Source organism: Chlorocebus sabaeus, chromosome 22, assembly GCF_047675955.1.
Source record: "Chlorocebus sabaeus isolate Y175 chromosome 22, mChlSab1.0.hap1, whole genome shotgun sequence".
Taxonomy (NCBI): Eukaryota; Metazoa; Chordata; class Mammalia; order Primates; family Cercopithecidae; genus Chlorocebus; species Chlorocebus sabaeus.
Window position 1 is genome coordinate 58,143,922 of NC_132925.1, and position 144,179 is coordinate 58,288,100.

The following is a 144,179-nucleotide window of genomic DNA, read 5'->3' on the forward strand; positions in this document are numbered from 1 at the left end:
AATGACACATACATTCAATGATATCTTTGGCGAGATAAAAGTCACTGAATATCTTGCCCGAGTTCCCACTAAGAGCACAGCTAAGTGACAGAGCCTGGGGTTTGTGACATGGGATTTCTGACCTCCATCCAGTGCTTCTTCCATCTTAACACTGTGGCAAACAATGCCATTCCATTGGATATATACTTATTGACAGAAGCTAGGTTCTTCCTAAAAGCAAATGCTGAGTATTGCCCTGTAAGGCCTGCAATCCCATGCCTTAGACCTGACAGCTATAGGTATGTTTTTTGTTTTTAGAGGTTGTAAGTGACGTGAGTTTTTAAAAAACAAAAAAAAACAAAAAAAAAAACCCCGCTATTCACTGACTACTATTGTGCCTACTTAAATTCTCAAGAATATATCCTAATGCGTTCCACTGGCAACTTCCTTGTACTCTTTTAGCCAATTTATTTTGGAAACTACTGCATTTTCTTCTCCAGAAATGATTAACTGCTTAAATATAATGCTGTTGTGTTCTGTACTGTTGACTGTCAGTATAATCTTTTGTACCTTTTGACAAGTTTTCAAGGGAGTCTCAATTTGGGTATTACAAATCCAAATGGATCCAATCAATATCTAAATTGCTGAAGTGACAAATGAACATAGAAACTTGTTTGTGAATCAACATGATAATTAATGACAATCAATGGGACACTTCAGTCAAGTAAATCTCAAGAGTATAGCTTTTACTAATAAGTATTTGTCAAATTGTATTGCTCAGTAAACTAACTTGCTTTAGGGAGTTATTAGCAACCCAGTTTTAACAAAAACCATTGTCAAAAGAAAGCAAACATAAAATATAGCTTCCCAGGAATTCAAGGAAATGGTGCCTATGCTTCGAAGGCATAACTACAGAATTACTGACAGAACCATTAATTCATGTCCATTCTTCATACATAACATTTATCAGCTCGAGGGAAAAAATAATCCCTTTGCCTTGCTCTTTTCTGTTACCAAAAACACTCTAAATACCAGCATTACAGGTTTTGCAATACGCATCTTTATAGCCTACAGAGTTTAGAATTAGGAACATAAAAATACTTTGAAACTAAGATGTTACAGAAACAAACTGCATGTGATAAAATGAATTGACTCTAATTGGATTTAATTAAAAATCAGTAACACACTGAAGTATAATTATCCATGAATTATTTACGATTTTTTTAATCATGAAAGACACTCATGTGGTTTTTAAGTCATCTATTTTGTTTCTAATGGATATTCATCATAAGAATGAATTCCAGCTATTTGATCAAAGTCTCTTTTTGAATTTTTTTTCACATTTATGATAGATTTTCCAGTTAGTACTTTTAGGAATAACTTGTTTTTCATACCCCAATCCTGTTAGCACAGGATTTTAAATCTGAATAATTTGATTTAATAAAATGTATCTTGACTAATATTAGACATCAGGAAAAAACTCTCTGAGTCCAAACGTACTTTCAAACTTTTTACAAAGCAAAGCAGTGACTGGCAGTTACTATCCTAAGTATTCAAAAGCAATAAAAGTTTCCTTTTGGTTCCACTGGTATCTATCCAAGAGTTTGTATTTTTCATGCAAACTAGCAATTTAGTTATTATGCTTAAGTTGCCCTATATATAAAATAAACATACTCTCAAGAGCAAAATATTTGACAGGAATTCTGGTCACAAGATAGAATGTTGGCTACAGGTCAGAGAGTTCACATACAGAATAGTTTTCCAAGCTTACAATAACACATACAGCTTAATAATTTTATCCTATTTAGAAATAAAGCTCAATAAAGTAACCAATTTAAAAACAAACACAAACTAAAAAGCAGCAAAGTAACCACTTAAAAACATATACAGCTAAAAAGAGCTTTCATCGAATTTTCTATAAGCCATCATGAGGTTCAAGGGAGTAACACTGTTCCTTGCCCAGGTTCTAAACCCTTTGAGAAATAAGAAAAAAGAGTCAAAATAATCTATATGGATTAAACTATCGCAAGAGAAGCCGGTCTGTATGTGCAGGCAAATGACGTCCTGCTCAATGATAAAAATACGTGATATTTACAAGCAGCATACCCACAAGAAAAAAGAAAGAAGGGACCTACTTTCTCCATTCAAGGTCACCATTCAGATAGATATCGTTGCTCCATCTCTAGGGCACAATATGTAAGAGTGCAAAGCAAGGCCAGGAGTTTTATGTTAATGGAACACTTAACGGGAAGAAACTAGGAAAACTGGGGAGAAAGCATGTTAGGTACTGTGTTAAGCTTTTACAGGCATTCTCTAACGCAATCCTCACCAAAGCTCTATGAGGTGCTATTAATATTATCTCCATGTATACATCAGAAAAAGGAGGTTTAGAGAGGTTAAATAATTTGCCCCAGATCATTCTGCTAGAAAACAATTAAATTAGAATTTCAGTTGAGTATCCAAAGTAGTATCCAAAGCCTGAGCCTTTAAGTAGTATACAACAAGTGGTATCCATCCTTCCACATATCATTATGTATGTAATCAATACTCTAGACTACAGACGAATGGGAAAATAAATTCTCTCATATTTGAATATTCATAGCATGATTACTAACGGCAGGGTGCTGAACACAACATCCCAAAGTCTCCTACCTTGGCACACTGAGTATTTTTGAGCTGAAGACGACGAGACGGCCACAGAAGCAAGGTCCCTATGACCTTCTCCCACCTCCTGTCACCCACCCTTATCAGTCTCCTAAATCAAGTCCATAGAAACTAGAATCCCTGTCCCCCCAAAGCAAGCAATAAAACCTAGAATTGTCACTGTCTGACTTTTCTTTGTGAAGTATAGGAGTGGAAAAGTATGGTACATATCCTTAAGCATCATAGGGGGCACAGCAGACACTTGTAGCAAGACAGGTTAATGGAAAAAAAAATTAATAAGTGTATGCAATCGAAATTTTACATGACTCAGGAGATCAGAACTAAAGACTCAAAACTGCAGGAAAACTGTCTATTTATATGCTTGGGTTAAATGAAGAATGGACAACTCTGTAGAACTGTGATTGGACAAAGGTATGATTTACTGGTAATAAAAAGACTGAGGGAAAACCTAGCAGGGCCTGTCTGCTTGGATTCTTCTTGGCCTCTCTGTGCAGCCTTCTTTCCTCCTGTGTACAAGGCAGGAGCCCTTTGGAATGAGGATCTTAAAAAAAAAAAAAGGGAGAATATTAGAGAATGACTTTTCTGGGTTTTAGGCTTGCTTTGGGGAAGAAGAGTTCTAGTTTCTATGAACTACCTTGGGGGAGAATTCTGTTTTCTACTAATCACTTTAGGAAGAGAAAGATGAGCAGGTGACAGGAGGACAGAAGAAATTCACAAAGGCTTTGCTTTTGATGTCCTTCCCGTCTCCTTCAGTTCAAAGCACTCAGCATGCAAGGTGCCAAACTTCGGGATATCACGTTTTGGGCCAGAAAGAAGCATGGTCATAATGGAATTTGGTGATCTATCTAGCCCTGAAAGTAGACTTGCCTAAGAGTTCTTTTGGCTTCACATTTATTATTAATCTTGGCTCATACTCTGAAAAGTAGATTTAAACTTGTAGAAAATGAACACATTGAAAATAATTTTTATCTAAGAGAAATAAAATTATTTTTGTCTAGCAGAAAGGCAAATAAAATATTTGAATGGTTAAACTGGAGAAGTGGCCTTAAAATACCAAGTTAGAGATTGGTTAGTAGCTTCTGACTGGTGAAATTTAAGTTTTGTTTCTCTAGGATCTGACTGCTCACACCGAGTTGGGTTTGGTTGGTTTACATAAGAACTCACAGTGTTAGAGCCACCTGAGTCTAATTGGGAGGCCATTAGCCTCCCAATTCTCTTAAAAGCACCTATTTTTACAGTCATAGTTTAGTATTCTGTTTTTCATTAATTCTAAATGCTTTGGTTCTCTTTGTCAGAGGTGTTTGAAATAGAGTGACTCCATCTTGAATAGGGCTGGGTAAAGTAAGGCAGAGACCTACTGGGCTGCATTCCAAGGAGGTTAGGCATTCTTAGTCACAGGATGAGATAGGAGGTCAGCAAAACGTACAGATCACAAAGACATTGCTGATAAAAGTATGTGGTAAACAAACCGGATAAAACCCACCAAAACCAAGATGGTGATGAAAGTGACCTCTGGTTATCCTCACTACTCATTATATGCTAATTATAATATATTAGCATGCTAAAAGACACTCCCACAAAAATGCCAGGACAGTTTACAAATGCCATGGCAATGTCAGCAAATTATCCTATATGGTCTAAAATGAGGAGGAACTTTCAGTTCCAGGAATTGCCCACTCCTTTCCTGGAAAACTCATGAATAATCCACCCATTTTTTTAGCATATAATCAAGAAATAACCATAAAAATAGCCAACCAGCAGCCCATGGGGCTGCTCTGCCTATGGAGTAGCTATTCTTTATTCCTTTACTTTCTTAATAAACTTGCTGACACTCTATGGACTTGCCCCAAATTCCTTCTTGTGTGAGGTCCAAGAATTCTCTCTTGGATCTGGAACGGGACCCCTTTCCAGTAACATCTTGAATCCCCATTGGAACTAGCTTTATCATTCTACTGGTTCCTCTTTTAATGAGTTTTAAAATCTTTAACAAGTACATTATATCTGTATAAGAACTATGTGTTTCAATTTCTTGAAAATTATACATTGCCATTATTTAACTTTCTCAGTACCGGTTTCCTCATTTATAAAGTAGGAATGGTAATAACTTCCTTAGATTCTCTGAGATTATCAAATGAGAAAAGTCACTGATCCAGTTGTAGGTGTTACACAACAAAATGTTCTCAGAACAAACTGAGGGTCAGGCTGCTTATTCTTGCGGCCCAATAACAAGATGCAGATGAATGGGGAGGAAGAGAGTTTTTTTTTTTTTTTTTTTTGAGACGGAGTCTCGCTCTGTCACCCGGGCTGGAGTGCAGTGGCCGGATCTCAGCTCACTGCAAGCTCCACCTCCCAGGTTTACACCATTCTCCTGCCTCAGCCTCCGGAATAGCTGGGACTACAGGCGTCCGCCACCTCGCCCGGCTAGTTTTTTGTATTTTTTTAAGTAGAGATGGGGTTTCACCGTGTTAGCCAGGATGGTCTCAATCTCCTGACCTTGTGATCCGCCCATCTCGGCATCCCAGAGTGCTGGGATTACAGGCTTGAGCCACCGCGCCCAGCCAGGAAGAGAGTTTTTATTTCTCTAACAAGTTACAGGGAGAAGGCCTGGAAAATATTGCCAGACCAACTAAAAAGTATAAAGTCTTCCAGAGCTTATATACCTTCTGATATGGTTTGGCTCTGTCCCCACTCAAATCTCATCTTGAGTTGTAACTCCCACAATTCCCAGTGTTGTGGGAGAAACCTGGTGGGAGGTGATTGAATTATGGGGGTGGGTCATTCCTGGGCTGTTCTCTCATAGTGAATGACTCTCACAAGATGTCATGGTTTTAAGAATGGGAGTTTCCCTGCACAAGCTCTCTCTTTGCCTGCTGCCACCCATGTAAGACATGACTTGCTCTTCCTTGCCTTCCACCTTGTGAGCTCCCTCACCAGGCACATGTAACTGTAAGTCCATTAAACCTCTTTCTTATGTAAACTGCCCAGTCTTAGGTATGTCTGTATCAGCAGCATGAAAATGGACTAATACAGTAAATTGGTACCAGGAGTGAGGTGCTGCTGAAAAGATACCCAATAATGCAGAAGTGACTTTATAACTGGGTAAGAGGCAGGGATTAAAAGAGTTTGGAGGGCTCAGAAGAGGACAGGAAAATGTGGGAAAGTTTGGAACTTTCTAGAGACTTGTTGAATGGCTTTGCCCAAAATGCTGATAGCAACATGGAAAATAAAGTCCAGGCTGAAGTGGTCTCAGATGGAAATGAGGAACTTGTTGGGAACTAGAGCAAAGGTGACTCTTGTAATGTTTTAGCAAAGAGACTGGTGGCATTTTGCCCCTGCCTTAGAGATTTATGGAACTTTGAACTTGAGAAGGGAAGATTTAGGGTCTGGCGGAAGAAATTTCTAAGCAGCAAAGCATTCAAGAGGTGACTTGGGTGCTGTTAAAGGCATTCAGTTTTCTAAGGAAAGCAGTACATAAAAGGATGGAAAATTTGCAGCCTGACAATGCAATAGAAAAGAAAATCCCATTTTCTAAGGAAAAATTCAAACCAACTGTAGAAATTTGCATAAATAGCAAGGAACTGAATGTTAATCCCCAAGACAATAGGAAAAACGTCTCCCAGGCATGTCAGAGGTCTTCCCAGCAGGCCCTCCCATCACAGGGCCACATACATAGAAAGAAAAAATGGATTCATGGGCTGGGCCCAGGGTTCTCATGCTGTGTGCAGTCTAGGGACTTGGTGCCTTGCATCTAAGCCACTTCAGCTATGACTAAAAGGGGCCAAGGTACAGCTCAGGCCATGGCTTCAGAGGGGGCAAGCCCCAACCCTTGGCAGCTTCCACATAGTGTTGTGCCTGTGGGTACACAGTACTCAAGAACTGAGGTTTGGGAACTTCCATCTAGGTTTCAAATGATGAATGGAAATGCCTGGATGTCCAGGAAGAAGTTTGCTGCAGGGGCAGGGCTCTCATGGAGAATTTCTGCCAGGGCAGCACAGAAGGGAAATACGTGGTCTGAGCCCTCACACAGTCCCTACTGGGACACTGCCTAGTGGAGTTGTGAGAAGAGGGCCACCGTTCTCCAGACAGCAGAATGGGAGATCCACCAACAACTTGAACTGTGTGCCTGGAAAACACACTCAACACCAGCCCTTGAAAGCAGCCAGGAGGGAGGCTGTACTCTGCAAAGTCACAGGGGTGGAGCTGCCCAAGACGATGGGAACCCACCTCTTGCATCAGTGTGACCAGGATGTGAGACACAGAGGGAAAGGAGATCATTTTGTAGCTTTAGGATTTGACCGCCCTGCTAGATTTCAGACTAGCATGGGGCCTGTAGCCACTGCTTTGGTGAATTTATCCCATTTGGAATGGCTGTATTTACCCATTTTGTACACCCCCATTGTATCTAGGAAGTAACTAATTTGCTTGTGATTTTACAGGCTCATAGGCAGAAGGTCTTTGCCTAGTCTCAGATGAGACTTTGACTGCGTACTTTTGAGTTAATGCTGAAATGAGTTAAGAGTTTCAGGAACTGTTGGGAAGGCATGATTGGTTTTGAAATGTGATAAGAGATTTGGGAGGGGTCAAGGGTGGAATGATATAGTTTGGCTATGTCCCCGCCTAAATCTCATCTGGAATTGTAACTCCCACAATTCTGACACGTTGTGGGAAGAACCCAGTGGTAGGTGATTGAATTATGGGGTTGGGTCTTTCCCATGCTGTTCTCCTGATAGTGAATGAGTCTCATGAGATCCGATCGTTTTAAAAATGGGAGTTTTGGCTAGGTGTGGTGGCTCATGTCTGTACCCCAGCACTTTGGGAGGCCGAGGCAGGTGGATCACTTGAAGTCAGGAGTTTGAGACCACCCTGGCTAACATGGTGAAACCCTGTCTCCACAAAAAATACAAAAATTAGCCACACATGGTGGTGGGTGCCTGTAATCCCAGCTACTCAGGAGACTAAGGCAGGAGAATTGCTTGAACCTGGGAGGCGGAGGTTGCAGTGAGCTGAGATCACACCATTGCACTCCAGCCTGGGTAACAGAGAGAGACTCAGTCTCAAAAAAAATAAGAGGCAGGGAGGGAGTTTCCCTGCACAAACTGGCTGCTGCCATCCATGTAAGACAAGACTTGCTCCTCTTTGCCTTCCACCATGTTTGTGAGGCCCACCCCCCACCACCCCCAGCAGCCATGTGGAACTATTAAACCTCTTTCTTTTGTAAATTGCCCAGTCTTGGGTATGTTTTTATCAGCAGTGTTGAAAACAGACTAATACACCTTCTAAATTATTTGTGTAAGTATGCATTGATCAAAAGACATACGTGATTAACTTCTTTTAATCTATAGCTAAGATTTAAGTCCTGAAGACCTTCCTCTGGAATCTCTGTAAATTTATTTAATCTGAATGGGTCCAGGTCCTGGGGTCATTACTTTTGTCTCCTCCTAAGTTGTAGAGGTTTGCGGAGTTCCTTCAGACCTCCAATAAACTTGTTTGTAGAGGCCTGGGGAGTTTCTTCAGACCCCCAATAATCCTAAATGGGTCTTCTTAATAATTCCTTCATAATCTAGTCATACTTCAAAGCCCAGGAAAGGCCAAAGCAAGACTCTTGGTGGGCTTTTGTTATATTCCAGTCTTTGTATAAGGTCACTGGCTCTTTCACCTCTGAATATTTAACTCAACCGCTCAGTTAGTGCTGAAATAGTTGTTATGAAGGCCTGTGTTAGTGAGAACTGGCCTGCCACAACATAAATTATAATATTACAAGCAAAAATGATGATTATTGTTGTATTTGTTGCTGTTGATTTTATTTTTCCAGTGGGAATTTGCAATATACCAAAAATGTGTTCAGACAGATTATTTCAAATGCTCTGTAGTAAAAGATCATTTAAAAATAAAATCTACCACATCTTTGAAAGGCAATTTTGTACAACATAATACAAAGGAATTAAGAAAATGCAATAAGAACAAAGACAAACAGGTTTTTATTAAAATTATTAGTTGTAAAATTACTGTTAATTTGCTTAATGTCTCTAAACCTTTAGTGTCAAATTTGTAACTTCTCTTGCCATAGACCAGTAACAAATAACATGGGACTGACACTGGTTCACAGACTTCACCAAATAACGACGCAATGTTCCTAAAGAAAAAATAATTAGCTTTATAGCATTAACCTCTGTCTGCTGCAAACACTGACGCAGTGTGATGGCATCATATTATATTTTCTCTGAATTTCAGTACTGGCAGGGACAGGGACTTTGGAAGCCTATGATGAGTGGAAGTTAGCTCACATATCAGCAGCAACATACTCTTTAGTTTGAAACTACAAAGAAAGAGTAAAAAGGAAGATGGCTTACATATGTGAAAGCAAAGATAAACAGTTTTGCTCTTTTAAAGTTATACAGGTCTGAATGACAAGCACACCTCTTTCCCCTGGAGGATAAAGCCCTTGAAGGCCACAAAAGCTTGCAAAAGCAAATGTAAAATTTTTCCTGTTTTATATTCTCCTTTCAACTTTGAATCTTAAGGGGACATTAATCTTGAGCCACTTTCTGTTTGCACTGCTTTCTTTGTCATGCAAATGCTACACTGGCCGGCTTTGCCTTTTCTTAATTAGTGGTAGGAGAGCAAAGTTTTCATCCATTCTAATGCCACTAGCTTGTCATTCATTTTTTGTTCATTTCTTTCTTTCTAAGGAGAAAATGTTCCTCCTTTAGGCAACATTTTTAGTTAATATGTTAATAGTCACCAGTCTTTAAACTTGCTGTGATGGTACACTGGGTTTGTGAAAAAAGAAGTTTTGCTCCTCAGCAAAGACCTGAACTTTGGTTAGAATAATTCATAGGCTTCTTCCTAGTTTTTCTTAGTCCTTCTAGCATGCAAGTTAGCAAATGTCTGCAGCACCAATCTCCATGTTCTGATTCTGTGTCCCAGTGAGTGTCTACGCTGGGAACTGCCTGCTGGCCTGTGGGGAATCGTTCTCTTTCCTCTGTTTTCATCCTATCATTGACCTGACTGAGATACCAGAGATCGTCAAACTCTCAGGCTGCCGTTATGGAAGCACTTCTCTCATTTGGGGTTAGTGTCTGATTTAGCAGTAACATTATATCTCTCCATGTCAGATCAAAGGATTGTCCTAATCCTTGTAAAACATCAATATAGCCATCAGGGTTATCTGAGAATTTACCTACGTCTATTTTAATTTACTTTAAGTCTGAGAGAGAAAAAGGTACAGGAACTCTGGCACAGGCACTCTGGCTGGGCCGAATTCTCCCCCTCCTACTGCTTGGAGAGGGCATAATTGGGGAATATCGGCACTCTTTAGTTCATTGTTTACCCCTTTGTCTATCTCCTTTTGGACCGTGGTTGAAGGGGGGTCCTTATTAGTTGGGCAAGGAGTCAGGGGGATGCTGGGGTAGGGAGATAGACTCTGAGGGCTTCCTGTAGGGCATAAATCACACTTTTTACATAATTGAGAGTTGTCTCTTAATGAAAAGAAAGTTTGTATACATGGCACTTCACTCCATTTGCCTTTTCTACAAAAGAGGTCTAGCTGTAAGATGGTGTTATAATTTATACTTCCCTCAGAAGGCCAGATTTCTCTCCCTTGAAGAGGATATCATGGCCAGGTGGTACTGCAGAAGAATATAAGTCTTTTCTTTCTTAAGTGTCTGAGGGCCAAATTGGTCCCAATTCTCCAGAATACATCTTAGGGGTGTTTTTGCCTTGTGGGGAACATTTCCCATCTGAAAAAAGAACATAGGGATGCCAGCACCCCTAGTCATTTTCCGATGAGCATTAGTCCTAGAGCGTCCTCTATGGTCCTAATGCTTGTTCCTTTCCAGAGTGTGTAACTACCCATGGACCTCTGCTTATCGGATTAGTTACGCTCACCGATGTAGCAGTCCTACACCTGTTTTCCCGCCTCTCTTGACCACAAAGAAAGGGGTCCGGGCTGCTGGATTTTAGTGGTCCTTTATCAGCATGCCTGACATCGCCTTTGTGCTCAGGGGTGAGTTCCTTTCCAGAGTGCGAAACCACCCATGGACCTCTGCTTATCAGCTTAGTTACACTCACCGATGTAGCAGTCCTGCACCTATTTTCCCGCCTTTCTTGACCACAAAGAAAGGGGTCTGGGCTGCTGGATTCTACTGGTCCTTTACCAGAGTGCCAACGTTGCCTTTGTGCTCAGGGGTGAGTCCTAGAGCTGGGCTGGATTCCTGAGTATTTCATAACAACCCAGCTGCCCCATCAAGATGCATTCCCATAAACAACAGTTCTTATGCAAATTCATGTCAGAGAAAGTGTAGCAAACCTTTTGAGTCCGGATTGAGATAGTCTTTTGATTCTGTAAGTACTCTAAGGCTTGGCTCAGTGCAAACAGCTCACACATTTGAGGAGACCAATTATTAGGCAATTTTTCTAACTCTGCTTCCACAAGAGTCTCCCTATAAATTACTGAATACCGATTGTGGTTTTTTCCTCAATCACCTGGGAAGAACCATCTATCGTCCTGTCTGTCCTGAAGGGAATTCCTCCTAGGTCTGGTTGGACCTTTGTATGGTAATTAAAATTTAAATCCCCTGTTAGGAAATTTGCTGGGTTAAGGGAATTATCAGTGGTTGGAGTTACATTACCCTTTTCTAACAGAATAGCCCCATATTTTAAGATTTTTGAGTCAGTAAGCTATCTTTTTGCTTTTTTTGAATTAGAATAATTCTGAACTGGTGAGGTGTGCTCACAACGAGGTTTCCTCTAAAAGTTACTTTTCTACTTTTAGCAAAGCAGTTGCCACTACCGACTGAATACATTTGGACCATCTGTGGGTTACTGGGTTAAGGATTTTTGATAGGAAAGCTATGGGTTGTCAGTGGCCTCAGTGCTTTCAGGCTACACCCTTATATACACTGACAACAATGTAGCAATGGAGTGTTACAGGGTCATGGACAAGACCTTCAATTATCAATTACAGGTTTTAAATTTACCCTGGCTTTTAAAAGAATAGGGCACTTTTTTTTTTTTTACTATTTCTCTTTTTCTTTCTTTTTCTCTTTGACTCCCTCTTTCTCTCTCTCTCTCTCTCTTTCTCTCCATCTCTCTCGCTCTCTCTCTCCGTGTCTCTCTCTAAGCCATTACAAACTTGGGGCCCTGGCAAGGGTAGTGGGGAACGGGTCTCACATGTCAAGAGCTGTATACCTAAATCGGGAGTGACACCAGGGATAAGACTCCCTGGGTTACAGCCTAGGTGCCTAAGGACACAGTGTAGAGCTTCCTCAGATCCCTTTGGAGATACAACTTGCCAGAGGAAATGAAAGTCTGAACCATTAGTACCTAGGAGGCAGGGATCAGAGGAAGTAGATTCAAAGGTAAGGAGAATTTGCAGGCTACACTTTCAAGAAAGTCGTGGTCCGGACGCAGGAGGTATGGGTCAGAAGAAAAGGTAGGGGCGTACGCATGGGCGACTGTTGAGTAGAGACTTCTGGCTGTGCCATGATCTCAACCACTACTGCCGGGAGTTGGGAATGACAGGTTTCTCTGCCTCTAGTCAGCCCTCAGTCTCCCCAAGAAAACTGAAAGTGGAATTTGGCTCCAGGCAGACCAGTGTCCCTACTCCAGAAGGGTTGGGGGTTGTTAGAAAGCACTTCCTCAGATAGACTCACACCTGAGTCTTAAGTCCCGCAGCCATGCTAATGGTTTTTAACTGGCCGACAGGTGCCCGGTATTTTTCTCCAATTCTAAGCAACAATAGGACAGAATAGCAAGCAAAAGTGGTCCAGTATTACTCACCGCTTTGGAGATCCCTTCACGGTTGCCAAAATATTACCAGGGGGTCCTTGCTCACAGAGCTCCCAAGATGGCAGCGGGACACTTCCAAGATGGTGGTGGGCTGCTTCCAAGATAGTGGCAAGCCTCGTGTTCTCTGACCTGGGGTTCTTGGCCTCACGGATTCCAAGGATTGGAATCTTGGTCCATGCGGTGAGTGTTATAGCTCTATTAGAAGTCATGGGCCATGGAAGAGAACTGTGGAACCCAGTGACTAGTGTTCAACTAGATTAGGACGAATCCAGGCACTCAGCTTTGCAGGAACAATGGCAAGGCTTTAGCCCGATTGGGAGCCGCAACGGGCGCCTCGCTGGATCAGAAGCACAGCAGACACCCCACCGGATCTGGAGGATGGAAGTCAGCAGCGGGTCTGCCACGGTGGAAAACAGTAGTTGTGGACAGGGAGCAAAAGCTCAGCTCCAGCGGTAACAAACACGGACCGGAACAGTGAAGTTGCAAGAGTTAATAGAGTGAAAACAGAGCTCCCATACAGAGACAGGACCCAAAGCGGGCTGTTTTGACAGCTCGAATGCCTGGGTTTATATCCCGATCCTTGTCCCTCCCACTGTGCTCTCAGGCAATAGATGATTGGCTATTTCTTTACTTCCTGTTTTTGCCTAATTACCATTTTAGTGAGCTCTCTTTACTATCTGATTAGTCAGATGTGAGCTAAGTTGCAAGCCCCGTGTTTAAAGGTGGAAGTGGTCACTTTCCCAGCTAAGCTTACGGATTCTTAGTCGGCCTAGGAAATCCAGCTAGTCCTGTCTCTTATAACCATGCAGTAAAGACTTCCATGATAAAACATCTGACCAATCTGAGCCAAATAGCAGAGTTTGGGGTCACCCTGCCGAACAGTCCTTATCTAAGCTTGCTGTATTCAGTTGAATTATTGTACTTTGTGTTGCATGGACAAAAGTCCTCTACTTTCCAATCACAGATGAGCTCATTTGCAATACATACATAACAACAAAATATATATATATAAAATAAACTGAACAGTACCGTGTCAAAGAAGTTTAGATGGCTTTTAGAGCACGGAACACAGGTGTCTGAACTTTTTAGCAGCTTAGGCTAGTTTCCCCAGTGAAAAAGAAATGTCAGCTGAAATTGATACAATGAACAGTTCATTAGGTGAAGCTGGTTCTGCCATACAAATGACTTCCAAACCTAAGTAAGAAATGTTGTCTTTGCTCCTGGATTTCAGCTCTACTTGGTGAATTCCCTGCAAGACTTTCCTTTCAGTATGTTAAACTCGTAAGTCCAAAATGAGCCTTCAGAAACGAAATGTAACTCCCACCTTGCTCTCCCCTTATCATCATACCTCTTTAGATCACTTACAGAGCCAGGTCCCAAATTTTGCTTCACACTGCAGTCACCTGGGAAGCTTTTAATATTTTTAATGTCCTGGTTACTCTCCATACTGATTAAATCAGAATATCTGAGGGTGAACAAACATCTGTAGTGTTCAAAGACCATCAAGTCATTATAACATGCAGCAACGTTTAGGAACCATTGACTATGTCTACGATGTAAGTAAAAATTACTCATATGGGCATTAAAGTACTACACCTTGCAACTCTTAGTTATCGTTGAAGACCTATCCCCTAAACAACCTATATACCAGATAAATTGTGCTTTTCACTTTTTTTGAAGATGCCTGATGACATTGTGATGGTTAAGCTGATTTATCCATGTAAGGTAGGCTCTTCTATCATTTGCAACTATTGGCATTCTGTCTCTAAGGAGTACTTTCTCCAGAAAGCTCCCCCAAGGTCTAGATGAGACTATTGCCTCTAGAAACCTCACAGAGTGGTTTGCATTTCCTTTAGAGATGTATATCGTCTTTAATTCAGTGTAACAGTTTTCCATTCAACACACACCTATTGAGTACTTCTTGCCTGTCACTTAGCTAACCATTACAGGAAATCACAATTACTATGACTTCAAGAAGCATATGGTCATCCTAGGTTACAAACTCAGGTCTTGGGTCCTTCTTGTCTTTATTTACTCTGCAATACTGAGCCCAATGCCTCTTTGAAGTAGACATTAAATAAATATTTCTTGACATTAAGAAAAATGCTAAACTCTAAATTTAAAGAAGGTAATGTTGCACAGTGAGAGCATGGATATTGTTCTTCAAGAGGAAAATAATAATTTTCATCAGCAAAGTAAAATGTGATATGTAAGCCTGAAGACTGGTAACCTCAGTTTTGGGATTCTACGAAAATATTTCAGGATCTCTTAGTAAATAGATACTTTGCCTTCGGAGCCAATGTACCCATTACCCTCCTAATATCCGATATGAAACATAAGATATGTTCAGTTATTCATTAACTTATTCAGCTAACAATTATTAAGGATGTGCTCTCTTTCAGATAGTAACTAAGCTAGAAACAGTGGTGAGATATGGTAGTCATTAGGAAGTTACTCATGCATTTATTTGTTTCAACCAGTATTTATTGAGTACTTACTATGTGCCAGGTGCTATTCTAGGCACTGAGGATACTGCAACAAATGAATACTGCACTGATATTGCAATGAATGAAACAGACCAAAATACCAATTTTGAGATATGATTACAAGTTACTTTTGAACCGTACCAGAAGTATTTTTTTTCTAATTTAATCGCAACCAATTGGAAAGTGTAATGATATTAAATTTACATTTACTCATTCCTCCTGATTCTATTAATAATTCTAGATTTGAATTTTACATAAGGGAGAGTAAGCAAAGGAAAACTCAAAAATAGTTTCATGAGCCATTCATTGTTCTTCCATTTTCAAATGAGCAATGCACACGCATGCCTGGTACATAAGAATATGTTTCCCCAGGCAGTGCATTCTGTGCCCCTTCAGGCAGAAACAATCTATTTCTTTGGATGTTCCTCATCTGTCAAGTCAAAGGCAGAAAATGAGAAGATGACTTGCAAAAATACCAAGTCAGCAAGTTTGCTAAATTTTCTGTTATTCTTCTGCTGGAAGCAAAACATATTTCAGCACTGTGCAGAGACTATCTGAACAGTTGGATTGCATGATGTTTGGGGTCCTTTCTGTATTAAAAGTCCAGGACTTATGTTTGTTATTACAGAGTATTTTATATCATGCATTATTATTGTTATTATTCATCTATGGGATAAATATTAGCTACTAGGAGGCTTTTGGCAAAAAGCAAAAGAAAATCCAGCTAAAAATATCTTAATAAATAAGAAAAATTAGTATTTCAGAAAGGAGATCACAGACAGTTATGAAGGCTGGACAATTCAGCAGGTCAACCATAACACAACTTCTGACCCACCTTCTGACCTCTCTGCCCAAATGTGCACTCAGTAACTCTGGTCATCAGTCATCTGCAGTGGCTCCAGGTATCACACAATGACATTCAACTGCAGGAAGAACAAAGAATGTACCACCTCTTAAAGTTCCTCTTTAAGAGTGAAGACCACTTTCCTAGACATCCTGAACCCATATTCCCTCTTTTGTTTTGGCCAGAAGGGCACCATGAGTCCATGTTTAAGTCAGTCACTGGCAGAGGAATGAAATTACCAGGATTGGTTTAGAGTGTGAATTAAGATACAGCCCTAAGACTTGCAATTCCTGGAAAGCTGACTTCAGCATACCTTTTAGGTATTAGCAAAATTATGGGAAAATCTCTTCCTAGCTAGGCAACATTACCTTCAATTGAATAACATGTTAGAAGATAGGTATAGATACAATGTTGGCCATTCCTCTCAAGAGAACTGGCTTTCAGGGTTGGCAGCAACCCCTTGGATGGGGGAGGGCAGTAACAAAATTCTGAAACCTGGCCCCTCAGGGATTCTGATTTAAGAAAGCTGGACCACAGACCAGACATCAGAATTTCTTTTTTTTTTTTTCTTTTTTGAGATGGAGTCTTGCTCTGTTGCCCAGGTTGGAGTGCAGTGGTGCCATCTTGGCTCACTGCAACCTCTGCCTCCCAGGTTAAAGCAATTTTCCTGTCTCAGCCTCCTGAGTAGCTGGGATTACAGGCGCTTGCCATCATGCCCAGCTAATTTTTGTATTTTTAGTAGAGACGGGATTTCACCACATTGGTCAGGCTGGTCTCAAACTCCTGACCTCAAGGGATCCATATACCTTGACCTCCCAAAATGCTGGGATTACAGGCATGAGCCACCTTGCCCAGCTGGACATCAGGATTTCTAAAAGCTTCCAGGTGATTCCAACATAAGCAGCATAGGAGAAGCACTGCCCCATAGCATTTCTAACATTTTATTGATAATGCAATACTGTAGGTCTGGGGACCACTCTTGTAACTGCAAGGCCCTAATACTGTGGGCTTCCAACTCCATGGTTCCATCATAGCAATTACTATAGTATATATAATTAGGCTGGTACATGGCTGACTTCTCATCTGAGTATGAGCATTTTACAAAGAACTGGAAAACTGCCCGCCCCACAGTAGGTATTTCATATTCATTGAATTCACATTGTTGAATATTACAGAGAGCTTGTTTCTGAGTGGTCATGTGTGCCAGATGGACTACATTAGAAAATGTAACTTTGAGGCTCACAGATGAGAAACTCTAGAATAGCTAATTTAATTTGACTGCCTGAAGCTATTTGGTGGGGGATAATTGGCTAAGTTTAGAGACTGTGGTATTATTTGCAAGGCCAATGTTAGTGTTCACATGCAGGTCTTACCTTGGCTTTGAAGACAGGCTGCCAAAAGTGATTAGGTGAGAGCTAACAGAGTCAAATCTGCACACTGACAGCTGCCTCTTCTCCCTCTGGCACTTTTGCAGAAGATAACTTTTTTATCTTAATTTTTATGTTTGAAGGCATAGTGCTAGTCTGCATGAGACCCAAGAGGGCCAATGAAAAGCTATCTTATATTAGGATGGCCATAATAGTCCTTGTCTAGCTAAAAAGAGCAAGTCTCGGCTTTTAAGCATAAGGAATCAGCTCCTTTTTGCACAAAAGCATAAAATTGTAGTCCACAGCACAGAGAAGCCAAGGAGAATGCAGCCATTAGAGACACCTGTGAGTGCCAGTGAATTATTCTCTTACACTACAAATGCTAATCATCCAAAAAAGCTGGATCCTCGCTGCTTGCCTTTTTCTTGCTCATAGCAATGTCATAAAGAATGGAATATCCATATAATTCATTCTCACGGGAGTGTCAAGGGATGAGATACTGTCCTAATACATAATATTGCCACCTGTACAATAGGCTGGTCCTGAACAGCACTCAGCTAACATAAACAAATCTTGAAGCAGGCTGTGTGCAGAAATGCATAAACACTTGAATGTACAAATGTCTCCAGTTCTATGGTTCTCATTTCAAGCTGTGTTTGTCTTGGTCACTGGAGACTTTTTTAAAGCTTCACTTTCAAATCCCTCTGGGCTAAAACTGAGCAAAAGTGAAATGACAATTAAACCACAAAATAATATTCATTACAAACATTTTTTTTTCAGATGCCGAGATCTCACTATGTTGCCCAGGCTGGACTTGAACTTTTAGGCTCAAGTGATAATCCAGCCTCAGCCTCCCAAGGAGCTGGGACTGCAGGTGTGCACTGCTGAACCATCCTCAAAAATGTTTCTTTTTAATGGTGAGATATTTTCCAAGGGTAACTGATATAATTTATCAGCCCTGACTCCTGTGAAACCGGCAAACCTGCTCTTCTTTGAAGACCTGGAGTGATTCTCCATCCATGGCCCTACTTTAGTCCATTGCTCACTCTATTGTCTTTCCTGGACTGTAGCTGCCCCTTAATCCACCTGCATTTTATATGGTGCATTGATGAGTAGAGGTCAAAGTGCAGCAGTACAGACTAGAGAGAAATATGGCCAGAGAGGCTGTAGAACAGAGCATTTAAAGACATTATTGTTGGAGTCATTCTTTCTGGATTCAATATGAAGTTTTAATCCCCGTTAGCTGTGTTACTTAAACTTTCTATGGCCCAGTTTTCCCATGTTTAAAATGTGCCTAATGCTGATGCCTATTGCAGAGGGCTTTGCATATTAAAATACCTATGAAGCTTTTTTTAAAGACCAGATGTTTTTAGTCAAAAAATGTCAAGTATTTTTAAAAATCTCTTTTATTCCCCTGTGCAATATTTCACTCAGATCAAATCAGCAGGAGACATACATGCTGCTCAAAACACAGCTCCAAAGAGGATCCGGAAGGCATACTGTACAGAACCACTTTCATGTCTGTTCTATACACACAGTCAGCAATATCTCTCAACCATGGAGCCCAGTACATGCAAAGTTTTTAAAAGACGCCTGGTACGTAGGAAATGGTACAAAGCATTAAAACTTTTTATACCATGTTTACTTCTGGGTGGTAGGATTTGGTGATTCACATTTTTCTCTTCTTTTTACTCTTTTTTTGCTCTTTCCAATGAAAAAATGAATTGATATTATTTTTACAATATGAAAAAAATTACATACAAAAAAATTATCCGTATCAGTTAGCTATTGCTACCTACAAACTGCCCCACAAGTCAGTGACTTTTAAAAATCAGGTATTATTATAGCTTATGGATGTGTGGATCAACTAATCAGCAAAATACACTCATGCATCTGTTTTGAGCAGCATGTGGATTGACTGAGGGTTCTGCTTGAGCCTTGGCTGAGTTGTGGGACAGCTCTGCTCCACATGTTTCTATTCTTCCCTGGACCAGTGGAACAGCCCAGGCATGTTCTCCTTATAGCAATGGCAGAACCGCAAGAGAACAAATACATGCAAAAACCCTGGAAGGCTAGGCTCAGATGTGGTACAAAGTTCCCCTCATACTATTGTTCCAATCAAGTCACACAGTTGAAATCAGAGTCAGAAGCTGGGGATACATATCTTGCCTTTTATGTGGCAGAAACTACAAAGAAATATAGCAAAGGTCATAGAGGCTGTGTATATGGGAGAGAGGAAAATTGGAACGGGGACTATTAATAATATCTATACCACTTTCTTTCTGTGCTCTAAGAACTAGTTCCAGTTTAATACTCACATATCACGGTGACAAGAATCATGATTCCTGAAGACAAACACACCTGGCTTCCAATCCTAACTCAAATATTTACTAACTATGTGACCTCAGCAAGTTGCTTCTCCTTTCAGAATCTGTTTCCTATTTGTAAAGGGGAGTTAAGAGTAGTCCTAGAATAATTAAATGTTTAATAATGAAATTAGACTATCAGTATAAATCTCTTAGCATACCCCACGCATCGTAGCACTGAAATATTGGTTGATGATCTTAGTGTTGTTTAACATCGTCATCTTCCATAAATGCTGTCATAAGCTTGTCAAACAGAAGTGATCTCTCTCTGCTGAAGTCCTTTACTCCCATAATCACCTCTACTGGTCATTTGATGTGCATCACATACAACTTGGTACTGTGGGTACTGTGGTCATGTATGGGCCTTTTTTACTGTGCTGTAAACTAGATGGGGATGGACATATTTTCTGTATCTTTGCATTCTAAAGTACTCTGCTAGTCTTCACCGCAGTTGGAATACCAAGAATAGCTTATATTTTTACAGTTCTTTGTAGTTGATACAGTGTTTTCTAATTTGATTTTCTTGTTGTAAGGTAGCAGGGACAGAGTTTATAGATAAGAAAACTGAGGCTTAGAGACTTTGAAATTTGCCTGAGATCACGTGATATGTGGCATAAACTTCACTCAATTTTTTATCTTTGACTTTTATCTAGTTAACTTTTATTGTAGTTACCTAATATATGTTTAGTGCAGAGAACAAATGAGGTAAAGTCAACAACTATGCCAAAAGAAATTTTCAATAGCCAATACAAAAGAGTGCCATAAAATCCAACCTGGGGTGAGTTATCCTGATAATTTTTTTCTGAGAGTATGTTAAAAAAAAAATAAGAAAAACAACTATCTTAAGTCTTATTTGTTTTTTTCCTGCTTTTCCTTTTTTTAACCTCATGCATAAATCACATAATGTACACACATTTTTTATGAAAAGTGAAATGATGGTTTTGTACCTAAAAGCTACAGTTGTCAACTCAGAATAGAAATGCAGGACGTATTTTATAAATGCTGTTTAAATTAAAGGTGTTGTATATTTAAAGCACACAATCATACAACCTAAGGTAGGCAGAGGAGAGAGGAAAGCAAAAGCTTAAGCTCCAAATCTGAAAGGTTAGCACCTGATTTAGAGTCATTTTTTTTAATCATCAAGGAGTTGAAATGTTCTCTCTCCAGAGAGTGAATAATGTTCCTGGTGGAGGAGTTTCCTTATTTCCTTCCAGTGACTTCATGTTTACAACAGCATTCACTGTTAGCTACACATTTGTAGCTAAACACATATGTGTCCAACTGCTTGTTCCTGGCTACAGAACTATTCTGAACTATGCACATTCCCTCAAAAATATTTGTATTTATGCTTGGGGTATGTGATTGACATCTGCAGAAACTTAAACATTAAGATTTTAAACTCAGTAAAACTGTTTCTATGTTTATAAATATTAGCATAAACAAGAATCACTCTGATAATTAATTTAAAAAATAATGAAAATATTTGACTAGATGTATTTCTGTGTTTAAGGACCTGTTCAGTGGGGCAATGTCTACATGAATAAAATGAATTAACAAGTTAAATATGTATCCTCTTTTATACACACATGCCAAAAAGCTGATAAAACTTCCATTTAGTTCCAGAATTCCAGAAAGAAAGAGCAATAGAAAGAGAAAGGAGTAAAATTCTGTTACCGAAACGTCAGGGGTTTGGCGTAGGTTCTGCTGCTCACTGCACAGAATGCCAATGACTGAGACACTAAGTATTGCCAAGGGAGAAGGATTTAATCGGGTGCTGCGGCTGAGGAATTGGAAGTTCAGTCTCAAATCTGTCTCCCCCACTGACTAAAGCTAGGGCCTTATATAGCAGGGGAGAAATGTAACAATGTATAAGAAAGGAGGAACTAGGGAGGGACAAGGAAGCAATCATGAGAATGAGGGGTCCTGTCTGGTGCAGTGATCTGGTGAGTTTCTCTTCTTTGATACATTTTTGAGAGACCTGAAAGTTCTTTCCTGAGGAAGGAGTTCAGATAAAACAAATATAAGTTTCAACCTTTAAGACCAGAAAGGTTCATTTCTATGTTTATCAGAATGACACTCTATGGGACTTTTGGGTAGGTTTCAATTCTTTATAGCTGATAATCTAATTTATGAAATAGCATCCCCTTTTAGATTATGAATCACTCTTACACCAAAGGAAGAGCCATCTTCCTTTTTTTCCAAGGGAGCTTTACTATGCTTGATTAGGGGAGCACCCCAGAAAATTACTGAAGAAACCTAAGCATGGTACAAACTAAACTCTACAATCTTAATCTAGGTCCTTGCTCAGTATTATGGATGATCCTGGCTGACAATTACCCAATTTTCTTTCTGTGAAGTTACCTGGTCTTTCCCCTGTAGGAGTGACTGCCAACCTATAGGCCACAAATTCCTGGTGGCTTATGGAGTTATGGCATGTAGCTGGTGAATCCATTTGCATACCATGTAAGATCTGTCAGAAAAATGAGGTGTATATTCTGTTTATATAAATCTATTTTAATGATAATTAAGATTTTCTTTTATGATAAATAATTATTTTCAAAGGTTATCTATGAGACTATTTGATATTATAAAGTGATCTGGATATTGTAGTCCAAAAGTTTGAAAGAAAATTGCCCCAGGACTCACTACCTCTTGCTTTAACCAACTTATAATCTATGCAAAACTGAGTTAGAGTAATGGTCCTGCATTGCCAAGTGAGTTGGGTTCTATGTTTCTTAATCGAATGGTTGTATTCTTCAATCATATTTTTCCTCGGCTTTTTTCAGCAAAGATTTCCTTTTTTCCCCAGCAAGGGAGTAGTAGGAACTTGCTGCTTACCACATTATCCCAGTGGTATCTTGAAATTTTAATAATGTGGCCTCAGGGGTGAAGAAATTTCATAATACACTTCATTCATCTTCAAAAGCACTTTTCACTTATATAATTTTCAATACTCAAAACTTGACAATTTTCATATGATATTACATTAGTTGAAGAACAGAGATATCTATTTCACCCTTTAAAATTTTATTGGGCATTTATTGTTATATAGCATTGCTCATAAGTTTTTTCAGACTTCCCAAATTTATTATGCTCTAGACTCATATAAAGCAGTATTTTCTTGGCATGTTTGTCAAGAGATTTTGTAAAGCTATGTAACAGATAGTACTTTTATCAAAGCAAAAAATTAACATTTATCCAAAACACCACCATGAATTAATAATTTTCCTTGAAACTTGTAGGTGATGATGGCTATAAACTTGAGGATTATATAGAAATACCTAATAACGGTAACGACAACAATAATAGTAACTACCATTTATTGAAAAACTATTATGTTCCCAACAGTATATTCATAACATAACCATCATTATCTAATCTAATCCTCATGAGTATAATGACATTTATGTTGTTAATATTATCATTCCTCTGATGATTAATCTTATGTGCCAACTTGGCTAGGCGGTGATGCTCAAATGTTTGGTCAACTAATCTAGATGTTGCTGTGAGAGGATTGTTTTGATATGATTAACATTTAAATAAGTACACTTTGAGTAAGCAAATTACCCTTCATTATGTGAACACATATCATCCAATCAGTTGAGAAGCCCCCTCCCCCAAGAAAGATAATTCTGCTTCTGACTGTCTTTGGACTGAAGCTGAGGCATTAACTCTTCCTGAGTCTCTAGTCTGCTGGCCAGCTCTGCAAATTTTGAACTGGCCAGCCTCGACAACTGCCAATCACATAAGACAATTTCTTAAAATAAGTATCTCTCTCTCTACAAATGTACATCTTATTAGTTCTGCTTCTCTGGAGAACTCGAAAACAATCTTCATTTTGTACATGTTTTACTAAGACGCTAAAGCTGAAAATGTCAGCAAGGACATCCAACCAGTGAGTGGCAGACCCAAGATTTGTGCAGATCTCTTAGACTCCACAGGCTGGTGTCTCTATGCTGCCTCCCAGCACAAATCTAATTGCAAGTGACTACAAAGTCTTTGGAACTCTTCTTCGTCCACTTAAAGCTGAGGAGACTGAGGAGAGTTGGGGTTATCCAGAACAAGAATGACTTTAGGAACCGTAATGATTTTAGGTTTTTATGATTGCTAAGTTTTGAGATCATCTTTGGATGCTCACTTTACTAACATCTCCAGGATTTTATTTGGACCAGTCAGCTATTCAAAGGGGAAGTCACACAGATCACTATCCCACAAGAATAACTCTTGACCTTTCAAAAAAAGTTTTACTCCTCCAAAAGTTCTAAGAGGATTAAGTCTATTTGCCAAAATTATGCGTAGACAATATTTTTAACGCTTTAAGCTTGGACATAATTGAGTTGTCTAAGATTGCACTGCATTTCCTTCTACTGCCTGGATACCTCTGGTGATTTTTGCTAATCAGTCTATGACTTTTGGATTAACTAAATGATTTAGACAAAAAGTTGTATAAAATAAGAGGAAGAAACTATAATTACAAATTAAATAAACAATTTCCAAAACTTACATGCCACATATGCCACTTCCTCCCTATGGACACAGCTGGATAATTTCAGCGTATGAAATAGAAACCATCTTTGTAACAATTTGTATATACTACAGGTGTTATTCAAAGAGAACTTCCTAGATATGTTAAAAAATGATATATTTCTGACTGTTCACTGTAAAAAAGACAGTAGGCTATTCTTTCTCAATGTATTAAAAAAGTTTTAAAATAATAATTTTATCTGTCAAAGAAGAACTGCTTATGTGGCATGAACAAGAATGAAAGGTTCAATGACCCAGCGAAGCATTTGGTCTACTTGCCATCAAGTAATTAATCAGATTGATGTATTCTCCTTGAAATAATTAGTTTATAAGTTGCTCAAATTAAACTCTTGTACTGATGTTGCAAATGAACCTTTTTGGCATAGAAGTGAAGGCTGTCCAAATGATGGATTCTTCACTTTCAAGCAAGTACTTTCTGAAATTTTAAAGCAGAAAAAGGAAACTGACAACTTCAGGAACGTTTAAAAGTAGCTACATCTGATTATTTTGAAAGTTCTGTTGTCACGTAACAAATTATACATCTTTCACGTCTCCCAAAGCACTACTGGAGATGAAGATATTCTATATCTATTTTGGATTCAGAAAAATAAATCAAAAAGATGATTTGTAAATAACAGATAGTTGTTTCCTCACTGTTTTAAATTAAAAGTGAAGAAAACATAATCTTTCATCTTCTAGATTTTTAAAGAATACAAATACATACAGATAAAAATGTTTTAGTATAAAATACCTTTTACAAAGTAATTTCTTCTAAGACATGGCAATGTTTTGTTGTGCTGACTGTTTTTAGTACATGAGGGAATGTAAAAATGTAATATATAAAACAGTGTAATTTTTGAATAAATATTTCTTTGTAGCTGTAGGTCAAAGTAATTGCTACAATGAAACTTTTTATTAATTGTCAGTTTATACAATAAACATTAAAGATATTTTCTCATTTTATTTAATTGTGTAGGAAAACATCTTTTCTTAGGGCAAACAATGACATTTTCTATAGTTTTCAAGTTCTAAATTTACAAGTGTATTAAAGGAGAATAAAAACAACCACCATGATTTTCAGAGGACACAGCTCTGTTAATATATCTATTATATTATAATAATTATTATTATAATATCATGAAATTAACTTTTATTGAGTGGTAAGTAGGCAGTGTTCTAAATGCTACATATACATTAATACAAGAGTTCTATGAAGTAGCTTCTTTTTAAAAAATTAATAGCATTTAATAAAATTCTATTAAAAACTTTTTTCATAGAACAGTTTGTAAACAGAAAAATTGAGGAAATCGTAGAGAGAATTCCCATATACCAACTCCCACATTCACTTTACTATTAACATCTTGCATTAATGCGGTGTGTTTGTTAAAACTAATGGGTTAATAATGATCCATCATTATAAACTAAAACTTGTAGTTTACACTAAGGCTCACTTTTTGTGTTATATAGTTTTATGGGTTTTGACAAATGCATAATGCTATGTTTGCACATTGCGGAGCCACATAGAATCATGTAACTGTTCTAAAAATTCCCTATGCTTCACCCACTAATTCTCCCTCCCACAAACTCCTAGCAACCAATGATCTTGTAAATATCTCTGTAGTACTGCCTTTTCTACAGTCATATTGTTGGAATAATATGGCATGTAGTCTTCTCAGACTGGCTTCTTTTACTTAACAATATACATTTACGGTTTCTCCATATCTTTTTGTCATTTAATATCTCATTTCCTTTTTATCTGAATATTCATTTTATGACTATAATACAATTTCTTTATATATTAACTATTAAAGCACATCTTTGGTTGCAAAGAGGTCTGGGTGATTGTGAATGGAACTTCTATAAATACTCACGTTCAAGTTCATGTATAGACACAAAATTTCACCTCAACTGAGTAAATACTGGGATTGTAATTACTGAATTGTGTGGTAATACTCCATCTTTGTAAGAAACTAACAAACTGTCTTTAAAAGTGCTTGCACTAGTTTGCCTTCAGCCCAGCAATGAATGAAGGTTCTGGTTTCTCTATATTTTTACCAGAATTTGGTAACGTCATTAAAAAATTAGTCATTCTATTGGGTGTGCGGTGATGATGGTAGCTCATCATTTTAATTTTAAATTCCCTAATAATATCTGATTTTAATATATTTCCACATGCTTATTTGGTTTCTGTATATCTTCGGTGAGATCTGATCTTCTAAAATAGGGTCTCTTTCTTGTCAAGTTTTAAGCGTTCTTTATATATTTTGGATATAAGTCTTTTACTGGATACGTGGTTTGCAAATTTTTTTCCAGTCCGTGTCCAGTCCTTTTGTGTTTTTAGTGTGTCATTTGCAAATCAGTTTTTAATATTAATGAAATTCAATTTATCAATTTTTCATTCACGGATAATGCTTTGCTGTTGTATCAAAAAACTCATCACCAAACCGAAAGTCACCTAGATTTTATATGTTATCCTCTAACAGTTTAATAATTTTACATTTAGGTCTCAGATCCATTTTCAGTTAAGTCTCAGATCTCTTACATGCGTCTGTGTGAAGAGACCACCAAACAGGCTTTGTGTGAGCAATAAAGCTTTTTAATCACCTGGGTGCAGGCGGGCTGAGTCCAAAAAAGAGAGTCAGCGAAGGGAGATAGGGGTGGGACAATTTTATAGGATTTGGGTGGGTAGTGGAAAATTACAGTCAAAGGGAGTTTTTCTCTTACAGGCAGGGGTGGGGGCCACAAGGTGCTCAGTGGGGGAGGTTTTGAGCCAAGAGAAGGAATTTCACAAGGTTAATCGCTCAGTTAAGGTGGGGCAGGAACAAATCACAATGGTGGAATATCATTCTTCAGTTACTTCAGGCCATCTGGATGTATACATGTAGACTTGGGCCCAGAGGCCTGACAAGATTCATTTACATTAGAGCTTGGATCCATTTTTGCGAAAGATATAAGGACCATGTCTGGATTCATGTTGTTTTGGCATATGGTTGCCCAATTATTCTAGCACTGTTTATCAAAAAACTGTTTTTTCTGGGCTGGTGTGGTGGCTCACACTTGTAATCCCAGCACTTTGGGAGGCCAAGGCAGGTGGATCACCTGAGGTCGGCAGTTCGAGACCAGCCTGACCAACAATAGTAGCGAAACCTTGTCTCTACTAAAAATACAATAATTGGCTGTGCGTGGCAGTGAGTGCTTATAATCCCAGCTACATGGGAGACTGAGGCAGGAGAATCGCTTGAACCCAGGAAGCAGAGGATGCGGTGAACAAAGATCACGCCATTGCACTCCAGCCTGGGCAACAAGAGCAAAACTCTGTCTAAAAAATAAAACAGAAAAAAACCCTGTCTTTTCTTTATTGATTTATCGCTCCTTTGTGAAAGATAAGATGAATCTCTCTACATATATATATGTGTGTGTGTGTGTTTATATATATATGTGTGTGTGTGTATATCTATATGTTCTCTATCCTGTTCCATTGGTTTGTCCCTCACCAGTGTGGTGCAGTTTTGATTACTGTAGTTTTACAGTAAAACGAGTCAAGTAGTGTCAGTCTTCTGATTTTTCTTTCTTCTTCAGTATTGTGTATTTTTTTTCTTCTTCCGTATTGTGTTGGCTATTCTGAATCCTTTGCCTTTCATTTATACTTTGGAATCAGTGTTTCTACAAAATAATCTGCTGGAATTTTGGTGGCAATTGATATTGAGTGGAAACTATGGATCAAATTGAGAAGGAGTGCCGTCTCAAAAATATTGAGTCTTCCTATCCATGAACAGGCCATATTTATTTAGATCTTTGACCTTTTTTAAAAATGAGGGTTTTATAGTGTTCCTCATATAGATCTTGCACATATTTTATTAGATTACACCTAAGTATTTAATTTTTTAGTGCTAATGCAAATGATACTGTTTTAATTTTGAGTTTCAATTATTCATTGCTGTTGTGTAGGAATGTAATTGATTTTTAAATACGAACACAAATCTTGAAACCTTTTTATAATCACTTATTAGTTACAGGAGGTTTTTGTTCGTTTGTGTGTTTGTTTGTTTTTTCAATGTTTGAAGCTTTCTGAAGAGACAAACATGTCATCTGTGAACAAAGACAGTTTCATTTCTTCTTTCGTAATCTGTGTGCCATTAATTCCTTTTGTCTTGTTGTACTAACTAGGACTTATGGTATGATGCAGAATTGGGAGTGGTGAGAGAGGACATACTTCCCTTCTTCCTTATACTAAAGAAAAGCATCCAATTCTCACTATTAAGTATGTTAGCTGTAAGTTTTTTCTAGATTTTCTTTATCAAGTCGTGAGAATTCCCTACTGTTGTTAATTTTCTAAAAATTTTTTTATCATGAATAGGTGTTAGATTTGTCAAATTTTTTGACAATTAATATAATTTTTCTTCTTTACTATTGTGTCCAGAATTTATTCCTTTCAGTGGGTTCTTGGACTCACTGACTTCAAGAATGAAGCCGCAGACCCTCGCGGTGAGCATTACAGCTCTTAAAGATGGTGTGTCTGGAGTTTGTTACTTCAGATGTTCAGATGTGTCCAGAGTTTCTTCCTTCCAGTGGGTTTGTGGTCTCGCTGAATTTCAGGAGTGAAGCCACAGACCTTTGCAGTGAGTGTTACAGCTCTTAAAGGTGGCGCATCTGTAGTTGTTTGTTCCTCCCAGTGGGTTCGTGGTCTCACTGACTTCAGGAATGAAACTGCAGACCTTTGCGGTGAGTGTTATAGCTCATTAAGGTAGTGCAGACCCAAAGAGTGAGCAGCAGCAAGATTTATTGTGAAGAGCGAAAGAACAAAGCTTCCACAGCATGGAAGAGGACCCTAGCGGGTTGCTGTTGCTGGCTGGGGTGGCCAACTTTTATTCCCTTATTTTAGTCCCCAACCATACCCTGCTGATTGGTCCATTTTACAGAGTGCTGATTGGTGCATTTACAAAACTTTAGCTAGACACAGAGTGCTGATTGGTGCGTTTACAATCCTTTAGCTAGACACAGAGTGCTGATTGGTGCATTTTTACAAAGTGCTGTTTGGTGAGTTTACAATACTTTAGCTAGACACAGTGCTGATTGCTGCATTTTTACAGAGTGCTGAGTGGTGCATTTACAATTCTTTAGTTGGACACAGAGTGCTGATTGGTCATTTACAATCCTTTAGCTAGACACAGAGTGCTGATTGGTGCACTTTTACACAGTGCTGATTGGTGCATTTACCATCCTTTAGCTAGACACAGAGTGCTGATTGGTGCATTTTTACAGAGTGCTGATTGGTGCATTTATAATCCTTTAGTTAGACACAGAGTGCTGATTGCTGCAGTTTTACAGAGTTGTGAGTGGTGCATTTACAGTCCTTTAGCTAGACACAGAGTGCTGATTGGTGTGTTTTTACAAAGTGCCGATCAGTGCATTCACAATACTTCAGCTAGACACAGAGTGCTGATTGGTGCATTTACAATCTTCTAGCTAGACAGGAAAGTTCTCCAAGTCCCCACTCGACCCAGGAAGTCCAGCTGGCTTCACCTCTCAGTATGTTGATACGATGAATTACATTAATTGACTTGCAAATGTTGAACCATTTTTGCATGCCTGAAATAAATTTCTCTTGGCCATGGTGTAGAATTATTTTTATACACTGTTGAATATAATTGCTAACAAATTTCAAAGATTTTTTGCATCTCTGTTCATGAAGGATATTGGTATGCAATTTTCTTTTCTTGTAAGGTCTTTATGTAGTTTAGGCATTAGAGCAATGTACCTTCATAGAATGATTTAGGAAATATTCCCTCTGATCCTATCTTCTAGAAAAAGTGGAGAGAGTTGGTATCATTATTTTTTCTGACATGTTTGATAGAATTTACCAGTGAAACCATCTAGACCAAATGCTCTTTTGGGGGAAAGGTTGTTTTCTACTGATACAATTTCTTTAATAAATATAGGCCTCTTCAGAAAATCTATTTTTTGTGTGTATCATAGTTTTTGTCTTTCAGGAAACTGGCCTATTTAATGTAAGTTATTATATTTGCAGGCATAGAGTAGCTTATAATATTTCTTTTTTAATCAATTTAATCATTTAATGTTTATTAGATCAGTAGTGATGACCTCCCATTCATTTTTAGGACAATTAATGTTCTGTCTCTCTCTCTCTCTTTCCCTTTCTTCCTCTTCCTTCCTCCCCACCCCCACTCTGGATTAGGGTTTTTAAATTTTATTGATCTTTTCAAAAAACAAAATTTTCAAAAAATTTTATTAATTTTTCTATTAATTCCTTGTTTTCAATTTAATTGATTTCTACTCTAATTTTAGTAGGTCTTTTCTTCTGCCTGCTTTGATCCTAGTTTCCTAATGTGAAAGTTTAGGTTATTGATTTTAGTATTTCTTCTTTTCTAATATATGCATTCAATGCTATAAATTTGCCTCTAAGTGTTGCTTTTTCTGTACCTCACAGATTTTGATAAATTGTATTTTTATTTTTATTTAATTAACAATATCTCTTTTTAATTTGCCTTGCAAATTCTTTGTTCCATGTGTTATTTTAAAGTGTATTGTTGAACCAAAAATTATATTAGATTTTTCAACTAGTTTAATTTTACTGTGGTCTTTCTAAAAACATACTTTGTATAATTCTATCCTTTTAAATTTGTTAAGATGTATTTTATGATGCAGAATGTTGTCTATTTTGGTGAATATGTGAACTTGAGAGGAATATGTATTCTGCTCTTATTGGGTGAAATACTCTATAAACATTAATTAGATACACTTTATTTGTATTTATTGTTCAGTTCAACTATGTTCTTACTGATTTTCCACCTTTTGGAATTCTCAGTTACTGACAGATATATGTTGAACTCTTCAGCAATAATAGTGAATTTGTTTATTTCTTTTTGTAGTCCTAGCACCTTTTTGCTTTACATACTTTGACACTCTGTTATTAGGTGCATATACATTAGGAAGTATTTTGTCTTATTAGAGAATAAACTTCTTTATTATTATGTAATGCCTCTCATTATCCTTGATGGTTTTCCTTGCTCTGAAGCCTGTAATGCCTGAAATTAATATAGCTACTCCAGTTTTCCTTTGATTAGTGTTAACATGACTTATCTTGTCATCCCTTTACTTTTAATGTATCTCTGTTTTATGCCAAACTAGATTTCTTCTAGATAATATATCATTGGTCTTATGTTTTTACTTTTTTTAAATCTACTTTGACTTTCTATGTCTTTCATTTGGTGTTTTTAGCCCATTCACATTTAAAGTGATTATTGATATAGTTACATAAATATCTACCATGCTTGTATCTGTTTTTTATCCATTACACTTTTTCATGTTGTTGCTATTTTATAACTATTCCTCTTTTTTCTGCCTTCTTGCTTCATAAACTTTTGTGAAATTATCTTAGCAATATCTGCAGACCTTATCGTTGTTTTTAGTGGATGCCCTAGATTTTTACCGATACATTTAAAATGAATCTAAGTCCACTTTAAAATAATACTATACCACTTCATAGGTAGTACATGTACTTTATAACATAGTATTCTCAAATTTCCTCTCCCATTTCTTATACTATTACTGTAATGCATTCTACTTATCTGTATGGTATAATCCCCCAAAACATTCTTGCTATTTTCACCTAGAATAAGCAGCCATGTATTAGATCAATTAAGAAAAACAACATAAAAGATATCATTCTACCTTCACTTATTCCTTCTCCACTGTTCTTCCTTTTTAAAATGCAGATCCTATTTTATGACAACACTATATTTTTCTCTGAACTACTTTTTTTGAAAAACATTTTTTTGCAATGCAGGTCTACTGGCAACACATTTTCTTAATTTTTGTGAGTCTGAAGCAGTCTCTATTTCTCATTTACTTTTGAAGCATAATTTCACTATATGTAGAATTCTAGTTTGTTGATTTTCTTTCTTTCAACTCTGTAGATATTTCACTTCATTTTCTCCTTGCCTGCATTATTACTGGTGAGAAGGCCAGTGTAATTTTTATCCACTTCTTCTATAGGTAAAGTTTTTTGTTTTGCTTCTCAATTATTATTTCTCAGTTCTTTTAAGACTTTTGTCTCACATTCTGCAATTTGAATATAATATGCCTACATACAGATGTTTTGGTATTTATTCTGATTGGTGTTCTCTGAGCTTCCTGGATGTAATTGTGGGTTGTTATCTGTAATTATTTTTGAATAATACTCAACCACTATTACTGCACATACTCCTGTTCCTTTCTGTTTCTTCTTTCTGGTATTATCATTATATGTGTATTACAACTTTTTATTTTTTTCACAGGTCTCAGATACTATCTTTTATTCTTTTCAATTTTTCTTATTTCATTTTGATTTGTAGAGTTTATATTGACATATCTTCAAGTTCACTGATTCTGTCTTGGCCATGCCCACTCTACTGATCAGGCATCAAAGGCATTCTTTATTCCTGTTACAAGGTTTTGGGTTTCTAGCATTTCTTTTTGATACTTTCTTAGAGTTTTCATCTTTCTGCCTACATTAGTTACCTGTCCTATTGTGCTGTCTACTATTAGAACCCTTAACATGTTAACCATAGTTATTTTAAAATCTCTGTCTGATAATTTCAAAATCATTACCATGTTTGAGTCTGGTTCTGATGTTTGCTTTGTCTATTCAGACTGTGCTTTTTGTTGTTGTTGTTTGTTTATGTATTTATTTTTTGAGACAGAGTCTTGCACTGTTGCCCAGGCAGGAGTGCAGTGGCATGATCCCGGCTCACTGCAAGCTCTGCCTCCCGGGTTCGCACCATTCTCCTGCCTCAGCCTCCCGACTAGCTGGGACTAAAGGCACCTACCACCACACCCAGCTAATTTTTTGTATTTTATTAGAGATGGGGTTTCACTGTGTTAACCAGGATGGTCTCGATCTCCTGACCTCATAATCCACCTTCCTTGGCCTCCCAAAGTGCTGGTATTACAGGTGTGAGCCACCGTGCCCTGCCCAGAGTGTTTTTTTTTTTTATTATTATTTTTTGCCTTCTATCATTACTTGTAATTCTTTATTTAAGACTATATATGATGTATCAAGTAATAGGAACTGAAGCAACTGGGCATTTTGTTTGAAGTTTTATTTTAATCTGGTTAACAGGAGTTAGGGCATATTTAATATTTCCTACAGCTCTAGGTGCCAGCGGCTTCAGGTTCCTTATTGTTTTCACCCCTGTTCTTTGTCCTTAATAATTTCTTCTTTTTTGTGTTTTTGGGGCTAAATTTTTAATGTATACATAATGTTTGTACATATTTGGGGGGCATGTGTGACACTTTGATATGTGCATACAATGTGAAATTATTAAATCAGAGTATTTAGGAAATTCATCCCCTCAAACCTTTATCATTTATCTGTGTTAAGAACATTTCAAAACCTTTCTAGCTCTTTTGAAAAAACAATATATAGCTGTTAGCGCTAGTCACCCCATTCCACTATCCAACACTAGAACCTATTCCTTCTAACTGTATATGTGTTTACCCATTAACCAATCTCTCTTAACTCCTCACCACACTCCCTGCATCCTTTCCAACCTTTAATAACTATGATACTACTCTTTACCTCCATGAGATAAATATTTTTAGCTCCCACATTTAAATGAGAACTTAGATTTTTGTCTTTTTGTGCCTGGCTTATTTTGCTTAATAACCTCCAATTTCATCCACATTGCTGCAAATGACAAGATTTCATTATTTATGTCTGAATAGAATTTCATTGTGTGTGTGTGTGTGTGTGTGTGTGTATATATATATATATATATGCCCCACATTTTCTTTATTCTTTAATCCATTGATGGACACTTAGATTAATTCCTTGTTTTGGCTACTTTGAATAGTGCTTCAATAGATGGGGTGCAGGCATTTCTCTGATATATTTGTTTGTTTGTTTGTTTTCCTTTGGATAAATACCAAGTAGTGAGATTGCTGGATCATATGGTAATTCTATGTTTAGTTTTTTGAGAAACCTCTTTTTTAAATATATATAATAGCTGTTTAGTTTATGTTTCCGTGGGCAGTGTGTAAGAGTTGCCCTTTCTCCACATCTTTGCCAGTATTTGTTATTTTTCTTCATTTTATTTGATATATTTTGTGATTCTATCTAGGGTAAGATGATAGCTCATTGTGGTTTTGATTTGCATTCCTTAAAGATTACTAATGTTGAGGATTTTTTCATATATCTGTTTGTCATTTTTATGCCTTCTTTTGAGAAATGTCTGTTAAAATCCTTTGCCCACTTTTTAACAGGATTATTTGTTTTATTGCTGTTGAGTTGTTTTGAGTTCCTTGTATAGTCTGGTTGTTTGTCCCTGGTCAGATGAAGAGTTGGCAAACATTTTCTCACATTCAGTAGGTTGTCTTCTCACTCTGTTGATTGTTTCCATTGCTGTGCAAAAGCTTTTTAGTTTAATATGGTTCCCTTTTTTTGGACTGTTCTTTCAAGGTTTGGATTGTAAAATGTTTGCCTAGATCAATGTCCTGGAACATTTCTTCGGTGTTTTCTCCTAGTAGTTTTACAGCTTCAGGTCTTACATTTAAATCTTTCATTTTGGGTTTATTTTTTATATGGTGAGCAATAGGTATCCAGTTTCATTCTTCTACATGTGGATATCCAATTTTCCCAACACCGTTTATTGAAGAGAATGTCCTCAAAAACCAATTGGCTGTAAGTACATGAAATTTTTCTGGTTCTCTATTTTATTTCATGGATCTATGTGTTTGTTTTTATACCATTACCATGCGGTTTTAGTTATGATAGCTTTGTAGTATATTTTTAAAGTCAGGTAACGTGATGCCTTCAGTTTTATTTGTTGTTGTTCAGTAACGCTTTGGTTATTCAGGCACTTTTGGTGGTTCTATATAACCTGTATTATTATTTTTTTCTATTTTTTGGAGAATGTCATTGGTATTTTGATAGTAATGGTATTGAATCTGTACATTGTTTTGGCAGATTTTTTTTTGTCAAGGTCTCACCTCTTTGGTTAAATATGTTCATAGGTTTTTTGTTTTCTAAGGTTTTTTTTTTGTGGTTTTTGTATTTATTGTAAATGAGATTGCTCTTTTGTTTGTTTTTTTTCAAATAGTTTGTATATTGGTGTTTAGAAATGTTACTGGTTTTAGTATGCTGATTTTGTACTCTGCAATTTTATTGATTTTGTTCATCAGTTCTAAGAGGTTTTTGTTGGAGTCTAGGTTTTTCTATATATAACATTACCTCTTCTGCAAAGAGGGACAATGTGACTTCCTCTTTTCTAATTTGCATTCCTTTTATGTTTTCTCTCACCTGATTCCTCTGACTAGGTCTTCTTATATTATGTTGAATAGGAATGGTGAAAGTGAGAATCCTTGTCTTGTCTCAGTTAGAGAAAAGGCTTTTAGATTTTCTCCATTCAGTATGCTGTTAGCTGTGGGCCTGTCATATAAAAGTCCTTACTAAAGAGAGTCTTAGAGAGTCTTATCACTCTTTCAGTTGTGACCCGGTTTTTTTGTTGTTGTTGTTGTTGTTGTTTCATGAGATGGAGTCTTGCTATGTTACCCAGACTGGAGTACAGTGGTATGACCTTTGCTCAGTGCAAACTCCACCTCCCAGGCTCAAGCAATACTCCTGCCACAGCCTCAGTGCAAACTCCACCTCCCAGGCTCAAGCAATACTCCTGCCACAGCCGCCCCAGTAGCTGCAATTATAGGCATGAACCACCTTGCCTGGCTAATTTTTGTATTTATAATAGAGAAAAGATTTCACCATGTTGGCCACGCTGGTTTCAAACTCATGACCTGAGGTGATCTGCCTGCCTCAGCCTCCTGAAGTGCTAGGATTACAGGTGTGAACCAACATCCCTGGCCACTGCTATAATCCTAGTAATAACATAAAATATCACAGTTGTTACTGGTATATTATTACTAGAAGTAGATTGTTATTAACTGCTAATAACAAATGACTTATTGATGTGTTGATAGCAAGGTGCTTGGAAGGGGGATCATTGTTTAATCTATAATGTTTCTTCAGATATCAGAGTGGTAGTTTGCCCTAATACCTCAATTCTCTGATGGAGCTAAGAAAAGTAGTTGATTTTCAGTTTGTTCAGTTTTTCACTTGTGTGGATGGTACTAATTACTTTGAAGCAGTTTATATGAGAGAACTGAAAAATATAAACCTTAGCCGATTTTATCTTCGTCCCTGCTTTTCAGATAAGGAAACTGAGCAACAGAGGTCTTCAGGCATGTCCACAATTACATGCTGACTAAGTAAAAGAGTGATATTCAACCCTATGTAGTCTTATACAGGAGATCACTTTTTAAACCATTGTATAGATTTCCTTTCTTATAAAAGGGATGCATTGTGTTGTATGCTGGATTGTGGTATTTTTATCATGATTATATTGGAAACTACATTTCCTGGAATCAACTTTGCTAGGTATGATCCAAGTTAGAAATAGCCAAAAGTGAAGTTACATAAGATTATGTTACACTCTGAAGGTTGTCATTGGTTAGAGGCTATAGGAGACAAATGCAGAATTACAGGCAGTTTCCAGCATGTCTTCCCTCTTTCTCACTCTGCATGTAGCTCCTCTTCCTGCTGCTGGTCCTACTCATCAACAGCAACTGGCTTGCTCCCCACTGGAGAGACTATAGTCACAGACTTAGCAGCCTTTCATAGACTTAACCATCCTTTTTCATGGAACTCTTCCAAAAGCTAGACATACACAGCTTCCAGATTTTCCTGCAAGCTCTGATTTGTTCAGATGCTCTAAGGCTGGATGGTGACTTATCTCCGATCCTTCAACTACTGCATTTGGACTTTTGATTGTCTAATTTCTCCCACAATAATGCAAAATTGAATTCTATAATTAATTCCTTATTCCATTGCACTCATGGTAGTTTTGTTTTTCTAATTGAAATGTGACCACTTCAGGTATTGGTACAAAAAAGCAGTTAAGTTTTGCAGCCAAATCTTAAAGCTGGGAACCTGGAATTATCTATTTAATTTGACTAAACATTTAAAGGCATGAAGCACCTCATTGTCAGTGGAAAAGGAGACACTGGTAGCCCATAGTATAAACTGACAAAATAATTTCTTATATCATCATCTATAATCAAGTTATTTAAAAAGGCAAAGTACTTATTGTCATAGACTATTTTAGTCAAGATTAGAATTATAATGGGGTTGGCTTTATATGCCTAAGTGTTTCACAGAACCTAGGAAAATGAAATGATGTGCTTAGAAATCTAAATACCCAGTTTAGGAATCAGATAAGGGAACAAAAAACATCTGTGCTTTCTGTCTTTCAAGAGCCAAACTAAAATCTGATTCTGTAGATGGCTAAATTATAGTGCACCTTGAATCCGTAACTTCACAGGCTCTCTAATGTCAGGAAAATCAGCAGAAAGGAGTGGGGTCCTGGAAATTGGGATGAAGATTTTGAGCAGATTCTGATGAAACTGAGAAACTTGGACTCCTAAATCCAACCAACCTTCTTTGCCAGGAGAAGTAGACCTTTTACCCCTGTCTGAGGAGGTAGATCCCACTTTACCTGAAGAATGTTTTTCCATGAGTTTGTTGCACTGTGACAGATAGCTGAACTTGTTTAAATTTTACTCCCACTTTCCACATAGTACCTCTCATGGAATGTACACCTATAATCATATCCAACTCATAGAAATTCCTAGGGGATCAGTTATACTTTGTGACCCTTAAGAAAATGCTATATGTTATGTGTCCAAAGGAATTGCAAGATGTTACCAATTTGTAGCAACATAAACCTGGAGAGTATTAATTGGAATGATATCTGAGGATGTGGGATCAAGGTGAAAAGAATAAAATGTTTCATTGGACTAAGTGTTTTAACATCCTTACACTAAAATGAGATTTTGTATTCCTATGATGTGTCACCTTAAGTGGCTGGGAGTGGGCTCTGTCTGTAGTGGGGTCCCAGGTGCTTCACTGAAATAAACTGAAGCGCCAGAACTTCTTTACTATGCAAAGATTTACACTACGTGAAATGTTCAAGTGGATTTATTGGGCCAGACTTTCTCACCCATCCTCTACTCATGTCTCTCGAGAGGGTCTGCAGCTACTTCCTTCACCCAGGAGCTGAGATTTACATAGATGAGGGGAGTACAGCATCCTGTAGTGGTTATTCCTTATGGTCCAGAAATGGCAGTGGGAACTGCTGCCATGATTTCTACAGAAATAGAAGGTTTCTGGGTCCAAGTGGTAACACAACTGCCAAGACTAAGTGATCATGGTTACCGTAATGGACAATGGAGTCCATACCTTCATCAGAGTGGTTTGACCCACAGAGACCTCTGGTATTGGCTAAGTGAACAATCATGGCCCTAGGACTGAGATAGGTGGGTCAGTGCTCAGCCTATGCTGACTCAGCAAAATTCCCAGGTAAACCACTTACTTGGCAGTGAGGATTATCTTTGCATTTGGGCTCCTTCATGTCCAAATCAACATACCAGCCCACAGGTTCATCAAATGCTTTACTGGTTTTTTCTGTATCCAGCAAAGATGTTCCTTCTCTGACAGGTTTCCTCTTCTCTCACTTGTGTAACCGTCATCTATAGGTACCAAACCTTTCTCCCCTTACTCACTTAGCAATACCTTGTTCCTAAATTAACACATAATTTTAAAATTTATATAAAAATAAAAAGTATCAAAAGTAGCCAAAAGAATCTTAAGAAGGACAAAGCTAACACAATCTGTGATGATATTCAGGATTTCCGACTATGCTGCTATTTCTGAAGGCCAGCAGATACTTTTCTGCCATGATCTGAAACTTGTCTTGCCATGATGTGAAACTTGTCTTGCCATGGTGTGAAATTTGTCTTGCCATCAGGGACACTGGGGTTTATAATCTCCAGGAAGGCTAATATCAGTGTAAAGTCAAGCCTTAAAGTTTTTCAGAGTCCACCTGCCCCACTCCCCTCACTTCAGTAAGGCCATTTTTTATTTTACTTAATCACGTTTTCTCAGGCCATCCTAGTTTAAGGCATAGCTAAGTACATCCCCATTTGGTTTTAGATTTCAGTGTCGTAAAATTTCTCTAGTTTTAGTGGTGAATGTATTGGATCAGAGATTTACACAAACCTATCAGAATTGCATTAAACCATTTCCATTATTGGTCACGACAATCATTTCCCATAAACATGTAGACTGTGTTCTACATTTCTGTCATCCTTAGCAACACAGAGTTGTCCAAAATTCTAACTTTATAACCATCAACTTCAGTGACAACATAGGTTATTTTCTTATATATCTGCACATAGAAGTACAAAAGATGCTGTTAAAAACTACCCTAATTTAAAATTATTTGGTTTGATAATAAAAGAAAAAGCTAGATTGCAGACATATGGAATGAATGCTGATGAATTTATATTCACATCTGTATAAACATATTGATGCTATTATATTCTAAGTGTGCTTTACATTTGTCATAACAAAAATGATGCAAATGTCTAATAAACTCTATGATTTATAGTGCTCATGGAAAAATAGAAATGAAAAAAACAATTACCTAAAAACTAAAAATTTGTTTTGTGCTCGAATCACAATAAAAATTATGACTGTGGATCTGTCCTCTAATAAACCTTTTAGGACTCCAATAGGCATTTAAATAGCTCGATAAATAGGATAATCAGCATTGGATTTAAGATCATGAATCAATAAGAAGCAGTGGGATTAATAATTTATACTTTAGTTATACTACTCTTATTTTGCATATTTGTGTCTCAACATAACAATTTAAATCTGAATGAAGTGATAGATTTATGAAAGCCAGAGTTTCGGGAGAGTCTGTATATCTAATACATTTAGGTAATTAGTAAATGAAAAATAATTAACACTAGTTGTTGGGTGTTATGCAAAACAAATAATAAACCAGTTCAATTTACAGCAGGGCATCAAGGAAAAAATCCAAATTAGAATACAGATTCAGCTTAAATTATAGAAGATTGTGATCAGAGAAGCATGATTCTGGGCAAATCACTCATTAAGACTCAGTTCCATAACTGTAAGAGAGGATGGTGGGTGTGAGACTAGATGTATCCTTATTAGTGAGGACTCTGAGTTGCAAGCAAAATAATAAATCAGACTTTCATTGCTTGAGTAACAAGAGGGAGTTAATTACTTCTTGAACAGAAACATTCAAGAGTTCAGCTACTTACAAACCCATCTGGCTCCAGAATTTTGAATAATTTCATGCAGAATCTGCTCCATCCCTCTGTCTTTGTTTCTAGACCCTCCAAATATTATCCTATCGTGTTCCCAATTCTAGTAAAAATTCTGCTTCCAATTGGTCCCCAAAAAGACATGAAATTGTTTGCCATTGAATATCCTTTGAGTCATGAGCTTATATCTGCACCAGTTTCAGTAGCCAGGGAGGCCAAATATTCTAATGACCTTTATTCTTTAAATCCCTGGAGATGGATAGGGCAATGATTTGCTCACATATTGACTGGGAGTAATGAGCAGATGAATTACAGAGAAAAAGTGGTGTTCTTCCTGTATGCAAGGCAATGTCCTAAAGGATTAAACAGCTACAGTCCACTGCTTTCTTGAATAAACCTTCCAGGTTTTACATCTGACACTTACATTCTCTTTATTCTGAAGCCCCTGCCTCCCTTCCCAGAAGTTGCAGACTAAGGAAAACGAGAATGGGGATGACACTAGCAGAATGACTTTTATGTAACACTGGCCTTCCTTGGATCACCATGGACATATGGATAATGCTGCATATTTAGTCTGTCAGGTATCTTCCATGGAATAAACCAGGAAGCATTACATGAGCCATCCAAGACCTTATGTAATTACTCCCATTTTTTAGTGAAGTACGAAGAATTTCAGAATCTCAACCCATAAACTTAACACCAGTTCCGTTCCACAACACAGGTTAACAAAATATATTTCTTCTATGCATGCTAAACAATACATAATACACCTAAAAAAGTAGAGAGGCATCTAGGAGAGCAATGGCTGGGAAGATATATTAGGTTTCAATCTACTAGATTTATAATAAACAGGTGGTCTACTCCCATTATTTGAAGACTGGCATTCTTGAGGGTGCACTTTTTATTATTTCTGTTAGTTCTTATTTTACCCAAGTGGGTTTTAATGAAGAGAGGGGAAGGAGGCAATTGTGTCCTTTGAGAGGATGTATGGCTCTGTCTGGAGATATTTTTGGCTGTCATAACTAGAGGAGAAACTGCTACTGGCATCTAGTGGGCAGAAGCCATGGATGCTGCTAAACATTCTGCAGTGCACAGGATAGCCCCACTCGACAAAGAATTATCCCACCCCAAATGTCAAAAGTGCCAAAATTGAAAGATCATGCTTATCTTTTTCTTTTAACTTTTGAGATACTTGTCTCATCATTCCAATCTATTTTTTCTTTTACTCAGCAATAATGACCAATCCCATCAATGGGAAATGTTCCACGGTACTGTTCATTTCTCGAAAGAGAATGTGTGAGCCCTTAACAAAATGACAGAGTCTTTTTTATTTTAAAACCCTAGCAAGTGGAAAGAAATAGTCCCAATTTCTGAAATATAAGGGAAGTTTTGATGCCCAGAAGTTAACATGGAATTAAAGGGATACTATACTAATTGGAAAAATCCATCAGCTCTTGGATAATTTATAATGGATCATTTTCGGTCTACATGGGATGGAAATTACTTATGGGGTGGTGCTTACACAGAGGGTTTGGATGGGGCAATTAAATGCTTTTTTATTGTTAATTCCCAAAATTTCTGATCTCGCAGTATTTCAGACAGATTATGGTCAGCATATACAGGTTATTCCTCTGAGAGTAAATTTTTAAGAGCTGCAAAATCTGCCACTTCAGATTAACTCTACCATTGACTTTCCCCTTTTGAAGAAAGATAAGGAAAACTTATTCATTAAAAAAGAAAAAATGCTTTTATAATTTACCTTTCAATACCTAAACATGAAAAGGGATAATTCCAAGGAAATTTTAACTAACTTCATAGGTCCCAGTGTCCACATGACTCACCAGATAGTTTTGGTAGTGGTTCTCCAAACCTTTGCATCAGCATTCCTTCTACCTAGCTCCTCAAGCTAAACCTTTGTGTTCACTGAGAACATTTTTGAAATAAGTAAAGTTGCATTAAAAAACCTAAAATGTTGATTTTTTGCATATTTTTTAAGTAAAGGGACTAGGGATTAAGGAAATACTTTTACCACTATTGTGTAGCTGTGAAGAGCTGAATAGACTTCTGATGGTTGAAAGAGTATATTAACTCAACTTATTTCCAGGAGCCTATCTAGCTGGGAAATGTCTAAGAATTCTCTCTGTTTCCCTTCAGTAGTTTTTGTTCTTTTGCAAATACTTTAAATGCATTAGTTTTCCTAGGTATTTTATGGGTAATTAATGTTTAATTCTGAACATAAATTTAATATCCAGTTATACTGTACAGTGAATAAAATATTATCTTTAGAAGGCAGTGAGTACAAAATTTAAGTTGATAATGTGTCACTTACAAAAGTGTTTCTCCAGATACAAAAAAATAATTACAGCACAAGTTTGTTTTGACCAACTTCACTTAACCAGAATGCCTACAAAGCCAAGGGTTATCCTCCTCAGGAATTTTAGCAATGAGGGAAAAGCATGCCTCCCTGTAAGACATCTATTTTATTTTTCAAAACTTGATGTGATTACTTCAAAATATGTTTATTTCAGGTATTTTAGAAGCGACCAATTATCCAAAATAGAGGAGGAAAGGCATATGCACCTTTTTGCAAATCAAACCGAAAAAGTTTAAAGGATTAAAACAAATTACAAACAAACTGGTTATTTTATTAGCATATTATTATAGTACTGGAGGCCAGAAACTTCTCAGTACAGAGGTTGGAAGTCTCAGTAATCTCAGTATCTAATGCAGAGCAAAATGAACACCATATCTGAATCCAAGTAACAGTCTGAGCAAATCCTATGGCATCGGGATCATAAGGAACTATCTTACCCTCTACAGGCTGAGGTGTCCAATGTAGCCCTTGCTCACATGGAACTTTGACAGTATTGCAGTTATACTGCTGAGAACCTTGATGTGTTTGGCTTAAGAATACTATCTGCTAGGCTGAATATTAAAATGATGATGCAGACTACAAAAATGCAATCAAATTGGGCTGAGCAAGTTCTGGCTCTTGTTGGCTATTTCTGCAAAATAAGAGTCCTGCATGGGTTAGTCTATCTATAATGAGATAGACCCTCCAATTGCTCTTGCTTAACATAAATCATATTCTTTATCTTTGAATATGAAAGTATAATAAGTAGTCAATCCAACTATAATTTTTGAAAATGTAAATATCATGGAATATAAACAGTTAGCTATAATAAGATTATAAATTCTCAAGAACAAAAATGAAAACTCGGAAAATTTGAAAATCTTCATAGAGTAATTGAATTGATGGAATTTAGTTTTCTCTTTTCCAGCTCTTCATTAAAGATTTGTTTAAGAACATTTCTTAATAGATAAATTGATACGGTGTTTACTTGTATATATTATTTTTGAAAAGTAATTGAAAGAACTTGGAATAAAAGATGCTAAAATGTCAATGCACTCCTTATTTATCAAGGAATGGAGGACCAATCAAGATAATGGAATTTAGTTGTTGTGCATTGATTGAAACAGTATCAATTTGAAAAGAGGTTAATCAAGAATTAGTTCCATTTCACTTCAAAAGATTTTGGTAAAATGTACTTATTGCAGGTATCACCAATATTGAAAAAATATATCATTTATGGTAGAGGCCATTGGCTTTACTATCAAAGATGTTAGCTTCCTTTACATAATGTAAAGGTGCCCCTGTCTGTCTAGAGAGTATATTTCTCAGTCACCTTTGTTTTCTGTTGTGACCATGTGACTTTTTCTTGCCATGGTCTATGAGGAAAATGATGTGTCTCATTTCTTGGTCAACAGGATTAAAAAATATGGGGGATTGGTCAGAGTGGTGGGAAAAGGACGTAAACCTTCTGAAAGGTGGGAAGGTTCTGCAGAGCCCCAGGGGAAAATAGCTGAAGGCAACTGTACTATCACCCTGAGGCAGAAGGCAAGGACTACGTACAAGGGAGTGTGGAGGAATTTATCTTACACAGGCTTGTTTACTTATGTTGACCAGGCACTCACCTTCAATCATCCCCACGTGTGACATTCCCCGAAAGGGGAAAAATAAATGTTAATTACCTACAGGTTGTGTTGGCTCCAGGTTTTTGGCATTGTGCTTGCACAGAATAAAAGCAAGCAGCTCAGGCTTCTCAGGGCTGCTCTCTGGCCACTACAGACAGGCAGTAACCTAGCTGCTCTTACACTACATACCTATGTCTGAGTACTCATTTCATCTGTCTGCCAGGATCTGCAGGACAGACCTGGTCAAAAAAAAAAAAAAAAAAAGGAAAAGATGTGCCTCCTCCACTCATCTCCTTCCTTTTCTGGTTGCATATTGCCATTCAGGGAGATCTTGAAAGCAACACGAGCCAGTGAGCATGCTGTGGTGTATGGATAGCAGCCTTCCTGCTGCTGCCACCATGTCAATTAGACTTTATGTGAGTAGCAAGTAAAACTCAGATGTTTTAATCTACTGTAACCTAATATTTTTCTGTTATAACACATTATCTTACTTTCTAATACTATCCAACATTTTCTTGCTTCCCAGATCCTTAATCCATGATGGACATGCATTAAAATACTGCCAATGCCAGCATAGAATAAAAGCAGATTCTCTCAGTAAACTTCATAGTGGACATCTTCCTCAGAATAGAGAAATAATTATTTTACTGATTTAAATGTTATCTGGGGAAAAAGGCATACATTTTTGGATAATTTTCCTAGATTATTAGGTAAAAACTCAGGCAACTTCTAAGCAGAACCAACTTAGATAAGAATCAACAGCAGAGTGGAATCTAAATCATTTGTTAAAGAGTAAGTGAGGGCCTGGCATGGTGGCTCACACCTGTGATCCCAGCACTTTGGGAGGCTGAGGCAGGCAGATTACATGAGGTGAGGAGTTCAAGACCAGCCTCACCAACATGGTGAAACCCTATCTCTACTAAAAATACAAAAATTAGTTGGGGGTTTTGGTGGGTACCTGTAATCCCAGCTACTCAGGAGGCTCACACAGGAGAATCACTTGAACCTGGGAGGCAGAGATTGCAGTCATCCTAGATCACGCCATTGCACTCCAGCCCGGGTGACAGAGCAAGACTCCGTCTGAAAAAAAAAAAAAAAAAAAAGAGTGAATGAGCACATAGAAAGGGTAGGACCATGCTATAGATGCCTTCTTTAGATGTTGAATGGTCTTGCTTTCATGTTAGTTTATTAAATACACTTTTATTATCATCTTTAAAGCCATAATATTACCTTATTTATTTTAAAAAAGCATTTCCAGAAAGTCCCTATTTGAGAAAGGGCTCAATGGGAGACACTACCCTCACTGCATCCTCACCTCCCTGACTCTGTAACTTTGCTTTTGCAGACATGATAGGATGAAGCCCAAAATTTTGTTTATTCACAGTGCTTAATTGTAAAAAATTAAATCTCATATTAGATGGCCTTCTAATAAATAATCAGAGATAGACAATATAAGGTATTCTGTATCAAAATGTTTACTCCTTCAAAAGGGCATGCACAGAGTTATTGTAAAGAGCATAAGAGAAATGTTATTCATTGGAATGCATCTGATAATCCAATAAAAGGAGAAGAAACAGGAGAAATAAAGTGAAAGTTAAGAAAATGTTACTTTTAATTAGGAAGCCATTAACCCCACTCGCTGATTAAAAAACTAAGTAGACAAATAGAATAAAAGTGCTGGTCTATGCCCATTCCCTAGAGAGTGAAGCAATTACCAGTGGATTAATTTGATTTCTAAGGAAAACATAAAATACACATTCCAGTTATATTTAATTGATTTGGGGTAAAAACAAACACTATCCTATTAACAAAATGATAAAATTGTTTCACTGTTCAACAAGGAGCAACACAGCATTATTGATTTTGTCACTGCGTTCCTCATCCTTCCACTGCATGCATTTGACCTACTACAAGCACACAACAATTATTGTGGCATTTGAAATGGAGGTCTCAGCAGGGTAATCCTTCTCTTCTCCTACTGTGAAAAAAGGAATAACTGTGGAAAAGAATAAAAAATAAAGCTGACGGTATCAGGCAGCCACCATTCTGTCTGTTCAAGTTTGGCATCATATCGCTTTGATTCATAGCATAGGAGGTCACTCTTTTTTTTTAAAAAAAAAGAAAATACTCAGAGCTTATGTATCTTATTACTGGGAAAAAGGGTGAAAGACAAAAATAAGAAAAGGTAATTTAGTTTTCAGAGTATTGACATGAAGACGTAATCCTAAACATATTCATATTGCCAAATTGATGACATCTGCAGAACAACAAAAAAGAACAATTTTGCAATGGCGTCTGAGGACAATGATGATGAGCGAATATACAAAGGAGGAAGCAAAAAATAGAGACATCCACAGACTGACACCTGCAGCATTAATAGTGAGTTATACTCCTCTCACCCTGGAACTCACTGCATAGAGCTGCCCACGTAAGAAGTAGCTTAATAAAAAACACCTGCAATTCAAGTGTTTACCCCCGTAATTTTTATTTGAGGTGCAAATTTGAAAAGACAGCTTGATTTGTTATGCTTGTCATGTATTAACATGATGCCATTGTTCCTTATTAACAGTCACATAGACCTTAAGTTGTATTTGAGCTTCAGTTTCCATGGAAATGACTATGTATCTCTTTCAATACTCCTCTCCCCTGGACTCCACAAAGTGAATTTTATAACTTACATTAGTGCTTCTCAAACCATCTGTGGTCCAGGATTTTTTTAAATCTTACTTCCAGGCTATCACACCTTCTGCATGTCACCGTTACCCAGCTCATACCACATATGACTCATCATGCAAACTGGTCTGTATACTCTGTTTAATGACTCAAATCAATTCATTATAATGTGTTTGGATGTTGCAGCAGTGTCACATGACTCTGAAAGTTTCTAAAAACTAGTCTTTATTTTTGTGTTTACCTTATTATGGTTCAGAAACAAAGAGTTTCCTTACTAGCTCCAGTCTACAAATTATATTTGGATTAGCACTGTATTGCATGACTTATATGTTAACCCAGATCACACACAATAAATAGAAAACTAATGTAAAAACATTAAAACCACACATATTCATAATATTCAAAATTTGCTGAAAACTTATCTGGCATTTTGAAAATGATAAGATACTAGACAAAAGTTACATTTGTATAAACAGTTAAGGTCTGGAAACTTACAGAGAATTCAGAACAAATAAGTGATGGTTGCTTAAAATATTCTTCACAAGATCAAATACTGGATTTTTTTTTTTTTTTTATTCTTACAAATATTTTTTACCGTTGTCCTGGGAAGTCTTTAAGTTGCTCAGAGAGAAGCTGATCCAGAATGACATTTTGTCTAGGGTTAATATTTTTCACTACTGAGACAAAACCTTTTGGAATCATCTGCCAATATTCCATGACTTTTGACATTCTTCACTCTTGGTGGTGGAAAAAGGAACTATTTTCAGCCTGTTCTCACTTTGAGGATTATTCCCTCCAACCTTTTCAAATAGTTCTTTTCCTGGCTTGGGGTAGTTTTCTCATGTGCATCTGCAATCAGTACCAAGTTGGAGACTAGGGTGGGACCTTCTGTTTATATCCAGAGCTCTCACTCTCTCTCGTCTCTAGTACTTTATCTTGCAAGTTCTAGACACTGTGGCCCCTGAAGAATCCCATCTCTGTGTCCTCACCTCATGGAGACTGCTAGACACTGCCTGGATTCCCGTTCGCCACACTGCATGCCGTAAACTGTAGCCAGGCAGTAAGTTAGGGCAATCGTGGAGCTCAACTCTTTCATTTTTCATCACTTTGGGGTCACTGACCTTCATTGCATGATATCCAAAGTATCAAAATTGTTTTATGTATCTTGTTAATTTTTCAGTGGTTTTAGGCAGGATATATCTTTTCGCTATTATTCTATCTTGGTCAGAAAAAGACCCACCTTTCTTTATTTCTCCTGGAGCATATTTTATATTCTATCTAAAATATTATCAATTTTATCTAACTTTTCATTTTTACACCCATCAAGTTGTTAATATTTAGTAAGAATTTTTGTTAAGCTTATTCCATAACTATAGATTCATTGCTTTTTTCCTCAATGATACTAAATATGAATAATGTTTTATGAATATTCCATATATATTTGAGGAAAATATATGTTATTATATACAGTGATAGATGGATCTATGATAACCATGTGAGAAATTTCTTTGTTAATCCATCTAGCCTTTGACAATAATATTCCAAATTTTATAACCAATCCTGTTTAAAAACATATGTAGCTTAACAAAGAAATTTTTAAGCTGGATAGTTAGTAAAACTAGATCTTTCTTGAGATATCCATTGCATAATACCTATAGCATAATATAAAATACTGAACAGTGCACACACATATACATACTTTGTGTATTTTGTAGCTATGCAAATATTTAAACATTCTTTAAGGATTTTTTCCATATATGATTATGGAGAATACACTTTTAGTTCAATTGATTCTTTAAGTTTTAAATCCTAAATTTTCTGAGAGGAGCTATTTTGTCTCTATCCACACCAATCTGACTTCTGCCTCCACCACTCCTCCACCACTGAAACACTGTTGGAACCTCACTTCTGCCAACACTATTGAAACTACTCTTGCTATAATAAAATCATAAATAAATGTCATATTTTCCAACTCAATGCATTTTGTTTCCTTATCTCATTTAATCTTTCAGCAACATTTGATACATTTGATTACTAATTCCTTCATGGAATACCCCCTTGTTTTTCTTCGATGACATTTCTTATGTTTACCACAAAAGAAGAAAGCTTCTTTACTTCTTCTTCTTCCCCTTCCTCCTCCTCCTCTTCCTCTTCTTCTCCTCTTCCTCCTTTTCTTCTTCCTTCTTTTCTTCTTCTTTTTAAATTCATAGACTTTATTTTTTTAGAGCAGTTTCAGATTTCCAGAAAAAAATTGGATAGCAAAGAAAGTTTCCTATACCTACTCTCCTGCACACAATATTTCCTGTTACTAACATCTTGCATTGGTATGGAACATTTGCTACAATCGATGAACCAATATTGACATACTATTATTAACTAAAGTCCATAGCTTACATTAGGGCTCACTCTGTCATATAGGTTTATGTACAAAGTTTTGACAAATGTATAATGTCATTTATTTACTATTATGGTATTATAAAGAATAATTTCATTGTGCTGAAAATCTCCTGCGATCCACCTATTCGTCTCTCCCTGCGTTTCTCTGAACCCATGACAATTAATGATCTTTTTACTTTCTCTAGACTGTTGCCATTTTCAAAATGTCATATAGTTGGGATCATAGAGTATGTAGACTTTTCAGACTAATCTCCATCTAAGTAAATTCACTGTATTCCAAAGTGCTCTGTGGAGAAACTTGGAAGTCATAATTATCTCTTTCTCACCACCTACAGAAAATGCCTTACCAGTCTTACCTAGGACATCTCCACAATATTTGTTGAATCTCTTTACTTATGCCACTCTTTGGCATAGTCCAAATGACTGGAACATCTCATTTGTACTAATAAGACATTGTTCCAATAGTCTTAAAAGTCTCTCTAACATACTTCATTAAACTCTCTCCCTAATACACTCCCTACCAAATATCCAGGACAATTTTTTAAAAGTGAAAAATAAATCTCACCATTTTCTTCTCAAAATACTTACATCCCCCATCCTGCACTTAAAATGAAATGTGAAACCCACAACATGATCTACAAGCTTCTGCATAACATAGCTTCTTTCATCCACTCACGTCTCATCCCTCACCAACTTTTACTTCTTCTTCAGCAATCTAATTCTGCTATTCTTCTTTCTCCTTTTTTTTTGTTTTTGTTTTTGTTTTTTGTTTTTTGAAGGTCAATCTTTTTCCTGACATGGGCCTTTCCCTAGGCTGATTGTTCTATCTATATTCCACCCTATTCCAATAAAGATCATTTCTTTAGAGAAAAGTAAAATTAGCTCCCCAAATTAAATTAGGTTATTCTGGTATCTTCTCTAATGGTACCATGTACTATTACTTCATAGCACTTAGCACATTTTTTCACATTTTTTAATTGATTATTGAAATATATCCATCTGATACAGATTTAAATAATGCCAAAGAAAATGTTTTCTTCTGAAGAATTCTTCCCAGCTTTGTGACCCTAGTACCATTTCCTTTCTTCAGAGACTACCTTTTTCTACCTCTTCCTTGATGTCGTTCCAGAGACACTCTACATATATGTGAGCATGTGTATGTGTGTTTGGATTAACATCGGTCTTTTCATCTGCACTTGAAGTTCCATAAAGTCACAGTCAAGTTTGCTTTGCTCAACTTTAAATTCTTTATGTGCTTAGTATAATATAAAGTAAACCCTCCATAAATAAGCCATGTGTGTTCATGAAACGTTTCCGAATAAATGTCTAAGCAGAGAAAAGAAGAACAAGAATTACAGTAGTTCTCCCCTTATCCATGGGGTATATGTTCCAAGATCCCTAGTGAATTCATGAAACTGAAGATAGGGATGAACTCTATGTACACTATGTAGGTTGATCTGACAGCTGTGACAGCTGCTAAGTGACTAATTGGGGAACAGCATACACAGCATGGACACACTAGATAAAAGGATGATTCAGGCTCCGGTAAGATGGATCAGGATGGCACAAGATTTCATCTCATCATGCTACTCAGAAAGGTGCATGCTTTAAAATTTATGAATTTTTTATTTCTGAAATTTTTCATTGAATATTTTCAGACCATGGTTTACCATAATTGACCACAGGTAACTGAAACCTTTGAAAGCAAAACTCCAGATATGGGGGCACTACTGTAATGAAATGAGGGTAGGGTGGAAGTAGTACATTTTAGGACAATGAAACATTAGGGACTCCATAAAAACTGAAAGTGAGTGAGTGTTTGGAGAATGGCAAACACCTATTGGTCTACAGTTAAGGGTGCTGAGAGGAGTGTTAAGAGAGAGGATGAGAGGCAAGCTGAAGCGAGATCTTGAATGACTTAGGATCAAATGGAAGTGAAATTATGCTGCAATCGAGTTTAAATGGTCCCAATTAATCAGTTATCTATTCATTATGATGCCTGTTGTATGGCATGTTAGGTGTAATAAAATTCCAAATGGAAATGGGAAATAAAGAAAACTAGGTCAGTGAGAATTCCTCACGATTTAAAAAATGATGATAAAAGAAAATTGTACCTTCCTGAGAAGCAGCATGCTAACATTTACAGACCCAATATTCCCAGTGATGGTATAAAGCAGAGATGACACCGTACAATTACCTATGAACCATGCCAGTATAGTTGATGTAAAGAAACAGGATATAATTAATTTGCTTATCCATGGAAATTAACTGAAAGTAAGTGGTGAAAATTATATAGAGAACCAATTCAAAATTCATTTTTATGTGAGAACTCAAAGATGTAGAAAAACGCTGAAAAGATTAATTTCCTTTCCTTTCTACTTGTTCTGGTTGACATATTGAGGATCAAAGGCCAAATAAGCAATGTCAGCCATCCAGTGGCTGGGGTGGATTTAGCAGTGTTATCAGATTATGATCTCTGTGCAATGCTTTTCTCATTCATTTACTAAATTTTAGCAAGGCAACATTTTTCATCATTCTTGAGATCTAGCCACTTTTTTGTACCCACCATCAATTCTCCAGCTGAGACTACTTTTATGCCATAATTGGGACAAATGGAGTCCCTAACTGCTTTTCCTCTCTCATTTCCAGTGACCTTTCTAAAGTAAAAATCCGATCCTCTCACTCTCTGCCTTAAAATCCTTCATGGCTCCTTCTATTGGCCTTGGAATATGGTTCTAATTATCTGGCTGACTTTAGAATCCTTTTTGAGATCTGGCCTCTACCTATCTCTCTAGCTTCATCTCTTGTTTCTCCCTCGTTTCCCGTTTCTGCTCCAGCCAGCCTGCTGAACACCCAGTAGGTCTGCTCACATAATGTTTCCTCTGCTAGACACCACGTGTTCTCCATTTCTGCTGCTTGAGGATTCAGCTTAGACAGGCCTTCCGTGAGTCTCAGTGTCTAGCCTGGCATTCCTCCTATGTGCTTCCAAGACGCTCATCAGTATCTATTCATCTGTTTCTTCTGACTTTTGACTATTCCATTGAGAGTTCCCAAAGATAGCTATTCTCCCTTATATATCTTTTGAGTTAGAGGATTTCACCTAATTCCTGACGGCCAGTTTCTTATCAATTAAGCAATAACATAGTAATTCTAGCAGCTACTATAAATTGAGTACTTATGTCAGTACTTTGCCAAATATTTTATATTCTTTTCCTAATTTAATCTTCAAAGTAACTTTATAAAGTACATATGATCTCTTTTTTTTTTAGAAGAGAAAACTTGAGTTCAGATAAATTTTAACTTTTCCAGCACCAGATGACTAATATTGGTTAAAACTGGACCCAACTTACATCTGTTGGATTCAGAATTCCATTCTTTTAGATGGTGCTATACCTCCTTTCAACATAGCTATATAGATAAAATAAAAAGTTGTGCAGGCCAGGCACGGTGGCTCACTCCCGCAATCCTAGCATTTTGGGAGCCTGAAGCAGGCTGATTCCTTGAGCCCAGGAGTCTGAGACTACCCTGGGCAACATGGAGACACCCTGTCTCTCCAAAAAATGCAAAAACTAGGCAGGCTTAGGGGGATGTGCCTGTAGTTCCAGCTGCTTGTGGGGCTGAGGCAGGAGGATTGTTTGAGCCTGGGAGGTCGAGGCTGCCGTGAGCTGTGACAGTGCCAGTGTACTCCCCTGAGCCCTACTGATACAACCAAGAGTCAAGCAAAGTTGAAGACCTGAGAAAATATGACCTGTCAGCCTAAATGTGCAATTTTGACTAAGTATGAAGTACCAAAGTCATCTTAGATACTTACATTATCATCTGTTTCCTGGCACTGTTCAAACAATGTGTGAGTCAACCAATGAGCAATTTTCTGAAATTTTGTTTTTTTATGTTGAAGCACTTTGACACCATAGTTCTGCAAATTTTTAAAAAATACAAAAGGAAAATGTTCTCTGTGCTCTGTTTTGCTATCCCTTTTATGTTGAGAAATTAGCACTAAAATTAGTGAATTGATAATGCAGGTCCTTGACAATTGATTTGCCAAAATATGCTACACATCAGTAAACAAATTAATACATGCATGAAGACAATTTTATTTCAGAAGAGGATTACATTTATCTCTATCTCAGAATTCATGTAAGTTATACCTATTTAATACATTTATTTTTCATGTAGACTCATTATTTTCTATTACTCTCTACTTTGATGTTGATTATCACTGTGGTTTTGTGCTATTTTAATAATTTTCTATGTTAATCGTTAGGCCCTCTAACCACGTATTTCATAATATTAACTTGAGGCTTAGAGGTCATTTCTATTCTATGAATCTAGGCCGATTTACTTTTTAAATCTACCAATTAAAAGGAAAGCCTCTATCATTCTGAAAATATCAACTTAGGGAAGAGAATATGTAAAGTAAATGTTTGGGGGAAAACCACATCCTAAAAAACTTTTCAAAGTTTAGAGAAAACTTTCCCTAATGACAGAAGGATTTTTGAGTCCTAAAACAATAGGATTTTAAGAGGTAGAAAATAGCTTGCCAAAGTCTATTAATTATCAATTAATAGTAAATAATAATAACAAATAATTATTAATCACACTAAACCTTCTCTTCAAGAAGCTAAAAAAAAATCGAAATTGTTTTAAATTTCAGGTTAGGTTTCATAGTTCTTCTGATTCTTCTGTTGTCCCTCTCTTCTCTTTCATATCCCCAGAACTTCCATTTGATTTTTCTTCGTAAGAATCATTATAGGAGATACAGAAGAAGGAAGACAACCTTCAAATCTATTTCAGGACAGATATTTTGTTTTTTGTTTTTGTTTTGTTTTGGTTTTTGGTTTTAAGGAGCAGAAACTTTAATAGGCAACAAAGAAGAAAGAAAGAAGAAAATGGCTCCCCTATACAGAGATAGGAGAGCTCTGAATGGAGAAAACCCTGTGTGTAGTGGAAAAGCAGTTGGCTATATTGGGAGGCTGGAGCAGGTGGTGTCTGATTTGCAAAGGACCCAGGGGATTGGTTTGACCAGGTGTGTCATTCACATAGCCAGTGAAAAACATGGCCCTCCCACCCTGGTCTTTTGATATGCAAATACAGGTCGCCATGATGTCCTGAATACATGGAGTCATCTGGAGGTGGCCATGATACCTGGCACATGTGTTGACAAGGAGAAGAGGGCAGGAATCACCATGTTGGATGGACCCAGTTTCTAATCACTGGCATTTGCATATAAAAGCTTGCTGGCCTGGCTTTTCAAGTTGTTTTCCTGTTAGAGAAGAAAAGTTTCAGGGGTTGATTTTTATTAAAGGAAAATTCTGCCGAGAACCTTCACACTTTCTAGCTGCCTAAAAATTATTTCTGAATAATTCCTGTATTAGTCCCCTCTCAAGAGAAGTAAACCTAATTACTGTTACAGGGTGTTAGACAAGGATTCTTTCTGGCTGCTTCTGCTGAAAAGAGGCATCAGGACAGATATTTTGAATCCTGTGAATGAATTTTTAGTGCCAAAGGCAAATTATTTGGCAAAGGCTTTACTCCAGGAATAATAACAAAAATAATATCAATAATAATATCTATCGTTTGGTAAGTTCTTTCTGTAAGCCAGTTACTGTTAAAAGTTTTATGTACATCATTACATTTAGTTCTCTCACCTTCATGTTAAACAAAAGCGTTATAAAAATTATCCCCATTTGCCAAATGAGGAAACTAAATATTTGTGCAAGCTCACAGAGCCAACAAACGGTGGAGATGGGTTTCAAAACCCTGTTAACAGACTCCAAATCTGCTCTCAATCAAGGCCAAAAGGCTAGGATTTCTTACCTGGTGAGAGACAGGACTAGCTGGATTTCCTAGGCAAACTAAGAATCCCTAAGCCTAGCTGGGAAAGTGACCACTTCCACCTTTACACACGAGGTTTGCAACTTAGCTCACACCTGACCAATCAGGTAGTAAAGAGAGCTCACTAAAATGCTAATTAGGCAAAAACAGGAGGTAAAGAAATAGCCAATCATCTATTGCCTGAGAGCACAGCGGGAGGGACAAGGATAGGGATATAAACCTAGGCATTGGAGCCAGCAATAGCTACCCTCTTTGGGTCCGCTACCCTCTTTGGGTCCCCTCCCTTTGTATGGGAGCTCTGTTTTCACTCTATTGCACTCTATTACATTTTGCTACTGTACTCTTCTGGTCCGTGTTTGTTATGGCTCAAGCTGAGTTTTTGCTCCCTTCCACCGCTGCTGTTTGCTGCTGTCGCAGACGGGCGGCTGACTTCCATCCCTCTGGATCCAGCAGGGTATCTGCTGTGCTCCTGATACAGCCAGGTGCCCATTGCCGCTCCCGATCAGGCTAAAGGCTTGCCATTGTTCCTGAATGGCTAAGTGCCTGGGTTCATCCTAATTGAACTGAACACTAGTCACTGGGTTCCACGGTTCTGTTCCGTGACCCATGGCTTCTAATAGAGCTATAACACTCACTGCATGGCCCAAGATTCCATTCCTTGGAATCCGTGAGGCCAAGAACCCCCAGGTCAGAGAAAAAGAGGCTTGTCACCATCTTGGAAGCAGCCTGTCGCCATCTTGGAAGCAACCGCCACCATCTGGGGAGCTCTGGGATCAAGAACCCCTGGTAACACTGGTATGCTAAGAATTGTTGTGCTAACATTATCTTTTATTTTTCAAATATTTTAGATGGCTCTATACATTTTAAAAATGCAGCCTGAAGAATCCTAATGAAGCCTACATTTAAAAGTTTGTAATGCAAGTGCATTAAAAATTATTTAAATTATCGCTCATTGATTTGAAGTCCTCTTCTACTACTCTTCTACTAGGGGAATAATGTCTCATGTTTTTACCATGCCCTAACTAGGGCCTTACTAGGGCAAGACAAACGAAGCTCCTTGGGCACAAAATTCAAGGAGATACTCACTCACTCTTAGTGTAGGGCAAAGACAGTGTCCTCACCGAAGAATGAGAGCCTCCTTAAATTTTGGTCCCCAGGCACCTCACTTCTTACTTTGTTCCTAATAATTTCTTTTCTTTCTTTCTTTTTTTTTTCTTTTTGAGACAGATTCTGGCTCTGTTGCCCAGGGTGGAGTGCAGTGGCATGATTTTGGCCCACTGCAACCTCCACCTCCTGGGTTCAAGCAATTCTCCTGCCTCAGCTCCCTGAGTAGCTGGGATTACAGGTGCCCACCACCATGCCCAGCTAATGTTTATATTTTTAGTGGAGACAATATTTCAATATGTTGGTCAGGCTGGTCTTACACTCCTGACATTAAGTGATCTACCCCCATCGGCCTCCCCAAATCAGGGGAATACAGGTATGAGCCACCGTGCCCAGGCTGTTCCTAATAATTTTGATGAAAAATCTGAATTTGACTCCCTTGGCTTAAAGGCACCAAAGGAACTTTGTGACCACTGACCAATGGAAAATAGTTTGCTTACTAACACTTGCTCTTTTTTGTTTCCCTTCAGAATTATTTGCATATGCAGAAAAATCTCTGAGTCTTCATCAAAACATTTCATTTTCTAGAATGTTTTCATATAAAGAAAAATCATGATTATCTTGGTATTGAGTGACTGGTAGATCATACACACATTAATTAGACAAATGGGGTATTAAGTGTCCTAGGACTTGCTGTATTTCACATACAATGCTAAGTAATGAAACATTCACTAAATTTCCTTCATAAAATAAAATTCTATGACACTAATAAACTTGGGATGAGTTTGGAGGGCATAGTGTTTGATAACATTTTTAAGTATACAAAGCATCTTCAGAGGAATGATCCTCTAGAGATATCTTTAAGATAAAAAGGTTACTGTTGCAGTTTTGCAAATTAGATTAAAGGAGACCATGGGGCTTACACAGTGCAACTGTGTAGCTAAATCAGATTCTAACTGAGGTTTTCTTTCTTCAAGTCCTTTTAGTTGGCCTTAAAATCATTAATTAAGTAATTTAAACATTTTCTCTTCTCAGAATTTCAAACTAAGTAAATGTGCCTACCTGGAAAATTCTGCTTCTTCAAAACTTTTTGTATTCTATAGGTTTCCTGGATTTTAATCAATACAATAAAATGATTTGTATAGGTGGATATCTGTCCCTGGAAATTGTGCCAGCATCACTAGCCTGGCCAGATCATTCACAAAGTACAAAGCATGTCTTTGTATTGTTATGCAAATCTCCCATATGCTCATCATCTGTTAGGGTTAGGGTTTTGAACCAGTTGGGAAAGAGATACTAGAGTCAGAGCCAAATACCTGCTTTGATGCAAGTGATACTGGTTGGGAAAACATGATTTGAAACTGTGGCCAAAGTATAATTCCTATTGATCAGTGCACCCAATTTCTATTAATTTAATGCACCCTGCTTTTCACGCTTCCTTATATCTCTGCCCTTTGGTAGTACCCTCCCGCACTTACTCTGGACTTGGACATGTAACTTGCTTTGGCAAATGGGACCGAATCAAACTTCCTGCAAACAAAGGCTTGAAAATAATGTTTCTACAATTCTGTTTATTTATTTATTTTTTATATTTGCAATCCTTGCCATCACTGTGAGGAAATGCTGTTACTAGCTTGCTGGAACAATGTGAGAAACACAAGGAGAATAAATGACCTCCACCAAAGAATCCTAGACTTGTCAGCCCCATCTAGCCCTCTAATTGACCTCAGATATATAAAGGAGCCCAGCTGAGATCAGCCAAAGCTTGCCCAGATCAGCAGAAGGAGCCAGCTAGTAGGCAGTTGCTATTTTAAGTAACAGTAATAAAAAGAATGCTTAACATTGGGGGTAGTTTGTTATGCAGCAATAGCTAATGGATACACTATTCTTTTTTCTGAATTAAGCACACCCCTCAGTCACAGTCAGAGAAGCTAGAAAAATCCATAGTCAAGTTCTTCTTTTCCATCCTGTTCCTGAAAGGTCAAAGAGTATCCAGAAAACTTTATCACATGGAAGGAAGAAAGAAGAAAGAAGAAAGAATATTTTATAGCCCATTGTTGGCAATTCTAAAGAGATAGTCATAGGTAAGTCAGGGCTCATGTAAGTATCAGCCATTACTGCATTAACCCCACTTAGTAGAGGAATGCAACTTAATGAATGCCACACTCTGAACTAAATTCTGAGGCAGCAAATTTGTCTTAGTTTGGGAAATGTCAAAGAGGGTGGAGAGAAATGAATGGCAGATACAGAAGGTGGATGTACCATTTTTACTAGAGTTGATTTTCTTGGGACACAAACACAGAAGAGCAAATGAAATTTCTATTTCATGAACTATCATCAGTTTGGAAGACAGCGAGCATATGCCATCTCTCCATTTGACCTTGACCAAAATATCAATTTATTGAGCACTTTCAATAAATTGTGCAAAGCATAATTATACGCAAAGCACTGTGCTAGAAGTCCAACAGATAGTCTGGCATTTGCTCATTGTATCACATACAAATTAGGCTTTACGATGACACAAAATGGAAATTAAAATCCTTATTTACACATGAGAAGAAAATAAGTCTCAACAGATTTTTAATAACTGATCCACGGCCACTGAGGTAGTATATGCAAGAACCAGATCTGCAACATGTACTCTATATGGTAGGGTCCAACCTTCTGTCTTATATTGTACTACATAAGTACAATTTATAGGCCCATGTACTGAAAGATCTTGTAATGTGATATGTATATCTGTGTGTGTGTGCATGTGCACATGTGTGTATATTTCTGTGCTAGGTGCTGTAGGAACACATCCTTGTTGGTTTGAAAGAGGGGTTTTTTTGGCAGGGGAAAGCAAGAAATAGGCTGAGAGCTCTAAGATCAAGCTAGAAACTATCAGCACATACATATATGTACTTCCCATTGCCTATCTCAAGTCCCCATTGTGTGACGACCACAAAATTACCTGATACTTATTGCCCTTTTATTACATAGTTTCTAGCCTGCTCATTAATTCACTACCCAAAGGCCTTCACCCTAAGGTGACTCCCTCTTTCTTCAAGTTATTTTCTCATCAAAATTTCCACTGCTTGCTTTCTTACAATTGTCTGAATAAATAACCTGCCAGTTTATAAACCAAACGTACACATTTTCTCTTGCCTTTCCTTTTTCTTCAAAACAAAGCATTCAGACTGCTGATGAAGAGTTTGCCAAAAGGCCGGTGACCTGCATTTTTTGAGCAGAATAGCAATCACAATTTGCCAAAGGCACAAAAAAGTTAGTGTTTTATGTTTTATATCATGACAGAGGTGCTGCTTCCTATGCCTTATTTTAAGTTGTTCTGTCTAAACTGCTGGACATGCCACACAAAGTCAGTGAAGCAATGAAAATAAAGGTAAGAAAATGAGTAATTTTTTAATAGATGTTATTAGGGCCACATAGAACCCTGGAACAGACTAAATCATTCTGAGTAGGAATGCAGCCCTAGACAGTCATGCAGATTGGGCAAAACCCTGTCAATGCATTTTTCTTAGTTTAATATCCTTCAAAGATCTAAAAGGCTTCAACATTTCATCCTTGGTATCTCTTGACAACATCATCAGCTGGTAATGAAAAAAAAACAATTAGAAGGAAAATATAAGCTTAAAGGTCTTATCTGGCATCTTCATATATTAAGAGTTAAAAGTATTTTAATAATTCCGCATGTTACATTGTTATAGTTGTATTTAATACATGAATCGGTGTCACATGACACTCAAGTTTTTATCAAATCCTCCAATTTAAATTAATTTCCTTTAATTTAAATCTCATTTTTAAAGCTTATACAGTAGAATTCAGAAAACTAGTGCCATTTATTCAAATTACTTTCTATTTAGGATTAGGAGCAGATTCTGCCCCTGATTCCAAATCTTCTTCTACAATCAATGTAAATATAAATAGCATATCTGAGACAAAACAAAGAGAAATTCTTTCCATATAAGATTTGTCTTGTGTTTCAATGACAACATATCATTCCATAATATTCTTTCATTTATGCATTTATGTAGATATTTTAAAGTAATTTAAATAATATTTTGCATACTGGAACTGGGATTACAAAGAATTCAGAGAGCAGCCCAGCACTGTGGGCTCAGTTGTACATATATGAAACAACTGAATCAATATAATTTTTTTATTATATAAACAAAATAAATGTTACCAAGACATATATATTAGACATAGTTGTTAACTCATGGATTTCTTTGTCTGTTCCGTATCACACAGAGGCATGAATCTGTACCTCACTCACTTTATTGGACACTGTAAAAATGTCAGTATCGAATATATGCTTCACCAGCTTAAAGCCAAGTTATTTGAAAAACAATTTGTTAAGGAAAAGGAAGCCAATTATTGATTATCCAAGGTAATGTGAAATAGGGAGAATATGAATTATCTGATTAACCTACTCCCTAATGGATTTGGTAAGTGTCTTCACTTTCAAGAAGAGGTTTGATAAATTTATTTTAAACACAGCCATTTAAAATTATATATATGTATATGTAATTACATTTAATTTTAATTATATATACATGTGTATATATAATTTAAAACAACATTTTAATTGTTATCTATAACATTTAACTTCTATTATCAGAACAAATTCAACTTCCCTTATAAGAGACCAGGCAGACATTCTAATATCTCCACATTTACTTAAGAAAATACAGTTAGGAAAAGCATATTTGGCAAATTGTTTTTCTTATAAACATTTGTAAAATGTTTATCTGAAAAAAAACATAAAACCTATTGACCAATTTACACTATGCCAAGATGAATAACATGGAAATCCTTACTTTCAAAGTCGAATTGAGTTAGTGTGATATAAATTTTATAGCAAAATAAATTTGTCTTTAATAAATACTATATTTTCTAGTTTGAATTCCTGTGAGCCAATTTGAAAATCCACATATTGACAATATTATATGACTTTCAGCAACTCATATGAAATATAATGAAATGTTTAAGAAAGGAAGAATATACTATCATGTGCTGCATAATGTTTTGGTCAAAGGCAGACCACATATACAATGGTCTTATAAGATTATAATGGACCTGACAAGTTCCTCTCACCTAGTGACATCATAGCTGTTATAATGTCATAGTGGAAGGCATTACTCCTGTGTTGGTGGTGATGCTGGTATAAACAAATGTACCGCACTGCCAGTCATATAAAAGTCTAGCACATACAATTTGGTACAGTACATAATGCTCGATAATGACAATAAATGACTGTTACTTGCTTGTGTATTTGCTATGCCATGATTTTTATCATTATTTTAGAGTATACTCTGCTTATAGAAAAGAAAGTAAGCTGTAAATACAGCCTCAGGCAGGTCCTTGAGAAAGTCTTCCAGAAGAAGGCATTGTTATCCTAGGAGATGACAGCTCTATGCATGTTATTGCCCCTGAAGACCTTCCAGTGTGACAAGATGTAGGGGTGGAAGACGGTGATATTGGGGATTCTGACTCTGTGTTGGCCTAGGTTATTGTGTATGTTTGTGTCTTAGTTTTTATCAAACAAAGTTTTAAAAGCCAAAAAATAAAAAAGTAAAAATTAGGAATAGAAAAAACTTATAGATTGAGGATATAATAAAGAAAAGATGTTTGTACAGCTGTATAACGTGTTTGCGACTTAAGCTAAACATTATTACAAAGGAGTCAAAAATTTAAAAACGTTTAACAGTTTATAAAATAAAAAAGATACAACAAACTAAGGTTAATTTATTATTGAAGAATAAAAGTTTTAAATAAATTTAATGTCATGTACAGTATTGATAAAGTCTACAGTAGTGCACGGTCATGTCCTAGGCCTTCACATTCACTCACCACTCACTCACTACCTCACCCAAGACAGTTTCCAGTCCTGCAAGCTCCATTCATGGTAAGTGACTTAGACACCTGTGACATTTTTTTATCTTTTATGCCAGCAGGTCCTCAGCTTTTTTGGCACCAGGAACTGCTTTAGTGGAAGACAGTTTTTCCATGGGCCAGAGTGGAGAGATGGTTTTGGGATGACTCAAGCAGATAACATTTATGGTGCACTTTATTTCTATTATTATTTTATTGTAATATATAATGAAATTATTATATAACTCATCATATTGTAGAGTCAGTGGGGGCCCTGAACTTGTTTTCTTGCAATTAGACTGTCCCATCTGGGGGTGATGAGAGACAGTGACAGATCATCAGGCTTTAGATTCTCTTAAGGAGTATGCAAACTAGATCCTTCAAAAGCACAGTTCACAATAGGGTTCACGCTCGTATGAGAATCGGATGCCACCACTGATCTGATAGGATGCAGAGCTCAGGCAGTAATGCAGGTGGTGAGTAGTGGCTGCAAATACAGATGAAGCTTCACTTGCTCACCCACGGCTCACCTCCTAGTGTGAAGCCTGGTTCTGAACAGGCCACACACTGGTATCAGTCCATGACCCAGAGTTTGGAGAACCCTATTTTATACCATATTTTTACTGTATGTTTCCTATGTTTAGATCTGGTTAGAAATACAATTACTGATTTGTTACAAGTACCTACAGTATTCAATCCAGTAATATGCTTCTTACAAGCAACAGGCTGTCTCATAGAGCTTATGTGTGTATTAGGCTATACGATCTAGGTTTGTGTAAGCACACTCTATAAAGTTCACACAATAAACTCACATGATGTCTCCTTTCTCAGATGTATCCCGTCATTAAGCAACACATGCCTGTATAGTGTAAGCTTTAAATTTACTTTACATTTTAATTCTCAGAAGTACTTCAATCAAACTGTATCTACAAAAGCAAATTAAAGTGAAGACTTGGGTGAGCAGTTAACCAGATAATTATTTTACCAGGGAGGAACTTTATTCTTTATTTCTTAACAAAATCATACATTTTGGGGGCTTTTCATGTCAGCTAATTTAATGTGCTAATCTTTGCTCAGTTTTCATTTCTCCCTAACTCCGCTGAACTCTTTTCATAGAAATGTGTAAAATCTCTAGCTATAGGAAACAAATTAGCTATTCATATGCATTTTTCTTGGGGGTGTGCGTGTGTTATTTGTAATTTCAGTCCATGTATGCAAAAAATGCAACAAAAATGGGTCAAATTTTCACATCAAGTGTTTTTCTTGAATTTTATTCATAGTCTTGCTAAGAAAAAATCATGATGTTTCAACAAAGCCTCATGTTTTTCTAATCGCATTTGTGACCAGTAAGAATCCAAATTTCTTTGTGTTACTTTCATTAAATTAGTAAGCATTTTATTTATTTTCAGAATAAAAGTGCTCAAGGGATTTCGGTTGCACTGAAAAAATGCAAAAGTGTTAAATGCTTAGCAGCTCCAGAATAACTAATGAATGAATTTAGGACACTTGCAAATTTTGATTTATAATTAGCTCATGTGTTTTAAAACATCACCTTAATGTGATCTTAGAAGGAACCCCATGGGGAATATTTCACAAATGTACACAACAAACAGGGCCATTCCTTACTCAAAAATCAGAACTGATAACAGTCATCTGAGATGACATGAGCTATTTCAATATTGTCTTTTCTTGAAGTGAGAGTGTGAGACCATGTTGTTGATTTTCTCCTCCATTGATCATAGTCAGATATGTGGATTGGTTCATTTCATATAATGCTTTTAAGTGCTCAGATCATGTCATTGGCTTTTATGTAGAATGCAAATAAACAATGAACCTGGATCTTTTATACTAAAAGTGGGAGGAGACTTATTTACTATGTGAAGCTCATCCACGTGTACATTCATTCATCTGTCCATCCCTCTTCAATAACTACCTGCTGAGTTTCTACTCAGTGCCCAGTAATATGTAGGCCATGGGCATGAAATGGTTGATAAGACAGATAGGGCTTCTGTCTTCTGTTCTGAAGGACAGAATAGTGTTGTGGGTTGAACTTTGTTAAACAAATGACACCAAACCAGTTACCACAGACAAACTTCCTATGTTTCTGTATGCAGCCAAATCCCCGACTTGTGCTTAAGCTTCCATTTGCTTTTGCTTAGTTAAGGACATCACCCTAGCAACTCTCTCCATCTGAGGATGTCACTGAAGCAATTATTTATTTATTTTGAGACACAGTCTTGCTCTGTCACGTAGGCTGGAATGCATTGGCACAATCTTGGCTCACTGCAACCTCTGCCTCCCAGGTTCAAGTCATTCCCCTGCCTCAGCCTCCCGAGTAACTGGGATTACAGGAGAGTGCTACCATGCTCAGTTAATTTTTGTATGTTTAGTGGAGACAGGGTTTCACCATGTTAGCCAGGCTGTTCTCAAACTCCTGACCTCAAGTGATCTGCCCACCTTGGCCTCTCAAAGTGTGGTGACTGCAGGCATGAGCCACCAGGCCCGGTCAGCAAGTCTTATCTTTTTCTCTTACATCATTATTTGTTTTCCTCCTTTGAGGATCATTCTCATCAGCAAACAGCTGACTGTCACTTCATCGATCACATTTTTTTCCCATGATCCTACTTTCCCATTAGCTGCTGCTCCATTTCTTGGCTAGCTGGTACAGCAGAAATCCTGTAACAGTTGTCTAAACCCACTCTTTCTAATTCCTTTCTATTCATCATGCATTCATCCCACGACAACTTTTCCTAGCAATGATCTTAATGACCTCCATGAGTCTAACTGTGATAGTCAATGTTCAGTTTTCTCACTGGATGTATAGATTATCAATTCCTTCTCCTTCAAACACTTTCTTGATTGGGCTCTAGGAGATTAAAGCTTGGTTTTTCTCTTACCTCACTGGTCACTCATTCCCAGTGCAGTCTGGCATTCCTCTTTATATCTCATACATCTTAATATTGGAGGACTTCAGGCTTATGCCTTGGATATCTTTTCTTTTCTTCCTATACTCACTCTTTTATGTTTCTCACGACTTAGTTTGTAACAGTATGCAAATGACTCCAAAATCTATATCTGTATCTTCATCTCCCAACAACTCCAGGTATATAAATTTATCTCCATTCTCGAATCTCCTTACAATGTAAAATAAACATATCCAAAACTGAGCTTCTAATATTCCCCCTCAAAACCTGATCCATCTGCCACCTTCCCCATCATAGTTTAAGGTGACAGTCCTTCCAGTTGCCCAGGTTTAAGACATTGCAGTCATTTTCAACTGTGTTTTTCTTATTCCAACTTCTAATTTATTTGGAAATCATGCTGTCTTCAAAACAGATGAGAAATCCAACTATCTTTTCTCATTTATTTTTCTAAATCCCTTGTCTGAACCTTAAAACTTGTCTCCCTATTCCTACTCTGGCACCCTCCCCTCAGTTTATTCTTGTCCAAAACCTTGTAACCATTCACCGCTTTATCCAGGATAAAGCCAGAGTCCTTACAATAACCCAGAGGGCCTTGTGTGATCTGTCTGTTTCTTATCTTTCTGATAATATCTCCTATTATCCTACAACCACACACTCTTTCCAGACATACTGCCTTTAACATTTCTGGAACATATTAGATACACTCTTGCCTTAACACCTTTGCACTGAATATTCCTTATGTCTGAAACACCCTTTTCAAAAGAGACACAAGTTTCCTCAAAACCTGTATCTCTTTCTAAAACCTATCAATTTGTAAAATGACTGCCTTAATCTATATATGCTGCTATAACAAATGCCATAGACTACGGGGTTTAAAAAATTTATTTCTCACGTTTTCACAGACTGGAAGATCTAAAATCAAGGTATGAACAGATTCAGCATCTCGTGGGGGCCCACATTCTGATTTATAATTGGTACCTTCTTTTTGTATGCTTACATAGTAGAAAGAGCTGATGAGCTTCCTTGTGTCTATTTTATAAGGACACTAATTCCATTCATGCAGGCTGCATTTTCAAAATCAAATCATTTCCCAGAGGCTTACATGATAATACCATCACTTTGATAATTAGTTTTCAATATATGAATTTTAGGACACAAACATTCAGGCCATAGCAATTACTGACTGTCTCTACCTATTAAAATGTAAGTGACATAATCAGATTTGCATTTTTAAACAATCCCTTTGACTACCGTTCCTGATCTACAATCAGGGGATATGATAACTCTATAATTTTGGGGGTGGAGATAGACATCCCAATTCTTCGAAAATATATTTTTCTTATGCAACTCTTGCTTTTATTTTAATTTTTTTGTGCACATTATTTGGATTCACTAAAACTTTTGACATAGTTAAGATAACCTCATTTTGTTTTTTGCCATGAGCATTCTACAAACATATGAACGTATTTTTTCACCCCACCTATGCCTATCTATTCTCTATTACCAAAATTAGGATACCATGAGTCCTTACAACTTAGCATTAAATAGAATAAAGTTACAGCACTCAATAGAAATTACATGGGCTGGAGAATGGGAGTGGAAACATGGGAATGGAATGATGAAAAGATAAGCTGAAGAACAGTAAAGGCAAATTTTGCACATTGGCACCAGTTAACAGGTAGGAATTTTAAAGACTTTGGCTTGTAAGCTTGGAATAGATACTTCTTAAATTTATGACCTCTGAAAATCTACAGGCCATTTCTGAATCTTAATTTCTGGGAATGAAATAGGGATAATATCGCCAGCTTCACAGAGTTGTTGTCTTCCTAGGATAAAATGAGATTACAATGTACAAAGCATCTAGTTATTGCTGGCATTTGATAGGCACTAATAAGAGGGAGTTCTTGTTATTATTGTCTTTATTAGCAATTTTCTGGGGAGCAAGTCGAGCTAGTAATGTTGTGATTCAGTACTCTTCAATCATTTCTCTATTAGTCATTGTTATTACATAACAAGCAACTACAAAATCTCCTTGGCATATAACTGTCTGCATTTATTTCTTGCTCACACAAATGCAGTTTTGGATGAGATGTTTCTGCTGCAGACTGGAGGCTGGGATGGCTGGAATTCACAAAGCAAACAGCTATAAAGGCTAAGCTCCAGACGTCTCTTGTCTCTTCTCCAGGTTGGTGAGCCACCTGGGCAAAACTTTCTCATGGCAATGAAGGAAATAAAGAATGCATGCCCAAATATACAAACATATTTCAAACATCTATTTGCAGAATGATGACTAACATCCCATTGGCTAAAGCAAGCCATACGGCCACATGAAAAACATGGGACAGGAAAGTATGCTCTGCCTTTTGTAGGGACTAGAAAGTTAGATGGCCAAGTACATCAGTGAGGGGGAAGGAGAGAAACTGGAAGCAATAATTAAATTTTCCACAGTATCCTAGACTCAAAAGACAAAAGATTGCAATAAAAGGTCAAATGCTGCTCCCTTACATCCACACATGAGAAGCAAAATGGAACTCGATATATGACACTAAGATCAAATGAACAATATACTTTAATATTCTTTTTAAAAATACTTTCAACTTTTATTTTAGATTCAGAGAGTACATGTGCAGGTTTAGTAGATGAGTATATTGCATGATACTGAGATTTGGGATATGAATAATCCCGCCACCCAGGTAGTGAGCATAGTATCCAATAGTTTTTTAGGATGAAAACCCTCCAAAAACTTAGTATTTCTAGTTTTAATCCTAAAAAAACTAACTATTGCTCCCCTCCATACCTCCCCATTCTATTCATCCCTAGTGGCTATTGTTCTCATCTTTAAGTCCATGAGTACCCAATGTTTAGCTCCCACTTATAAGTGAGAATATGGTATTTGGTTTTATGCTCCTGTGTTAATTTACTTAGGATAATGGCCTCCAGCTGCATCAATGTTACTGCAAAAGACAAGATTTTGTTCTTTTTCATGGCTGTGTAGTATTCCAATGTATATATATACCACATTTACTTATTCCAATCCACCATTGATGGGCACCTAAGTTGATTCTATATCTTTGCTACTATGGATAATGCAATGATGAACAAGCAAGTGCATGTGTCTTTTTGTTAGAATGATGTGTTTTCTTTCAGGTATATACCCAGTAATGGGATTGCTGGGTCAAATGGTAGTTTTATTTTACATTTTTTTTTTAAATTTTACTTTAAGTTCCGGGATACAAGTGTGGAATGTGTAGGTTTGTTACATAGGTATATGTGTGGCATGGTGGTTTGCTGCACCTATCAACCTGTCATCTAGGTTTTAAGCTCCACATGCATTAATTATTTATAGTAATGCTATTCTTCCCCTCACCCCTCACCCTCTGGCTGGCCCCTGGTGTATGTCATTCCCTCCCTGTGTGTATGTGTTCTCATTGTTCAGCTCCCACTTATGAGTGAGAACATGCAGTGTTTGGTTTTCTGTTCCTGTGTTAGTTTGCTGAGGATGATGCCTTCCAACTTTATCCATGTCCCTGCAAAGGACATAATCTCATTTGTTTTTATGTATGCAAAGTATTCCATGGTGTATATGTACCACATTTTCTTTATCCAGTCTATCATCGATGGGCATTTGGGTTGGTTCTATGTCTTAGCTACTGTAAATAGTACTGCAATAAATACACATGTGCGTGTGTCTTTATAGTAGAATGATTTATTCACCTTTGGGTATATACCCAGTAATGGGATTGCTGAGTCAAATTGTATTTCTGGTTCTAGATCCTTGAGGAACTGTTACACTGTCTTGCACAATGACCAAACTAATTTACATTCCCACCAACAGCAGAAAAATGTTCCTATTCCCTCACAGCATCACCAGCATCTATTGTTTCTTGACTTTTTAATAATCGCCATTCTGACTGGCATGAGATGGTATCTCATCATGGTTTTGATTTGCATTTCTCTAATGATCAGTGATTTTGAGCTTTTTTTCATGTTTGTTGGCTACATAAACCTCTTCTTTTGAGAAGTGTCTGTACACATCATTTTCCCACTTTTTGATGGCACTGTTTGTTTTTTTCTTGTAAATTTGTTTAAGTTCCTTGTAAATTCTGAATATTAGACCTTTGTCAGATGGGTAGATTACAAAAATTTTCTCCCATTCTGTAGGTTGCCTGTTCAGTCTGATGACAGTTTTTTTTTTTTTTTTTTTTTTTTTTTTTTTTTTTTTCTGTGCAGAAACTCTTTAGTTTAATTACATCCCATTTATCAATTTGGGCTTTTGCTGCAATTGCTTTTGGCATTTTTGTCATCAAGTCTTTGCCCATGCCTATGTCCTGAATGGTATTGCCTAGGTTTTCCTCTAGGGTTTTTATGGTTTTGGGTTTTACATTTAAGTCTTTAATCCATCTTGAGTTAACTTTTGTATAAGGTGTAAGGAATATGCCCAATTTCAGTTTTCTGCATATGGCTAACCAATTTCCCCAGCACCATTTATTAAATAGGGAGTGCTTTTCCTATTGCTTGTTTTGTCCATTTTGTCAAACATCAGATGGTCGTAGATGTGTGGTGTTATTTCTGAGGTCTCTGTTCTGTTCCATTCATCTATATGCCTGTTTAGGTACCAGTACCATGCTGTTTTGGTTATTATAGCCTTGTAGTATAGTTTGAAGGCAGGTAGCATGATGACTCCAGCTTTGTTCTTTTTGCTTGGGATTGTCTTGGCCACATGGACTCTTTTCTGGTTACACATGAAATTTAAAGTAGGTTTTTCTAATTCTGTGAAGAATGTCAATGGTAGTTTGGTGGGAATAGCATTGAATCTATAAATTACTTTGAGCAGTATGGCCCCTGTCATGATATTTATTCTTCCTATCCATGATAATAAGCAACTTCAGCAAAGTCTCAGGATATAAAATCAATGTGCACAAATCACAGGCATTCCTGTATACCAACAACAGACAAGTAGAGAGCCAAATCATGAATGAACTCCCATTCACAATTGCTAAAAGGGAATAAAATACCTAGGAATACATTAACAAAGGAAATGAAGGACCTCTTCAAGGAAAATGACAAACTACTGCTCAAGGAAATAAGAGGGGACAGAAACAAATATTTTAAGTTCTTTGATAAATCTCCAAACTGCTTTCCACAGTGGCTGAACTAATTTATATCCCTACCAACAGTGTATAAGTGTTCTCTTTTCTCTATAGTCTCGCCAGCATCTGTTGTTTTTTTCACTTTTTAATGATAAGCATTCTGACTAGTGTGAGAGGGTATCTCATTGTGGTTTTCATTTGCATTTCTCTGATGATTAGTGCTAACGAGCATTTTTCATATGTTTATTGGCCACTCGTAGGTTTTCTTTTGTGAAGTGTCTGTTCATGTCTTTTGCCTATTTTTTAATGGAGTTATTTGTTTTTTGCTTCTTAAGTTCCTTATAGATTCTAGATATTACATCTTTATCGGAGGCATAGTTTATGGACATTTTCTCCCATTCTGTAGATTGTCTGTTTGCTCTGTTGATCTTTTCTCCTGACAATTAGGTCCCACTTGTCAATTTTGGTTTTTGTTGCAATTGCTCTTGAGAACTTATTCAGAAATTCTTTTTCAAGGCCGATGCTCAGGGTGCTGTTTCCTAGGTTTTCTTCCAGAATTTTTATAGTTTGAGGTCTTACACTTAAATCTTTAATCTATCTTGAGTTAGTTTTTGTGCGTGCTGAAAAGTATAAGCATCCAGGTTCATTCTTCTGTATATGACTAGCCAGCTATTCCATTTGCATTTATTGAATAGAGATTCCTTTCCCCATTGCTTATTTGTGTTGACTTGTCAAAGATCAGATAGCTATAGGTGTGCCACTTTATTTCTAGGTTCTCTATTCTATTCCATTAGTCTATGTGTCTATTTTGTGCCATGCTGTTTGATTACTGTAGCCTTATAGTATTGTTTGAAGTCAGGCAATGTGATGCCTCTGACTTCATTCTTTTTGCTTAGGATTGCTTTGGCTATTTTTGAGCTCCTTTTTGGTAAAATATCAATTTTAAAATAGTTTTTTCTAACTCTGTGAAAAATTATGTTGGTAGATTGATAAGAATAGCATTCAATATGTAGAATTCTTTGGGGACTATGGCCATTTTTATATCAGCTCTTTCAATACACGAGCATGGAATGTTATTACATTTGTTTATGTAATCTGTGATTTCTTTCAGCAATGTTTCATAAGCATCCTTGTAGAGAACTTTAATCTCCTTGTTTAAATGTGTTCCTTGGAGGCTGGGCACGATGCTCACACCTGTAATCCCAGCACTTTGAGATACTGAGACAGGCAGATCACCTGAGGTCAGGAGTTTGAGACCAGCCTGGCCAACATGGTGAAACCCTGTCTCTACTAAAAATATAAACATTAGCGGAGTGTGATGGCAGGTGCCTGTAATCCCACTACTCAGGAGGCTGAGGCAGGAGAATCGCTTGAACCCAGGAGGCAGAGGTTGGAGTGAGCCGAGATTGTGCCACTGCACTCCAGCCTGGGTGAGAGAGCGAGACTCTATCTCAAAAAAAAAAAAAAAAAAAAAAAAAAAAAAAAAAAAAAAAAAGTGTTTCTTGGTATGGTTTTTTGTTTTGTTTTGTAAATGGCATTGTGTTCACAATTTCATGATTTTGCTCTCAACATGAACATTATTGGTGTATACAAATGCTACTGTTTTTTGTATATTGATTTTGTATTCTCAAACTTTACTGAAGTTGTTTATCATTTCTAGGAGGCTTTTGGCAGAATCTTTAGGGTTTTCTAGCTATAGAATTATATCATCTGTGAATAGAGATATTTTGACATTTTCTTTTCCTATTTTGTTGCCTTTTCTTTCTTTCTCTTGCCTGATTGCTCTGGCTAGAACTTCATCTTAATATTCATAATTAGAAGTCCTTAAAGAGTTTACCATATAAAAGCAAGATTGAATGTGGGAAGAAAAGTAGCTCAAGGGAATATTTCTATTGTTAGAAGTATTTCTTCGGAATGCAAAATAAAACATAAAAAAGTAGGGTATGTTATTTTATTACTTATTGAGTTATTCACCTAACAAATATTTACTGAACATATTTATATGTGCCAGGAAGCAGGTTGCATTAGTAGCTAATGATTTGTTAGCAGGAGTTTGAAATTACAAATGAAAAATGGAGAAGTAGGCGAATTTTGGAATGTAGAGAGAAGAATAATAAAAAGTAAAAACTAGTGACACAAGAAATGTACTGGAAGGGGAAGAAATTACTTCTGCTGAGATGTGTACATACATGTTAGAGAAATCAGTGTTTAAAAATCTATAAATGTTGGCCATATGTGGTTGCTCATGCCTGTAATCCCAGCACTTTGGGAGGCTGAGGCAGGCAGATCTCGAGGTCAGGAGATCAAGACCATCCTGGCTAACATGGTGAAACCCTATCTCTACTAAAAAAATACAAAACATTAGCCAGCCATGGTGGCGGGTGCCTGTAGTCCCAGCCACTCTGGAGGCTGAGACAGGAGAATGGCGTGAACCTGGGAGGCGGAGCTTGCAGTGAGCCGAGATCGCGCCACTGCACTCCAGCCTGGGCAACAAAGCAAGACTCCGTCTCAAAAAATATATATACAAATGTTTATAGAAAATGAATAAGACACGAAAGAGACTCTGAAATTTATTTAATGTCAAAATCTGATATTGCAACATAATTTCTTCATATATATTTCCAAGTAATCAATTAGATTAGGACTTTAGCCTTTGTAAATAAAAACAGAATCCGATCTATGAGAAATGAGCTCCTTTTAATGTAAACTGGAAAGGCAAAAGAATCAGAACAGGACTCAAATAGTAACCAATGATAAAAGATTTGCAGAAGTCATCTGATTCAGTACAGCTATTATCTCAAAGTCATTATTTCCTGCCTGCCAGTAATAATTTTATTTGGTTGGATAATCACACACAAGTCCATGTTTTATACAAACATTTTTCATTTTTGCCTAATGAGGAACTGTAGAAGAAATTCATTTTTGTCCAATGAAAAGTGCTTAGAAAAATATAATTTTGTTTTTATAAGGTCAATCTTAGTAAAAAGAAACAGAATACTGTATATTTGATTTAGTGCTATTTCACCATTAGAAATTAACCAAGACATGGTAGATTAGGCTCTATGCTAAGAATGATTTCCCATTTTCTTCAAACTTGTTAGATTTTTTAAAAATTCTGATGTATAGTCTCATGTATGGTGAATTTTTAGCTAGGAGATAAAATACTGAAGCTGTGAACACATTTTTCTTTTCTTTTTTAGTTCTCTCCAATTTTTTTTTTTTGGTCTTAAAAATAAATAAAAATTCTTGGTTTAATTTAAGCATGTGTGATGGTAGCTAATAATGCTTTTTATAAAGAGAAGAATGGTTCCTAACTTGCAAAGTGCAATAGCATGGTTAAATTATATGAATCTCTTGGGGAAAATAAATCTGAAAATAATTGCACTGGAGACTTAAATATAATTCTGAAATTCCTGAGTATGTTCTTCAAATTTAAACACTTCAATATTTGATTTATAAAATTTATTCTTTTTTTTTTTTGTGAGGCAGAGTCTTGCTCTGACACCTAGGTTGGAGTGCAGTGGCACGATTTTGGCTCACTGCAACCTCTGCCTCCCAGGTTCAAGCAATTCTCCTGCCTCAGCCCCCCAAGTAGCTGGGATAACAGATGCCTGCCACCACGCCTGGCTAATTTTTGTATTTTTAGTAGAGACAGAGTTTCACCGTGTTAGCCAGAATGGTCTCCACCTCTTGACCTCATGATCCGCTTGCTGTGTCCTCTAAACAGATTTTTATCAATCAAATCTTATTTTCCCAGTGACCTATACAATCATTTTAGAGTTTTCTTTGGCTTAGTTTGAATTCATCTATCATTAGCAGTGGTTCTCAACATTTTGATTGAAAATATTTCTCCCCTGTCATTCTGCTATTCAATGGAGATGTTTAGTTGTTAAGCTATTCATGATAAAATGTAAACTTACTGAAATTATGAACTCCTTTGGAACAAAACTCTTCATACAAATAAATGTTTCCTTGACAATTCAGAATGACTCTGAATTCCCTGTTAGCCTAATTATTTGGAATGAATCATTACCTTCTATGGTCACTAATCTCCATGTGGTCACATTTATTAATATATTTTATTCCTATTTAAAGTGCTTTTTTTGTTTACTGGTCCTATTCTCTGCTTTAGTACCTTGTAACAGTCCTGCTTCTTAGTTGCAATCAACAGAAGCTGGCTCACCCTAAAATAATGATAACAGAAATTTATTAAAAAGACATTGGCTAGCTCACAGAAATATTAGGAGGGCTAGACAACTATGCATACAATAAACAGCTGGAAAAATCACCCTAGATTTTATACCAGATCATATTTGCTGAGAAAATTGCTGTTACTACAAAAATAGCAGGTGGGAGGGTCAGGAAGAGAAGAAGGAGAAAGGACAGGAGGTGGAGGAGGAAGAGTGGCACATATTAGGTGAAGGAGGAAGAATGGTGGGTAGGAAGGAGGTGGAGGAGAAAAATGGGGAGGAGAGATAGTTTCTTATATTCTTTTTGGCTTTCCACATCTCATGTCAAAACTCTCTGCAATCTAGCTGCAAGCCAGACTGAGAAAGCAGGTATGCAGCATTCTCAACTCTTATTGCCGTAACTGAAACTTAATTGTCACAAAACTTCATAAATTGGATAATTTTCCATAGACACAAAAGGATGTCGGGAGACCAAAATGAATACCACCTGCACGCTACAGCTCTTTAGTGCTATTTCATAAGTTGTGGAATGCTCACATTATATGAGTTTATAACATAATGATAAAACAGTAGAAACAACAAAAATGTAGAACAGAAAGGGAAATGTAGCCTGTTATACCCCAACTTGTAGATTTATAATGCCCATGAGCATCAAAAAAGTACCCTAAAGTTTCCATAGCAAAGAAATTTTGAAATAAAATTAAACCCAAAATGTTCTAAATGTACTTGACTTTGGAATTCTTATTTCTTTTCTTTTCTTTCCTTTTTTTTTTTTGAGACGGAGTCTTTCTCCATTGCTCAGGCTGGAGTACAGTGGCACAATCTTGGCTCAATGTGGTCTCCAGCTTCCAAGTCCAAGTCATTCTCCTGCCTCAGCCTCCTGAGTAGCTGGGATTACAGGCACACACCACCACACTCAGCTAATTTTTGTATTTTTAGTAGAGATGAGGTTTCACCATGTTGGCCAGGATGGTCTTGATCTCCTGACCTCGTGATCCACCAGCCTCAGCCTCCCAAAGTATGGAATTCTTTTTTTTTTTTTTTTAAGACTGCTTTTATAGTAGACACTGCTAGATGTATATCCAACAACTAGTTCTACCCCCAACATTCCTTGATTTGCAAAAGATGGTAGCCTTAATTTGTGGAAGGTGGTATCCACCATCTTCCACATGACCTTGTTCCCTTGAGGACAACTATCCCCAGATTCGAGCATACGTCCTACCTGACTAAGATGATCATGGTGGTCCTTGGCCACTGATTTGTTTTGCTTGGGCATGTGATACATTGCCATCCAATGAGATGTGAATGAAAGCTTGCTGGGAGTTTCGGGGAAGGTTTTTTCAATAACAGATAATTACAAGTAAGAATTAGACTCTATTCCTATGAGCTTTGTCATATTTAGATGTGATGTCTTTAGTTATTGTAGCCATCTTACAACCCCAACATGGGGCCAGCCTGAGGATCAAATCTATGTAAAAAAGAATGCATCCCCATGAACAACAAAGAAGTAGTGTCAACATCTGCATTATTTCTCATTATGTAAAAGAGTATATTTGGTTTTCCCCAAGCTTTTCAGAAACATCCTAAATGAAATATATTGCATATCACGTAGAACATGTTATTCAGGATTTCCTTCAGAAACGATGAATATAAAATCGTCTGAAGTTCTAAGCCTTGGTTTTGGATAACACCTTCCCAGTAATTTTTCCCTGTGTATTACCAAACAAAATATTCTCCTTCTTGCATCATACTTGATAGCCTATATTTATTTGAATGTATAGTTGTAGCTGACTAATCAGGCAAATGAAATCATTTTTGAAATCTCCTATGTTTAAGTCTCCCTTCTTGGCACAAATGTACACAAAACATCACATATGGCTCCCTTTACTCAAGCCCTCTGGCACCAGACTCAGCGTGACAGAGACAATATTGTTTAAATCTTGAATCAATATCTTATCATGCTGTTTGAGCATTCCCTGGTAGAGATGAGGAAAGCTTCTTTGCATGAAGGCAAAGAACTGTACACATTATCTGGCACTTTACTTGCATGTTGTAAATGCTATCTCAACATGTACTACCTTTATTTGTTCTAGTATTGAATGATAAACTCTTCATTGTCTGGAAGCCCAATCAATTGTTTGAAAGCTAATTGTGGTTTGCAAAAAAAAAGTGCTGCATTTGTAAAAACACTACTTAAAGGATGAAGAATTAAAGGAATTGATTGTTTGCAACAGCATAGTAATCAGCAGATATGGAGTCTACAGTGACATAAGAACATTCCCCCCAGCTTTCTATTCCCAAACACAGCCTGCCACACTGTCCTTCTCGTCCTTCTCTCTACCTGCAGCTTCTCCTGGGAGTGGCATCACCCTCAGCTTAGTAAGGGTATGACAGATTTCTGCATAGCTGAACACTAGTTAGGCTGTGAGGGTGGAGAAATTAGCCAAGGAAGCAAGAACAGGGAAAGGGAACAAGAATGCAGCAGGGACTAATGCTCCTGCCCCTCCCTTACTCTCTGTCATTCTCACTCTAGCTCTTTTCTCTCAACTATTTCTAGAACTCAAATTTTCTTCTAACGTTCATGAAGATGAATAGGTAGATAGAGGGGAAGGGCGAGGAATTCAGCTACAAAAACAGAAGTTACAAGAAATTTATTTCTAGCAAGCTTTGGCTATTTTCTTTCAGTAGGTGTTTACTATGTGTTCAGTGTTCACAAAATTCTGAATTCAATTTTTTCTCTTTTTTACTAAGTGCTATAATTTGAATATTTGTCCCCTCCAACACTCATGTTGAAATTTAATCTCCAGTATTGCAGTATTGAGAGGTGGGGGTGAGTGGGTCATGAAAGCTCTCCCTTTTTGGATGGATTAATTTATTTATGAATTCATGAATTGATGAATTAATGGGCTGTCATGGAAGGGGAACTGGTGGCTTTATTAGAAAAGGAAGAGAGACCTGAGCTAGTACTCTCAGTACCCTTGCATGCGATGCCCTGTGCTGCCTTGGGACTATGCAGAGATCCCCACCAGCAAGAAGGCTCTGTCTCACATGATGCAGCCTCTCAACCTTGGACTTCTCAGCCTCCATCACTGTAAAAAATAAATTCCTTTTAAAAATAAATTACCCAGTTTCAGGTATTCTGTTATAAGCAACAGAAAATGGACCAAGATACTGTTTCTAAATTATAAATACAAATAACTTAACCCTAAATCCATTCAGTATCACATGTTTTTCCTTATAGTATATGAGTTTATCTGTACATTTCTTTACTCCTTCATACTATTCTGACTTCCACTAATTCATATTTCCTTGTTATACCCCCAAAGTTTTCATTGCAGCACTTAATTCTACTTCAGCAGTCATTGTAGAGATATATGATGTTATGTGAGCATATATTTTATATTTTGTTTATGATTCATCATTCAACAAATTTACATTGAGGTTTCAATCTTTGAGATATTGAAGTGTGAAGACAGTTTGTGAATTTGATATTTTGTTCTTTGTCCTCTCGTCTTATTCTTTCTTTCTTCCATAAAATTCACCCATTCATTTTACAAATATTTACATTGTACAAATAAAGCATTAAAGGTGCTTTCTTTCTTTCCAGCTTTGGAAGTTTTTTTGAGCAACTAGAGTGATGACAAAGTACAGATCTATCCATACTAAGCTGCTGCTCAGAACTCTTGTCACAGTCCTCAGAATTCCAGATACAATGCTTAAGAGTCATTTGAAAAGATAATGGGATAGGATGTTGCCAACCTGAAGAGGCACTCAGGATTTAATTTATTTTGGGGACAGATTCTTTACTGAATCTTTACTAGATAGTCTAGGCTGAGAATGTGCTAGCAATTCTCAACACTCGCCTTCAACTAAAGTCCTCTTCTACCTCTTTCCCAACAACTCCAACAACCACAAAAGATGAGTTGCTCTTTGTGTGGGCTGCTTTATAAGATGGTCCCTAGTGATCCCCAAAGTCAGGTATTCATGCGGATGCTTGGTTGTGGGCTGGCCCCAGTGACTCACTTCTCATAAACACAATGCAGCAAAAGTGACAGGAGGCTACATCTGAAAGTAAATTACAACCTCTCTTCCTCTGTCATTTGCTCACTTTCATAGAATCCAGCTGCCTTGCTGTGCACTACGCCATGAGAAGCCCACATAGTAAGGAACTTAGAGTCAACAGCCTGCAATAAACTGAATCCTGCCAACAGCCGTGTGTGTGAGCCTAGCAGCAGATCCACTTCGGTGGAGGTTAAAGAGGACCCCAGCCACACTTGATATCTTGATTGTGGCCTTGTGAGAGACTTTGAGCCACAGAATCCAGTTAAACTGTGCCTGGACTCCTGATGCAAAGAGATTGTGAGACAGTAAAAATGTTGATTTAAGCCACAAAATTTTGGGGTAATTTGCTATACAGAAACACAGAATGTGTGTGTGTATATATATAAAATGTATATGTGTGTGCACATATAGAATGTATATATATGTACATATACACATATATACACAGAATGTATATACAGGATGTATATATGTGTGTATACACACACACATATATACCAATAACTAAAGCTAATGATCGAATATAGACTATAGATAATATAATATATATAAGCATATTAATACTTGTGTAGGAGTATATACTTGTATACAAGTATATATTTGTATATAATTACTTAGCTGACTACATTTTTAAAAAATCTGAAGGCCTCTTTGTTGCTAGATTGAGGGGATGTTGGGGCATCTTTAGAACCATAAGACAGAGTGCCTGACACATACCAGGTGCCTAAAATGTTTAAGGAGATAGTTTCTTAAAACTTTTTTCCCGAAGCTTGAAACCTCACTAAATATGTAAGACACATTCTCAAAGAATTAGCTGTATATACAACTAACCTTGCTGGAGCATTGTCAGCTTTAAGAAGATAGAATAGTAGATAAGAGTTTGAGATCAAGTCAGACAGATATGAGTCTCAGTTACCCTTTTTTGAATCTGCTTCCACATCTGCTAAATGATAGTATTTTAATAATTACCTCATTGGGTTTGGGGGCGGATGAAGTGAAATGAAGAAGAATAACATTGTGTCTTGCACAAAATAAATACCTAAATGCTAACAATTATTACTGAGATTTTAAAGAAGTTTAATATACATGATCTCAATTATTAAAATAACCATTTGACATTGTTTTATCTGATTTTATTTTATAAACAAAGTCAGAGCAATTAGGTTGCTCATCCATTGGCACAAGGCTAGCCATAGTCATGTTGCCTGAGAATCACTTTAGAGTTGAACTACTTTAGTTAAATGAGATAATGAATAAATAGGGCTTACCTGGCCCCTGGTGTGTACTCAATAAGCATTAACTGGTATCATTGGGGTGTCAAGACAAGAATCTAGACTTTTTGACTCCAAGTATAATGGCCTTTCTATAACATAAGACCCATTTTCATTCATTCTTTAGTTATTCTGATTTTCCAGATGCTAACTCAACTAATGCCAATAACAAAACTAAGACATAAAAATAAAGGAAAGAACCACTGATGCAAACAAAAGCTTTTCTTTGCAGAGATGTCTGCAGACACTTCAGTAAAATGCAGTGTGAAAACATTGAAGCTTCAATTCCTTATTAACTGAGAGTCTCCCAGAAGGGATAGATATCTTAGCTATGTTAGAAATCTCTTTAGTTTTTTTCTATCTAATTATATTTGTCTGTATTACTAGAAAAATGTTGTATTTATTGGGATAAATAAGTCTTTGGAGACTTTACAAATGAAGAGGACTTAATAAATAAAGACAGACTTGATGGCTCAAAAAAAAAAAAAAAACCAAAAAAAAAAAAAAAACCAGGGATTCTATTTAGCATATGCATTAGTGGGTGTATTATAGTCTCTGTTACTGGAGAAAATGCTTTATAATAATTTTAAAGCCCTGCATTAATTTTTTAAATAAAAAATACAGGCTGGGTGCAGTGGCTCACACTTGTAATCCCAGCACTTTGGGAGGCCAAGGTGGGCGGATCACTTGAGGTCAGGAGTTCGAGACTAGCCCGGCCGACATGGTGAAACCCCATCTCTACTAGAAATACAAAGATTAGCTGGGTGTGGTGGCACATTCCTGTAGTCCCAGCTACTCAGGAGGCTGAGGCAGGAGAATTGCTTGAACCCTGGAGGTGGAGGTTGCAGTGAGCCGAGATCACGTCACTGTGCAGCAGAGCGAGCCTCCATCTCAAAAATAAAATAAAATGAAATAAAATAAAATAAAAAAAATACAGACATACTTGGGAATGAAAACAACTGTTGCACTCCAGCCTTTATAAACATTTTATGGTTGAAAACAGAACATGAATCAATTAATAAATACTGTTTGTACATGTAATGTTATTTGGAAGTCATCATGGCAAAAATTTCATTAAAATGCTATTCAAATCTAAAACTCATTATACTTTTCACTTACTTGTAATAGCCAAATCCCTTACTCCTTTCTCATTTCTTCTACCCCATAGAAAAACTTCCCACATCCCACATCAAAGGCTATATATGTCATCATTAAAATTAAAGGTAGGATGGGGATTTAGTTCTCAAGAACACCAAAGCACCTGTTTATATCATGTATGTAGTATTCTGCATAAATTGTATCTGATATTAATAAAAAGAAAACTACTCAACAATTATTTACTAAAAACTAAAGACAAAATGTCAGGCATTATTCTGAACTTTTTAGAGGTAGTATCTGACTTATTTCTTATAGAAGTTCTGTGAATCAGACATTATTGTTCAGTGTGCACATGAAGAAATCAAGGCAGATGGAGGTTAAGTCACTATCTTAGGAGCACATGACAAATACATGGTGGAGTCAGGATTTGAACCGGAGGCCATCTGAACCTCAGAGTCCATGTTTCTTACCTGTCACAGGAGTGGCAGAAAATGATGGTTATTGGCAAAGTATCAATTTGTGGGAAGAAAATCACGTTTAACAAATAAGCAGCATTTTCTATTATAATTTTTCCCCCAGATATTTAAACATCTGAATGTAAAAGAATTCAGGTATTGGTAGACTGCGAGGGAGGCACTTGTCATAAGCAACAACACCATGACTAGCAAGGTGACATTATCTTTTCCACTGAAAACCAGAGCACAGGAGCAGTGGCAGAGACTGTGTGCACAGGAGACAAACACGGGTGACAACATAGTTTTCTGGGTAATCAGAGCTCTCCAGCTTCACCCTTCTCTGCGCAGCCCCCACGAAGCTTTGGCAAGGCACAGAATAAAAAGGCATTTTATTTGAAAGAAGATGACGAATTGTGTCAGACTTTGTGAATTAAGGCATTCTGTAATGAAGCCAGAGCCTACACTGCATAGACTTTAGTGTAGATTAGGAAAGAATAAAGTCTTGATTATAGTTTCTGCTTTCTTTCAACCACCAGTCACACATTTCTTAGTGTATTTTTTTTTCTTATGTTATTCTTGGTAGCTGATAATAAACCTGACAGCCAGATACACTAACTTATTGCTTCAATGTGTTCTTTATATTCAGACTTTTGTTTATTTTCTTCGAGGGGCAATGAGCATTAAATTGAGAAAGACCCTTTTAGGCAATGATCTCTATATCTTAGGAAATATAATAAATATTTTTGCAGTTTGCAAAGTAAATATTTAAAATATTTACTATTCTAAAGAAGTAAACATGCAGAGATAAATTTCCATTGAAACCAAACACATTTACTATATATTTATATTTCTTTTATTTTGGCAAGAACACTTAACATGAAATCTACTCTTTTAACAAATTCTTAAGGTGTAATAGAGTATTTATGCTTTTAATCAACAAATGTATATTGTACACATATTGTGTTCTATGCTTACTTTGGGGGCTCTGGGGACAGTTAAGAATAACTTAGATGCTTTTTAACCTTATATTCTAATAAGTAGAAACGGATTATTAAATCAGTATGCACTAATCAATTATAATGTAAACTAATCAATAATGAGGCTTCATCAAGATTGAGGTAACTACCCCACGGAATTTGCTAGACAATAGTTTATTATCCCAAGTTGCTTCAATAAAAATATCCCATATCACCATTTATTTGGACTTTATATGAAAATAGAATGGCCTTTATGAGGCTTCATTGTTGATTATTTTACATTATTATTGATTCATTAATCAATTTATCAATAATAGTGAAAGTGTTATTAAAAATCATTGCAATTAAAAAAAAAATCCCAACTTGACTTTTTATTTCTTCCTAAGAAACATGTCTTCTAATTGTAACTTGCGTATTTCTAAAGTCCATTCTATTTCCACATAAAGTCCAAATAAATGGTGATATAGGATATCTGTATTGGAGCAACTTGGGATAATAAACTATTGTCTAGCACTTTCCCTAGGGTAATTACCTCACGCTTGATGTCAGTGATTCCACTGGCATAAAGAGTGCCCTGAATATCATTCAACTCCCAAACTAACATGTGTGAAATGTTTGGCAGTAGAGAATGGGAATTGTGGCTAAGACAAGCAAGGAGGTCTATATCCATAAATCAGATTCTTAGATGTTTGAAAACCAGTAATACTAAGCAAAACCAGTAATGCCAAATCCTTACTGAAACTTTCCCTAATGTCATTAACCCATTTTAATGTGATCAAATTTTTACACTTTTTGAATGCCTCTGTCATCTCAATGGCATAATTAAGAAGAAGTTTAAAATAAACAGACTGGCATTGCAGACCGGCAATGCGTTATTATTTTTGTTTCCTCTTCTTGAATGTTTCTCACAAGCATGAAAGCCCCTCACAACCGATATAGCAATGCACAAAATACATTAGGTGATTGATTAGTGGCTGCTACAATTAAGATGGCTTGTGAATGCATGCAACATCAAGATACATTATCGAATGAAAGGGTTCAGAAAACAGAGTTTACACAATCTGTATATTGTTTCATAAGGTCTAATTTGATTGATTTGATGCAATAAGAGGTAGGAAAAAGGTATCCCTCCAAAGCAAGCTGCAGTCCATGGTGGGATAGAGCCTGGCTGAGATCACAAAGGCCCATTGCAAAAATAAACAAACAAAAACTCCAACTTTGTACTACTAATACAGTAGGAACTCAGAAAAGAACCAGAAGTAGAGGGCAGAAGGGAGCAGAACATGCAGTGGGTTCTGAAGACTGAGAACTAGGTTGCTACTAGAGGTTGTCTGCATCAAAGACACCAAAGAAAGTAGTTTCATTAGAGTCCTCAGTAACTAAATAAAAGACTGAGACAGCATGGTGGCAGAGAGCCTGGCCTCTTAAGTAGGATTGCTTGGATTTGAATTCTGGTTCTGCCACTTACCATTATAGCAAGCTAAGTTGCTTGGCAAATTACTTAACCACTGCATGCCTCAATACCTACAGTTGTTAAGAAAAAAATGAGGATGTTGATAAGAGTGCCTATTTCATACGGCTTTTTTTATAGATTAAATGAGATAGTCTATGCCATACTCTTAGAACAGTAACTCATACATAAGAAGATATTGTTATATATGAGATTATATATACACACACACACACACATACACACATATATATATAATCACTAATTTGATGGCAGATTAAGAATGTTTGATGAGGTACATTGAATTTAAATCTCAAGTCCTGAATTTTAAGGTCAGGATGGAGCTTGATTCTTTTTTAAATCGACATTCTCTCTGCTCAAAGAAACAAAAGAACTATCTAGTACTGTCACAATATTACTAGGAATAACCTTGATGAGAAGGACTTCTTTTAAAGTCCAGTTACTATAACACAAGCTTAAGAATCAGGAAACCCAGACAGGAATACTGAGTGGATATGATCTATACTGAACCACCAGGTTACTGGCAGGGAGTTGTTGACTGGAGTAGGACTGGTCTGAGGTTGACCAAGATGCAAAAGTTGAGTGGCTTCAGCTGTAGTAATTTGCAAGTAGAAGGGTCTAGAGCTGGACACAGCACTGTAACATTCAGAGGAAAACGATTCTTTATTTATGGTTCTCAGCTGCTAGTAGAACGATGGCATATTTGCAGACAGAGGGATGGCTGCCTCAGGTACTTTGCAACTTATGAAGCCAGAAGGTAGGTCTCGTCTTATCTTGGTGGCATCTACCCACATCTCCTTTTCCTTCATGCCAATTCAAGTCCTGTACGAAAGCTTCCCTGTGAGTTCCTTTACAAAACAATGACCACCTATGTCTTGTAGCATACATTTGGCAGTTCAACTTTTTGTCTTGTCATCTTATTAGCAATAATATATTATTTTTGCTGAAGTTTAGAGTTTGACCATGTATTTCAAACACTTGTAAAGAAAGCTATTTCTTAACCTTATTATTTACTGTATGTAATGGTTAATTTTATGTGTCAACGTAACTGGGCTAAGACAGCTGGTAAAACATTATTTTTAGGTTGGTCTAAAAGGGTGTTTCTAGAGATTAGCATTTGAATCTGTAGACCGAGTAAGAAAGATCCACCCTTACAAGCATAAATGGGCATTATCCAATCTGTTGAGAGCCTGAATAAAACAATAATGTGGAGAAAGGGTAAATTCTTTCTCTTCTGGAGCTGGGACATCCATCTTCTCTTGTTCTCTGACATCAGAGTTCCTGCCTCACAGGCTTTCAGACTCTGGGACTTACACTGGTAATTTCTAATTCCAGTTTTCAGACCTTCAGCCTAGGACTGGGAGCTGCATCATTGGCTCCCCTGGTTCTCAAGATTTCAGACCTGGACTGAATAACACTATTGGCTTTCCTGGGTCTCCAGCTTGCAGGCCACAGATCATGGGACTTCTCGGTTTCCATAACCAAGAGACCCAATTCTCATAATAAATCCTGTAGTCTACCTGCTTGTCTCTCTATCACCTATCCATCCATCCACCATATTTGTTCTGCTTCTCTGGAGAACCTTGATTAATACACTTTCTCAGTTGTGGAGGACTCTTCATTTAAATTACAATACAAGTCACTGAGGACAGGTCTCTGCAACAGATATCTTTGTATCTGTGTACGTAGCCCCCACCACTGACCACCATAGGGTCTAGCACAGTGATAACGAGAGACTAGTCCTGAATTAATCACAAATGAATATATATTATATATATACACACACATATATATTAATCATAACTAAATTGAATTGTAAATTAATCCCAAATGAAAACATATATATGTGTGTGTGTATGTATACATACATACATACATACATACATATGCATATGCATACACATGTACATTTTTCCAGTTAGGGACAAACTAAATTGTGTTACCAGTACATATCTTGATCTCCTGTGACTCATAGACTAGTGGGATTTGCTAGACAGAATGATTTTTTTGTGTGACAAGTCCTAATCTCAGATTCCCCCCCCCAACACCTCTATTTTAAGTCTTTGTTACTGTTTTGAAGTTTCCGAGTTAAAACTGATTGCACTATTATGGAATAAGAAAGCCAGAGGAGCTTTTTTGGTTTTTGTTTTTAAATTTGTGTCTTGTTTAAAGGCCTAGGAAATGGCCCTGCAATGCTAACCCGGGCTTTCTCAATTGATTGATCAGAGCTTTAGCTGATTTCCTTTTCTGGCGTGAAGCTCTTTCTATATCCCAAGATATCAGTATATTCGTCCCTTTCTAATTTTCCAGGTCATTAGACAGCAGCCTTCAGAGAATTACCAGGTATCCACAAGACACCTCAGGAGATCTACACACTCCCAATGGAAGATCATCACTCAGGTCTTAACTCAGGTTCTGAAGTCACAACAAAGGCAAGGGATAAACAAAATCCTATTTCAGTTAAATAATTGGCTTTTATTAACAAATGATTTATTGAAGGCTGTAGTTTGGAATTATTCAAGTGTTTATGTAAAACCATTCTTTAAAAACATACTTGAAAATATAACTACGCAAGATTTGACTTTATTCCAGGCAATTCAGTTCCAAAAACATTTACTAAATAGCTACTTTGCACTTGAATTTTTTTTTCCTTTCCTTATTTTGAATGTTGAAACCCTAAATATTCTAGTTATGCACTGTTGTTTGCAGGATAAGAGTAAAATATAAGTCCACGAGATTGGACCAACTCAAAAATTGAGTAGACCATGGATGATGTTTTAATGTTTAGAGTAAAGGCTTTAATTATTCTTTTAGTAGCAAAAAACACAAGACAAAAAATAAATACGAATTAAGGGATTTTGATAATTGGTGATGTTTTATCTAAATAAAGCAGCCTTTTGTGCATTACTACTACTGCCCCGTTGCCTGGCATGAGGCCCTAGAATGAGGAGCACTAGAGGTCTGATTTAACAACTTTAACTGTTTAATCCCTTGCTTTTGAGCATAGTATGAAAATATGAACAAAAGTTTGGGACAGTTCAGGATTAGAATCTCACTGTTTCTACTTATTCAGTGTTATCTTAAAGGCAGATTATTCAGATACCAGCTTCTGCTTCTCATTTGTAAAATGGCAAGCACCTGTATTTCTCTTTGGGGATTATTGTGATGTTTAGCATAATATTCCTAAAGGAACTAGCATGATGCCTAGTACGTGAAAGTTTAGAAATGTTGTCACTTCTTTTAGTTAATGCCAAACACGTATGGCTACTTATAAATCTTCTCATGCATGATTTTATCTTAGTACATTTTTCTTGATCTCCTTTCATTCTCATTTACTCTCCAACTTTCAAAGTGCAAGAGATGTAGTCTGGTCTACACAGACAGATTTAAGTTTTAATTTCTAGCATTGCCTATATTCTTGTCTCTTTGAACATGTGGCTTAAAAGGACATGGGAAAATAAAGAGATCCAGGTGCATACAAGTTAGACATTCTTGTCTTTGGAGTCAGATGGATTTGTATTTAAATCCTAGCTTCACTTTTTACTAGCTGATTAGTGTTGGGTAAACCTCTATACTAAGCCTTAACTCTCTCCAGTGGAAAATAGGAAATAAATGAAAAAAAAAGAATAAATATATATAGTTAATCCATCACATGAAATAATATTCAGCAATTAAAAGAATAAACTGAATAACATACATATGGATATATATCTGTAAATATATACACACATATATAAGTATATACATATGACATATAACTTATATTTATACATAGTACAGAATATATAGCATATTTACATAATGTCTATATATTTTTATATTCTCATTTTAAATATATCTCAAAATAACGTTGAAAAATTCAAGATATAAACTAGCAAATATGGTTTGTTAAAATTTATACAAAACATCTACAAAAACACTAGTTATTTATAACTGCATATATGTATTACAAGCATTAAAAAGTGAATATTTTTAAAGTATCAGAGATTTTAAAGTATTAAAATTTTATGAGCTCCCAGAAGATTGAGGTGGGAGGATTACTTGAGCCAGGAGTTCAAGATCAGCCCGGGCAACATAGCGAGACTCTGTCTCTATAAAACATTTAGAAAAAATTAGCTGGGGGCTGTGGCCTCTGTTTGTAGTCCCAGCTACTGAGGCAATTGGATCCTTTGAGTCCAGGCATTCAAGACCAGCCTGGGTAATGCAGTGAGACCTTGTCTCAAAACAAAACAAAACAAAAACTGAAAAGTTTTGCTTCTGAGGAGAGTGGTGAAAAGGGAACAAGGGGATTATTAAAAGGAATTTCGATCTATGCCAACAATTTTATTTTTAAAAATGCAGGCAAGTAATAAAACATGCTGTAGGATGTCAGTTCTGGGTATTGGGTTATACATATTTTCTTTAATATTCTTCATATTGTCTCAATTTTTTAAAATTATGGGAACTATTTTTTTATATGGTCTGAGACGATTAATATAAAATGGTTAGTAAAGTACAGTTTACTAACTTTACTTTACCTTATTTCTTTAGTAAGAAGTAAGTTGTTGTCAAAAACCAAACGGAGTCAGGGACCCCTCTCAGGAATTGTATGAGGGCCTACTGAAGTGAGCACGCTGGGGAATCCTCCTGGGGCAAAGGAAGCAAGGATGCAAGGAATCACAGCGGCACCAGGACCAGACATCTATCTTTCTTGATGCAGGCATTGCCGCCTGGCAAGAGACTCCCAAGAATGGCCTCAGATAATGAAGGGCTAAGCGGGATATCAAGAACACAGTCCTAGAATTTGGGGCCTGAACAGCTTAGTAGCTGGAGGTTTTCCCAGACAGGTTCAGTAAATATCTGCCATCTAACTTTGAGTCTGAGGTATATACAGGCAATATCTCAGTGAAAACCTGCCGGCTGCAACACCAGAAGACAGATGTCGTAGCCTCATTCCAGTGGTAGATAATGTGACTGAGAACAAATCTCCTAAGTGCATTTAAGTCTCAACTTTCTCTTTGGGGACTGTTTTTGATCCTGCTTATTTCAGAGGGCTGCAGTACAGAACACGTGAAATAACAAAATATTAGAAAATTCTCCATAAAGTATGATGTACTTGGAGGCCTGATACTACTTAGTTTAAAAGCATAGGCAAGAACTTTATCAGGTTTGGGTCCACACTTCGATTCTCACTCTCAGCTGTGTTGCCTTAAACAAGTTCTTAACATCTATAAGCTGCAATCTCTTCATAGGTAAAATGGAGATCATAATAACCCTCACCTCCATACCGTTAGGATATGAAAAATATAATACATCCACACCTTCATTATGACACATATAGAAAAGTCCAGGTTGGGTGCAGTGGCTCATGCCTGTAATCCCAGCACTTTGGGAGGCGGAGGTGGGTGGATCACCTGAGATCAGGAGTTTGAGACAAGCCTGGCCAATATGGTGAAACCTCATTTCTACTAAAAATACAAAAATTAGCCAGGTGTGATGGTGGGCAACTATAATCCTAGCTACACAGGAGGCTGAGGCATGAGAGTCACTTGAACCTGGGAAGTGGAGGTTGCAGTGAGCCAAGATCGAGCAACTGCACTCCAGCCTAGGCAACAGAGTGAGACTTTGTCTCAAAAAAAAAAAAAAAAAAAAAAGTCCATAAAAAGTTATTTTTAGATATTGTTGTATTTATTGTTAGTATTATTATTAAAATCAAATCATTAGGAATCAGAGACTTGGCTTATCATCAACTCCTATAAAATTTTGTTATTTATTTTATTTTATTTATTATTTATTAAATTATATAATTATTTAATTAAAAATAATTATATAATTTTTAAGAAACTATATAATTTCTTCCCTTTATTGTTCTTCTTGCTGTGTTCTCCTCTTCCCCCTTCTCCTTCTTTTTTATCTCTTCCTCCTACTTTCCCTTCTTGAAATGAAAAACATTTAGGAAAAACCCTGAACTAGGCACTGAAAGACCACAACATTTGGACATACCAGTACTTCACCTGAGCCAGAACATCACAGATAACACCACTTAACAAGAAAAACAAAAGCAAAGATTTAAGAAAATGCTTAGAGTTATTCACTGCATACTTATAAAAGTAAATCTAAGGCTGAAATTTAAGTTACTTCCTAAGCACCCACATGATTTGGCCATTTCTAGCCATCACTTACACTATTATATTTTTTGGTTTGTCATAAACATGATACAATTTTTACTGGAATAAGTGGGTTTTTCAAGACACTATATCCCTCTTCCAAAAATACAAAATATTTTTATAAGCAGAAAGTAACAGTAAAATAAACACAATGAAATAATGTGATTAAATTATCATTAGATACCATTTCCTGCATCTGATTCTGAGCCTGAGGCCTCTTTCTTCTTTCAAAAAACACAAGATTATCACACACCACCAAATTGACTCCTTTTTGATATAATTAGAATGATGATTCACTGAAAGATTCAAAGTAATTTAGTATTATATCCACATATTATCTAACACTACTATTTATATACTTCAAGGCCAATTTCCCATTTGAAATTACTGCTCTCATCCAACACACAGAGTATTTGCTGTTCTGTATCCTTTTTGTCATTTTCTGCACAGGTCCTGACACTTAGAATAGTCCTGGTCATCTTTTTCACTTAAAGAAGAATGAGGGGCCGATATCTCTAATATACATAAAATTTTAAAAATTGGAAAAGTGGACAAAAGACATACAATTAATGAAGAAAGATATGAAAATGGTTTTTAAACATAAGAAAATATTCTCATTACCTTATGATAGGATAGATGCAAATTACAATGATACTGAAATACGATTTCATATCTATCATATATGCAAAAATGGACAAACTCCTGTAATTGCATAGGACTTCTGCAATGTCTGTATACATTTATATATTTCTAGCAGCCTCCTGTGTGACTTGGAAGTATCACTAGCCATGGTTAAATAAATAGTTTTCTGCTGCAATTCTTCTAGCAGCAAAACTGTTCTCAAACTTTGGTGTGTGTGAGAATCACTGGAGAAATTGGTACAGCTGCAGAGACCAGGCTATATCAGCCTTCCGCAAACCCAAGACTCTATATTCTCAGTTAGCTCTTCACATGATTCTTATACACCATTATTTGAGAACCACTGCGACAGACCTTAGAATTTTTCTATGGAACAACTTAAACAGAAACACCTAAAATTTCAGATACCTGCTTCTGAGGTTTTTGATATGATATTCTAATTTGAAAGTGCTCCATGTTTCTCTCTTGCTCTCTCTGTTTTTCTTTCTCTCTTTTATGTGTTAAAATATGTATGCCAATCTTAGAGGCTACTTTTCATTCTACAATTTCTGCTGCCGTGCAGGAATTTGGCTTTCCTGGAACTCTTCAAATGGAAATGTATATATTGTACATATAATACTATAAGACAGCCCATTTTAAGCGTAACTCTGTATTTGGTGAAAATCTACCCCAATTTTTAAAACAATGATAATAGTCAAAACAATCTTTTTTAACCTAGTGGTATGTATAGATGTGCATACACATGCAAGCACACTTACATGTCTTTTTGAGCTAAACTATAACACTTCTAGAAACAGATGTACTATTATACAACTTTGCATCAGCCAAAGGACCTAGCAATGGTCTAGCTTAAAGTCAACATTATAGATAGCTTTAGATATAGAAATGTGTATATATATGTATAAATATGTTACATGTATTTATAAAATATGTCTGTAGCTATATATTTATACATGTATATATAAAAATATAGATAAACATATTTTAATAAATGATCCCTGAGTCTCCAGGGATCATTTTTTAAAATACGTCTAAAATACTTCAGAGGCTTCCATTTAGACTCAAACTCAATGTTCCTCAAAATGTAGTAATAAAAACATGTAAAGCCCAAATGCTTGATAAAAATTCCAGTTCCTGTGTTCCACCCTAGTCCTGCTAAACGAGAATCTTTCTAACTGAGGTCTGAAAACTTACAATTCTATCAAGCTTTTCCCCATTACAGACAAGCTCCTGGAGAGCAGGCATTTTTGTCTCTTATTTACCACTGTCTTCTCCATGTCTAAAACATTCTTGGCACAGAGAAGAGCAAGCACTTGATAAATATGTGTTAAATGTATGAATGAAATAAACTGCCAAGATCATTAGGAGATTCTGATTCGCACTATTATTTGAAATTATGATTCAGTCCTTCAACCTAAATGTAAGGGACTTCCCCTTACTTGACCCCACCCTGCCACACAAACACACACATATACAGGCAGGTTTCAAATTTAAGACAGTATAGAATTCATTCCATAACAGAAGATGTGGAGGCAGAAAATCCAGTCAGCTTCTTGGCCTGTGGTTTCACTGGAACTCTCCATGTTTCTGAAATTGTTTTCCCTGCATTACTGGAGTGAAGTTGAATGTTTATTTTCATTCCCAGCATATTGTTCCTCAATAAGTCAGATACTAGACCTATCACTATGGAGAAGCAGTTCTTAAGTAGGGGAGATTTTGCCTCTAAAATAACATTTGGCAATGTCTGGAGTCATTTTTGATTGCCAAGACAGGGGCCTGGGCTGGGAAGGAGGTGTGCCGCTGGCATCTCGTATGTAAAGGCCAAGAATGCTACAATAGAGAGGACAACCCCAAACACAAATTGTTTGTCTGTAATAAAATGTCAGTAGTGCTGCTGTTGAGAAATTTGGCTACAGAATAATAGGTAAGTACTCCGCATCATGTCCTCAAAGAGGATGAAGTTTTAGCTAGAATTGTTCCTTTTTTTTTTTTTTTTTACAAGTGATGTAATTTTTATTCTATGCAAAGGATGTACAGTTTAAATTTAGGGAAAATATCTGCATAAGCCATTATTAGTCCTGTTCTGACTGCCCAAGAATGTCTGAAGTGCGAGTTGATGGGTACAGCACACCAACATGGCACAAGTATACATATGTAGCAAACCTGCACGCTATGTACATGTACCCTAGAACTTAAAGTATAATAATAAAAAAAAAAGAATTGTTTCTTTAATAATAGCTCCAGTGTATCCAGTTCTCTCCATTCATAACTACTCTCCCTATCCTATCCAAGATACTATCACATTTCATCTGAACTGTTACTAGTTCATCTTCAGTGGCTAAACATAACTCAACACATATTCCTCCACAGTTGAAAATAAAACTTCATGCTTTTAATTGCCTTTAGAATACAATTCAAGCTTTTAACCATGAACTATAATGCTCTTTGTAATTTGACTAATACTTGTATCACCAAATTTATACAGGGCCACTTTCTCCATGTTCACTATTCTCTAATCACAATGACCTTTGGGAATTAACAGAATATGTTAAAGCCTTTCCTGATTCAAAGTATGTACTTTTTCTCTGGAAAAACCTTCCACTCCCACTTTTGCATGACTAATTTATAGTCAGCTATCCAGTATTAGCTTAATGCCCCCAAAGAGTTTTCTCTACTGAATCCAAAGTGACTGCCTCTATTAGTTAACACAAAGTGGTTTTGTATATAATTATGCTTTTACTTATGTCATTTTAATGACATAAGCAAATTTTTTTAATTCAATGTAAGTTTCATAAGAAAAGACACCCCTATATCCTTTTTACCACTGTATCTCCTACATGCAGCACAGTGCCTGGCTTGTAGTCATAAATAATTATTTAATGAGGGAATGACTTATGTAAATAGTACATGTATTCAAAATGAAACAGAAAAATTAAATAATGCTTCTGACACTAAAAAACAAAACAAAACAAACAAACACAAAGAACAAAAGCAAGGACATACAGATTATTCATTGGGAAAATGACTAAAGCAACTTACTTTCAAAGAAGCAAAATTAACACTTCCTAGTGTGATTCCATTTTGGAAATCTAGATCACTGGTCAACAATTCAAAGGCTCAAAATTGCAATTCACAACAAATAAAATTATTGGAAGTAGTCCCATTTTTAATTAAACATCATCTCTACACCTGGATATGCTTCATACTGTTTAGTTTGCTAATTATGTTTTGTGAAGAGTAGAGCAAGGCATTCATACTGAATGATTTATTGATTCAAATAATGTAAGCTCCATGTTTTTGAAGACACTTTGAATATGCTTGAGACAAAAGAGATAATTGGCCTGCCCAAAGCATTTTTGTTTCATTTGTTCTTTACTCTCACATATATATATGCAGACAAAAGAAATCGTTTTGTTTCATTTCTATTAATAAGTCCAATGTATAAGCTGAATTATGTTCTTTGTGCCTTGGAAAGAAACAACATTCAGACCACTGAAGAAATATTGTCTTACACAACTAATGAAAAAAAATATATAAAAAACTAACATATAAAAATGTTATGCCCCTGTACCTAATAGTGATAAATACTGCTATACTACATTCCAGATTGTCAACTGGTACTCAATAATAGAGATAAAATAAATTATGTATTTAAAATTGTTGATACATAATATGTAATGAGTTTAAAATGAATTCACTTTTGCCCTTTATTAAGAAAAAAGGATTTATTTTTGAATGTGTAAATGTACTAGTCAATTTTCACACTACTGATAGACACACCTGAGACTGGGCAATTTACAAAATAAAGAGATTTATGGGACTTACAGTTCCACATGGCTGGGGAGGCCTCACAAACATGGTGGAAGGTGAAAGGCACGTCTCACATGGCGCCAGACAGGAGAAGAGAGATTGTGTGGGGAAGCTCCCCTTTTTAAAATCATTAGATCTCATGAGATTTATTCACTGTCATGAGAACAGTATGGGAAAGACTTGTGCCATGATTCAATTACCTCCCACTGGGTTCCTCCCACAACACATGGGAATTGTGGGAGTTACAATTCAAGATGAGATTTGGGTGAAGACACAGCCAAACCATATCATTCCACCTTTGATTCCTCCCAAATCCCATGTCCTCACATTTCAAAACCAGTCATGCCTTCCCAACAGTCCTCTAAAGTCTTAAATCATTTCAGCATTAACTCAAAAGTCCACAGCACAAAGTATCATCTGAAACTTGGAAAGTCCCTTCCGCCTATGAGTCCGTAAAATCAAAAAGCAAGTTAGTTACTTCCTAGATACAGTGGGGGTAAAGGCATTGGGTAAATGCAGTCATTGCAAATGGGAGAAATTGGGCAAAACAAAGGGGCTATAGGCCCCATGCAAGTCTAAAATCCAGCAGGGCAGTCAAATCTTATATCTCCAAAATGATCTGCTTTGACTCTCACATCCAGGTCACGCTGATGCAAGAGGTAGGTTCCCATAGTCTTGGGCATCTTGACCCCTGTGGCTTTGCAGGATACAGCCTCACTCCCAGCTGCCTTAACGGGGTGGTGTTGAGTGTCTGTGGCTTTTCCAGGTGCATGGTGAAAGCTGTCAGTGGATCTGTCATTCTGGGGTCTGGACAGTGGCCCTCTTCTCATACCTCCACTAGGTGGTGCCCCAGTAAAGACTCTGTGCCGGGGCTCCTAGCCCACATTGTCCTTCCATACTGTCCCAGCAGAGATTCTCTATGAGAGCCCCACCCCTGCAGCAAACTTCCGCTTGGGTACCCAGGCATTTCCATTCATCTTCTGACATCTAGGCAGGGGTTCTCAAACCTCAATTCTTGACTTCTGTGTACCTGCAGACTCAATACCATGTGGACGCTGCCACGGGTTGGGGATTGCACCCACTGAAGCCATGGCCTGAGCTCTATGTTGGCCCCTTTCAGTCATGGCTATAGCAGCTGAGATGCAGGTCACCAAGTCCCTAGGCTGCACACAACACGGAGACCCTGGGCTCAGCCCATAAAACCACTTTTACCTCCTAGGTCTCTGGGCCTTGATGGGAGGGGCTGCTGGAAAGACCTCTGACATGCCCTAGAGACATTTTCCCCATTTTCTTAGGGATTAACATTCAGCTCCTCATGACTTATGCAAATTTTTGCAGTTGTCTAGGATTTCTCCTCAAAAAAATGGGATTTTTTTTTCTTTCTCTTTTTTTTTCTTCTTTTTTTGAGATGGAGCCTCACTCTGTTGTCCAGGCTGGAGTGCAGTGGTGCAATCTCAGCTCACTGCAACTTCCACCTCCCCAGTTCAAGCTATTCTCCCGACCTCAGCTACTTCTGAGTAGTTGGGATTACAGGCACCTGCCACTATGCCTGGCTAATTTTTTGCATATTTTTTTTAGTAGAGATAGGGTTTTGCCATGTTGGCCAGGCTGGTCTTGAACTCCTGACCTCAGGTGATCTGCTCACCTCAGCCTCCCAAAGTGCTGGGATTACAGGCGCGAGCCACCATGCCCTGCCGGGATTTTCTTTTCTATCACATTCTCAGGCTGGAAATTTTCCAAAGCTTTATGCTCTGCTTCCCTTATAAAAATGAATACCTTTAACAGCACCCAGATAACCTCTTGAATGCTTTGCTGCTTAAAACTTTATTTCACCAGATACCCTAAATCATCTCTCCAAGTTCAAAGTTCCACAAATCTCTAGGGCAGGGGAAAAATGCCTTCAGTCTCTTTGCTAAAACATAACAAGAGTCACCTTTTGCTCCATCTCAGCCTGGACTTGATGGTCCATATCACTATCAGCATTTTGGGTAAAGCCACTCAACAAGTCTATGGGAAGTTCCAAACTTTCCCACATTTTCGTGTCTTTTTCTGAGCCCTCCAAACTGTTGCAATCCCTGCCTGTTACCCAGTTCCAAAGGTGCTTCCACATTTTCGGGTATCTTTTCAGCAGCACTCCACTGCTGGTACCAATTTACTGTATTAGTCTGTTTTCACTCTGCTGATAAAGACATATCTGAGACTGGGCAATTTATGAAAGAAAGAAGTTTATTGGACTTACAGTTCCACATGGCTACAGCGGTCTCACAATCAGGGAGGAAGGTGAAAGGCAGATCTCACATGGTGACAGACAAGAAAAGAGAGCTTACAGGGAAACTCCCCTTTTTAAAACCATCAGGTCTCCTGAGACTTATTCGTTATCACAAGAACAGCATGGGAAAGACACCCCCGCCATGATTCAATTACCTTCCACTGGGTTCCTCCCATGATACATGGGAATTGTGGGAGTTACAATTCAAGATGAGATTTGGGTGGGAACACAGCCAAACCACATCAGTAAGTAAGCACATATTTTTAAGGAAGGTCATGGAAAGAAAACCACTTCTATTGTGCTTGTTGTTTCCTATTTAATGCAAATGATTATATTTGAACTTATGGAAATAAAGTTGTAGCTATTCTAATACGTGTAAATTCAAAACCTAATGAGACACATTCACTTGTAGTGGAAGCTGCAGAAGGGCTGGGAGATGGTGTGAGAGGAAGTTACTAATTCGTACCCTTTCATGCCTTCCTTTCTAGTAACCTTTAACTGAGACCATTCATTTCTGTTTCTTTTTCTCCTGATAGAAAAATTTTGATTGGGACACACTGATTTAAATAATCTCTAAGGATTCCTGGAATGTGGATTGAAAACATGTGATTCTTATATGCCTTATCAATTTCTTCAACGGTGAGCAAGTCATAAATCTTTTCCTTATACATTGTCTGACTGGTTCTCTTCTTCTTATAGATTTGCAAAACACTTGTTCACATACATATACACAACTGAAAAGAACATCATTATAATATAGTCACCATTATATATAAAGTATAATGTAACTTTTATAATATATAAAATGTCTATAGTACACAAATTCTCTTCAACTCAGATGGTTTGTAAAAAGGTGACAATTATATATTCCTTTCATAATAACATATCCATCATTATATATAAAATATAATTTTACAATATATATTGTGTAAATATATAAAAGTATATATTACATAGTATTTAATAACTAATACAAATATAATATGTAATTATAATTTATAATAGAATTATATATTATATAGTATATATGTATATATTATGTATTATACAATTTTTATTGCATATTATATATTATATTGTATATGTAATATATAAAAGTTACATTATATTATATATGATAAATATGTTATAATAATGAAATATTACATTATATATATTATGTAATTTTAACCTTTTCACAATCCATCCGAATTGAAGAGAACTTATATACTATGGGCATTTTAGTAAGTAGAAAATTCCTCCCTCTAATAAGTCAATAATATTCTTTATTTCCATTGACTATTCTGTTGTAAAGTATGTCACTAAAATAATAATGTGACTATGTTAAATTCAGGGGTACTTGTTTTTCTAATAATTAATGGTTAAATATTTTTCTATCTCCTATTTCATAAAAATTTACTTTTTTTTTAACTTTTATTTGCTAGAGGATGAAGTTAATAATTGTCTACATTATTTTTACAACCAATGTGGAGCAAAATATTTTTTCTATCAGTAAAATAAATAAATAAGAACAGTTCTTCAAGCAATGCCCATAATTCTACAAATGATCTTACCAAGCATCAGTGAACCTAAGTGAAATTATGTCATTTTCACCAATAGAGAGATTTTTTGCTACTGTTCTTGACAAAGTTAAAAATGTTGTGGAATACTTTCCCTTTACATTCTTGTATTAAAAACAAACAAGCAATATACTTCCATGGAGAAAAATACTTAGAAGTAAAAATAATATTTATAATTCACAATATGTGAATGAGTACACAGAGATTTCTAGGCAATTAAGTAATATACTATAATTTTGCTTACTATACCATAAAAGTACCAGTTAATGCATAAAATATGTGCCAATTGGCATCATTTCCCATTTGGCTCCTTTACAATTTAAACATGATTTTCTATGTAATCCTCCTTAATATACCTACCTAAGTCTTTTTTTTTTTGCGGGGGGGTCTAATATAACACAACAGTTATATTCCTATGTGGCTAACATTCACTAGAATTTACATTTTTATTCCTTCATTAACAAAATGAGTTCCCTGGGAATTTAATAACATTCCAGTCAAAGTATAGTGAATATTTTTTATATCATCAAATGTACTTGCACAATATAATAAGATCATTTTCTAAAAGCCATTCAATGGCCAACATATAGAATTCCACAATTTTTTGTGCATTTATAAACTTTGTGTTATTGTAAATAATGTGACTAAAATCCTTAAAATTTCCAAGTTTTATAAGTCAAATATGATGCCTCATTGTAATGTTTATTTTTAATTTCCTCCATTTCTAGAGAAGTAGATTTTTTCTTTCATTTTGCGCATATATATATATATATATTTATTTATTTCCAGCAGATTAAGTAAAGCCGTCATTATTTGAATTAGTTAAGGCAGTCAAGAATCAGGCAGTGTGTTTTAGAGGTTTCATCATCACTATTGTTCCTTGCATTAACTCCATAAGGTAGACAATTTGCTTCACAGTCGATATGGAGTCTCGGACTCACAGGGACTGAATACTCTACCATATCATTCGAAGTTAATAAATGGTGGAGCCAGTTCCATTACTCAGACATATCTGCTCTGTATTTTTAATAAGGTGCTGATAGTTTTACCATTAACTTGTTGGAGCTGTTTACACAGTAAGCATTTTAATTCATTGTCTGAATATATATAGTGTTTTAAAATTATTTATTTTGAGATAATCACCACCTTTGTCTTTTTACATTTTCAAATCTTGTCTGCGTGCCTTAACAAAATTTTGTCGGAGGGTGCAGTGAGCCGAGATGGCGCCATTGCACTCCAGCGTGGTCAACAGAGTGAGACTCCGTCTTCAGATTAAAAAAAAAAAAAAAAAGTGTAGCTTTCTTTGTATAGGCCCTTTACATTTTTGTTATGCTTATCTTTAAATATATTACATTTTGTTTTTACTCTGGATGAGATCTATTACTGTCATTTTATTTTCAAACTAGTTATTGTTATCTAAAATGTTATAAATTATTTTATTTTATAAGCAGCTAATTATTGGAGTTTTAATTAGGTCTAATAGTTTCATAACACTTTTATGAACTCAATAAATGAGATTAATTTCTAGAGAAAGCTTGATGCCAACTGTGAATAATATTACCAGAAAATAGTGTATTCTAGAAACAATAATCTCTCTATTTTATGCTTCATTATCTTTACCAATGAAGTTGTGCCAATGCTTTCCCTAAACCTTTGAAGGTTGAGATAATAAAACACTAGTTTTTCATATTTGTAATAACATTTCTCTTTAGCTATCCAATTAAAAAAAGTGATATAAAGTTACTTTTTGTGCATGCAGATATGACTGGAAAATTTGAATACAAATGTTTAAGAAATAAGTAAATTTCAGGTAGGACTAGAGAGAGTTAAAGGGCAGAAATGGATTAGAAGCTATGTGGCCAAGATGAATTAAGTCATTGCTCTGAGAACTTAGAAATGAGAGCGCTGACTTGGATTCAGTAACTGCTTCAAATTGGGTTCCCTGGGAAGCAGACAGAGATGGAGAGTAACATGAAAAAAGTTTATTAGGGAGCAGGATTGGTAAAGAAAAGTTGAGCTACAAAGCAGTTACAAGGGGGTTAGGTGATCTCCTGGAGAGCGCTGAGGCTGGGATGGGGCCTCGAGGTTATTCTGCTGTCAGAAGTGGGTATGTCTTCACACTCCTATATGGAAGAGTCACCGGATCCAGCCTGTCCCCAGAAAAGAGCGTGGCTGTGTGTGAGGCAGCTGTCATCAGCTGAAGGACATTTTTAGACAAGCTGACAGCTGAGGCCTTTACCAGCAGCAGGTGCAATAGCTGTAGGGAATTAAGTGCTTCAAACCTGAAGAGGTGATCTGGACATGGCATCCACTAGTGTAATCTCATGGACCCCTGAAAAGTCAAATCGGTACTGGAAGAATGTGTCAGACAAATGCCTAGGTGGTAGAGGTAGATTCCATAAACCGAAGACCAGGAATCAAACACAATTTCCTAGAAAATTCTGGAATAAATTATTGAGTAGACATTTCGTAAGTACTTTAAGCTAATAAGATAGCTTAAATTATGACAAGAAACTTGGGCTTAAAAACTATAGTAAAAACCCAACATAAAATAAACGTTATCTTTATTTGAAAAGTAAAATGTAATAATTACGGAAAAAAAAATAATATCCAAGACTGCAGACAGCTACTGCGCTAAGTGTTGCTTGTCTATATTGCATATATATGCACATATATGCATACAAATGTATGTATAGTATACATGCATATCAGCCAGGCATTTGATTAAAGTTTTTTGCTTTGTTTCTGGTTGGCTAAACAAAACCTGGATCAGGCTCAAGGTTGATATACAACCTAAATGTGATGATTAAAGTCAGTTTGTCATTATAGAAGAATAAAATCTTATGGCAGAATTTTGTCTTATGCTTTGCCCCATTCAACCATCTGAGTAATGGTTTGAATGATGCTACAGTTTACTTCAAATAGACCCTGAGTCTACATGCAGCAAGTATAGTGTTAGGTTATCTATATGCATTATGTAATCTAAGAACATACTTGACATAATCATAAAATTTATAGGTGATTCAAACCAGGGATATCAACTGGTTATTATCATAGTTCATATCAGAAAACATGAAGCATAATGATTATAAATCTTAAAATTTGTTTCCAAAAGGAGATTCATAAACAAAAGGTAAAGTTGATATGAGCAAGAGAAACACACGAAGAAAAATAACAAATTAGTTTAATAGAGTTGTATAAAACTGCTAAAACTCAAGTACAAAAAATTGTCCCACAGATAAGACAATTATTCTACCCTGAGAGGGTCTTACACATAGAAAGCCAAAGTCCTAATTAAGCCACACACTTTAGGACCAAACTCTACCTGGTCAATTCTACATTGAGTTAATGTATTATTTTCTTTGCTTAATCTAGTTTGGACTGGTTTATTGTAACTTGTAGTAAATCCTTTCCATCTGGAATTTGAAAGAGTAAGACTTTTTCCATATAACCCTAAAAGTCAGGACAAAAATGCATTATTAGCACTTCGAAAGAGAAGCACTGGGATTTTGTGCAATGAAGAAGCTTGTCTAAAATGAAAGTTACTTGATTCAGAATGCTTTGCTCAATAAGATAATATGTTCTGGGTCCTGCAGAGTGTTCAGATGTTATAAAATTTGGAGACAACTCAGGCATCAGATGGAAAAATACACCAGATAACCTCTGACATCGCATTGAACTCTAAGGACCTCAAATTGCAATTAATAATTTAGTAATCAAACAATCATTCTGCCATTTAAAACGATTATTTCATATACAGCCAAAGAGCTATTCTGTAATAAGCCTCTAAAGTGCCTCTTCAAAATAAAGTGAATGGCTTAGGCGGAGCAAGATGGCCGAATAGGAACAGCTCCAGTCTCCAGCTCCCAGCACGATCGACACAGAAGACAGGTGATTTCTGCATTATCAACTGAGGTACTGGGTTCATCTCGCTGAGGAGTGCCGGACAATTGGTGCTGGTCAGCTGTTGCAGCCCGACCAGCGAGAGCTGAAGCAGGGCGAGGCATCGCCTCGCCTGGGAAGCGCAAAGGGGAAGGGAATCCCTTTTCCTAACCAGGGGAACTGAGACACACAACACCTGGAAAATCGGGTAACTCCCACCCCAATACTGCGCTTTAAGCAAATGGGCACACCAGGAGATTATATCCCACACCTGGCCGGGAGGGTCCCATGCCCACGGAGCCTTCCTCATTGCTAGCACAGCAGTCTGCCATCTAACCACAAGGCAGCAGCCAGGCTGGGGGAGGGGCGCCCGCCATTGCTGAGGCTTAAGTAGGTAAACAAAGCCCTGGGAAGGTCGAACTGGGTGGAGGTCACAGCAGCTCAAGGATGCCTGCCAGTCTCTGTAGACTCCACCTCTGGGGACAGGGCACAGCTAAACAACAACAACAACAACAACAACAACAACAACAACAACAAAAAGCAGCAGAAACTTCTGCAGACACAAGCGACTCTGACAGCTTTGAAGAGAGCAGTGGATCTCCCAACACGGAGGTTGAGATCTGAGAATGGACAGACTGCCTGCTCAAGTGGGTCCCTGACCCCTGAGTAGCCTAACTGGGAGACATCCTCCATTAGGGGCAGACTGACACCCCACACCTCACACTGTGGAGTACACCCCTGAGAGGAAGCTTCCAAAGCAAGAGTCAGACAGGTACACTCGCTGTTCAGCAGTATTCTATCTTCTGCAGCCTCTGCTGCTGACACCCAGGCAAACAGGGTCTGGAGTTGACCTCAAGCAATCTCCGACAGACCTACAGCTGAGGGTCCTGACTGTTAGAAGGAAAACTAACAAACAGGAAGGACACACACACCAAAACCCCATCAGTACGTCACCATCATCAAAGACCAGAGGCAGATAAAACCACAAAGATGGGGAAAAAGCAGGGCAGAAAAGCTGGAAATTCAAAAATAAGAGCGCATCTCCCCCTCCAAAGGAACACAGCTCATCGCCAGCAATGGATCAAAGCTGTACGGACAGTGACTTTGACAAGATGAGAGAAGAAGGCTTCAGTCCATCAAACTTCTCAGAGCTACAGGAGGATTTATGTACCCAGCGCAAAGAAACTAAAAATCTTGAAAAAAGAGTAGAAGAATTGATAACCAGAATAATTAATGCAGAGAAGGCCATAAACGAATGGACAGAGACGAAAACCATGACACGAGAAATACGTGACAAATGCACAAGCTTCAGTAACCGACTCGATCAACTGGAAGAAAGAGTATCAGCGATTGAGGATCAAATGAATGAAATGAAGCGAGAAGAGAACTCTAAAGAAAAAAGAAGAAAAAGAAATGAACAAAGCCTGCAAGAAGTATGGGATTATGTAAAAAGACGAAATCTACATCTGATTGGGGTGCCTGAAAGTGAGGGGGAAAATGGAACCAAGTTGGAAAACACTCTTCAGGATATTATCCAGGAGAACTTCCCCAACCTAGCAGGGCAGGCCAACATTCAAATTCAGGAAATACAGAGAACACCACAAAGATACTCTTTGAGAAGAGCAACTCCAAGACACATAATTGCCAGACTCACCAAAGTTGAAATGAAGGAAATATCTTAAGGGCAGCCAGAGAGAAAGGTCGGGTTACCCACAAAGGGAAGCCCATCAGACTAACAGCAGATCTCTCGGCAGAAACTCTACAAGCCAGAAGAGAGTGGGGGCCAATATTCAACATTCTTAAAGAAAAGAATTTTAAACCCAGAATTTCATATCCAGTCAAACTAAGTTTCATAAGTGAAGGAGAAATAAAATCCTTTACAGATAAGCAAATGCTTAGAGATTTTGTCACCACCAGGCCTACCTTACAAGAGACCCTGAAGGAAGCACTAAACATGGAAAGGAACAACCGGTACCAGCCATTGCAAAAATATGCCAAAATGTAAAGACCATCGAGGCTAGGAAGAAACTGCATCAACTAACGAGCAAAATAACTAGTTAATATCATAATGGCAGGATCAAGTTCACACATAACAATATTAACCTTAAATGTAAATGGAATAAATGCTCCAATTAAAAGACACAGACTGGCAAACTGAATAAAGAGTCAAGACCCATCAGTCTGCTGTATTCAGGAGACCCATCTCACATGCAGAGACATACATAGGCTCAAAATAAAGGGATGGAGGAAGATCTACCAAGCAAATGGAGAACAAAAAAAGCAGGGGTTGCAATCCTAGTCTCTGATAAAACAGACTTTAAACCATCAAAGATCAAAAGAGACAAAGAAGGCCATTACATAATGGTAAAGGGATCAATTCAACAGGAAGAGATAACTATCCTAAATATATATGCACCCAATACAGGAGCACCCAGATTCATAAAGCAAGTCCTTAGAGACTTACAAAGAGACTTAGACTCGCATACAATAATAATGGGAGACTTCAACACCCCACTGTCAACATTAGACAGATCAACGAGACAGAAAGTTAACAAGGATATCCAGGAATTGAACTCATCTCTGCACCAAGCAGACCTAATAGACATCTACAGAACTCTCCACCCCAAATCAACAGAATATACATTCTTGTCAGTACCACATCACACTTATTCCAACATTGACCACATAATTGGAAGTAAAGCACTCCTCAGCAAATGTACAAGAACAGAAATTATAACAAACTGTCTCTCAGACCACAGTGCAATCAAACTAGAACTCAGGACTAAGAAATTCAATCAAAACTGCTCAACTACATGGAAACTGAATAACCTGCTCCTGAATGACTACTGGGTACACAACGAAATGAAGGCAGAAATAAAGATGTTCTTTGAAACCAATGAGAAAAAAGATACAACATACTAAAATCTCTGGGACACATTTAAAGCAGTGTGTAGAGGGAAATTTATAGCACTAAATGCCCACAAGAGAAAGCTGGAAAGATCTAAAATTGACACTCTAACATCACAATTATAAGAACTAGAGAAGCAAGAGCAAACAAATTCAAAAGCTAGCAGAAGGCAAGAAATAACTAAGATCAGAGCAGAACTGAAGGAGATAGAGACACAAAAAACCCTCCGAAAAATCAATGAATCCAGGAGTTGGTTTTTTGTAAAGATCAACAAAATTGATAGACCGCTAGCAAGACTAATAAAGAAGAAAAGAGAGAAGAATCAAAAGGACGCAATAAAAAATGATAAAGGGGATATCACCACCGACCCCACAGAAATACAAACTACCATCAGAGAATACTATAAACACCTGTATGCAAATAAACTAGAAAATCTAGAAGAAATGGATAATTTCCTGGACACTTACACTCTCCCAAGACTAAACCAGGAAGAAGTTGAATCCCTGAATAGACCAATAACAGGCTCTGAAATTGAGGCAATAATTAATAGCCTACCAACCAAAAAAAGTCCAGGACCAGATGGATTCACAGCCGAATTCTACCAGAGGTACAAGGAGGAGCTGGTACCATTCCTTCTGAAACTATTCCAATCAATAGAAAAAGAGGGAATCCTCCCTAATTCATTTTATGAGGCCAACATCATCTTGATACCAAAGCCTGGCAGAGACACAACAAAAAAAGAGAATTTTAGACCAATATCCCTGATGAACATCAATGCAAAAATCCTCAATAAAATACTGGCAAACCAGATTCAGCAGCACATCAAAAAGCTTATCCATCATGATCAAATTGGCTTCATCCCTGGGATGCAATGCTGGTTCAACATACGCAAATCAATAAACGTAATCCAGCATATAAACAGAACCAAAGACAAAAACCACATGATTGTCTCAATAGATGCAGAAAAGGCCTTTGACAAAATTCAACAGCCCTTCATGCTAAAAACTCTCAATAAATTCGGTATTGATGGAATGTATCTCAAAATCATAAGAGCTATTTATGACAAACCCACAGCCAATATCATACTGAATGGGCAAAAACTGGAAAAATTCCCTTTGAAAACTGGCACAAGACAGGGATGCCCTCTCTCACCACTCCTATTCAACATAGTGTTGGACATTCTGGCTAGGGCCATCAGGCAAGAGAAAGAAATCAAGGGTATTCAGTTAGGAAAAGAAGAAGTCAAATTGTCCCTGTTTGCAGATGACATGATTGTATATTTAGAAAACCCCATTGTCTCAGCCTAAAATCTCCTTAAGCTGATAAGAAACTTCAGCAAATTCTCAGGATACAAAATTAATGTACAAAAATCACAAGCATTCTTATACACCAGTAACAGACAAACAAACAGCCAAATCATGAATGAACTTCCATTCACAATAGCTTCAAAGAGAATAAAATACCTAGGAATCCAACTTACAAGGGATGCAAAGGACCTCTTCAAGGAGAACTACAAACCACTGCTCAGTGAAATAAAAGAGGACATAAACAAATGGAAGAACATACCATGCTCATGGATAGGAAGAATCAATATCGTGAAAATGGCCATACTGCCCAAGGTAATTTATAGATTCAATGCCATTCCCATCAAGCTACCAATGAGTTTCTTCACAGAATTGGAAAAAACTGCTTTAAAGTTCATATGGAACCAAAAAAGAGCCCGCATCTCCAAGACAATCCTAAGTCAAAAGAACAAAGCAGGAGGCATCACGCTACCTGACTTCAAACTATACTACAAGGCTACAGTAACCAAAACAGCATGGTACTGGTACCAAAACAGAGGTGTAGACCAATGGAACAGAACAGAGTCCTCAGAAATAATACCACACATCTACAGCTATCTGATCTTTGATAAACCTGAGAAAAACAAGAAATGGGGAAAGGATTCCCTATTTAATAAATGGTGCTGGGATAATTGGCTAGCCATTAAGTAGAAAGCTGAAACTGGATCCATTCCTTACTCCTTATACGAAAATTAATTCAAGATGGATTAGAGGCTTAAATGTTAGACCTAATACCATAAAAACGCTAGAAGAAAATCTTGGTAATACCATTCAGGACATAGGCCTGGGCAAGGACTTCATGTCTAAAACACCAAAAGCAACGGCAACAAAAGCCAAAATTGACAAATGGGATCTCATTAAACTAAAGAGCTTCTGTACAGCAAAAGAAACTACCATCAGAGTGAACAGGCAACCTACAGAATGGGAGAAAATTTTTGAAATCTACTCATCAGACAAAGGGCTAATATCCAGAACCTACAAAGAACTCAAACAAATTTACAAGAAAAAAACAAACAACCCCATCCAAAAGTAGGCAAAGGATATGAACAGACATTTTTCAAAAGAAGACATTCATACAGCCAACAGACACATGAAAAAATGCTCATCATCACTGGCCATCAGAGAAATGCAAATCAAAACCACAATGAGATACCATCTCACACCAGTTAGAATGGCAATCATTAAAAAGTCAGAAAACAACAGGTGCTGGAGAGGATGTGGAGAAATAGGAACACTTTTACACTGTTGGTGGGATTGTAAAGTAGTTCAACCATTATGGAAAACAGTATGGCGATTCCTCAAGGATCTAGAACTAGAAGTACCATATGACCCAGCCATCCCATTACTGGGTATATACCCAACAGATTCTAAATCATGCTGCTATAAAGACACATGCACACATATGTTTATTGCGGCACTATTCACAATAGCAAAGACTTGGAATCAACCCAAATGTCCATCAGTGACAGACTGGATTAAGAAAATGTGGCACATATACACCATGGAATACTATGCAGCCATAAAAAAGGATGAGTTCGTGTCCTTTGTAGGGACATGGATGCAGCTGGAAACCATCATTCTCAGCAAACTATCGCAGGAACAGAAAACCAAACACCACATGTTCTCACTCATAGGTGGGAAGTGAACAATGAGATCACCTGGACTCGGGAAGGGGAACATCACACACCGGGGCCTATCATGGGGAGGGGGGAGGGGGGAGGGATTGCATTGGGAGTTATACCTGATATAACGAGTTGATGGTTGCTGACGAGTTGATGGGTGCAGCACACCAACATGGCACAAGTATACATATGTAACAAACCTGCATGTTATGCACATGTACCCTAGAACTTATAATAATAAAAAATAAATAAAAATAGAAAAAATAAAGTGAATGTCAGAGCTCAGTGTTATAAAAATGCATAATCATCACTTAAACAATTTTGTTTGCTTTAAAGAGATTCATTGTAGATACGTGATTACATTGTCAAAAATTTTCATAGTTTTAAATAAAATGAAACCTATAAAAAAGTATAAAATCTCAGAGGATAGGAGACATGATGGGGACCAGAATTTTCTGCCACCAGTGTCCTTAAATATCTGCCAATTTGGAGCAAAAAAGCTTTTCAAAATCTAATTTGGATCATACACAACAGATTGTCTATAAAAATCATACAATAAACATTCCCCTTTGGCAAAGAACTTTGAGAACATAAAGAGCACTTTTCGCAATTGGAAAGTATTGGAGAACTGAATGTAAATCATAAGTTAATGATGAATATTCACATTCCCGACAGCACCAGCAGGACTCTCTTCAGAACAAATGAATCAGGACATTCAAAAAATTTGAATCAAATTTTCCAGACAAATGAAAAGTCCATTTTTTCTCAGAAGAGTCTGTTGGTGATAAGGGGAATCATGTTGGAGATATTTTATTTTATATTATTTATTCAAATATCTTTAAGATATTGATTTTTCTTGTATAATATTAAAATATGGTCATTCTAAAAAGCTTTTAAAATAACATCTTAAAAACATTAAAACCTTAACAAATAAATGGAAAAAGAGACTAAGTTATCTATGAGCAGATAGCTACTGTTTGTTTGCATTATGTTACATTTAAAACCTTTAATAAATTCTTTTATAGAAGTGAGATGTTGGCCGGGCACAGTGGCTCACGCCTATAATCCTAGGACTTTGGGAGGCCAAGGCAGGTGGATCATGAGGTCAGGAGATCCAGACCATTCTGACTAACACAGTGAAACCCTATACTAAAAATACAAAAAAATTAGCCAGGCATGGTGGTGGGCACCCGTAGTCCCAGCTACTGGGGAGGCTGAGGCAGGAGAATGGCATGAACCCAGGAGGTGTAGTTTGCACTGAGCCCAGACCGTGCCACTGCACTCCAGCCTAGGCAACAGAGTGAGACTCCGTCTCAAAAGAAAAAAAAAAAAAAAGTGAGATGTTATGTCTCCACATAATTTTTTTTCTTAATTTTTAATCAACATTATTTCAAAAGTACTCTCCAATGTCATTAAATATTGACCACAATTTTGGTGCCAGTACATAGTTTTACTTTTTCATCTCTAGTTCAGTTTGGAGAAAATCACAAATATCTCTAGCCATCTGGTGAAAAAAAATGGACTCTCTCCTCCCAAAAAAATATAAAGGCACATGAAAATTGAATAATATTTCTGGAATGCATGAATCCCCTAAGGGTAATGCACCCCAGGTTGAGAAGCCCTGGTTCAAAAGAGACTAGTTCTCCTTAATGTTCTGATTTGTAGTTCGGACAGCATGGAATCTCATGTGCTCCTTAGCTCTAATAAGGTAAATTAATAACAAATTCAAGAAATTCACTTAATTTTCCTTGCACATACTACACGTTTAGTGTATCATAACTTTTCATTTTTGTTTTCATCATTCTTTTAAATATTTCTTTTTGCCTAATATTTGTAAAGCATACCTAAAATTTGTGAACATGTGAATATTTGGAGAGTCGGTCATAGCTGGCCATCAAATCAAAGGAATTTATGTTCTAAAATAGGAAGTTTTCTATACTAGAAAATACTTGAAGGACATTTATGGAATTCAGGCTTTGCTCTCACAGTGATGTTTGTTCAATTCCAAATGTTTTCTACGTGAAATTGTATTGTTTATTGAGTACAATTGGTGTACCTGATAAACCTAGACATTTTAATAGTGCTTATGAATATGCATTAAGCCAGTTAAGAAAATAACTTTATATTCTTAGAGTAAACAGGAGTAGGGAAAACTTTATTTGGCACTGAGTGAAATGTAAACTGTGAATTTATCTGCTTACTCTTTTCACTTTACTTCAAGTATCTCCACTGAAAAAGATTTTGAAGTCTGCATAGAATAGAAGCTAACTGTATATACATTAGTTTTGAGGAAGACCTGGGATCAAACCCCAATTCCTCTATTGGCTACTAGTAGACCCTATCTGAGCCATTGTTTTTTCATCTGTAAAATGAGCATGGTGATGTCCTTTGCAGCATAGTTCTACAGTTAAGTACTGATAATATATGCATTACATTGAACACTATGTCTAGTATATTAAAAACATGCAATAAGTAAAATTAATAGCGGAAAAACAAAGACAATGAAGCTCAAAAATTTATCTCAGTGACTCCAGTAACAAGTGTGGCATAACAAGCATGTGAATAGCTATAGCGTATTTTAACCTTAAAGTAAATTCCAATGACTATGCCTTACATGTCCATAGTCTCCAGGCATAGTAAGCATTCATCGCATAACTGTAATAATCACTTCCTTTCCTTTTATTTCTTTTCTTTTACTTCGAAAGAAGGGACTGGGGTACCCTATTCATATTTTACCTGATTATGCTCTATTTTTCTCTTTAGCTATTTCATTAGATTGTTTTTAGCCTGGGGAAGGAATGGGCTGATTATAGAGTGTTAGAAGCAGAAATATGTTAGGGAAGTATGCACGTTTCTCTGGGAATCTCTCTTAACGATGTGTTGCTTAATACCGATGCTCTAAATTTAGTCTAGAGGAAAATGTGCAATTAATGCCAGATTGCATAGGTGACCGGTTTACTTGTAAATCCTGTATCCTCCTGACATGACAGAGTACTGTTCAACAATTCAACCTTAAAAGCAGATTTCTAACAGGAGCGGACAACAAATAAACATGCCTTCTATGACTGAACTGCATTTGCTAATTCAATCAATCATTCCTTCTGTGCTACCATATCCTTTTAAACCATGGTTTTATCTAGGATTGCCTCTTTATTCCTAGGGCTACCATCTATGACTTCTGCTTGTCAGTTTACTCAGTCATTCATCAGCTAGCTTTTGAGACACTAGCTCAGTGTCTGGCATATACGGTAATGCCCCTCTTATCCTCTGTTTTGCTTTCCTAGGTTTCAGTTACCCCCAGTCAACCATAGCCCAGAAATCTTAAGTGGAAAATCCAGAAATAAAAATTCACAAGTTTTACATTGCATGCCCTTCTGAGTAATGTGATGAAATCTCATGCCATCCCACCTAGCCCGGGGAAAATATGAATCATCTCTTTGTCCAGAGTCTCCATGCTAACACTACCTACTCACTAGTTATTTAGTAGTCTTCTTGGTTGTGAGATCGACTGTGGTGGCATTGCAGTGATTGTTTTCAAGTCGCCCTTATTCTACTTAATAATGACCCTAAAGTGCCAGAGTCGTAGTGCTGGTATATTGTTATAATTGTTCTATTTTATGATTAGTTACTAACCTCTTACTGTGCCTAATAGGTTAAACTTCATCTTAGATATGTATGTATAAAAAACATGGTATATATAGATTTCGGGCATCCAGTGTGGGTCTTGCAATCTATCTCCTGTGAATCAGAAGTGATATTTTGCCAACATTTTTGGCAAGAACATATCAAAGACCAGGCAAAAGGTTAGGTATTAAGGAGAATGGGGTAGACAAGCCAAGTACTGACTCTCATGAAATTTAGAAGCTAGTGGAGAACATGTACATTAAAACTATTATATTCTTGCAAAAAAGAGACTCTTCTGTAGTTATGCTAAATATGTTGAAGGATGATTATAGGGTGCTGTGGACAGTATATGGTGGAAGTACCTATTTCAAGGATACAGGGGAAGGCATTTTTGAGGAAGTAAAATTTTAGCTGGAAGTTGTAACCTCATAACCCTGCATGTAGAGAAAAGTGATACACCCAAATGAAGCTGGTTCCAAGTGCATATAAATATATTTATATGGGGCCCAAACTTTTAGAACCCAATTCAAAGGGATATTCATCTGCTAAGGTTTCCAGTTGTAACAAACATGAACTCAAATGTTGCCCAATCCTTATTTTAAAAGAGATGCCTGAAACTGGATTATTTTTTACACGATCGTGTCTCTAATGCATATAACATTGTATGTTCAACACAGAAGTGTGTGACCTATATTCAAGCTGATGCTTAAAGAATACAGGGAGGAGTGGGTCAAAAGAGGAGAAGAGAATTCCAGGAAAAGTAAGAAGAATCAGAAAGAAACCAGAGTGGAGAAGGGTTAAATGTGGCCAGTTGATAGAAGTAAGACTGGAGATCTAATTGGGTCAAGTTATGCCATGCCACATATTTGTCTTGAGAAGTTTGGATTTTATTCCTGAGAAGAGAGGAAAAACATTGCAATGTTTTAAGTGAATTGTGAAGGATGGTAATTGCTAGATGCTAAAGTACAAAATCACGTAGACAGGCATCTTTCCTGGAAGTGGACCTCTCTAGACCTTCCTCCACTCAGGGTAAGATTTTTTTTTGTTTTTCTTTTTCTTTTTTTTGAGACAGAGTCTTGCTCTGTCATCCAGGCTGGAGTACAGTGGCACGATCTCAGCTAACTGCAACTTCCGCCTTCCAGGTTCAAGCGATTCTCCTGCCTCAGCCTCTGAGTAACTGGGACTACAGGTGAACACCACCATGCCGTGCTAAATTTTTTTTAGCATTTTTAGTAGAGACAGGGTTTCACCATCTTGACCAGGCTGGTTTTGAACTCCTGACCTTGTGATCCACCCACCTCAGCCTCCCAAAGTGCTGGGATTACAGGCGTGAGCCACTGCGCCCAGCCCATTCAGGGTAAGAATTTTAAGACAACACTTTTATGATCCTCAGCACTTTAATGATCCACATTACACTTATCAACAATTGTAAATATAAAGTTCTGAGTTGTTCAAAGAGAAGCAAAAATGCCAAAGCTGGCAGTAATTTTAGAGATGACCTACTCCAGACCTGCCATGTTAAGAGGCAAAGAATAGATTTAACTATATTAACCTATGTATCAAATAGATCACACATTTAGGAGCAGACAGAACTAGAACTCCAGCATCCACTAGCCTCTTTCCCTTTTCATAAACCCATTGCATTCTCTAAACATTTTCATTATTTGAAAAGTAGAAAGCACAGTTATAATATCACTTGTCCATCAGAGTTTGCTTTATCAGACATTTTAAAGGGTGCGGTAATCACACAATAAGTGTGTTGGTGTATAAATAATATATAGGATATCTATAAGCTGTGTGTTTATATCAATACATATATTATTATGTTCAAATATCTCCATAAAGCATCAATTTATAGACAGTTATAGGAATATTAGAAGAATATGGTAAAAGTTTTGTTATTTACTCTGTACAGAGCTCTCATTAGTCACTGAAAAACAGCCAGTACAAAACTGATCAGTTGAAAACACACTGTTTTGTACAGGAAATGATTTTTATCATCATCTTTAATGCTATCTGGGAAAGCTATCCAATTACTCTGTGCCTTATTTTTATCATAATAATAATCTTAGTTAACATTTCTCAGCACTCGTTATAGGACAAACAGTATTAATGCTGTAAAATTAATGTTTGAAACTGTTAAATATCTGAAAATCCTGAGCCCTTTAATCATTTCCACAGTCTTAGGGTGTAGGTATTATTACCATTTTTCTTGTAGAGAAATCGAGGACCAGACAAAAGTTACACAGCTAAGAAGTCTCAGAATTGGGATTTCAACTTGGGCAGTGGATCTTCAAATCTTATAATTCTTAACCACTACACAGTTTTAATGCCTATGTCTAGATTCCTATATTATATCTGAAAAATGGGAATAATGAGAATGAGTTTTATTTAGAGAAAACACAGCTACTCTTGGATTCTGAAAAATGAAGTAATGTATCTGCCTTTGGATTATGTCATACTAATGGGAGAAATTGATTTGAGGAATACATAGGAGTATAGGAAAGACCTTGAAAATTTAATGAACATGATTTTGAATATAAAGTGATTCAAGTGAATCTCATGGCAGGCAGTAGGAGAAGGTAGAAAGACATAAAACCAACTGTTTAGGGTGGTTCTACACTTCCTCCAGGAAAGTGTCAGGGATTTGAGATTTTGAGGCCTGCAGTCTTGTGGTCTAAAGTTCCTTCACTACTTAACCCTTGTGATTTGGGATACCTTCATTTATAAAATAGAAATATTGTAATCCATTTCACAACATGGCAGTGGATCCTAAACAAAATAATGTGTGAAAACCACATTGCAAACTCTTGAGTGAAATGTGCATGCTTTGCATGATTAATTTTTCTATTAGTAATTAATTCTTTAAAACTTACAGGGAAGTTATGTCAATATGGAGCAAAAGAGAAGGAAAAATTGCCTAAGGAACTGGCATTAATTATGCACATAAAGTATGAATATTAAAACACATTTTTAAGCAAAATATATGTGTAAATAATATATACCTATAAGTATAGCAAAATGAATTGCCATACGCACATCATCAAATTGTAAAAAATTGTTTTCTTTTAGTGGTGATAACAGAGGGACATTAGAGCGATGGGGAGACACCCTTTTACATAAATATAAATATAATCGTAGATATAATTATGCATACATACATGCACACACATATACACATGCACATACACATCTAAACTCGCTATAGATACATGATAAAATTATGAGTGACTTTGTTTTCTTCTGTATTTTTCAAAATTTTTATTTGAAAGGAAGAATGGTAAAATGTTGTATAAAGATCTACTTATAAAGAATTGAATTACACAGTCTTAGGTAAGAAGAAATTATCAAGTCTTTAAAAGCCTAATATAGGGCTGGCGTGGTGACTCTCGCCTGTAAACCTAGCATTTTGGGAGGCCAAGGCGGGCGGATAACCTGAGGTCCAGAGTTTGAGACCAGCCTGACCAACAAGGAGAAACCCCATCTCTACAAAAAAACTACAAAATTAGCCGGGTATGGTGGTGCATACTGTAATTCTAGCTACTCGAGAGACTGAGACAAGAGAATTGCTTGAAACCGGGAGGTGGAGGTTGCGGTAAGCTGAGATCCCACCATTGCACTCCAGTCTGGGGCAACAAGAGCTAAATTCCGTCAAAAAAAAAAAAAAAAAAAAAAAAAAAGCCTTCAGGGATAGAGTAAGAGAAATCACTGAAATTACTGACATACTATGAGGACATGTTTCACAAACAGAAACTGTGTGACGTTGGAGAAAGCTCTGTATACACTTGTAAAAAATAATAGCCAACATTTATTGAACATTCCCCAGTGCGCAGTCACAAACACAGACATAATCCTCCCAATAACCTGTTATTATTTGTATTTCCAGGTGCAGAATCTAAGGACAAGAGCAGTTAATTAACTCATGAAGGTGACCCAATCAGTCAGTGGCAAAACTTAGATTTGTACTCAGGTCTCTGCCAGACTCCAAAGACCTTGGTTTACAATGTCTTTAATATTATAATGCGATTGACTGGTGGAAATACTAAATACATAAAAGCACAACTTTTGAAAAAAAGGGGAAAATAATAATAAGGCTCTGAAGGCAAGGCAGGGCCCCTGAAATAAACGTGCTCACCACTGTATGTCATAAAGAGTTTGCAGCATTTATGCAAGTTCATGGCAGGCCATTTCAAAGACAAAGGACTGAACAAAGTCCTTGAAACAAAGCCGATCAATTATATGAGGACTCCTGAAACACTAGGTAGTGGAAATCATTCCTGGTGCTGAACTCCAACGATAAAGCCTTTGCAGAGATTTGCTTTACTTTATGACAGTCACTAAAAGAATGGCTACATGCAGCAAATAGAGCAATGGTAAAAAAAAAAAAAAAAAAAAAAAGTGCACATTTTTTTTGGTTACACTCTGAGGAAATATGCCAAATATAAAAGAGGTAGACAGAAAAACTATGAGGATTATAAAGGAAAGTGAAAAATGCAGCAGAGGACTGTGAACAGTAAGTAAGCTGGGGAATAAGGCACTAGTAAGAGTTACAAGAGTATTTCAGCAACCAAATTACTACTGAAAAGAAGGCAAGGTAAACTAAGGAATAGAGTCTTTTAAAGAAAAGGAGTAACCGTTTCCTGGAACACATGGGTAGAAAATGAAGGAGAGGCCAGCAAAATAAGTTGACATTTTTATGTCTATGGTGCAAAAGTTTAAAATAGAAAGAAATATATTTTAAGAACCTTCATGCAATGTATCTCACACACACTAATCCTTAAAAAAAATGTCTCTTATGAAAGAACTTGCAGAAAAAAAATATGTTAAGAAGCAAAGGTATTGTGAAAAGCTCAGCTATCATTATAATATAGGAGGTAGAAACTGTCACAGCTTGAAAGACAATTGGTCTGAATAACCACATGTCCCTTAGCACTCAAAAATAAAATTGCATCCTATTTTTCTATTGAAAGAACTCTATGTTCTCCTGTGGGAAAAAATTGTCTGGCTTTCATAAAGTCAAATGTCTGTCACCTATTAGTTCTATTAAATTATCTTTTTGGGCTAGTTAGCTCAGTTCTTAAGAGTGTCATTAATAATGAGGTAGTGTCAAAGATAAGGAGGATAAAAAAGTTGGTTCCCCTGGGTCTACTCTGGAAAGAGACTCTGCAAGTGAATTTGGCATTACTGAAAAGCTGCAGTCTAATATATCAGTTGAATCAAAGCATAAAACATGAAATAATTGGGCAGCAATTGAGGGAAAAAAGTTACAGAGATTAAACTATGACAGTACTAGGTTGGTATATATATCTTATATAATGAAAAGAGAAGAATTGGAGATGAGACAGAGGAGAGGAATGGCAACTACTGTTTGACAGAGAAGGAGGAAGATCAATTATGAAAAAGGGAAATTCTCTATATCTGTATATTGCCAGAATGGGTAGCAGGAATCTAATCATGAAAGAAAAATATGAGAGAGTTAAAGAATATAGCACAAGAACTACAGAAGTTGAAATATAAAACTCATTAATTTAAACATAATAATCAAAGTACACCTTTCTGTGCACTGTCTACATCTATCCTGGACTTATGATTGCACAGTAAATATTGGCTAACAAAAGCACATGGAAATGTTATTGAACTGAACAAAACAATGTCTTCAGACTACTGGGAAAATGTGAATGCTTCTATTAAATAGGTTTGGATGGATAATATGAACTTCAAGGTACTCAATTCAAAGGAGGTTTGTGATTGGGGCTGATGTATTCATCTCAATTCTCCTCTGCCTGGATCCAGAGAAAGTGACTAGTTCCCTTTGGGATTGAAGTGGCTTCTGATATCTGGACAGTGTTGGGTAAAATGACATAATCCATAGAGCTCTTGGGGGCAGCCACAATAGAATAAGAGGAAAAAAGTATACTCAATTGCTGTCACTTAGTTCTAGAGCACAGAGAACTGCAAAGGATAAGAAAGCACATGGTAACCACTGAATCACACCTCATGATCCTTCATGCCCTGCCCCAACCCAACCCCTCCCGCAAGTCGAAGTCTCATGTCCTACATAGCCCATGGCCTTTCGATGTTGTACAAGGGCTCTAACATGGAGAACATCCAGGAAAGTCAAAGGCCCCTATAGTACTAGGTAATAAGAAGGCAATGATTGAAGAGGGCAGGGAAGCAGAAAAGAATTTGGAGAGCCAGAGTATAGGGGGGGTTTGAATTGTGACCCCCCAAAAGATGTTCAAGTCCTAATCACTATTACCTGTGAATGTGACCTTATTTGGAAATAGGGTCTTTGCATAGGTAATCAAGTTAAGGTGAGGTCATACTGGATTTGGGTGGGCCCTAAAGCTAATGACTGGTATCCAAAGAAGAGAAAAAAGAGGGAGATTTGGATACAGAGACATAGAGGGAGGAAGGCCTTAGATGATAGAGGTGGTGAGTGGAGTGATGTAGCTACAAGTCAAGGAATGCCAATGGTTAGCCAAAAGCTAGGAGCTAGGAAGAGGCAAGGAAGAACACTTCCCTAGAGCCTTCAGAGGGAACATGGCCCTACTGCCATATTTATTTCAGACCTCTGGCCTCCCAAACTGTCAGAGAATAAATTTCTGTTGTTTTAAGCAATACTGTCTCTGGTACATTGTTATGACAAGCCTAGAAATTAACACAGAGGGAGCTAGAGGGAGGGAGGACAGTCTCACTCTATAAACACAAAAACACAAATTCCTTTCTTTCAACCAACCCTCAATCTATCTCTTCTGCAAGGGAATTCATACATTGTCTCAGTGTCACCTTTACAACAAAATCAGTAGTGCCCACATGAAGAAGATGTTTCTAAAAAGTTTGGTCCTTTGAAAACGTTGAAAAACAATTTTTGACATTAAGATCTGCCATCTATGTATACAGTATACAAATGTACTAATATACTAACAGTTATCAGATATTATAATTAAACAAAAGTAGCAATTAATAATAGATGAAAGAGAAAGTAATATTTTAGTTACTACTATTATATATTAATAATATATTGTCATTTTTCTAAGCTGATATTATATGATATATTATTAGTAATAACTTTACAGTGAGATAAATCAGAGAGCCTATACTTTATAATTTTTAGCAAATGTTTTCTTTAACACTTTGTCTTAAAGCTTTGAAAAGCCCCAGTTCAAATTCAGTGTATTTCAGGTCATGGTGCCAATGACTGTCAGAATTGAAAAACCATGTCACAGAGATATATGGGTCCATTATTGGAAGGAGTTTTATTGACTGTTCTCACTAAATCATAAGACTCATTTTTCAGCCTCAACTACCAACTAATATAAAGTTCTGATTGAAAAAATAGGCTAGTAAATTTCATCTCCTTTTCTGTCTATATGAATTGCATTTTGAAACCAGTCAGAAACTGTATATATTTGTGTTTAATCAAAGTGATCAAAATTCATTGGAACTTCTCCTTTAAAGGACACCGAAACACTTTAGAAAATCCATTTCTGAGCATGTGTCCAGATATGAGAGGTTTTATAGGTGATACACTTACTATTTTTCAAAACAAACTCACATAATAATGGGAGTATTTCCACACATCTGTTTTAAAATGCTTTCTCCATTTCATGATTTGTCTTGTAAAGGCAGTAATTTTTCTCGCTCACCATTAGAACATCATTTACCTTGAAGATGCCTATTAAGTGTGACAACAACACAGCAGAGATAACTTCCTTTATGGGAGAAATGAATACACCTTTACAAGTTGTGCTCTTGGAGATATGTACAGGAAACAGGACAGATCACTTCCAATAACAAGATCAAAAAAGTGAAATGCCAAACACTTTTATTCTAGTATAAACAAATATGTGAATATATACATGTGTATATATTTACATGTTTTATATATATATGCGTATATGTGTGTGTGCATGTGTGTGTGTGCATATATGTATATATGAATATATATTTATATATGTTTTATTATTTATTATTTATTATATATATTATTTATTTTATATATATATATATTTTTTTTTTAGAGAAAGAAGAAAGATCCCGGCTTAGAATTAATGTTCCTACCAAACCTCAGCAGTATCTAGCAATTTCATGCAATCCTCACAACAGTTTGTGAGAACTAAGAATGGTTATTACCCTCATTTATAAGGGAAGAAACTCAATTATAAGGGATGTTAAATTGATTAAATAACTTGCTATAGGTTATATTGATACCGGTTGTCAGGGCTTGGGGTTGAAATCAGAAGTGTCTAACTCCAAAACTAATGCTGTGATTCCATCTCTATTCGGGATTTTAGGTTTTAATGGGTTTCAGTATAAGGAGGCAAAGAACTCAAACTTACTGAGGTTCCTGACTCCAAAACTAATGCTGTGATCCCACCTCTATTCCACATTTCAGGTTTTAATGGGTTTCAGGATAAGGAGGTAAAGAACTCAGACTTACTGAGGTTCCTATGAATGTGCAGTGTCTCAAATGGGGTAAAATAAGGAGATGCAGAGTGACAAAGAGTGGTTAGATGCTGATAATAAAATTTGTAATAGTCTATTATAAAATTTTGCTGGAATTTCAAATCATGATCTCTTTATATAAACAGTGAAAATGGACACCATTACATATGAAAAGTGAGGGCAAAAAAGACAGAACATCCTCATGCTATTGTGTGAGGCACTGCTTTGGGACTTACGCAATACCCAGAGTGGATCTACACAATGTATGTCAAAGCTTTATGAACTACAGCAAAATAATAACTCAGGGAAAAAAATTAAGTGCTCTCAACTTACTTTTTTTCCTTTTAGAACTCACATGTCCCAATTCAGTGACTTCTAACCTGCTCTTTGGACATCTATTAGCATGTACAAGGAAAATGTTTATGGCATCTACTTGTAAAATAGCCTTCTTCTATTGATTTGGTTCCTTGTAACATGTGGTGTATTACGAGCATGAACAGTATATTTAAGCCACAATAAGAACATTTTTGTTTAAGGAAATAAAAGGGACAATGTTTCTTACGTATGATTCTCTGTACTGGTTTCTAGAAAAACAGATGATAAAATGAGAAATGACGAGATAGGTTTTGTTGGAAAACTGGACTGAATTCTAAGAAGAAGATAAGAAAAAAATATCATGGGTTGTGAAAAAGTATTATCATCCAGAGCACAATTTAAGTGCAGAAAAATTATGAAAGCCAACAACATAGAGAGGTCTTGAGGAAGAGGAGTAAGAACTAGGGATCCAGTGGTACACAAAGCCAGGGTGTGAAGGGAAGAGACAAAAGGCAGGGGTGCAGAGCCAGGAGTCTTGGAGGAGAAACTGAGTGCAAATATGAAAGCAGGTTAAGAGGAGATATGGGAAACACATATGAAAAATCCTGTAGTTCTGATGGGGTTGCCTTTGATTAGTTTGAGCCAGGTTTATGTGGTGCACCTGAACTTGCTTTAGACTCTGGCCTCTGACTAAAAGGGAGGAAAAAAATTAGGAGACACTCCACAGACATTTACTTTCTACTTCCTTGATCTTCTATTTTTAAACGAAAATATTTTGACTAGGAACAGAAAATGCGTTTGAAAACGGGGCCATGCCATATTACTCAATGCTCCTTCTGGTACAATAAAGTTAATTTCTCTGTGGAGTACCTACCATGTGTCAGAGATTGTCTTAAGTAGCTTTAATGAAATTATTTTTAAAGTAATTTCTACTTTTATTTTATATTCAGGAGGTACATGCACAGGCTTTTTACATAGCTTTATTGTGTGATGCTGAGGTTTGGAGTATGTACCAATTGATGCCATCACCAAGGTAGTGAGCACAGTACCCAATATTTAGTTTTTCAACCTTGTCCCCTTCCCTCCCTTTCTCCTCTAATACTCCCCAGTGTCTACTGCTGCCATTTTGTTGTTGTTGTTGTTGTTGTTGTTGTTGTTGTTTTTTGAGACGGAGTCTGGCTCTGTCGCCCAGGCTGGAGTGCAGTGGCCAGATCTCAGCTCACTGCAAGCTCCACCTCCTGGGTTCCCGCCATTCTCCTGCCTCAGCCTCCCGAGTAGCTGGGACTACAGGCACCCGCCACCTTGCCCAGCTACTTTTTTGTATTTTTTAGTAGAGACGGGGTTTCACTGTGTTAGCCAGGATGGTATGGATCTCCTGACCTTGTGATCCGCCGGTCTCGGCCTCCCAAAGTGCTGGGATTACAGGCTTGAGCCACCGCGCCCGGCACTGCTGCCATTTTTATATCCATAAGTACACAGTATTTAGCTCGCACTTAGATGTAAGAACATGAACTATTTGGTGTTCTGTTCCTGTGTGAATTTGCTTAGCATAAAGTCCTCAAACTGCATCCAAGTTGCTGCAAAAGACATTACTTTGTTCTTCTTTAGGGATGCATAGTATTCCATGGTATGTATGTACTACATTTTCTTAATCCAGTCCACCATCCATGGGCACTTAGATTGATTCCATGTCTTTGCTATTGTTAATAGTGTTGTGCCGAACATGAAAGTTCATGTATCTTTTTGGTAGAATGATTTGTTTTCTTTTGGATATATACCCAGTAATGGGATTCCTGGGTCAAATGGTAGTTCTGTTTTAAGTGCTTTGAGAAATCTCCAAACTGCTCTCAACAGTGACTGAACTAATTTACGTTCCCACCAACAGGGTGTAAGTGTTCGCTTTTTTCCACAGTCTTACCAGCATCTGTTATTTTTTGACTTTTTAGTAATAGTCATTCTGACTAGTGTGAGATGTCATCTCATTGTGGTTTTGATTTACACTCCTCTGATGATTAGCGATGTTAAGGATTTTTTTTCATGTTTGTCGGCCACTTGTATGTCCTCTTTTGAGAAATGTCTGTTCATGTCTTTTGCCTACATTTTAATGGGATTATTTGTTGTTTCCATGTTAAATCCTTTACGTTCCTTATAGATTCTGGATACTAGACCTTTGTTGGATGCATAGTTTGTGAATATTTTCTCCTATTCTGTAGATTGTCCGTTTACTCTGTTGATCATTTCTTTTGCTGTGCAGAAGCTCTTTAGTTTAATTAAGTCCTGGTTGTCAATTTTTGTTTTGTTGCAATTATTTTTGAGGACTTAGTCATAAAATTTTTCCCAAGGCTGATATGCAGAATGGTGCTTCCTGGGTTTTCTTCTAGGGTTCTTATAGTATAAAGTCTTAAATTTAAATCTTTAATCAATCTTGAGTTAATTTTTTATATGGTAAAAGGCAATTTTACCAGTTTTAGTTTTCTGCATGTTTCTAACCTGCTATCCCAGCAACCATTCATAGAAAAGGAAGTCTTTTTTCCATTGCTTATTTTTATCAACTTTGTTGAAGATCAGATAGCTACATGTATGTGGTTTTATTTGTAGGTTCTCTATTCTGTTCTCTTGCTTTATGTGTCTGCTTGTGTACCAGTACCATGCTATTTTGGTTACTGTAGCCTTATACTTTGAAGTCAGATAATGTGATGCCTCCAGCTTTATTCATTTTGCTTAGGATTTCTTTGACTGTTCAGGCTCTTTTATTGGTTCCATATAAAATTTAGAACAGTTTTTTTCCTAACTCTGTGAAAAATGACATTGGTAGATTGATAGGAATAGCACTGAATCTGTAGATTTATTTGGGCAATATGGACATTCTAATGGTATTGGTTCTTCCAATTCATGAGCATGGAATTTTTTTCCATATGTTTGTATTATTCTGATTTATTTCAGGAATGTTTCATAGCTCTTCTTGTAGAGATATTTCACCTCCTTGGTTACATGTATTTCTAAGTATGTGTGTGTGTGTGTGTGTGTGTGTGTGGCTGTTGTAATGAGACTCTATTTTTGATTTGGCTCTCAACTTGAACGTTATTAGTATATAGAAATGCGACTGAATTGTGTATGTTGATTCTGTACCTTGAAACTGTCCTGAAGTCATTTATCAGTTGCAGGAGACTTTTGACAGAAATTTTAGAGTTTTCTAGGTATACTATGACATTGTCAATGAAGAGAGATAGTTTGACTTCTTTTCTCATTTTGATACCTTTTATTTCTTTCTCTTGCCTGATTGCGCAGGTTAGGGCTTCCAATACTATGTTGAATAGGAGTGGTAAGAGAAGGCTTCCTAGCTTGTGCCAGTTTTCAAGGGAAATGCTTCCAACATTTGCCCATTGAGTATGACGTTAACTGTGGATTTGACATAAATGGTTATTTTTTTTTTAGTTATATTCCTCCAATGCCTAGTTTCTTGAGGGTTATTATCATGAAGTGATGTTGGATTTTACTGAAAGATTTCTCTGTATCTGTTAAGATGATCTTTTTTTTGGTTTTGTTTTTAATTCTTTCTATGTGGTGAATCACATTTATTTATTTGCATATGGTTGAAGCAACCTTGCATCCCAGGAATTAAGCTAACTTAATCATGATGGATTTTTGATGTGATGCTAAATTCAGTTTGCTAGTATTTTGTTCAGGATGTTTGCATCTATATTCATGTATTCAACTGGAATATTGACCTGTAGATTTCTTTTTTCATTGTGTCTTTGCTGGGTTTTGGAGTCAGAGTGATGCTGGCTTCAGAGAATGAGTTAGGGAGGAGTCCATCCTCCTTGACTTTTTAAAATAGTTTCAATAGGATTGGTACCAGCTCTTCTTGTACATCTGATAGAATTCAGCTGTGACTCCCTCTAGTCTGGGGCTTTTAATGGCTGGTAGGTTTTTTTATTACTGATTCAAATTCAGAACTCTGTATTTGGCCTGTTAAGGGTTTCAATTTCTTCCTGATGCTATCTTAGGAGATTGTGTGTTTTCAGGAATTTATCCATTTCCTCTAGATTTTCTAGTTTGAGTGCACAGAGATGTTAATAGTCTCAGAGAGTCTTTTGTATTTCTGGAGGATCACTATAATTTCACCTTCTTTGTTTTTGATTGTGGTTATTTGAATCTTCTCTTATTTTTTCTTAACGATTGTGTCATGTTGTGTCTCTGTTCATGTTTATGTCAAAGTTTTAAAAAGTTTCTTCCTCCATTGTTTACCCCAAATCATTCAGGAGTAAGTTGTATAATTTCCATGTGATTTCATTGATTTGAGAGATCTTCTTTATATTAATTTCTATTTGTATTCTACTGTGGTCTGATAGTATGGCTGATGTGATTTTGATACTTTTGAACATACTGAGACTTGCTTTATGGCAGAGAATGTGGTTAGTCTTAGAGTATGGTCCATGTGCAAATGAGAAGGATGCATATCCTATGGTTGAGGGGTAGAGTATTCTGTAGATATGTATTAGATACAATGGATCAAGTGTCAAATTTACATCCAGAACATTTTTATTAGTATTCTGCCTCAATGAACTGTCTAAATGTTGTCAGTGGGTTGTTGAAGTTCCTCACTATTATAGTGTGGCTATCTATGTCTTTTTGTAGGTTGAGAATTACTTGTTTTATGAATGTGGGTGCTCCATTGTTAGGTGTGTATACATTGAGCATAGTTAAGTCTTCTTTTTGAATTGAACCGTTTATCATTATATAATGCCCTTCTTTGTTCTTTTCTACTGTTGTTGATTTAAAGTCTATTTTATCTGCTACAAGAATAACAACTCCTACTCTTTTTTGTTTTCCATTTGTGTGGCAGTCCTTTCCCCAACCCTTACTTTGAGCCTATGGGTGTTGTTATGTGTGAGTTGAGTCTCTGGAATATGGCAGATGGATTTGTCTTAACTTTTCATAGCACTTGCCACTCTGTGCCTTTTAAGTGGAGTGTTTAGACCATTGACATTCAGGGTTAATATTGATATGTTAGGTTTTGATCCTATTATGAAATTCTTAGCTGATTACTTTGTTGTTTCTATTGTGTGGGTGTTTTATAGGGTCTGTGGGCTATGTACTCAAATGTGCTTTTGTGATTCCAGATATTGTTCTTTCATTTCCACATTCAGAGCACCTTTAGAGATCTCTTGTAAGGGAGATCTAGTGGTAACAAATGTCCTTAGTGCTTGCTTGTCTGAAAAAATTTTATTTCTCCTTCACTTATGAGTCTTAGTTTGGGGAATACAAAATTCTTGGTTTGAATTTCTTTTCTTCAAAATACTGAAAATAGCCCTCTAATGTCTCCTGTCTTGTAACATTTCTGTTGAGAAGTCTGCTGTTAGGTTGATGGAGTTCCTTTTGTACGTGATCTGACCTTTATCTCCAGCTTCCTTTCCATTTTTAATTTTTTTTTTAAATTTTATTCTCCAGCTTCCTTTAAGATTTTTTTCTTTAGCATTCATCTTGGAGAATCTGGAGACTGTATGCCTTGGTGGTATTCATTTTCTATTGTATCTAGCAGGTGTTCTCTGGATTTCTTCTCTCTAAATTTGTACCTCTCTGGCAGGATTAGGAGAATTCTTCTTGAATTATTGCCATATATGTTTTTCATGTTGTTTACTTTTCTTCTTTCTCTCTCAGAAACACCAATGATGCATAAGTTTGGTCACGTTGCATAATCCCATATCTTTCAAAGGCTTTGTTCATTTTTAAAAAGGATTTTTTTTTTTTCGACTGACTTAGTTCAAAAGACTGTCTTCAGACTGTGATATTCTTCTGTTTGGTTCAGTTTATTGATAAAGCTTTCAATTGTATGTTGAAACTTTTAAGTGAGTTTTTCAATTCCAGAATCTCTGACTTGTTTCTTTTAAAGATGTTTATCTCATCCTTTATTTTCTTTATTACTTTAGTATATTTGTGCTGATTTTCCATCTTGGGTTGGATCTCATTGAGCTTCCTTGTAATTCATGTCTTGAATTCTTTCTCTCTCATTTCTTAGTTTCCATTTTGGTTAGGGAATGCTCCTGGAGAACTAGTGTGATTCTTTAGTGGCATCACTATATTCAGAATTTTTATGATGGCAGAATTTTTGTACTGGTTTCTTCTCATCTGGAGATGATGGTACTTCTAATTTTTGTAATTATTTTTATACAGGTAGGATTTTTTTTTCTTTCACTATGATATTACTTATTTTCTTTCCCTTTCTTTTCCCCACTCCTTAGGGTATGTGACTGTACAGAATGTTGGGTAGTCTCTTACCTTCCCTTCTATAGCCTTATGCATTTCTGTTGGCAGGTTTTATATTGGGCTGCATGGTTCAACCTATATGCCAGTAGTTGACACTTATGAGTAACAGCTGGCTTCAGCCAATGTGGCTGGGTATATACTTCATCCTAGTTTACTGGGAGAAACTCTTTGGTGCCTTGGACAACAGGCTGATCCATAGATTTCACAGTGATCTTAGTTTTCTGTTCAGCCCTGCTGAGGGGGTTGGGGCAGTTCAGGGAGCAAGAAGGGTAGAGCCAGATTGAGCAGGCCCACATAGAGGTCCCCTAATGCCAGATGCAAGCATGAGCACCAAGGCAGAATCTGGCAGGTGGCCATCAACACCTGGTAGTGTGCCTAGCCATAGAGCGGGGGAATCTCTTGACCTCAAGTTCTCTGCATGGGGAGTGGAGGCAACCCAGACTCCTAAGTCAGTGGGGGGAGTGCTCCAGATGTCTGGAGATCAGTCTGGGTGTGAAGTGTAGAGGGCCCTGATGCACCACAATCTCCACACAGGGAGGGTGAGGTTGTTCCGTCTGCAAATCCATGCAAATGTGTGCTTTGAATGCATGTAAATACACCTGAACTTGGGGCAGGTAAGGTGCCACTTTACCACAGTATGTATGCAAAGGAAGGATGGGCCAGCTTAGGCTGCTGATTCAAGCAAGTGGTCACATTAAATGCCTAGAGATTATAATGCTGCTTCATTATAATCTCTGTGCGGGAAGGATGGGTTAGCTTCTGCTGTCAATCCAGGGAAGGAGGTGCTCTGAATGCCTGGATATCTGCCTTGGCATGGAGTGGAAGTGGCCCTGCTTCATCAAAATCTCTGCACAAGAAGGGTGGGATGGCTCAGACTGCCAATCAGGGCAAGCAGTTGCTCTGAATGCTTGAAGATATGCCTGGGCATGGAGTGGAGAGGGCCCTGCTCCAAAATAATCTATGCACAAGAAGGGTGGGCAACTCAGGCTGCTAGTCCGTGCAAGCAGATGCTCCAAATGCCAGAAAGTCTGCCTGGGTGGTGGAGCAATAAAGGCCCCATTGCACCATGATCTATGCACAGGAAGGGTGGGACAGCTCAGATAGCTGATCCAAGCAGGGAGGTGCTTGCAATGCCTAGAGACTTGCCTGTGCATGGACTCGAGGGAGCCCTGCTGCACCAAGATCTCAGAGGAGCAGACTGAGGCAGCCAGAAATGACACCTCCAGACCAGTTCGAGGTCACCCAGCTGGTTCTGGATGAAAGTCTCATCACCCAGAAGAAACTGCAGTTGTAGCAGCTTTCCGCCTGCCCCAGGCCTGTGCAATAGAGAGTACAATTTCAGTGCCTATGGCTGAGGCATTTCCCACAGTTTTGGCTCAGTGTAGAAGCACCTATCCTGCTGCAGAGCAGGTCCTCTAATCTCCATCCCAAGACTACAATGCCTATGTGGCCCTTTTGCTGGGTTGCCAAAGAATGGCTGACTTTGTATGTACCTGGATTAAAAACGTTGTCCTTTTCTTGGTCCCAGGTTTGGGAAAATGTCGCTGCTTTTCCTGGTATCTTTTCCTCTCAGCATCTCCAAGCCTCTCCTCAAGTTAGCTCAAGGGCTTGGGAGAAACAATGTGCTCTCACTTACCCCAGGTTGCTTGAATCCCCAGTGGAAAGGTGAGTCACAGAAGGAGGCTCTCTGCCTCTCTCAGGTACTGGGGCTTAACTCACTTTTATCAGCCAGACACCATCACAGGACCTGTTTGCCCGTATTCTCCTCTCTGAAATCTGGAGAGTCCTTCATGATTTCAAGGGATTTCCTTTTTACTTCTTGAATTAAAGCTAATAGAAGCAATATTTATGTATTATCTTGCTACTCCTGAGGCAATGTTAAATGTCTCTAATTCGCCATCTTGGGAAAAAAATCAATATAATTATTTAATCTAATTCTCACAACTGTTTGAACAGGGTGATAAACAGATGTAGGTATATTAGGCCTTTCTCTTTAATTTTGTATATGTTTAAAATTTTCCAAAGATAAAAAAATTAAGATAAAAAATCAATATTTGTTATATATAGTTAATATAATGCTATTGTACTGATGAATAAATTGAAGTTTGTAGACTTTAAATGTCTTGATCAAAGTCAAAAACAAACAGTTAATGATAGCAATAGAATTTAGATACCAGAATTACTAGTTTCAGATGAACAATCTTAACATTATAGCAGCAATAATACCTCTAAATGCTGGACATTCAAACTAGAGACAGTTTTCACCTCCAGAATTCTCATATCAGGTCACTGATATGAGTATCACAGTAGATATGTAACGAAGAAATTCAGTTTCTCTCTAGGTAATGCATAAACAGTATATTGATATCAGAATAGTATTTGTCTGATAACATAAATTTTACTAGCTATTAAGTGAGTCGTGGCTGATAATGACATTAACATGAGTCTTGTTCTTCCAGATTTGAAGTCCTCTCTTACAATATCTCAAAATGGGAATCTAAGAGCACAGACGCTAGGGTCTAGTAAATCTAGGTTTGAACTTTTTGTCCACCATTACAGCCCTATGAACTTGGCCAACAAACTAACTACTCTAAGCCTTGGTGTCTACCTCCTTTATAAAATGGGGACATCAATAATACCTAGGCATAGAGGGTGATGGTATACAGCTTAATGAGGAAATGTAAATAAAGTACTTAGCAAGATACCATAGTCCATGAAAACAACTTAAAAAGTTATTAATTTTCATATTAATATAAACTTTGTATTTTAGGTCTTCCAGAGGGGCTGATATTTTAGCTGAGTCTAAAGGATTGCAAGGAATTCAACTAGTGAATAAAGGGAAAGGAAAGGGCATTCTAAGAAGAGGAAATACCAAGTGTAAAGCTTAGAAGCATGAATACCATAGGGGTCTTGTGCTTTGTGGCTAGAACATAGATGAAGGTAGTCATAGGAGATAAACTTGTAAAATTGGGTGGTAGCCATCTTGTAAATCCCTTGTATGACACGCCAAGCTGTGTTGACTAGAGTACAGTGACTGTCATAATTCCTGATAAAAATCATCTGGGCTAATTATTAAGTATGTAGATAACTAGAATTTATTCCTATAAATTGTGATTTTTTTAGGTCTGGATTCGCGCCCAGGAATGTGTTTTACAAAAGTATTTTGAAGACTTTTATCTTCAGAAAAATGTTAAAAACATTAGATTTCAAATATATACGTATCTTATACATATATAAAATCTATTTTATTTATAAAATATTATTTTTATAGAATGTAAGAATTATATAAGAATGTATGTGTGCATAGTCTATAAACAAATTAGAATATTTATGTATTCTATAAATAAAAATTATATTCATGATTCTATATATAAATATGCAACATTAAAATATATTACTATATATTATAGACTACATATAAATAAAATGCATATATATTTGGTATGCAAATAATGCTTTGGGCAATAAACTACATGTATATTATTAATATAAATTAGAAAAAGGTTTATTTTATATATTGTATATATAAATAAAACATACTATTTTTAGGTTAGGTTCATATACTATTTGTTTTTGTTTTTGTTTTTTTACCAAGAATGAGAGAGGGAAGGATTCCAACTTTGTATTGTATTTTCGGGGGAACCAGCCCCCAATATTTCAACATAGGTTCTTTTCGATTTTCCCTGTGTCGGCTGGTCTGAGAAATAAAGAGAAAGAGTATAAAAGAGAGAAATTTCACAGCTGGGTCTCTGAGGGTGACATTACCTATTGGCAGCTTCCGTGATGCCCACCTGAGTCACAAAACCAACAAGTTTTTATTAGAGATTTCAAAAGGGGAGGTGTGTATAAACAGGGAGTGGGTCACAGAGATCACATGCTTCATAGGGCAGTAAAAGATCACAAGGCAGAAGGGCAGAGTGAGATCACAAGGCCAGAGTGAAATTAGAATTACTAATGAGGTTCCATGTCCCACTGTACATGCATTGTCACTGATAAACATCTTAACAGGAAACAGGGTTTGAGAGCAGACAACCGATGTGACTAGAATTCGCCAGGCTGGAATTTCCAAATCCTAGCAAGCCTGAGGGTGCTGCAGGAGACCAGGGTGTATTTCATCCCTCATCTTCAACTGTATAAGACAGACACTCCCAGAGCAGCCATTTTAGAGACCTCACCCTGGGAATGCATTCTTTTCCCAGGGCTATTCCTTGCTGAGAAAAAGAATTCAGCGATATTTCTCCTATTCATGTTTGCAAGAAGAGAAATATGACTCTGTTCTGCCTGGCCCCACAGGCAGTCAGGCCTTGTGGTTATCTCCCTTGTTCCCTGAAAATCGCTGTTATCCTGTTCTTTTAGGATGCCCAGATTTCATCTTGTTCAAACACACATGTTTTACAAACAATTTGTACAGATAACGCAATCATCATAGGGTCCAGAGGCGACATATATCCTCAGCTTATGAAGATGATGGGATAAAGAGATTAAAGTAACGACAGGTATAGGAAATTATAAGAGTATTGACTGGGGAAGTGATAAATGTCTATGAAATCTTCACAATTTGTGCTCAGAAATTGCAGTAGAGACAGGCATAAGAAATGATAAAAGTATTAATTTGGGGAACTAATAAATGTCCATGAAATCTTCACAATTTATGTTCTTCTGCCATGGCTTCAGCCTGTCCGTCCATTTGGGGTCCCTTACCTCCCACAATGTTGTATATTTAAATATCTGAAGAATAGAAACAGTGCAACCTCACCAAAACAAGGATAATGTCGGATCATGGAGTGATTTGCCTAACATTTGCTAAAAAGCCTTTCTGAAAGTTTGAGTATTCTTAACTACCACCCAACGAGTCATCTAAAGGATATATTATTGGTCAGACAAAGAAAAGAGAATCTTCCTTGATGTTTTGTCAAAAATTTGTTTAAATCAGATGGTACCTTATCTTTTGAACTTAATTATGCATTTCTTCAAGGAAATGGACAATCTGCATCTCTTTCATGATACACAGTAGATAATTTTCACTAATGAATAATTATTAATTAACAGATAAGACAGGGAGGAAAGAAAGCATGTTGCTAGAATTGTCATAGGTTAACTCCACATCTCTAGGGCTGCTGAGAGGTTTTCTAGCCACTATGCCAAAGAGTATGCAACATCTGCAGCCTTACAAATTAAATGGGAAACATCAGTTCTACGCATAAGAATTAGAAACATCATGGGGAAAAACAAAAACACAAAACAAAACAAAAACAAAACAAGATATTTTAAAAAGTGACAACCCCCAAAACCATAGAAGCTATCAGATACTAAAATACGAGAAGTCATCAGCATTAGTTCTCCTTCAAAGAACTGAATAAAAACATCAAAGACGTGTGCAGAGATGTTTTTGTGCTCAGTTAAGAAAATGTTATTTTTTAGACACAGTAATTTTGTGCGATTTCATTGTATAAGAAAACAGCTTTAAAAACAAAATTTCTTATACCACAGTACTAAAACATAGCCGAGATAAGGTATGAGCTGCCCAGAGGTATCTTGTATGTAGGTGGTCAGCACTACTACACAAGGGTACCTATAAAGGAGCAGGGTCAAGAAAATTTCTTGAATTTGATCAGAAAAATGAACTTTAACATCATCCACAAAGAAACATACAACAATTGGAAAGCTTTGGTGGAAAATAAGAAAGAAATATTGCTTAATCGTCTTTGCAAAAAAAAAAAAAAAAAAAAATGCTTCTACAAAATAAAGCACCCTCTTTTACCTGACAAAGTCTCTTACTTGTCTAACATTATCAAGTACAGTAAATTAGCTTTCTAACTCCTCTATTATTACTCTTTCTAGAGACCAAGCTGTGGTTTGAAAAGGTAATCAGAGAAAAAAAATTATAACTGTCTACCTGCAAAAAATTTCAATATGACTTTCAATAAAAGGGAATGTCAAAGACACTTATAACTTTCCCGTGTTCAAAATCTTAACATAGGAGAAGGAATGTATGTATCAGCTTTTTCATAAAAACAAGGAGGGGTTTCATGTCACTTTATAAAAGGTAGTTTTCTTTTTCCCTAGAAAAAAGTCATTATAAAACCTGGGAAAACAAATAAATGATTAAATGAAAAGTCAGATAAAGAGGAATTAACAACTATGTTTAAGTATTATTTCACCTAAAAATATGTGAAAAAGATTTAAAAAAATTAAAAACAAAACTGAGTTATAGAATTCTCCAATTTAATTCAAATTGAAAGTATAAAATATAACAATAGATTTGGGGTTGGGGACAAAAGTTCAAGCAATAAAGCATGTTGTATAATGTTACATAAAAAGCCAGAGAGAAATCCATTCTGGTTTTGATATGCAGCTATGACATTGCAAAAACTAAATAAATGAAAGATCTTGTCAATTAAGTTTGACACCATTTAGTGTTGGGCAAATGAAAGGAAAACAATATTAAATACCCTTTGTAAAGTCTCTTGAAATGCAACTGTGAACTGAGGCTGTGAATTGCTGAACATGTTTATTTAAATTGGTAAAATGTTCATTACCAGATATATATAAAAATATTGCAGAACATTAGAAACTATACAATTAACTAATAGATATTTATGACTACTTTAATATTTATTACATAAAAGCTAAGTACACAGTAGTCAGATAACATACATTATGTGAAATGTCAAAGCAAGAAACAATTTTGACAACAGAAGATATGTTGGGGAAAAATGTAGTAAAGAATGATAAGGAAGGCAAAAATGTTGTGGGAAGTCAGGGACCCCGAACAGAGGGACTGGTTGAAGCCATGGCAGAAGAACATAAATTGTGAAGATTTCATGGACATTTATTAGTTCTCCAAATTAATACTTTTATAATTTCTTATGCCTGTCTTTACTGTGATCTCTGAACATAAATTGTGAAGATTTCATGGACACTTATCACTTTCCCAATGAATATCCTTGCGATTTCCTATGCCTGTCTTTACTTTAATCTCTTAATGCCGTCATCTTCTTTGTAAGCTAAGGAAGATGAATGTCACCTCCGGACCCTGTGATTGTATCAACTGCACCAATTTTTTGTAGAGAGTGTGTGTTTGAACAATTTGATATCTGGGCATCTTAAAAAAAGAACAGGATAACAGCGATGTTCAGGGAACAAGAGAGGTAACTTTGAACCGGCCGCCGGTGAGCTGGACGGAACAGAGCTATATTCCTCCTCTCTCATAAGCAAATAGGAGAAATATCACTGAATTCTTTTTCTCAGCAAGGAACATCCCTGAGAAAGAGAATGCGCCCTGAAAGTAGGCTTATAGATGGCCCCTTTTTAAGGCGTCCCGTCTTTTATGGTCAAAGCCGAAGGGATGAAATAAGCCCTGGTCTCCTACAGTGCTCCCAGGCTTATCAGGTGGACAAAAATTCCCACCTAATAAATTTTGGTCAGACAGGTTATCTGCTATCAAACCCTGTTTCCTGATAAGATATTATCAATGACAATGCGTGCCCAAAACTTCATTAGCAATTTTAATTTCACCTCATCCGGTGGTCCAGTGATCTCACCCTGCCTCCATCTGCTTTGTGATACTGTATTACCTTGTGAAGTATGTGATCTCCGTGACCCACAACCTATTCGTGTACTCCCTTCCTTTTTGAGAATCGCTAGTAAAAACTTGCTGGTTTTATGGCTCGGGGAACATCACGGATCCTGTCAACATGAGATGTCTCCCCCAGACACTCAGCTTTAAATTTCTCTCTCTTGTGCTCTTTCCCTTTATTTCTCAACCCAGCTGAGACACTTAGGAAATAGAAAAGAACCCACGTTAAACATCGGGAGCAGGTTCTCCCGATACAAAAATGTTTATTTTGATAATAGGCATATTTAATCTTATGCCAATGAGTATATTAATCCCATACTTATGCCATCAAGTTCTAAAAAATTTATGCCAGGTGCATTTGGGCATTTTTTGTATGGTAAATACTAAATAAAACAAAACCTGCTTCTTGTGGTCTATGTCTTGTGTAAAGCATCACTTAATTTCCCAGCCTCTTTCCTGCTGTGGTCTGTCTCTGAGTGCTTAGTGCCTAAGTCGGTAGGTGTATGGTAGGTAGATAGACACTCTATAAACTCATGTATAGCAACTGCATAATAGCTCAATTGGTTAATGATTTCAAACAGTATAGACCATTGATATGGACCATATTATATTAACACTTCAGGCAACAATGTAATTATTACTTGTAATCATTTACTGTTTTAACTTTTCTAAACCAGCAATATTTACTGTTTGGTGGTGTACAGAAATAGTTTTATATATACAAAAAATGCTAACAATTTAATAAACAGAACATTTTGAAGAGCTGATTCCCACTGGTTATAAATAGACATAGAGAAACAAAGAATTCAACATATAAGTATAAAATAGGCTATAAAGTTTTACTTCTTTTCAAAAATGTTTGACAAACAAATTATCTTATTTTTCTATTGGTTATTATTCAAGGGAAATATGTATGGTATGTTTAATGTAGCTGACCACACACTGATCAGATATTATAGTATATTATATACTAATAATATACTATAGTGTACTCTATACTAATAATAAACTATAGTGTAATTTGTTTTAAAGTTTATGGAAAATTTTACATCTCTAGTGTAATAGACATCTGTCTTTTGTTGACCTCATATTTGACATTGTGAAGGAGAAATGAGATTGAGAAAGAATGTTTTAAAATATATATTCTAGTTTTACTCTGCTGAATGAATAAGACATAGATATAAGCAAACAATAATTAGCTGATTGAAACTTGCAACAATTGCTGACTTTTTAAAAATGAAAATGTGCTCTTTTAAATTTTTTACTTGAAAAAAAGCATATTTTGAAAAGACATATTAAAACAGAGCTTTTAAAATTGTTTATGTTCAATAAAATATCTTTTGCACATCATGACAATGTTTTTGATGGTTAAGGATACAGAATGACAAAAAAGCAATACTCACATTATAGTGCTAATATTTTCTCTACATTTTTAGACTGGGTGTGTGTGTATGTGTGTGTTTCTCTCCCTCTTTCTTTCCCTCTCTGTCAGTCTGTCAGGAGAGGTGGAGGAGGGCAGATACCAATGACCTACTTGAAAACTTTGCCTATTTCTGGTCATGTCTGAGAGAATATTTCCATTTAAACAAAATGATACCAAGGACAGATATAATTTATAATATCAGTAAACCTTATGGAAAGAAATTAACTAGAATATGTAACTTAAAAATCAGACTGTGTTTCTATACAGTAACAATGAATAATCTAAAAAATAAGAAACAATTTTATTTTAAAAAGTATCTAAAAGAATTAGTTAGAAATAAATGTAACCAAGGAGGTGAAAGTCTTGTACACTGAAAACTACAAATTATTGATGAAAAAAATGAAAGGAGACACATATAAATGGAAGATATCTCTTGTTTATACATTGAAAGACTTAATACTGTTAAAATGTCCATACTACCCAAAGCTTTCTACAGATTTAATGTTATCCTCATTCAATCCCAATGGCATTTGTAAAAGAGATAGAAAAAAAATCCTGAAAATTATGTGAAACTACAAAAGATACAAAATATACAAAGCAATCTTGAGAAAGAAGAGCAAAACTAGAGGCATCAGAGTTCCTGATTTCAAAGTGTATTACAAAGCTACAGTAATTAAACAGTATAGTGCTGACATAAAGACAGACATAAACTATTGCAACAGAATAGAGAGCCCAGAAGAGTCAACTGATCTTTGAAGAGGTTGCCAAGAATACACAATGGGGATACAATAGTCTCCTCAGCAAATGGTGTTGGTAAAAACTGGATAGTCACACACAAAGGCATGATATTGGATCCTTAACCTACACCATACAGAAAAATAAACCTAAGATGGATGAAAGTCTAAACATAAGACCTGAAACTGTAAATCTCCTAGAAGAAAACGTAGGACAAAAACTCCTTGAGATTGGTCTTGGCACAGATTTCCTGGATTTGGTACCAGGCACAGGAAGAAAGCAAAATAGACAAGAAAAACTACATCAAATTATAAAACTTCTGCACACCAAGGGAAACAATAAACAGAACTGGAAAAGACAACCTATGAAATAAGAGATAAAATTTAGAAGCCGTATATCTGATAAGGGATTAATTTTTTAAACATATAAGGAACTTATACAACTCAGTTGCAAAACACAAACGAACTGATTAATAAAAAAATGGGCAAGGGACTGAAACATTTATTCAAAGAAGACACACAAATGGCCAACAGGTACATGAAGAGATGCTCAACCTCATTAATTATGAGGTAAATGCAAATGAAAAACTGTGAGAGTTTACTTCACACCTGTTAGGATGTCTATTGTCAGAAAAACAAAAGACAAGTTTTAGTGAGAATATGGAGAATTTAGAATTCTTAAGCACCGTTGGTGGGAATGTAAAAAAGTGCAGCAGCCATAGAAAACACTATAGAGTTTCCTCAAAAAATTAAAAATAGAACTACCATATGATACAGCTATTCCACTTCTTGGTATACATCCGAAAGAATTGAAATCAGGATCTCAAAGAGATATATCTGCACCCTCATGTTCATTGCAGTGTTATTCATAATAGGCAAGATATGGAAACAACATATGTTCATTAACAGATATATGGATTAAAAAGTGTGATATATATATATATATACACACACACACACACACACAATGGAATATAATTCAGCCTCAGAAAAGAAGAAAATTCTAACGTTTGAGACAACACAGATTAATTTGCAGGACATTCTAAGTGAAATAAGCCAGTTACAGAAGAACAAACGCTACATAATTCCATTTACATAAGATATCTAAAATAGTTAAACTTAGAAAGTCAAGAATATCATTGTGGTTACCAGGGGCTGGGGGTAGGAGAAATCAGAAATTTTTGTTCAATAAGTATAAACTTCTGTTATATGTTCTTATCATAAAGTATAAAACAAACAAAAAACAACAAAGGTACACAAAAAAAACTTAGGAAAGTGTTGAATATGTCGATTGTCTTGATTGTGGTGAAGGTATCATAGGTATTTGCATATGTCTAAATTCATCAAATTGTACACACTAAATATGTGCAATTCTTTGTATATCAATTATACCTTAATATAGCTATTAAAAATGTATTTACAACTTATTTTTTTCTAGTTGTTTTGTAGTTATGTTTCAAGACCAAATCCTACATGTTCACTAAAAATTATCCGTGCCAAATATCCCTAACTCATTTTCGATGAACAAATGCAATATCTCAACCAATTAAATGTCCTGAGTTTCATAATATAATATAGATTCCTGATTTTAATTATTTATTGGCATGTCAGTTTTATCATGGCCAAAGTATTTGTGTATTATCATCTTTACCGATAAATAGGAATATGTGTGTCTCCTTTATATTAGCTTTTAAAACTATGTATTTTGTGAACTGCAACATTAAGAAATATAATTCCTAGAGAATTATATTTCAAAAGCTGCAAATAATAAAATGTATTGCAACCTCATAAACAGAAAGAATCCCATTTTCTAGGTAATGTTATTCACAATAACATTTTTTATCTACCTGTGTCAACACTTTTCATCTACCTATGTTATATGCCACATTGAGGGACGAAGTGGGGAGAGGGGCCTAAGAGATTTAAAACATAGTCAAATACTGTTTGCATGGCTTTAGTAACTACTTAAGTATTTGCACAATTACAAAGTTTGGGGGAGGATGATAAAAAATTACTTAATGGGTACAATATACATTATTTGAATGGTGGATGTCCTAAACTTTAACTTCACAATTTATGCATGTAATAAAATTACACTGGCATCCTATGCACTTATACAAATAATTTAAAAACTAAAATTAAAAAAACAAACTGTGAATAGACAGAAAAAAAGACAAAAGTAAGCATACTTTCTTACAAAAACACAGTGAACAACATAACATTACTATTCAATAAAAGCAGATACATTCAGTTCTTGTATTTGAGTGAATTAATAAAATATTCAATTCCTCTAAGGTATTGGATCAAAATACTTTGTGATGACTTAATAATGTTTTTTTGAAAGGTAGGGTGGTGGCTCTGGTCTTAGAAAAGCAAAGGCATACTCATGTATTTAAAATCATGAGTAAAACCAATGAAATTTTTTAATTCAAAGAAATAATGGGTAGTAGTTGCTTCTCCCTGTAAAAAGTTGAATTCCATGAATGGAAATGCTTGAAAACTCTTACATCTGCCCCATTTAATTTGTGTAATCATTTTCAATGTATAAATGCCAACTGAACTTTCTATAAATTTTAGTCATATAATAGTAATTTAAAAATTATCCTAAAGTATGACATTTCTATAAAATGTCCTCTAAAGATGATTTTTAGCTTAAAAAAATTCAGTATCTTTGAAAAAACAATGACAATATATTTTTACTATTAAGGTGTTTATTGACAACACTTTCAATTGTGCACAGTATTATCTTTCCAGTAAAGTCATAAGCTTCCTCTGGTCTTCTGAATATTACCATTCTACTCCAATATTTCTTAATGTCTACCACATATCTTGAGCATTGTTGAACTATAGACTTTACATTCATTGATATCTGTGAGCCAAATGAAGACAGTTTATATAGTTACCCCTTGTACCAAATTTTCCAGGACAAATGCCATGATTTCATATAATTATCTGCAATGCACTGAATATAATACTAAATTATTTTAATTTTTTTAACATATGAAGCTCTTTCAAAGAAATACCTGACAAATTAAGGGAAAAATGTTTGTGCATATACATGTATTTTAACCTACACATCATAATTTTTGGTTTACAATGTATAATCATTGCAAGAACCTCTCATGTTAGTAAGATTTCCAATTACAATTAAAATTCTTACATTACTGTAGCATATTATTTGTATAATAAATTTTATTTTATTTTTCATATTATGGAGACCTTCATTTGTTTTGTAGAAATGGGGGAGGATGATAAAAAATTACTTAATGGGTACAATATATATTATTTGAGTGGTAGAAAATACAGATAATCTCCTGAAACAAAGGAGAATAATAATCAGTTGTAATGTCATCACCCACAGAGTATTTTAATCTTGGTTCAGTTTCCTTAAACTCTTAAGCACTTAATTTTGACCTTCTTTTATTTCCCACTGTCCCTATGGTTGATGTTGGCTCCATTCTACTTGTCTTTTATCGGCCAATGTGATTTTTGTCACTCAACTCTATTTATTTAATCCTCCTGCTCTTATGTCCTTGAGCTGGTCTTCAACAGGCAATGTACATTTTTCACTCTTCCTGAAAGGCTGAAGACCTTTCACTTTTCTGAGCCTGTTTCCCATAATAAGCAGAGGAACCTTGTCTTAAAACCAACTCCAGTCCATTTTCTATGAAGCCATTCTGCATACACTTCACTTGGATAGAAACGATTTTCATGGAACTTGAAATAGAGACTCTCATTTCACTCTCAATGTTCAACTTGGCTTTGATTATAGAAACCTGGCCTCCACTGGAGGACAAAGACTTCTCACTGCCACATACATTAAGTGATTTTCACTACTCCCTGAGATTAACTTCAGCATTATCCTGGCAAGTTGTAGTGCTGTTCTTCAGTCCTTGAATAGCACTTTTCCTTAAAAGACCCATGCTGATTCTCTGCATGCACTCTCTGGTGCAAAGTACTGTTATTGATTAGTTTGTAGCATTCAAAGTTTTAAATGGTGAGTGTTTTATAACCCATGTTGCAAAGAACACAAAATCAGACATAAAGCTTATATACTGTTCAAAAACATAAACACAAAGTCATTTATTCCAGAATCTCATAAAAGCCATTAATATGTGTGTGTATTCACTTTAAAACATGTAAATTACACATTAAGTGATTTTTCTTTCATTGGAAATCTTATGGTAGAAATCTCAAGTTAAGAAGAGGCAGTGGATCTGTGCCAAGATGGCCAAATAGGAACAGCTCCAGCTTCCAGCTCTCAGTGTGAGCAACACAGAAGACGGGTGATTTCTGCATTTCCAACTGAGGTACCGGGTTCATCTCACTGGGGTGTGTTGGAAAGTAGGGGCAGGACAGTGGGTGCAGCCCAGTGAGAGAGAGCCAAAGCAGGGTGAGGCATCGCCTCACCCAGGAAGCACAAGGGGGAAGGGAATTCCCTTTCCTAGCCAAGGGAAACCGTGACACACAACACCTGGAAAATCAGGTCACTCCCACCCTATTACTGTGCTTTACTAAGGGTCTTAGCAAATGGCACACCAGGAGATTATATCCTGCACCTGGCTCGGAGGGTCCCACACCCATGGAGCTTCCTTCATTGCTAGCACAGCAGTCTGAGATCTAACTGCAAGGTGGCAGCGAGGCTGGGGGAGGGGCGCCTGCCATTGCTGAGGCTTAAGTAGGGAAACAAAGCGGCTGGTAAGCTCGAACTGGGTGGAGCCCACTGAAGCTCAAGGAGGCCTGCTTGCCTCTATAGACACCATCTCTGGGGACAGGGCATAACCAAACAAAAGGCAGCAGAAACCTCTGTAGATGTAAATGTCCCTGTCTGACAGCTTTGAGGAGAGTAGTGGTTTTCCCAGCACATATTTTCAGATCTGAGAATGGACAGATTGTCTGCTCAAGTGGGTCCCTGACCCCTGAGTAGCCTAACTGGGAGACCTCCCCCACTAGGGGCACACTGACACCTCACACGGCCGGGTACACCTCTGAGACAAAGTTTTCAGAGGAACGATCAGACAGCAACATTTGCTGTTCAGCAATATTCACTCTTCTGCAGCCTCCACTGCTGATACCCAGGCAAACAGGGTCTGGAGTGGACCTCAACCAAACTCCAACAGACCTGCAGCTGAGGGTCCTGACTGTTAGAAGGAAAACTAACAAACAGAAAGGACATCCACACCAAAACCCCATCTGTACGTCACCATCATCAAACACCAAAGGTAGATAAAACCACAAAGATGGGGAAAAAGCAATACAAAAAAGCTGGAAATTCTAAAAATCAGAGTGCCTCTGCCTTCCAAAGGAATGCAGCTCCTCGCCAGCAATGGAACAAAGCTGGAGGGAGAATGACTTTGACGTGTTGAGAGAAGAAGACTTCAGACAATAAAACTTCTCCGAGCTAAAAGAGGAATTACGAACCCAGTGCAAAGAAACTAAAAACGATGAAAAAAGATTTGATGAATGGCTGACTAGAATAACCAATGCAGAGAAGTCCATAAATGAACTGACAGAGATGAAAACCATGACATGAGAACTACGTGACAAATGCACAAGGTTCAGACACCAACTTGATCAACTGGAAGAAAGGGTATCAGTGATTGAAGATCAAATGAATGAAATGAAGCGAGAAGAGAAGTTTAGAGAAAAAGAAATGAACAAAGCCTCCAAGAAATATAGGACTATGTTAAAAGACCAAATCTATGTCTGATTGGTGTACCTGAAAGTGATGGGGAGAATGGAACCAAGTTGGAAAACACTCTGCAGGATATAATACAGGAGAACTTCTCCAACCTAGCAAGGCAGGCCAACATTCAAATTCAGGAAATACAGAGAACGCCACAAAGATACTCCTTGAGAAGAGCAACTCCAAGACACATAATTGTCAGATTCACCAAAGTCGAAATGAAGGAAAAAATGTTAAGGGCAGCCAGAGAAAAAGGCCGGGTTACCCACAAAGGGAAGACCATCAGACTAACAGCAGATCTCTCAGCAGAAACTCTACAAGCCAGAAGAGACTGGGGGCCAATATTCAACATTCTTAAAGAAAAGAATTTTTCTTAAAATTCTTTTAAGGAGAAATAAAATCCTTTACAGACAAGCAAAGGCTGAGAGATTTTGTCACCACCAGACCTGCCCTACAAGAGCTCCTGAAGGAAGCGCCAAACATGGAAAGGAACAACCAGTATCAACCACTGCAAAAATATGCCACAATGTAAGCACCATTGATGCTAGGAAGAAACTGCATCAACTAATGAGCAAAATGACCAGCTAACATCATAATGACAGGATCAAATTCACACATAACAATATTAACCTTAAATGTAAATAGGCTAAATGCTCCAATCAAAAGACACAGGATGATAAATTGGATAAAGAGTCAAGACCCATTAGTTTGCTGTATCCAGGAGACCCATCTCACATGCAGAGACACACATAGACTCAAAATAAAGGGATGGAGGCAGATCTACCAAGCAAATGGAGAACAAAAAAAGGCAGGGGTTGCAATCCTAGTCTCTGATAAAACAGACTTTAAACCAACAAAGATCAAAAGAGACAAAGAAGGCCATTACATAATGGTAAAGGGATCAATTCAACAAGAAGAGCTAACTATGTTAAATATATATGCACCCAACACAGGAGCACCTAGATTCATATAGCAATCCTTAGAGACGTACAAAGAGACTTAGACTCTCACATAATAAAAATGGGAGACTTTAACACCCCACTGTCAACATTAGACAGATCAACGAGACAGAAAGTTAACAAGGATATCCAGGAATTGAACCCATCTCTGCACCAAGTGGACCTAATAGACATCTACAGAACTCTCCACCCCATATCAACAGAATATATATGATTCTCAGCACCACAGCACACTTACTCCAACATTGACCACATAGGTGGCAGTAAAGCACTCCTCAGCAAATGTAAAAGAACAGAAATTATAACAAACTGTCTCTCAGAGCACGGTGCAATCAAACTAGTACTCAGGATTAAGAAACTCAATCAAAACCACTCAACTACATGGAAACTGAACAACCTGCTCCTGAATGGACTACTGGGTACATAATGAAACAAAGGCAGAAATAAAGATGCTCTGTGAAACCAATTAGAACCAATACACAACATACCAGAATCTCTGGGACACATTTAAAGCAGTGTGCAGAGGGAAATTTATAGCACTAAATGCCCACAAGAGAAAGCAGGAAAGATCTAAAATTGACACTCTAACATCACAATTAAAAGAACTAGAGAAGCAAGAGCAAACACATTCAAAAGCTAGCAGAAGGCAAGAAATAACTAAGATCAGAGCAGAACTGAAGGAGATAGAGACACACAAAACCCTTCAAAAACTCAATGAATCCAGGAGCTGGATTTTTGAAAAGATCAACAAAATTGATAGACTACTAGCAAGACTAATAAAGAAGAAGAAAGAGAATAATCAAATAGACGCAATAAAAAATTATAAAGGGGATATTACCATCAACCCAACAGAAATACAAACTACCATCAAAGAATACTATGAACACCTATATGCAAATAAACTAGAAAATCTAGAAGAAATTGATAAATTCCTGGACACATAACACTCTCCCAAGACTAAACCAGGAAGAAGTTGAATCCCTGAATAGACCAATAACAGGCTCTGAAATTGAGGCAATAATTAATAGTCTACCAACCAAAAGAAGTCCAGGACCAGATGGATTCACAGTTGAATTTTACCAGAGGTACAAGGAGGAGCTGGTACCATTCCTTCTGAAATTATTCCAATCAATAAAAAAAGAGGGAATCCTCCCTAACTCATTTTATGAGGCCAAAATTATCCTAATACCAAAGCCTGGCAGAGACACAGCAAAAAAAAAAAATTCTCTTTTTTTGTTCAACACCCCTGATAAACATCAATGCAAAAATCCTCTATAAAATACTGGCAAAGTGAATCCAGCAGCACATGCAAAACCTTATTCACTATGATCAAGTGGGTTTCAGCGCTGAGATGCAGGGCTGG